This window comes from Zalophus californianus, chromosome 1, assembly GCF_009762305.2.
Source record: "Zalophus californianus isolate mZalCal1 chromosome 1, mZalCal1.pri.v2, whole genome shotgun sequence".
NCBI classification, from domain to species: domain Eukaryota; kingdom Metazoa; phylum Chordata; class Mammalia; order Carnivora; family Otariidae; genus Zalophus; species Zalophus californianus.
In genome coordinates, this window is record NC_045595.1 from 53143020 (window position 1) to 53264127 (window position 121108).

The 121108-nt window shown below is 42.0% G+C and overlaps 1 protein-coding gene across 2 annotated transcripts; it reads right to left on the minus strand.

The window, feature by feature from the left end:
• Positions 1-738: 738 nt before the first annotated feature.
• TAMM41 (TAM41 mitochondrial translocator assembly and maintenance homolog) lies at positions 739-60139 on the minus strand. Of its 2 annotated transcripts, XR_003518077.1 has the most exons (10): positions 59747-60139; positions 54616-54708; positions 46689-46839; positions 32947-33092; positions 20956-21121; positions 19621-19683; positions 9461-9642; positions 2288-2382; positions 1648-2165; positions 739-1074 (listed from the first exon to the last, which is right to left on the minus strand). XR_003518077.1 is itself a non-coding variant. In XM_027584180.1 (8 exons), exons 1-8 carry the CDS (start codon positions 59879-59881, stop codon positions 9566-9568), a joined length of 1014 nt encoding a protein of 337 aa, XP_027439981.1. In that variant the 5' UTR covers positions 59882-60139; the 3' UTR covers positions 9509-9565. The 2 variants fall into 2 exon arrangements, 1 of the variants encoding a protein (XP_027439981.1); XM_027584180.1 differs by lacking the exons at positions 739-1074; positions 1648-2165; positions 2288-2382 and adding an exon at positions 57070-57252 and having other exon boundaries at positions 9509-9642.
• Between the last annotated feature and the right edge of the window lie 60969 nt (positions 60140-121108).

Genomic DNA, 121108 nt, shown 5'->3' on the forward strand with positions numbered 1-121108 from the left:
CACTATGCCAGTGGAGATAACTTAATTCGGATCCAGATGTCATGATTATTTACTGAGCTCCTTCTACGAGCTAGGTGTTACTATGCACATTGTCCCATTCAATCCTAAAGGTAACCATTGGAACTTTTACTTTTTTTTTTTTAAGATTTTATTTATTTATTTGATACAGAGAGAGCACAAGTAGGCAGAGAGGCAGGCGGTGGGAGAGGGAGAAGCAGGTTTCCTGCTGAGCAGGGAGCCCGATGTGGGGCTCAATCCCAGGACCCTGGGATCATGACCTGAGCCAAAGGCAGACACTTAACGCTTAACGACTGCGCCACCCAGGCGCCCCTAGCGTTTTTACTTTTTTATTCAGAGCTAAACTAACTCTAAAAAGGGGTTGAGGTGCTACTGTGTGATGTCAGGATTAATACTGCTGCCGTTTTACAGATAAGAAAACTGAGCATTAGAATAAATGTCGTCCCCAAGCCCACTGAGGACTTGGCATACTGGAAATGTGAGCTTAAATCTGAGAGGAACAGTGAGAAGAGCAGAGTGCAGATGGGACTATTACCACCTACCTGGCGGGGTTATTATAGAGAACTTGATGCACTAAGGTGAAGTGCAGGACGCCAGGAGATACTTAGGCAGTGTTACCTTCTTTCTCCTGTGGTCCTTCAGAATTGGAGCCATTATACCATACTTCCTCTTAATCACTGGGATTCGTCAGGGAAGAAGCATGTAAGCTTTATGATGGATAAAATGCTACCATAGTTAGTTAATCTGAGCCTCACGCTGTTGCAACTGTTGCAAGATAGTGATTATCCCTATTTGCCAGAAGAGGAAACCCAACTTCTTGGAAGATAAATGAGGGCTGAAGATAAAACCCATAAACAGTAGGGTTTGGATTTGAACCCAGGTCTGATTACGCCCAGAGGCCACATCTTTCCCTTTAAGCAACACGGTCACTTTCTGAGTTAATAATTAAGCTTCTCAGAGCCATAAGCATAGAAAGAATATGTATTTCCTTTCAATAAGTTGATACTATGTGGAAATATTTGGGAAATGGAAAGTGGGGATGCTTTTTCTTCTGTCCTGTGAATAAAAAGGAAGGAGAAATTGAGAAGAGTGTTAGCTACATAATCATATGTACATATGTAATCATGTGTAGAATAATCACATAGTTTAAGGTTCACATGACAACCTGATGCAAACAGCTTGCTTAGTACATATTTTTAAAACAAAATGTATTTTACATTTATAAATGAGTTAAACATTTCTAAAATTCTCATTCTTTTATTGGAAAATAATCTGCTTTTTTGGTCTTAAATAAAAATATCTGGAAAACACATGTTTGTTGTTCTAGTTAAATAAAACCATCGACATCACTACATTTATGCCAGCCTTGACTGTATGGCTAATTAAAAAATAGTGAAAAGATGACCTCAAATCCGCCCCCACCAGACCTGCAGAATTGGAAATGGGTCACCTCCCAGTGAATTCACAGTTATCTGCTTCGATTAGCTTCATATTCTGGAATAGCTCCAGAATTTGGAAAAAACAAATTATTTGTAGCATCTGGTCCTCCCAAAAAGGAAACCTTAAAATTAACTCTGAGTTAGGAAAGATGCATAATAAGGTTATGTTAAACAACTTGAGTGTACTTACAGAAGAAAACCTTAAATGGAATCTTCCATGCCAGGGATCAAATCAGGTCGAAGTAAGTATTTAAATCACCGTGTAAACACATCTGATTAAAAAGTTCCATCCTGGTCCTTGAATTAAGATCTAGATCGGAACCCAACTCATTTCGTTCCAATCAGTTTTTCAATATAAAAGACATGCAACTGGCCAAGGGACAAGGTCAACACCTCCAATCCCCCAGGGCCAGGCAGCGTTTGGAGGGATGGGTTTCTCCCTCCTGTAAGATGAGAGAAATGAACATCTTGCTGTACTTTGTGAGGACTGAATTAGATAATTCCCTGGAACACGCGCTCAGAGAGCTCTTGTGGCTATGAAGACTGCTCGAATAGTAACCATTTTGAGTGTGGGATCTCTGCCCACTTGCTTTCTTTGCAGGACATCACGACCTCCTCCTTTCACACACCCTTGACACAGCCACGTCTTTCTTCTTTCCCATCTGCGAGGAAGCTAAGAATCCGACAAACAAAATTACGTAGCAGCATCTGAAAGAGGGAAGTAAAACCCAACGGGATGTTCCTGCTTCGTCATTTTCCTGAACAAACTTTTGTGAGAGTTTACTCCAGGCAAGGTACGGGTGACCGGAAGAAATGAATAGAGTTCTTACCAGCCATCAAATGAGAGAAACTTCTTCCCACTGCAGAGAGAAACCAGCATCCAGACTGTTAGGAAACGTGCGTGACAGCGCTGCCCAGTGGACCTCTAATGGGAGCCACACATGTTAATTTTCAATTGTTTAGCAGCACATTAAAAAAAAAAAAAAGGAACAGGTGAAATTAGCATTAATATTAGCACTAATAATGTTGGGCCATAATTAATAATTGGGCCAATGTATTCCAAATAATTATTTCAACATGCAATCAATATTAAAAGATTATTAATGAGACACTCTACATCTTTTTTGCCATACGGAGTCTTTGAAAAGTGTATTCTATCCTTACATCACACCTCAATTTGGACCAGTCGTATTTCAAGGACTCTGTGACTACATGTGTCTGGTGGCCACCATATTGGGCAGGACGTCTGTGAGACCTTCGGAGAAAAGCGCTCAAGAAAAGTTTTAACATATAAACGTCTCATGTTTGGATGTTTCTTCTATATATATCATGGGGGGTCTGAGGTTTTACCAGCTGAAAAAGGCCCGGAAGGCCCTTTTGACTTCAGCACCATTCAGATTTCCCTCCAGAAACACATCAAACGTTCCTGCAGCTTCTGGGACTGTTGATGGCTGATGGCTCACAGCTGAGTCTTTCTGTGGGCTCTGTCACCGGCCAAAGGGAGTTGCCTTGCCAAGGGTAGGCCCCACATCCAATAACCAGTTGGTGCCTCAGTAAGAAGGACTGACTGCCTTGTCTCGATTTGGGACCACCCTGCAAGGCCACCCAGCTCCAGAGCTACCCTGGAGGAACGGCTGAGGCCCCTGTTGCAGCAGCTTCCCAGCTCAGCTTGTCCCTCTGCCTGACCCCGCAGCTGCCCTCACGTTCTTATAGGTATTGCTCTTGAGAGCATGCTTCCATACACCTCCTCCAGGCACACCCCTCTCAGAGCCTGTTTCCCAGGGCATCCACCTAAGACCTCTATCCCCAGTGTTACGTTGTCCTTCACAAGGACAGCAGCTGTATTAACAGACTGAGGCTTTTGTGTGTCATACTTGCACAAGGACACCAAAGTCTGTGGGCCTCTTGTCAGATGATTGGCTATGGAACTGCACCAAAGGAGGAAATATGTAATCACTGCAAATTCCCTCTTACAAGTTGCTCCAGCTTTCTTTCTTTTTCTTTGGTTTTGTTTTGATTTTAATTTGATAGAGAGAGAGAGAGAGAGAGAACACAAGTGGGGAGGAGGAGCAGAGGGAGAGGGAGAAGCAGACTCTCTGCTGAGCAGGGAACCTGACATGGGAGTTGATTCCAGGATCCTGGGATCATGACTTCAGCCAAAGGTAGACACTTAACCACTTAACCGACTGAGCCACCCAGGCCCCCCAAGTTGCTCCAGTTTTAGGAATTATACTTGTGTCTCCAATTTCCGTGAAAGAATAGAGAGAAACCTGCCACTTGATATATACGTGAGTTAAGACTGGATGTCACCATGGCCCATCACTTTAGCCTTGCTTCCTCACATGGTGAGGCTTGTAGATTCTTAACGCAAAGTTTCCAGCAACCTCTCTGGGAGCAGCACGGGCCCTGGGACAGGCTGAGGAATCCTGTCTTCCCGTAGAGGGCTGCAAGCAATGTAGCTAATATCCAGGCATAGTATTAGAGAGTAAACAAAGACAGTATGACACTCTTTGATTTGTCTCCTTGTCCTCAAGTCTAGCTTGGCTTAGAGATGACAGGAAGTTCTGGTGTGAGAACCTCAAAAAAAACCCTAAATTCTCGGGGCGCCTGGGGGGCTCAGTCGCTAAGCGTCTGCCTTCGGCTCAGGTTGAGATCCCAGGGTCCTGGGATCAAGCCCCTGCATCGGGCTCCCTGCTCCGCGGGAAGCCTGCTTCTCCCTCTCCCACTCCCCCTGCTTGTGTTCCCTCTCCCGCTATCAAATAAATAAATAAAGTCTTAAAAAAAAAACACACAAAACAAAAGCCTAAATTCTCAAGCAAAGAAAAAAAAAAGTCCTACTCCCCACTCCCTGTCTCCTCAATTTTCCAGCCTTTGTGCTAGTTCTTACTTGCTTTCTCCACTTAACTCCTTACATTCCTTTGAGACCATCTCAAGCGCCCTCTCCTCCATGAAACGTTTCTTCCATTTTATTTTTAAATTTAAAAAAATTTTTTTTTAAGATTTTATTTATTTATTTGTCAGAGGAGAGTGCGAATAAGCATGACCAGGGGGAGCAGCAGGTGGAGGGAGACGCAGGCTTCCCGCGGAGCAGGGAGCCCGATGCAGGACTCAATCCCAGGACCCTGGGATCATGACCTGAGCCGAAGGCAGACGCTTGACAACTGAGCCATTCAGGCGCCCCCATTTCTTCCATTTTAAAGCATTGATATATCATTCACATACCATACAACTCACCATTTAATGTACTTTAACCATTGAATTTAAGCACAGTTCAGTGGTTCACAGTATATTCCCTGAGTCGTGCAACCATCCGTTACCAAAATCACTTTTAGAACATTTTCAAAGACCCAAGAAGACACCCTGTATCCCTTAGCTGTCACTCCCAAGTCCCACATTACCCACCTCCAGCCATGGGTAGACCACTAAACTACTTTCTGTCCCTATATATATTTGTTTCTTCTGGGCACTTAATATAAGTGAAATCCTACAAGATGTCGTGGGGGCTTATTTCACTTAAGCATAATGTTTTCAAGGTTCATCCATGTTGTAACATGTTGTCAGTACTTCGTTCTTTTTTAATGCTGAATCATATTCCATTGTGTGGGATATACCATATTTTATCTATCCATCATGAGTGATGGATATTGGGTTATTTGCACTTCTTGGCTATTGTGGATCGTGGTGCTATGAATATTCTTGCACGTTTTTGTGCAGGTATGTTTTCATTTCTCTTGGCTATATAGCACTGAGTGGAATTAAGTCTGTGTTTAACCATTTGAGGAGTTGCCAATCTGTTTTCCACAGCAACTGTGCTATTTTGTTCCTGAAAGCAGCATATGAGGGTTCCCATTTCTCCACATCTTTGTCAATACCTGGCATTTTCTGTCTTCTGATGATAGCCACCCTGGTGGGTATAAAGTGGTATCTTGTTGTGGTTCAATTTGCATTTTCCTGATGGCTAATGTTGAGCATCTTCTTGTGTGCTTATTGGCTGTTTGTGTATCTTTTTGGAGGAATGTGTATCTAGATTTTTTGCCCATTTAAAAATATGGTCAATTATGTTTTTATTGCATTGTAAATGTCTTTATATATTCTAGGTACAAGCGCCTTATCAAATATATGATTTGAGATTATTTTCTCCCATTTTTCTGTGGGTTGTCTTTTAACCTTCTTGATGGTGTCCTTTGAAGCACCCAAGTTTTAAATTTTGATGAAGTCCCATTTATCTAGTTTTTTCTTTTGTTGCTGTGCTTTTGGTGTCTTGTCTAAGAAGCCATTGACTAATCCAAGGTTATGAACATTTAATTATGTTCTCTTCTAAGGGTTTTATAGTTTTAGTTGTTATATTTACACTTTGATCCATTTGAGTGAATTTTTGTATATGGTGTGAGGTAAGGGTTCGATTTCCTTCTTTTGATGTGGCTATCCAATTGTCCCAGCACCATTTGTTGGAAAAAATCATTTTCCCTCATTTATGCCTTGGTGCCCTTGTCAAAACTCAAGAAATCAACTGACTGCACAAAACCTTTTTTGGCCCTCCCAACTGAAAGAGGACCTGTGCCGAAAGAGAGCAGCCTCCAGGTGGAGCACTCCCAGTCCTGTGGCAGAAGGAGAATGAGACATGATAAACTCTGGGCTGGCTCTTAAAAGTTTTGGCTCGGAAGTGACACGTCACTCCCATTCTTACTTCACTGGCCAAGAAAAGTCGTAAGGCCACCCTGAGGTCCTTGGAGGGAGGAAAATTAGTCCTCCCGTAGGGTGGGGAACTGCAGGGAGGGAAAAGAGATTCTTCTGGGGAACAGTAATACAATTTATGCTTCCTCATCATCTCCTGCATGACCGGACACCTTGCTCTCCTGGTTTTCTTCTGACCTCTTCTTGCCCCTCAGCTTTCTCTGCCTGCTTCTCTCATGTTGGCGTTTCCCAGTGTTGTCAGTTTGGCTCTCTGGTCTTCATACTCTACAGACTTCCTGGGGAAATCTCATCCACTCCCACCATCTACTACCTGCCAACTCTTAGTACACTTCCAGCTTCTGACCTGTGTAGCTGATGTCTACTGAACATCTTCCACAGACATCCCAAATTCAGCATGTCCACACCCAAATTTATCACTGTCTTCATGCCACCCGAAATCTGTCCCTCCTCCTGAATCCCCAACTTGGGAAATAGCACACCATTCTCCCAGTTGCCCCATCCAGAACCTTGGCACCTTTTTTTTTCTTAAGATTTTATTTATTTATTTAGAGTGTGAGCAGGGGGAGGGGCAGAGAGAGAGGGAGAAGACAATCTCTAACAGACTCCCCACTGAGCATGGAGCCTGACGCTAGGCTCAATCCCACAACCCTGAGATCATGACCTGAGCCAAAATCAAGAGTCATATGCTTAATTGACTTAGCCACCCAGGCACCCCATAGTCTTGCCTCTTTTAATCCATTCTTCATGTTGCGACCATAATGATTTTTATAAAATGCAAATCCAGTTTTGCTACTCTCCAGCCCCCAAATCCCTCATTGGCTCTCCACTGTTCTGGGGATAATGATTAATACACTGACAGACTTTAGTAAGACCTTTTATGATCTGGCCTCTGTCATTTCTCCAGCCTCTATAGTATCTGCCTGGCATTTTATTCGTCTTGAGCTAGATTTAGTTTACTAAACATACTGTGATCTCTTCACTCAGAGCTTTTGAACAAGCACTTCCCTGGCCTGGGATACTCTTCCTTCTCCTTGGGGTAACTCCTACTTGTTCTTAAAGTAGTGGGTGGTAAATAAATAAAATCTTAAAAAAAAAAAAAGTAGTGGGCTGGACATCGCTTGCTCCTCTTCAAATCAGGCAAACACAAAGCGATTGAAAGATAGTTTAGCTAAGAGGTTAAGAGGGAGGGCTCTGCAAACTGATGGCCCAGTTTTGAATCCTGGCTGTCATCTACCAGCTTTGAAATGATATGCAAGGCCTTACTCCTCTGTGCCTGTGTTTCCCCAGGCATAAATTAGGGAATAATAAGAGTCCCTATTACATAAGGTTGTGGTGAGGATTAAATGAATAAATCTAAAGAAAGTGCTTAGAATAGTGCCTGACACTGTAAGGGTTCAACCAGTATTTGCCATTACTTTTAGGTATGTCCACAGCACCCTACAGTTACCCCTATAATTAAGCATTTATCAGATAAATATAATTCCCAATTTACTTACCTGACTACTTTACTGCATTGTAAGATCCTTAGACTTGGGACAATGTCTTATTCATTAGGCTTCAGTTCCTGACACGAAGTATTTATTAAATATTTGTTAAATGATTAATGAATGAATGAACTTGTCTTCATGCAACGATCGCTTCTCATCTTCTATTATGAGGATAAATTCTGTCCTCCCCACTTGATGTACTGCAAGCTTACTGAGGGCAGGATCACAAGTATGGTCATCTTGGCCAATCCCATCTCCCTCCAACCCAATATTGCTTGGCAATATTGAATTAATCAGTTGAATTAAATTCTCCTCCCTGGGGCACCTGGGTGGCTCAGTCGTTAAGCGTCTGCCTTCGGCTCAGATCATGATCCCAGGGTCCTGGGATAGAGCCCTGCATTGGGTTCCTTGCTCAGCAGAGAGCCTACTTCTCCCTCTCCCACTCCCCTTGCTTGTGCTCTCTCTCTCGCTGTGTCTCTGTCAAATAAATAAATAAAATCTTAAAAATAAATAAATAAATTCTCCTCCCTGAGAGCCTTTAGTCTTTTCCTGGCTTTTCCACTTGCCATAACCTCTGATCTATTTCTACATAACCCATTGTAACCTGAAATTCCAGGGAAAGACTTTCCTGTATCTGCTGCCCAATTGTTAGAGTAGGTTAGTTATCCAAGAAGGGATTGAGGACCGTAAAACTCAAGTTAGAGTTAGGAGTTACATTTAGGTGAGGTGTCCTGTGATTTTTGAAAATAATACTGAACCGAAGGATTTTGTTCTTCCTGATCTTGTAAAAGCTACTGAAATCCAAGGCCCTATTATAATTTACCTACAGGCTGGGTGGGTAGAACAGCAGGCTGAAGCGAAAAGGGGATTAAGTAGGATGTAGAGATGCAAGTTTTAGTCTAGGCTGTCAACAATTATATGTGACCTTGGAAGTCACCACCTCTCTGGGCCTTACTTATCCCACCTGTAAAGTGAAGGAGTATAAATGGTCTCTAAGTCTGCCATAAATTCTGATGTATCATGCATCATACCCCCAGAAGTAGCTCATTCTAGGAAGGAATTTTCTACTGCCCCACTTGATCTGAGAAGACACAGAATAGAAATGGTGTAGAAGAGGGCGCCTGGGTGGCTCAGTTGGTTAAGCGACTGCCTTTGGCTCAGGTCATGATCCTGGAATCTGGGGATCGAGTCCCGCATCAGGCTCCCTGCTCAGCAGGGAGTCTGCTTCTCCCTCTGACCCTCCCCCTCTCATGCTCTCTATCTCATTCTCTCTCAAATAAATAAACAAGATCTTAAAAAAAAAAAAAAAAAAGAAATGGTGTAGAAGAAACCATACCAGGTGTCTTTAGCTCCATGGCCAGTGATAACTGAAAATAATCACAGAAATCATCTGGATAAATCAGGAAAGAATTATTCACATCTTGCAGGCGGGGCCTGAAGTGGGATGTGATACTGGTCTTTTGAGTGGGACAGACTTGAATTCAAGTCCCAGCTTAGCCATGTACTAGTTTTGGGGCTGTGGGCCAGTGGCCTGTTAGTTAACTTCTTTACCCTCAGTTTCCTTAGTTGTAAAAAAGTGGGGCTCATATCTATGTATGGTAAGGATTAAAAGAAGCAGTTCATGTATCACACTTGGTGTGTAGGCCTTGAATGAACATTAGGTCATTTTCCCTGTTCTATTCAATCCTTCACTAGCTAAAAGTACTTTCATAGATTCCCATCTGTGCTGGTGAAACTACTCATTTGCTCATCCTCAAAGGTATTTGGGTCCCCCAGATAAATGTCTAACACATACATTTCAAAATCAAATATTATACGAACCTAGGTATCTTCAAATTCAAGCAGTGGGTCAAGGTAACAAATACTGTTCTGTCAAAAAGGATCACTTTATTAATCTACACACAACACGTATAAAAGCAAGCCAAATCAAGATGTTTTCCTTAGCCATCCTTTCCACATTTTGTGTAGCTTTAGTGAACTATAAACCACTGATTTCTTCACACCTAAAAGACAAAAAGAAGAGATGGTGAGAAAATTGGTGCTTGTTGACTACATACTCAGCTAGAGCTTCCAGGATATCCTGATCAGAGATCTATCTTTGGAGTGGGGCAGTAATGGGCTGACTGGGGTGGGGTCCCAGGAGACCCTGGGAGCCAAAGATGATTAAAGGTCACCATGATTAACATACGGGGAAGAGATTCTGATTTAGACATCTACTCCAACAGTGCCATAGATGCCAAAGGTACCTGAGTTAACGGAATAAGTGAATCTTTTGAGTTACGAGTCTATCATCAACCTCTGACTTGAGTAGCTCTTTTAGAGAGGAGAAAGGAAAACAAAGACAAAACTCTGTATGTAACTGGGTATCCTCTGCTCCTTTTCTATGCTGGCATCCCAACCACCCCCAGCTCCCTGCTGCTGTGTCACTGAGTATGCCACGGCCTGCCCAGAACGAATGTCGGTTCCATCACTTTCTGCAGGTACCCTCTTCATCCCCTTTCAGATCCCTTCTATAGAGGGGCCTTCCTGAACACCCCAGGCCAGCTCAGATGCAGCTCCTCCTGGTTCCACAGCACCTGCGCTGACTTCTCTTACAGCACTTACCACACTGTGTGGTGCTTGTCAGCTTACTGACCTGTCCCTCTGCCTAGACTGAGAGCTCCTCAAGGACAGGGAGCTCGTCCCCTTCATCGCTGTATCCCCATCACCTAGTACAGTACCTAGCACATAGCAGGTACTCAGTAGATGCTTTTGAAATGACGGAACAGATGCACCTCATTGAGATATTTGACCTTATAGCACCCTCCACCTACTTAATCACAAGTACCTGATGAAACTGGAGAAGAGGCTCTCTGGGGGCTAATGGGACAGAAGTAAGATGGGGTAGAACAATGGGATGCTATTTGTCTGTCAGGTCTAATAGGATCCTATTTGCAGATGGTCTTATGGGCTCAACTTCCTTTGTGCTGAGGATGAGATCATTTAGTCCGTGTTTCAGGATGTGGCCCAAAGATTCGAACAGTCTTTTTCCCCATGAGATAGGAACTGTGGTCTGTGCTGCACGTCTGAAATGCACACCTCTGGCAGTGCGCTTTAAGCACTGGTAGGCACTGTGGATGAGGTAACAGCATTAAATCTGGAGACTCCTAGTAGTGGGGCTTGAGTGGTCTCTTGAAAATACCCCGGCCTGTTACCTGTAAGCTGCCCAGTCCACTTAGAATCTTTGAAGAAACTACTGCAGGGAGTGGCAGGTAAAAAGTCTGCATACCAGGAAAATTGTTAGCAAATACTTCTAGAAACTTTGGCCCAGCTTGCCTACTGTTTGCAAATGGACTTAGCCTGGTCAAGAAACTCAGGGCTCCTTTCCCTGCCTCCACCTCTTTTAATTTTCTCCCTGGAGCAACCACTTCGGTGAACCTCACCCACTTGAGCATTGAGACTGGAAACTTCTTACGTAAGGTGCTTTTTAATATTCCAGCCAGAACCAATCGAGACACTAAGCAGAACACAGGTAGGTGCATACAGTAAGATTCAACACAGCAACCCCAGGGCACTGAGTCACAGCCAGAGGAAGATGCATCGGCCATGCTAAGTCCCAGCTCAACTTCACAAACCTTACATATAGATATGCTGGACCTTAACATTTAAGGTAAATATCTAAAGTACATGAATGTCGCCATGTAGACAAATTTTGCTGCTACTGCAAGGAAACCTCCCTTCACAGGGGTGCCTGGGTGGCTCAGTTGGTTAAGTGTCTGCCTTCGGCTCTGGTCATGATCTCAGGGTTCTAGGATCGAGCCCCACATCGGGCTCCCTACTCACAGGGAGTCTGCTTCTTCCTCTCCCTCTGCCTCTCCCCTGGCTTGTGCTCTCTCTTTCACTCTCTCTCTCAAATTAAAAATCTTAAAAAAAAAAAAAAAGGAAACCTCCCTTCATTAAAAACAGTCTCTCCCTTCGATGGCTCTGCCAGAGATTCTCAGAAAGACTGCAGCAGGGAATTGTGTTAGAGAGAGCACTGGAGGGGTGCCTGGGTGGCTCAGTCAGTTAAGCGGCTGCCTTCAGCTCAGGTCATGATCCCAGGGTCCTGGGATCGAGCCCTGCATTGGGCTTCCCGCTCAGCAGAGAGCCTGCTTCTCCCTCTCCCTCTGACTGCTGCTCTGCCTACTTATGCTCTCTATCTCTCTGTCAAATAAGTAAAAATCTTGAAAGAAAGGAAGGAAGGAAGGAAGGAAGGAAGGAAGGAAGGAAGGAAGGAAGGAAGGAAAGAGAAAGAAAAGAAGAAAGAAAGAAAGAGAGAGAGAGAGAGAGAGAGAGAGAAAGAAAGAAAGAAAGAAAGAAAGAAAGAAAGAAAGAAAGAAAGAAAGAAAGACTCGAAGAGAAGTCAAGAGACCTGAATTCTAGTCCCAACTGGACCACAAACTTACAGTATGACGCACCCTCTCTGGGCCTCGACTTCCTCATCTGTAAAAAGACTGGCTGGACTAGTTTGGGGTTCCCTGACAAGGGGCCGTGGGCAGGTTTCAACATCGGACTGCAGGAAAGTTAGGAGGAAACCAGAAAGTATGCTGTGTGCGTGGATGTGCTCACTTCTGTGCCGACGGTAGTTTTCGTCGGGTTTTCACAGGGAGCTAGGATTTGCAGAAGGTTAAGAACCAACAGACTGGAATGAAGGATCCTTTCTGCCTTAATATTCTAATTGCAACACCAGTGGAAAACTGAAACTCCATGAAGTTGTGGTGGGCAACCTTTCCAATACAGGGCACAGAAGCTGCTTACCCATAAAGACAAAATTCACAAACTAGATTCAGTAAAATTAAGAATGTCTTTTCATCAAAAGACACCATCCAGTGAGGGAAATGACAGCCCCCCATGCAGAAGACTTTTGCATTACATATTATCAGACAAAGGACCTGTATTCAGACTATATGAGGAATTCAGTAAGAAAAGCAGACAATTCAATAGAAAAATGAGCAAAACACTAGAATAGGCACTTCACAAAAGAGGATATCCAAATAAGTGTGAACAAATGCCCAGCTTCATGAGTCATCAGGAAAATGTAAATTAAAACTCCAATATGATACCACCACTCACCTACCGGAGTACCTAAAGTGAGAAAGACACGGACCGTCAAGTGAGAAGGAGCCACACCAAGAGCTCAGCTAGTGGGGGTGTAATGTGGACAACTGTTTGGTAGTATTACCAAAGTGGAACATTCACATAACGCTATGACGCTGTAATTCTACCCCTAAGTATGCACCTAGGAGAAACGCCTATGTTCGTTTACCAAAAGACAGGTACAAAAACATTCACAGCAGCACTACCTGTAAGGGCCCCAAACTGGAACCAACCCAAGAAACCGTCAACAGGAGAGTAGATAAACTGTGGTGTAATCATACAATGGACTTGGTGCAATGAGGATAAATGAACTATTACTGCTCCCAACACCATGTTGAATCTCACTGACATAAAGAGGAGGGAAAGCCCTGGGAGACTACATATTTATCTAAAGTTCAAAAATGGGCACAACAGAAGCATGGCATTAGAAGTCAGAGAGTAATTACCCCTGGAGAACTAGTGACTATGACTGGCACACCATCTGAGGGACAGTCTTGTTCTATTTCTTCATCTGGGTCCTAGGTTCACGAGTGTGTTCACTTGGTGAAAATTCACCAAATTTACGATTTGTGCACTTTTCTGTATCTATGGAGATTTTTTCCTACTACCAGAAAACCTAGAATCTTTCATTTACTCAGTCACTGAAATATATTGAACCAATATTTATTGAGCATCTATATAAGACATTGAACTAGATGTTGAGGTTATGGTCTCTGCTCTCAGAGTTTACAATCCATAGAATTCTACTTGGCTTACATTAAGCCTCCTTTTGGTTTCTGCTCTCTTTCTATAGAAAAGGATGGTGATTTGGGAAGTTTGCATTTAGAATGTGTCTTCAGGGAAGACAGCCTGCTAAGAGAGAAACTTTAAGAATCATCATCATCGTCTTTGCTCCTTCCCCAATGGATAAAGATGTAATATCTCTTTAGATAACAGCATCTTTAGACACATCTTTATCTACCTGAAGTGGTCATTATGAATTCTGACTAGTATCTAAAGTCAGGTCTTTTTTTGGAAGCATATAGAAATCTACTTCAATATCTGGCTCCTCAAGTTTTACTTCTGTTGAGTTCCAGCCTGTTTCACATGACCTGCAGCAAAGTTACTACACATGTAAGACCATGAATCCCTGTGTGACCTTAAATAAGATGGATCCAGTAACAGACATGGTTCTGCAGGAAACAATGTGAGGCAGAGATATGAGTAGGCTGTGAGAGGTCTCTCCCTTCCCATAATTCTACATTTCAGGTATTTAGGAGGGAAAATCAGTAAGCCCCCAAACATTCTTCCAATTATTTTCCAACCACAGTTAGATATTATCTACAAAGAAAATCTCTTGAAGCAGAAGCACAAACTTATTTTAAGGACTCTCAGGTTAAATAATAAGCAAATCGCTAGGAAAAAAAACCCTTAACTATTATTATGTGCTCTTCTTATTTAATGTGTAGACACTAAAAAATGGAAGAAGTATTTTAGTTATAAGAAACTGGAAGCAGAAGATAATCGACAATCCATTCTCTTGTGTTCCAGGAAAGGGCTGGTAAGGAACCCCTCAGGCATGCCAGAAACTTTTTAGGAACAAGACTAAACCCGTCTTGTTAATTCAGGTGAATCCTTTGAAGCTAGAGAGGTAAACAGGTATCTGTCCCCAGAGTCAGTTCTGACTGACCAGAAAGTCAGGTGGGGAAAAAAAAAAGCAAGATTTCAGAAATTAAGCTCATCATCCTCCCCAACCTCCCCACCTCTGGGAATGGCACCACCATCCAGCGCCTCCCAGGCCAGACATGGAGTTTTCTCTGACTCCCCCCTCTCCTTCACTCCCCGTATCCCTCCAACCATCTGGAACAGGTAACTTGCCCTCTAAATTTTGCATGCGTCTCCTCTCTCTCTGCCTGTACTACAATGACCCGAGTTCAGGCTGCCTAACTCCTCCCCTGACTGGCTGAACCATGGCTAATCAGTTTCCTGAGCAAGAGTGTTATCGCCCCTCCATCTGCTCTCTACTCTCTAGCCACCAAGTTCTTTCTACAATCCTTCCTTGGCTTCCCTCTGCCCTCAAAATAAACTCTGAATTCCTCTGCCTGGCTTTTCAGGCTCCCTTTGCCGGCTCCTGCTTAATTCTCAGTCTTATCACTAAATCCTCCATCTCTCTCCTATTCCCGTACCAGAAGACTCAGAAAGGTTAGTAACGTGAAGGCTGCTGCTGATCAGAATACAACACTTTGCTTAGCTGGTCTTCTGTGACCCATGTGAGATGCGAAGCCATTTGCTGCTACCATGAAAAGAAGAGAAGGCAAGTGTCAGGAGACTAAATGGCCTTTCACTTCTCCCGAGCTGCTGGTTGAGTTAGGCTAAAAGGGGAAAATAGTGTTTGGCTTTGGAGGCATTTCTGTACTCACCTTTGAACATGGGTGTATCTGATGATGAAGGGATTTCAAGGGAACTAATAAAGACAGAGTCAGATCACATGAGAACAGGCAACTGTGTTATCCAACACAGTTTATGAGAAAAGGCAATCCTCTGGGCTGGTTATAGATACCTGGCCTCTGTCTTGTCTAGGAATAGAGTGATATTTAGATCTAGAGTCATCCAAGTTTATAAAGCACCTACTAGGTACATACTGGACACTCTCAGAACACATAGCGGCCTGGGTATTAGGATCCCCTCCATTTCAGGGAAGAAGGGCTAATTAACATGCCAAGGTTACAGAGCGAAGAAATGAGTAGCTGCGACTCAAGTCCAGGACTTCTGACCCCAAGCTTAGCTCCTCGGTCAGCGATCTCTCTGAATTGAATTTGAATATTAAAGGTATTCACTAGCTAAGGGGGAAGACTGAACCTGCCTTTTCACCCCCACTGAGTGGGACGTTGCAAAGGGGAGGGGTGAGAATGGCTGCTAAGGAATATAAATACACAGGTTTTCCCACCCTGCACATGACGCATCAGCTAGCTAGCTGAGAAACTGAACACGGGTAGAACGTGGGGGGTTTTGCCTGAGCAAAGCAGGCAGAATGCCAGCCACCACCACAAAGAGAGGACTTCTAAGGAACAACACGCAGAGGCTTAGAGGTTCTGAAGTTTGCTGTGAAGTCAAAGGGAAGAGGAACAGTCAACCAGCCACTCGGGGCCTTTCTTGCTAGTTTGCTCCAACTGGAGACCTGATTCATGGGTGGGTGAATGCCATCTGAATATGACAGTGCAAAGACGCCTAAAGAGGGGTCAGGTTAAGGATACCAAGAAGATAAAGTCCTGGCACTGTGCTAGATGGGTTTATTTATCATAAGATGTAATTTTCACAACCTGGTAAGGCAGGTATAATTATCCCTACGAGATTAAAACTCCAAAAAATTAGGTAACTTGCCCAAGTCACAGTAGTTAAGTTGGAATATGAGCCCCAGGCTCTGGGCCTTTGGCCTGAGCCGCCTTCATCACAGCCCACAAGCACCATAAAACCAGAGAAACCAGAGCATAAGGTAAACCCACACTTGGTCACTTTCCACAGTTTCTGCACGCGCAGAGCAGGCTGCACACATTCTGGTACTCTGGCCTTCCACGGTCCAATAAGGCATCTTCGGAAAGGAAAGGGAAGCAGGCAGTGAGCACACCAGCCCTGGGCACCAGGGCGGCCACAGGAAAACTGGGCTGTGGCTTTGTGTCACCCACTGCCCTCTGCTGGCCACTGGAAAGAGCAGGCGGAAAGAGGACCAAAGATTCATTTCAGGTTGAAGGGTCAAGAGGTGATGATGACAGATTTTTCAAAACGTTTTATTAGAGAAAAACTCAAACTTATAAAAGAAGAGCAGATCATGTCTCATGTTTCTTCACTCAGCTTCAACAATATATCAATTCAGGGCAAATTTTGTGTCCTCTACCCCTAACCCCCTTCCCTCCACCATGTTTTATTTTCAAGCAAATCTCAAACATCCTGTCATTTCATTTGTAAAAATGTTAATATGTATTTCTAAAAGAAAAGAAAAATTTAAAAACCCTGTAACACATGATCATAGCTAAAAAATAAAAAAAATCCATAAATCTAATAATTCCTTATGGGTCAAGAAGCCCAAAACAGAAAAAAAAAAAAAAAAAGAAAGAAAGAAAACCCAAAGCATTCAGCCTCACCCAAGAAGCTGCAATCATGCAAATCACAGATTAATAGTCTGAACCACCCAAGCAAACAAAAACACCTCATCTTCAGCCTTGCCAGGATAAACCAGCAGGAACATAGATTAAATAAATATCTTAATTGGAAATGCAAAGCTATGCACTCCTGTGTAGTAGGAAGATCTTCAGCTGAGTAGATTTGGCACATGAGCTACTAAATCTTTGTTGAATTTTTGGCTGAATCTTTCCAAAGACTCAGGAGGGGCAGCACTGTGTCCTTGGGGCCAAACACAGCTGGGTATCCAGGAAGCTGGGGTGAGAGGTTAAGAGGTGTGACCACACCAGCTTCCTGGCAATTTCAGCCCAGAGATCAGAATCAGGCTGAAAGATTACTCCCTACTTGGCGTTACCTATCTATCACCAGTACCATCTATCACCCAGTACTGCAAATTTCTATTTACACATCTGTCTCCCCTTCTAGATTATGAACTCCCTGAAGGTAGGACGGTGTGTTCACTTTTGCATCCTGCATGGCTGGCACATTAGAGAGGCTCAGTAGATGGTCACATAAAGAAAGACCGAACTAGGAAAGTCCATCATTTGACAATACCAAGTGTTGGAGAGAATGGGGAGAAAAGAGAACTCTCATTTCCTGCTAGTAGGACTATAAATTGATATAACCCCTCTGGAGGGCAATATGGCAATATCCAAAGATATGTTCAAATACTTAAGCGCATAAAACAAGAACAGGATGTTTTAAAATTTTTTTGAAGAATATATATTCAGGGGCGCCTGGGTGGCTTAGTACTGGGTAAGTGTCCGACTCCCGATTTCAGCTCAGGTCATGATCTCAGGGTCGTGAGATCGAGCCCTATGTAGGGCTCTGCGCTCAGCATGGAATCTGCTTGAGATTCTCTGCCTCTCCCTCTGCCCCTCCCCCTGCTCGAGTGCACACATGTGTACGCGCTCTATTAAGTAAATCTTTAAAAAAAATAAACAAAAATGTACATTCAGAGAATAAAAAAAGAACACAGAAAGAGCTCCTGGAAATTAAAAATACAATAGCAGGAATAAAATACTCAAGAAGGGTTGGAAGCTAAAGTTGAGAAAATCTCCCAGAAAACAGAGCAAAAAGAGAGAAAAAATAGGAGACAAAAGAAAGAAAACCAAAGGGCTCTTTGAGGAGGTCCAATATCTGAATAAAAGGAGTTCCAGAAAGAGAAGAGAGAAAACAGATGGGAAGAAGGTAAAAAAAAACAATAAAAGAAAAATTTCTCGTATTCTTATTTTCTGAGGTTCCAAAATGAAAGAGCAATGAGTACCCAGTAAAGTAGATAAAAACAGATTCATTATCAAAGCCTATCACTGAGAAATGTCAGAGCCCTGGGGGCAAGTGAAGACCTAACTGGCTTCCAGAAAGAATATACACAAAAGAACAAAGGACTGAGAATCAGAATGGCTTTGGACCTCGACAGCAATCCTCAAGTGAGAAGATAATCGGAATAATGATGTCGAAATTCTTAAAAAAAATGATTTCTAATCCATCTCCAGCCTAAGTGTCAATTATATGTGAGGGTAAGCTAAAGATATTTCTAGTTATACACGGTCTCCCAGTTTGCCTCCCTGCATCCTTTCTCAGGAAGTTACTGGAGGCGTGCCTCACCAAAATGAGAGCGTACACCACAAAAGTAAAAGACACAAGAGACAGGAGACAGGGGAAGACAATCTCCGTGGGAAAAGAAAGTCGTGCAGGGAAGGAAAAGTGTATGATACGGCTCACCTATGAATCACAGTAACAGAGTCATACGCTGTAAACTCTGACGACTGGCTTCACCAACGCTACACAGCAACTACCCGAGGACCCAGGGAAGGGAGGGGCGAGCATGTGCGGCGGGGTGGGTACAAGAGCTGAATTCGAATCTGCCAGAGTGAGAAGTCCACAGATGATGCCGACCACGGAAAAGGAGAGAAGCAGCAGTATACACCTACTATTTAGCAAACTGACAGTGGACATAAAACCAAGCCACTAGGAGAGTTAGCAGCAGTTGTCTCTGGAGAGGGGAAATGGCGGCGGGGGGTGGGGGGCGGGGAGAAGGGCAAGGTACTATTGCTTTGGCAACAATATGCACATGTGACTTTCACAGATCCTAAAATGAGGGGACAACCTGCACACAAGGAGTTATTCAGAAAACCGAGAGGGGCAGTAAGCCTTCCAACAGCACCTCACATGGTCTGATGGTTTTAGATCAGATGACAGTGCTGTTTTGCCTGTCTGTACACTAGTGCTACGTCCTAGTTCACGACCACCACACTTCAGCACTTCAGAAGTACTTGCAGGACACAGATGCAGCTTTACGTTTTAATCAGGAATGCTGAGGCCACTCAATCCAGCAGGTACATTAAGCCTGGATCTTCGAAAAGGAAATGATTTTACTTTGCAAATAACAATTAGATGTCTCTAAGAGGACATTTTGAGGTGTTGGTTCAGAGGCTCTCCCCTTGCCCCCTCCGTAGACTGAGAGCTCGCTTAACCCAGAGCTCCAGGACTCGGCCCAGCTAACAAACACAGGAAACGAGGGTGGCAAACGGTGATATAGGAGCTTTGTATAGAAACACGTACATTTGCGTAATAGGCCTTTACACGCTTTATATGTAGCTTTTTACCTGTAACCTTCATTACATTGTGAATCAAACGTTAACTCTTGTCAAAAACAAAAACAAAACAACAACAACAAACAACAACCATGGATTTTCGGAAGTTCTTACCAGCAGTGAAAATGCCTTTGGTGCTCTGTTTCATACTAGAAGGTCTCACAATTGCTGAAAGCCCTGTTGAGAGAAAACCAGCAAGGATGCCAAAAAAGCCAGATGTTAGTCATCTTAACACTTTTAAAACCTAAAACGTAATATTCTTTCCAGTTATCCAAGAAAACCAGCAAATCCAGCTCTGCCCTGGTGTCACAGAATGACAGTGGAAGGGGTATCAGGATTGAGGGCCAGGAGACCGGAGCTGCCAGCCGTGTCACCGACCAGTCGTGTGAGCTCAGGCAAATGCCTGCTCCCCTCTGAGCCTGGACCTCCTCACCTTAATTAAAACAGGGTTGGGGGGGGTAGGGGGGCCAAGTCACCCTCAAAGGTCATTTTATGACTTTAAATCTGCTTAAGGAGGCTGGATCTCAAACCCAAGATGTGAAATGATTAAAAAGAACCCAAAATTTCTGCCTAGGAGAAAAACTTCCATTCTGAAAACATACACAGGACTCCTCAGTCCTTCATCCTCTCACAAAGGCAGCAGAGATCATATTGTGACCAGAATCATGTTAAAATGAAAACAAACAACGTGGCTCCTCACTTATCTTCAGAATTGGTACCTGGGAACCTAAACGCATGCTCTGACAGCCTGGGGCAGGTTCCTGGGAGAGTGCGTCACTGGAGGGGCATCTGGGGCAGTAGCTTTCATCTTTGAGGAGCTCAGGAAATGTTTACTCAATAAAACAGGAGAACGTGCTCATCTGGGGAAGGGAGTCCTTTTCAATCATGATTATTTCTTTACTGACAGCCCTCGTGAATTATCTTTAACGCCTCAAAGGGAAGTGGGTCTCTGAAGATAAGCTTTTTGGGTAAACATTGGGAAGGCCCTGGGGATAATATGTGGAACATGGGCCATGTCAGAGGGAACTGACGGAACACATGATGAGACACACTGAACGGGAGTCGGCTGATGAAAGCTGTGTTCCTCATGTTAGAAAAGCGCTAAAAATGGCACTAGTCTTCTTTCTCAGACCACCATGAAGGACACAGAGGAGTCTTTGGAATAACTTCTAGAAGTTATGCTCCTGGAACCAAAACAAACATTGTTCCCCCCTTTGACAGTGATTTAGGACCCAGGAATCTGAAAACAGAAGTACTTTCACCACCCTACTTCAAACAAATGACAATTTAGATTTGGAAAAACCCCAGATTGTTAGTGCTTTCTTCTTCCCTGAGACAATCTGTCTCTTGATCTCTCTAGGCAAGAAAGAATAAAGAACACACCTCAGTCACAAAGTTTGCTTTTTACCCATGGCCAGCACTTCCTTGACGTCAAATCCATAAACATACCTAGTCGTACCACTTCTCCACAGTCAGGATCATGAGCAACTTGCAATAAAGTTTCTTCCACATCTCTGTTTTTTCCAGGAGGGTCCATAATATGATTTATTTGTTGCTGTAAGGTTTTGGGCAATGTCATTAGCTGAGTGAATTGTCCTTCTGGGCTTTTATCTATCTAAGGGGGAAAAAAAAAGATAATGTCTATGGAAAGTTCTTTGAATTCTGTAACGACTCAAAGAAACATGGCTTCTCTTTCAAGTCATATAAACGTACATGAACCCATTCCCTAGACTGGGCAGCATGCTAAGGAGACTTGCTCCTTTCTGAAACTGAATGCACAAGAGTTCAAATGCTAAGTTCCTTCAAAAAGGCCAACTCTTTTCCTACAGTAGTCCACTTTCACATGAGAAAAGAATAGAAGCCTCTTTAAAGGATCAATTTCTGACTCTCAGTTTTAAAATTTCTATTTGTTTTACATCCAGCAGTTGAAGGAAGTGAGGCTGCTGCTAACATTCGCTGAGGCTCAGCAAATCCAGGCACTCAGACTCCCTCTCCCACTTTCAACACAGGGGCACTGAGCGACACAGCCAGGGTCATGCTGCCAATCGGAGAGAGCAGCGTCTAACCTCATGTCTCCTGCCTTCTGGGCCTTTCTATTCATTGTGCTGTATTTCATTAACTGTGGGAATAAACTGAGGACAAGGACTAAACTTATTTGCTTTTAATCCCCTGGCACACAGTAGGTAGTCAAAAAACATTGGTTGAGTAAGGGAATGAATAACTGAATCAGTAAAACTTAGTTGTCATTATTTCTTAAGTATGATTAAATTACACCAGTGGGTTCTGTGCCCCACATATTCTAAATACATCAAGCTGAAAGATAAATACTGAAATAAAACATACAAACTATGCATCAGACTTGACTTTGAATCCAAAGTTAGCCACAGAGCCGAGGCCACACCTAGCTTCCCTAACTCCTAGTCTAATATAGTTTACTTCACAGAACTAAGTTTTTACAAAATCATGTAAACATTGCCTGCCTGCCAAGGTGAGAACCAGTAACGCTGCCCTCAGTGGCTCATCCCATTATTTTTCAGGTAAGAATCTGTCTTGTATTTTTTTTTTTTTTAAGATTTTATTTATTTATTTGACAGAGAGAGACACAGTGAGAGAGGGAACGCAAGCAGGGGGAGTGGGAGAGTTCTGGAGAAGCAGGCTTCCCACGGAGCAGGGAGCCCGATGAGGGGCTCGATCCCAGGACCCTGGGATCATGACCTGAGCTGAAGGCAGACGCTTAACTGACTGAGCCACCCAGGTGCCCTGTCTTGTATTCTTTCAACAGATGTTTAGGTTTTAACTTTGACTAAGAGAACAGTAAGAAAAAAACTAGGCAAATGAATGTATTAAATTTTAGATTCAGATTTTCCAGATATGACTAACTTTCTTATTAACACTTAGAATTCACTCATTCTACCACTTTTTTTCATTTAATAAGTATTTATTGAGTAGTAATGTCTAGATTTTCTAGTTTTCTATAAAATTTATGCAACGAAGAACAAAGTACTATTATCTAGTGGCTCCAGTAAAAATTAAGGTCTTTTTTTTTTAACCTGAGTATTTCACATTTATCATTAAAAGGATTCTAAATTCACAGGATTTGAACTCTATATAGCTTTGCTTCAATAAGTGACAAAAACTGTGGATATTACTGTATAATATATTAGAAATAACATTTATGGACTCGTATTTTGGGGCTAAGAATTGAGATTAGTCAAAAGGATCTTCTATTACTGTAAGGCTTTATCTACGAAGCTTTCAGGAATTTCAGAGATACCAAAATGGCTTGAGTAATATGAGGAGTTAAAAAAAGAGTATTTGCCAGTGCTTTCTCTTGAGGAAAAGAATGCACTGGAATTTTTGCTTGAAAGACAAAATACTAGGTGACATTTTCAAATAAATTGTTAAATTCTGTGTAATTATCCTTTTTGATTCTCATTAAAACATGGAAGTGAAAGCATTCAGTTAAATCGTGAGAGTCAGTAAATAAAAGGAGAAGAAATTTTTTAAAAAATCGTGGAAGTCAAACTGCATTTTAAAAGCAGATAAGACCACATACTGCATGGTTCCATTTATATGAAGTGTCCAGAATAGACAAATCCATACAGGCAGAAAACAGATTATTGGTAGCCTCTTGGGAGGGGAAGCTAGGGACTACCAATGGATGTGGGGTTTCTTTTTCGAGTGATGGAAATGCTGTAAAATTAGACTGTAGTGACAGTTGCACAACTCTGTGAATACACTAAAAACCACTGAATTTTATGGTATGTGAATTATATCTCAATAAAGCTGATGTTTTAAAAAAGCAGATGTGGTCACCTGGTACTGGGTGCTGTACTGTACCACCCAGGTGCTGGCTTAGGGGCCAAGGTACTCGTTCCACTAGCTGCTGGCGAAGTGGGCTGAATCCCTCTCTCAGAGTCCCTCCTAGACTTGTCCTCAGCCAAAGGGAGCTGCCTGGATCCAATGACTGGACGATGCAGGAGTACAAAGGCCTGGCCTCTCTGTCCCAAGCTGGGACAACCCGGAAAGGCCACCTAGTTCCGCAGTGCCACCGTAGGATCAGATGAGGGCTTGTTTCAGATCCGCTCAATCCCGACTGTACATGGCAGGTACGAGGAGCAATCCTAAAGAGCATACTCTATGATGGCATTTTAGAGCTGACATACCATGGAAGGCCAAGCAGAAGCCTCTGAAGCTGCCATTTTACCTCTTACACAAAACAGTAATTAAAAAAACAACAACAAACATCACATCTCAGGAGGAAAAGCAGAAATTAGTGCTATCTGTAAACCTAAAGGATGCAGGGGTGTGATGTTTAATTTTGTGTCACTTGGCTAGGCTATAGTGCTCAGTTGCTTGGTCAAACATTAGTCCAGATGTTATTATAAAAGTATTTTTTAAAGATATAATTAACATTTAAGTCAGCAGACTCTGAGTAAAGCGGATTACCCTCTATAATGCAGGTGGGCCTCATCTAAGCAGTCAAAGGCCTTAAGAAAAAAAGACTAAAGTCTCTGAGGAAGAAGGAATTCTGCCTCCAGATTGCCCTCAGACTCAAAAAACTACAACATACTCTTCCCTGGGTCTCCAGCCTGCTGGCATGCTCTGCAAATTTCAAACTCGTCAGCCTCCATGATTTATTTCCTTAAAATAAATCTCTCTCTCTGTATATATATCCTACTGACTCTGTTTCATTGGAGAACACTGACTAATACAAAGGCTAATGGTCCCCATCATATTTCCATTAAGTCTGGTCCTCACAAAATCCAAATGGGTTCTGGAAGATTATCCAGACTACCACAACTCAACCAAGTAGAAGTCCCAGTTACATCTGCTGTGCTGAACATGGTAAATCTGTTAGAGCAAGTCAACAGAACTGGACGTATCTGGAAGGGGCCAAGACATGGGGAATGCATTCTCTTCCATCTTTATTAGGAAGGAGGATCAGAAGCAGCTCGCGTTCATGAGATAGACAATAGTATATCTTATGGTTTGCCTCAGGGCTGTGTTAACTCTCCCATCCTCTGTCATAAGATAACCCAAGGAAACCAGACTATGTGGACATTCTGTATAATCTCAGGCTGATCCACTACATCAACGGTATGTTGCTACTGTTACCTGGTAAACAATAGGGGCAAGTACATTGGAGTGCCTGGTAGATAAATGTACTCCAGAGGGTAGAAGATAAATCCTATGATGTTTCAGGAGCCTGCCACATCAGTGAAGTGTTTAGGGGTCAAGTGGTCTGATGCATGGTGGGACATCCTCTTCAAAGTAAAGATCAACTTCTTGCATCTCGCACTTCTCACTGCTAAGAATGAAGCATGAGACTTGGTAAGCGTCTTCAGGTTTTGGAGGCAGCAGATTCCACACTTGGCTGTAATGTTCAGACCCATTAACCAAGTGGTAAAAAAGGATGCCTGGTGTGTGAGGCTGAGAGCAGAAAAGAGCTCTGCAACAGATCCAGGCAGCAGAGCAAGCAGCCCCCCCACTTGGGCCAAACAACTCTGTAAATTCTAGAGCGCTAAATGTGTCTTCGCTAAAAGAAGCCACAGGAAGCTTGTGGTAGGCTCCCAGCAGGAGAATCACAATGTAGACTGCTAGGGTTCTAGAGCAAGACCATGCCATCTGCAGTGAAGAACAAGACCTCATTTGAAATCAGCTCCTAGATATGAGACCCTGGTAGAGATGGAGCTTCTAACAATGGAGCAACAAAAGACCATGCATCAAGAACTGCCCATCACGAGCTGAGATCTCTCATATTCACCAAATCTTAAGGTCAGGCAGGCTCTACAGTAATCCACTGTAAGATAGAAGAGGTACACTAGCATTCGACATGAGTAAGGCCAGAGGGCACAAGTAAGATGCACACACAGGAAACCCAGGCCTCATAATATCCACTCTGCACTGTTGTACCAGTGCATACCATCCTATTTCTTCACTGGGTCATGCATATGGCTACATGGAGGATCCCCTATGACTGGCTTTCAGAGGATAAAGGATGAACTTGCTGCATGGAGGATTTGGCTTGGTATGTACAAGCTGAAAATGATGCATTACAGCCTCACTCAGGGATAGCCCTGAAAGACATTAATGAGGCGAAATGGGTATGCTCCAGGTAGTGCACCCGGTCATCCACTTTACATGGAGAAAGTGGCCTCAGGAAAGAAGATACAAAGACCCATGAGGAGTGAAGCATGGTTTGCTGATTGGTTGGGCCCAAAAGGAAAAAGACTGGAAGACTAAAGACAAAAAACTAGGGAGAAAAGGCATGTGGATGGATCTATGGGAGGTGTGCACAAAGTGTGAAGATCTTTGTATTTTGCTAACGTCCACGAGAAAGCATCCTTCACAGAAGAATCAACAATAACCAAAAGGACAATTCAGCCAGTTAATTCACTAGTCTCTGTCATCCCACTGCTGGCACAATGGTTTTTAAAAGGAGTAGCCATAGTGGCAGGGAATGAGGCTCTGCCTAGGTCCAAGGCTGACTTAGCTACTGCTGTTGTTAAAGTCTATCCTGACAGCAACAGAAGCCAACGCTGAGATCCCGATAATAGGATCATCTCCTTAAATTAACCAGCCACTTGGTGGAAGTTCACTACATCAGACCCTTTCCACCTGGGAAGGGGCAGTAATTCATCTTAATTGGAAGTAACACATATTCTGAGCATGGGTTTGCCCTTCTTGCCGACAGGACCTAGCCAGCACCATTACAGGGCTTACAGAATGCTTGCTTTACCAACATGGCTGTACCATGTAACATCACTTATGGGACCCATTTTAGAGCAAAAGAGGTACAGAGGTACAGCAATGGGCACAGGACCATAACTCTACTCTTCCTACCATATACTGCACCAAAGCTACCAAACTGATAGAACAGTTCTCAAAAAGGGGAAATCTGGGATCCACACAATAAAGAATTATCCAGCCTAAAACGCCAATAGTGCCATCATTAAAAAATCCTATGACAGAGCAATGAGGAACAGCTGAGCCAGCAGCTTGGAGATGATACCCTGTGCGAATGGGGTACAGTACGCATCCTAAATTAATGCCCGTTATATAGTACCTCATTCCCAACTGGTGGAATGCATAGGTCTGGGAACCAAGGGATGGAAGAAGTAACCTTGCTTCCCATTGTTCCCAGTGACGCACTCAGGAAATGTGTGCTTCCCATCCCTACAACTTTAGGACTTTAAACTTAAAAGCTAGGACTGCCACCTACTCTCTTCAGATTCCACGCCCAAAGTCCAGCAGACACAGAAAGGAGTAGCGCCACAGTGGCAGAAGTAACTGATCCTGATCATCAGAGGTAGGGCTGCTGGTACACATCTCTTAGTACCCTGTGCCCAATTTTGACGGGAAAGAGAAAGGGCAGCAATCATAGCCTGAAATGGGCAAGGTGACCGGGTCTCAGATGCCTCAGGGATGAGGGTTAGGGCCACCTCGTCTAGCCCAGCACAAGTGCTAGAAGGGAGTTTTGAATGGGTAGCATGGGAAGGAGCAGGTGGGTGTCAGTTACAGCCTCAGCAGTGCTGGGAACTGTAATTCGGCCCACGAATCTTACTCTTGTGAGCTTCCCCAGGATAAGAGATCAATTAGAACTTAGATCATGCAGGCTTTCCCAGGCCATAGCAAGGAATTTGGAATGGTTTATCTTCAGGGTTAAAGAAAATTCCCAGCCCTTTCCCCTTGCTCAGTTTTCTGAAAGTTGGCAGCTAAGCACATTATCCTTCCTGATCCCAAATCAGGGAATAGATGATGTCCCTTTGGAGAAATTCTACAGATACTGACACTAAGAGAAACAGAGACAATGTAGAGAGCAAGATAAAATTTCAAAAATTATAATAAAGACCACTAGAGGGGTGATAAAAGATAATGCATTTGGAAAACAAGAACAGGATGCTATAAGAAAAAAAGAACATTCAAAGGAAATTAAAAATTTAATAGCAGTGCTAGAAGATCAATTTGAAAAATTCTTCTGGAAAGCAGAACAAAAACCCCAAAGAAACAGGAAGGAGGCAAGAGAAATTAAAAAGATCAAACCAGGAGGTCCGACAACCAGCTAACAGGAATTCCAGAAAGAACAAAGAAAATGGATACGAAGAAATTATTATAGAAATAACAAAATTTCTTAGAATTGGAGCTCACGAGTTTCCAGACTGAAAAGGCTCATGAAGTGCCAGAATAATAGTGAAAAACACATATACAAAGAAAACCATCATGAAATTTAAGACTGGAAAAAGGGAAAAGATCCTAAACACTGTCCTAGAGCTAAAAGGTCACATCCAAAGGACAGCAATCTTTTCTCTTTTAATTTTATTTATTTATTTTTAAAGATTTTATTTATTTGACAGAGAGAGACACAGTGAGAGAGGGAACACAAGCAGGGGGAGTGAGAGAGGGAGAAGCAGACTTCCCGCTAAGCAGGGAGCCCGATGAGGGGCTCGATCCCAGGACCCTGGGATCATGACCTGAGCCGAAGGCAGACGCCCAACGACTGAGCCATCCAGATGCCCCCAAAGGACAGCAATCTGAATGTCACTGGACTTTTATTATTATTATTTTTTAATTTATTTGAGAGAGACTGAGAGTGAGAGAGATCACAGAGGGAGAGGGAAAGCAGACACCACTGAGCAGAAAGCCCAACACGCGGCTTGATCCCAGGACACTGAGATCATGACCTGAGCCAAAGACAGACGCTTACCTGACTGAGCCACCCAGGACTTTTAAACACAACACTTAGAAACTAGAAGAAATGATACTATGACTTAAAAAGTCTGAGGGAAAATTATTTCCAACCTAGAATGTGATATGCAGCCCAAACTATCTATCAGTGCAAGGGTAGAATGTTCAGATGTATATGGTCTCAAAAAATGTACCTCACTGGACTTTGAAACACAACACTTAGAAACTAGGAGAAATGATGCTATGTCTTAAAAAGTCTGAGGGAAAATTATTTCCAATCTAGAATGTGTTATGTAGCCCAAACTATCAATCAGTGCAAGGATAGAATGTTCAGATGTACACGGTCTCAAAAAATGTACCTTCCTCGCAACCTATGTTAGAGAGGTACTAAAAGGTATATTTCACCATAAATTAAAGTGTAGCCATGCAAAAGGAAGATAAAAGATGCAGAAAATCAAAACCTAGCAAAGGAGAGAGGCAGAAAGAACCCTCAGGGTAATAATGAAAAGATGCTCCAGGAGAACAGCCGTGCCACAAGCCTAGAAAACAACCAGTCCAGAAAGAACAGGGCACATGGGGCTCCAGGAAGAAACGTCCCCAAGAAAAATAAGAAACAGAAAATACCTGAGGTGTTGGTGTATGATGAGAGAAGCTATACAGATTTTTAAGAGGGTATGAATTAGTGACAGGAACAAAGGAAATCAAGCAAATGAAGAAAATGAGACAATTATTAACTCCAAGAAAAACAAATTTGTACAGGAAAGGAAATTTCAAAGTAATATATCTCAGCAATGAAGAAAAAGTAAGTTTCATAATAATGTAAATAGTGAATATTAACCTAACCAAAAATTATGAAATCACTGTATGTGGAGCAAGAGGGAATGAGGCAGGAAGGGCAGTGTGTGTGTGTGCAAGTGTGCAAACGTGCGTGCATGTTGGTGGGAGTGACAAGAGAGAGAAAAAATCCTCATCTTCCATAGATGGAGGACAAAAATAAAGTATGAAACAGAAAAAAAAATCAAGAAATCACAGTCAGATTATATTGTTTAGAAACAGGGAGGTAAACACAGGACCCGCTAACGAGATGAAAGCAGTGGCCTCTGGAAAGTAGCACTGAGAAGCAAGAAGGTGCCAAGCACAGAATTGCTACTTTTTGTTATAAACCTTGAGGTCCCATTTGGTTTTTAAACCACGTGCATGCATGTAAAAAAGTAAAAACACTTGCAAAATTCGTTCAACTGACTGGTGGGTATTCGGGCATTTCATGTTACTCTTTTTTTTTGTTTAAAATAATTCTTTTTTTTCTTTCAAAGTTCCCTTTTAGTTGTAGAAATTCCCTTAATTCTATATTCAAAATAATATTAATTGCCCCTATTATTTGGAAGAGGAAGAGCATTTAAAAAGTAAAATACATAAAAAAACAACTCTGTGGTTTCTAGAGTTTTAAAAAATCTTTTTTTTTTTTAAAGATTTTATTTATTTATTTGACAGAGAGAGAGAGAGAGACAGCATAAGCAGGGGGAGCGGGAGAGGGAGAAGCAGGCTTCCCGCCAAGCATGGAGCCCGATGCGGGGCTCGATCCCAAGACCCCGGGATCAGGACCTAAACCAAAGGCAGACACCCAACAACTGAGGCGCCCAGGTGCCCCGAGTTTTAAAAAAATCTTAAATTCAAATTACTTTCTCAAAGGAAAAGTCCTTTAACATTTATTTAATATTTATTTTCAAATAATAATATCATTTTTAAAGACACCTGGAAAGAAATTTCCATTTAATATAACAAAAGGAAAGCCAAGACATAATAAACATAATAAACAAGTGAGGAAAAAAATAAGCGTCAGAATACTATGTGTAAGAGTCTATTCATATAGAACAAAACCAAACAAAAAAAGACCAAACTTCGATGATATGATACTGTATGTGGAAAACCCAAAAGACTCCACCCCAAAACTGCTAGAACTCATACAGGAATTCAGTAAAGTAGCAGGATATAAAATCAATGCACAGACATCAGTGGCATTCCTATACACCAACAAGACAGAAGAGAGAGAAATTAAGGAGTCGATCCCATTTACAATTGCACCCAAAACCATAAGATACCTAGGAATAAATTTAACCAAAGAGGCAAAGGATCTGTACTCAGAAAACTATAAAATACTCATGAAAGAAACTGAAGAAGACACAAAGAAATAGAAAAACGTTCCATGCTCATGGATTGGAAGAACAAACATTGTGAAGATGTCAATGCTACCTACAGCAATCTACACATTCAATGCAATCCCCATCAAAATACCATCCACTTTTTTCAAAGAAATGGAACAAATAATCTAAAATTTGTATGGAACCAGAAGAGATCCCGAATAGCCAGAGGAATATTGAAAAAGAAAAGCAAAGCTGGCGGCATCACAATTCCAGACTTCCAGCTCTATTACAAAGCTGTCATCATCAAGACAGTATGGTCCTGGCACAAAAACAGACACATAGATCAATGGAACAGAATCGAGAGCCCAGAAATGGACCCTCAACTCTATGGTCAACTTATCTTTGACAAAGCAGGAAAGAATGTCCAATGGAAAAAAGACAGTCTCTTCAACAAATGGTGTTGGGAAAATTGGACAGCCACATGCAGAAGAATGAAACTGGACCATTTCCTTACACCACACACAAAAATAGACTCCAAATGGTTGAAAGACCTAAACGTGAGACAGGAGTCCATCCAAATCCTAAAGGAGAACACAGGTAGCAACCTCTTCGACCTCAGCCACAGCAACTTCTTCCTAGAAACATCGCCAAAGGCAAGGGAAGCAAGGGCAAAAATGAACTATTGGGATTTCATCAAGATAAAAAGCTTTTGCACAGCAAAAGAAACAGTCCACAAAACCAAAAGACAACCGACAGAATGGGAGAAAATATTTGCAAATGACATATCAGATAAAGCGCTAGTATCCAAAATCTATAAAGAACTTATCAAACTCAACACCCAAAGAACAAATAATCCAATCAAGAAATGGGCAGAAGACATGAACAGACATTTTTCCAAAGAAGACATCCAAATGGCCAACAGACACATGAAAAAGTGCTCGACATCGCTCGGCATCAGGGAAATCCAAATCAAAACCTCCATGAGATACCACCTCACACCCGTCAGAATGGCTAAAATTAACAAGTCAGGAAACGACAGATGTTGGCGGGGATGCGGAGAAAGGGGAACCCTCCTACACTGTTGGTGGGAATGCAAGCTGGTGCAGCCACTCTGGAAAACAGTATGGAGGTTCCTCAAACAGTTGAAAATAGAGCTACCATATGATCCAGCAATTGCACTACTGGGTATTTAACCACAAAGATACAAATGTAGGGATCTGAAGGGGTACGTGCACCCCAATGTTTATAGCAGCAATGTCCACAATAGCCAAACTGTGGAAAGAGCCAAGATGTCCATCAACAGATGAATGGATAAAGAAGAGGTGGTATATATACACAATGGAATATTATGCAGCCATCAAAAGGAATGAGATCTTGCCATTTGCAACGACGTGGATGGAACTGGAGGGTGTTATGCTGAGTGAAATAAGTCAATCAGAGAAAGACATGTATCATATGACCTCACTGATATGAGGAATTCTTAATTTCAGGAAACAAACTGAGTGTTGCCGAGTGGTGGGGGGTGGGAGGGATGGGGTGGCTGGGTGATAGACATTGGGGAGGGTATGTGCTATGGTGAGTGCTGCGAATTGTGCAAGACTGTTGAATCACAGATCTGTACTTCTGAAACAAATAATGCAAGATATGTTAAGAAAAAAAAAAGAAAAAGAAGAAGATAGCAGGAGGGGAAGAATGAAGAGGAGTAAGTCGGAGGGGGAGACGAACCATGAGAGACGATGGACTCCGAAAAACAAACTGAGGGTTCTAGAGGGGAGGGGGGTGGGGGGGATGGGTTAGCCTGGTGATGGGTATTAAGGAGGGCACGTTCTGCGTGGAGCACTGGGTGTTATGCACAAACAATGAATCATGGAACACTACATCAAGAACTAATGATGTAATGTACGGTGATTAACATAACAATAAAAAATAAAATAAAAGACCAAACTTCTTCATACATGTGTATATGTACAAATAAACACAAAAATGCACACAAAAAGAGATCTGGGATCTAAGATGCTAAACTGTCAGTAAGGTTACATCTGGGGAAGCAAGTGGGATTGGGGACGAAGATGCCAAATTTGAGAATTTATTTTCACTTGGTTTTTTTTTTTTTTTAAAGATTTTATTTATTTATTTGAGAGAGAATGAGAGATAGAGTGCACGAGAGGGAAGAGGGTCAGAGGGAGAAGCAGACTCCCCGCTGAGCAGGGAGCCCGATGTGGGACCTGATCCTGGGACTCCAGGATCATGACCTGAGCTGAAGGCAGTCGCTTAACCAACTGAGCCACCCAGGCGCCCTTCACTTGGTTTTGATTGGTAACTAGAACACAAAATAATTTCAAAAGGCAAAAAAGATACACATGGTAAAGACAGGTCCCTCTCCCACATCAGCCTCAGGTTCCCTTTCCCAAAGGTGCCCTCTTACTACTAGTCTCTTATGTTACCTTTTAGCTTTATTCCAAATACGTAGACCAGTATGTTTACGTTTGAAACCTACTCTTTGAACTGTAAATGTTATCACACTAGTCATATTGCTCTAACCCTTACTTCTTCCTCTTAAAATAGCTCGTGCCTTAGAAACACCATAAATTATTTCCCACATACAGTTTACCTCCAGTCTGCCTTGCTGGATCTTATACACCACTTGGGGATTCTCCTGCAGTATGTTGCCATAGAGCTCACGAAAGTGGGCTATGTTGGGCTTCACAATATTCAGCACTTTTGTCTTATCCTCTCCAACCACCATCCGAAAGTCGCCTGGTTAAAACAAATGGAAAAACAAATTTTCCATTGAGAGTCCACATCCTGACCTATAAACTACAGCCCCACATTCATCCTACGCTAGTTCAAGACGGCATCATCCCACATTCAAAACATTGGTTTTTCTTCTTTAAAACTGTGAATATATTACCCAAGGAATGTAGGCACTAGTTTAGGGGAAAACAGAGCCTCTCAAATCCTAAAGCCCTTGATGCCAGTTAAAATGCAGTTACCTAAGTGCAAAAGGTAATCATCATTGAGAAGCTGATTTGTTTTTGTTTTTCCAATGCAGAAGCACCTATTCTTACAATCTTTCATCCTGTGAGCAAAACTCTGTGACCAATCATGGACCTGGGCGCTGTATGTCACCTTAGACATGCCCTTGCTACTGCTTACTCAGCTTGGACCTCTTTGCTGTGTTTGTGCAAGGGCTTTTGCGGTACTTTATGAATATAAAGAACTTTATCACATTTGATAAGTGCAAGAGCGGCGAGTGTTAAGCGGCTCAGGTCATGATCCCAGAGTCCTGGGATCGAGCCCCGCATCGGGCTCCCTGCTCGGTGGGGAGCCTGCTTCTCCCTCTCCCACTGCCCCTGCTTGTGTTCCCTCTCTCGCTGTCTCTGTCAAATAAATAAAATCTTTAAAAAAAAAAAAAAGAGTCCTAGTAAGATGAGGTTTACATTTAAGAGGAACTTCTTGAAAGCAGATACCATTTGTTACATTGCAAGCCGCAAGAAATGAGGAACGTTACATTTGCCTAAGAGATGGACTGAGCTGCAGAATAAACAGTTCTGAAGGACAAAGAGCCATGCTGATACAAATTTGAGGTGCCCTGCCTGCTTATGCCATTGACAATGATCAGCAAGACGCAGAGGGAAAAAGATGATGAAATGTGCAAACTTGAGGGAATGCCTACTGGGCTAATGTGTGTTCAAAAAAGGCCGGGCGCGTGTGAGGGCCTCCCAGGTGAAGGCTGGCGAAAGCACTGTGACTGAAACCTTTCTTGGACAGTTAGAAAGTCATCCAGGAAAGCAGTGAGGTAGCAAGTGTAGGCAGGTACCCCAGATACTGACAAATTCCTGGGCATCAGGTGACAGTGTAATTCATCATTTGAACTAGAGGTTGCTTTTGAGGGTGAGGTGGGCATGATGAATAATTATACCAGGATGAGTAAAAACTGGGCAAACCCAAACATATGGTTACCCTTGCCAATTAATTTTCTTGGAGGGGGTGGCATAGGCAGGAGAGGGAACCATTGAAATTATTATGCGCCACAACAGGTATTACTAGACCAAACTGTTGTTCTGTTTTGGAAAAAATACAGATTACCCAACAGTATCTTTACTATGCTTCAGTAAGGAATAAAATATGCTGGGTTTTGAAGATTCAGAGGACCAACTTATACTAGTTTTGTGGAAAGCAGCTGGGGACTGCAAGCTTCAGGAAAACAAACTTACAAAGAGCCTCTGGAACCCAATGTTTGTGACATGAGGTTTGTTCAGGGAAGTGAGGAGAAGTGAGTTCCAGTCATAACAAGCTGCCCCAATATGGATGAACTTATTTTTTCACTATTATTTTATTTTTTATTTTTTTAAAGATTTTATTATTTATTTGCCAGAGAGAGAGAGTGCGAGCACAAGCTGGGGGAGTGGCAGGCAGAGGGAGAAGCAGGCTCCTTGCTCAGCAAGGAGCCTGATGAGCTCGATCCCAGGACCCTGGGATCCAGGACCCATGACCTGAGCCAAAGGCAGCCACTTAACTGACTGAGCCACCCAGGTGTCCCTATTTTATTTTTTTAAAGATTTTATTTATTTGACAGAGAGAAAGAGCCAGAGAGCACAAGTGGGGGGAACAGCAGAGGGAGAAGCAGACTCCCTGCTGAGCAGAGAGCCCAATGCAGGGCTTGATTCCAGGACCCCGAGACCATGACTTGAGCTGAAGGCAGCTGCTTAGCCAACTGAGCCACCCAGGCGCCCCTTTTCACTATTATTTTAAATGGAAAGAGAGTTATATAGTTAAATTCTGGGATGACTGCTAGAGAGGGTTTAGAGAAATTGGTTCTTTCACATAATACTGGTAAAATCCTTTGGAAAGCAGTAAATGAAACAACCCCATTTCCAGCTTAAAGAAACAGACCCAAACAGAGGTCCCGAGGTAATGTTCGCTGAGCATCTGGTAAGTGCCAGGCACTGCTTCAAGTGCTTTGCTGTATTAATTGAATCCACACATCTCTGTCCTCTCAGAGAGATACTATTCTATCCCCATTTAGCATCAGGGCAACAAAGACGGAGATGAAGCCACCTACCTGAGATTCCCCAGTAAGTAGGTGAATATACTGCATACATACAACTGTTCACTGAGGCACTATTTATAATACTGAAACACTGGAAGCAGCCCAAACGTCCAACAGCAGAGGAATGGGTAAGTTACAGTAGTACTCCCATATCCCACCATGGAAGAGTGTGCAACCATTAAAAATTCCAATAATCATACACAGCAAGATGGAAAATGATCATATAATAGTAAGAAACTAAGACACAAAAGTACAATGAGAAAACTTGGTATAAAAAGAGGAAAAATGAGACAAAAAGATTACATAAAAATGTTTTTGCTCTAATAAGTACACATTTATTGTGGGCTTTTTGGGGAGTGTGTGCGCTTTACGCTGTTATCTTGTTTAGTCCTAGCAAAGCCTCCTAAAGAAGGTATTAAGTATTCCCAATTTTATAGATGAGGAGATTGAGGTGCACAGGTCCAGCCACCGCTGGTATCAAGGTAGTGACATTTTCAGTGACTAGTATTACTCTACTTTGCAGTTTTCCTTCATTTCCTTCACTTCCATAATGTTGGCATATTACTTCTAGCCTTTTTAAATAGATGCATGGAGTGCACAGACGTGCCAACTTGGCAAATATGCATGGAGAGGAAGCCAGGTTAATTTTCAATCGTGTAAATCCTTAGGCTTTTATTTAGGGCCTATAAATGGATTCTATCAATCTTGGAAGGGATAAAATGTCATCCAACTCTGAACCTAACATGGCTGGCTCTGACGTGAAAGATCAGTTTGTATCACTGTTGAGTTCTAAATGTGTGTCATTTTTCTTCTTCTTGTACATTCAACAAGGAGTTCTTACATTTTAGACAGTAACTTTCTAAGAGTGGTTGTATTTTACCAAAATGTAAAAGCAAACTAATCCAAAGCCTCCCCCAAAGAGCATCTGCATGTCCTGATTAAAGGGCCTGGAAAATACTCTGGACTCTCTGAGAACAAGGACTGGGGCTTATTCATCCCTGTATCTCCAGCTCCTCGTGCAGTGCCTGGCACATGGAAGGCACATCAATAAATGTCTGCTGAATTGGATTTCTCCAACTGCTGTGCAGCCGAACTAGCTCAGCCACAGGGAACAGCAAGCAAATGGGCTTATTACCCATTTCTTCAGAACAAAATGAATAAAATTGTGGGCACAGCATGACCCAGCATTTTGATCATAGGAATCAATTTTTCTTACCTCCAGAGATGTTTGCAACAAAACACAGGGATTGAGAAAAACCGACCGCTGACTTTTATTTTATACCTCTACTGGTAAGTTTAACTCTTGACTGCTCAAGCCAGAAAACTGCCAGTCTAATAACAATGGGTGACCAAAAGGATAATTTATCTTCGACTTTGAAATGAAACAAACCCAGAGGCTTGTAAAGCATCTATAGTTGGCTCACTCTGTGATTCCAGCATGCTGCCAATGGCCAAGGGCCTTATTATGAACGTAGGGATGTAAGGGGCTATACTGTCCAGTGGAAAGGCCCTGGCTTTCAAGTCTAGCAGTGTCCTAGGGTGACTAGAGATTAACCCTTCTGAGTCAGTTTTCTTACCTGTAAAATGGCTGTAACCATCACACTGACTTCACGAGGTTATTTTTGGATTTAAAAGAGTAAAGGCAGTAGTGAATGCTTTGTAAATAGTAAAGCAGATAGTACTGTTGCTATGATATGCATATGGGATGGGGAAAGGATGGGGGTAGAGGAACCCCTAAGTCTTTGAAAATAATAACTGGCTAACTTTTCCCCTCTTAAACTCATTGCAATACTGCTGTTATTTCAGTTCAATAAATATTTGGGTGGCTAGTAAGTACCAGGAGCTGTGCCAGATATTGGAGATATAAAGATCTTTGCCCTACCTGAGGCAGGGAGTGCTATGAAAACAGATCATTTCAGCGTGGGTTACAGAAGTGGGTATTTCTTATGCGGTAGTGTTTAAGAACAGTAGCCCAAACTGGATGTTGATATAGCAGAATAATATTCATTTTTTAAAAAAATTTATGTACTTATTTGAGAGAGAGAGAGAGAGAAAGTGCACACCCCAGGGAGGAAGGGCAGAGGGACAGAAACTCAAGCCGACTCCATGCTGAGCCTGATGCAGGGCTTGATCTCATGACCCTGAGATCATGACCTGAGCCAAAATCAAGAGTCAGATGCTCAACCAACTGAGCCATCAGGGTGCCCCAAATAATATTCATTTTTTTAAAGATTTTATTTATCTATTTAAGAGAGAGAGAGAGCAAGCACGAGCAGGGGGAGGGACAGAAGGAGAGGGAGAAGCAAACTCCCTGCTGAGCAGGGAGCCTGATGTGGGGGCTCGATCCCAGGCCCCTGAGATATGACCTGAGCCAAAGGCAGATGCTTAACCAACTGAGCCACCCAGGTGGCCCTAATATTCATTTTTTAACAGCTTTTTAAAAAAAGATATAATTCACATACCATATAATTCACCCATGTAAAATATACAATTCATATTTTTTAGTATTTTTAGTATATGTTAAAGGGTTATGCAACCATCTAATTTTAGAACATTTTGGCCTCCCAAAAAGAAACCCTGTACCCATTAGCAGGCACTCTGTCTCCCTCCATCCTTCCATCCCCAGCCCTAGACAAAGACTAATCTACTTTCTGTATAGATTTTAGATTTTCCTATTCTGGATATTTCATATAAATGGAATTGTACAATAAATGGTCTTTTATGACTTAGTTCATCATATTGCAGCATGTATCAATACTCATACCTGTTTATGGCTAAATAATATTCTACTGGATGGATGTACCACATTTTTTTAATCCATTCTTCATCTGCTAGACATTTGGGTTGTTTCTACTTTTTGGCTATTTATTATAATAAAGCTGTGATGAACATTTGTGTACAAGTTTTTGTGTAGATATGTGTTCTCATTTCTCTTGAGTAGATGCTTGAGAATAGAATTGCTGGGCTATATGGTAACTCTACGTTTAATATCTTCAGGAATGGCCGAACTCTTTTTCTGAAACAGCTGCACATTTTACAATCAATCCTATCAACAATGCATGAGAGTTTCAATTTCTCTGCATCCTTGTCAACACTTGTTCTTGTCTTTTTGATTATAGCCACTGTAGTGGGTATGAAGCACCATTACTGGGGTTTTAACTGGCATTTCCCTAATGACTAATGACGTTGAGCATCTTTTTATGTGCTTACTTGCTATTTGTATACTTTCTTTGAAAACATGTCTATCAAATCTTTTGCCCATTTTAGTATTGGGTTATTTGTCTTTTTATTGAATTCCAAGAATTCTTTATATATTCTGGTGTTATTCCTTATCAGATATACAACTTGTAAATCTCTTCTCCCAAGCTATTGGTTGCCTTTTCACCTTCTTGAGGGTATCGTTTGCAGCACAAAAGTTTAATTTTCAAAAAGTTTTCCCACTTATCTATTTTTTCTTTGTTGCTTGTGCTTTTGGTGTATATCTAAGAAACCACTGCCTAACCCAAAGTCACTCTGCTAAGAGCTCTATAGTTTTAGCTCTTATATTTAACTCTTATATCCATAATCCATTTTGAGTTAGTTTTGTGCATAGTATGAGAAAAGGGCCCAAAGTCATTCTTCTGTACGTATAGAAAACAATACTTATTTTAACATAGATGACTACGACAGTATTTCTAGGAGGCAGTCTACCACACCATTCAAAATTCATTCCCCAAAGTATCTCCAAGGCTGTAGAAAAGACACCATATCACACCACTTGCATGTGGAAGACAATGAGAGACGAATAAATACCTTTGGGGCGCCTGGGTGGCTCAGTTGGTTAAGCATATGACTTCAGCTTAGGTCATGATCTCGGGAACCTGGGATAGAGCTGGGCATCAGGCTCCCGGCTCAGCAGGGCCTCTGCTTCTCCCTCTCCCTCTGCCCCTCCCCCCACATCTCTCTTTCTCTCTCTCTCTGATAACCCAAATGTCTCTCTTTCTCAGATAAATAAAATCTTAAAAAAAAAAGAATAGCTGATGCATGTGGTGATATAAATTTGAATCACCTTTTTCACACTTTAGTGAACACAAAATGGATGAGTGTAGAAAGGGATAAGGAGGAATCAGGTTGACGATATTGGTTCAGGAAGGAACCAATATTATTAGTCATTCATCCATTCATTCATTCCATATTTACTGAGCACCTAGAATGTGTCAGGTCCCACTCTAAGGACTGTGGTAGGAGTGAGCAAAACAAGACAAACATTTCTGCCCTTTACATTCTAGTAGTGGAACAAAGACCAACCAACGAACAAATAAAATAACGTATTTCAGACAGTGCTATGGAGAGAACAAAGCAGAGAAAGATGACAGTGCAGGAGTGGGGGGCAGCTAGGGATGGAGGTGAGCCACCCAGGGACCTGGGCCCAGGAGAAGCCTGTCCCAGGTATGGACCAGGAATGACACCCACCACCACAGACCCTTAGTAGAAGAGCAAAGGGTTCTAGAACCAGACCATCTGTGTTTGTTTGTTTATTTTTCAGACCACCTATGTTTAAGTCCTAGCTTGGTACTCATAAGCTACCTGACCCAAGGCAAGCTACTAAGCTTCTCTGGGCTTCAGTATCCTCAAATGTAAAATGGAAGCAGTAACAGTAGGTAGTTTATAAGATTCAGGCATTAAATGAGTTAATACATATAAAACACCTAGAACAGTATCTGACACACAGAAAGTAATCCATAAACATTAGGTATTATTGACAATTAATATCCCTTCTGGAGTATTGCATTCTCAGAAATTAACCAGTGACTGAGCACAGAGTTCCAACTGAGGCTTTAGCAAAAGCTCAAGCTTGCCAAGCATAGAGAAATATGCTTCCAAACTACTGAAATAGTCAATCTCTAATACTCAAGTTATCCAATGACACTGCTTGCAAGGTTTCAGATGGTGCGACTCTCGTGGAATAAATCTTACAAACTCTCCAGAGAAAAAGTTTCTTTACTGGCTTTTGCTTTTACTAGGATCCAGAAATGAGGATGTTTACTCACACTTCAGAGGGCTGGCACCCATTTCTAATTTTTTTTTCTCCAAGAATCACTCAACTGGCAACTTCCTCGCTTTGTCTGATTCCTAGAAGTAGCTGAGCTTGTGTTCAGACAATCTGGCGTTGAAAGAAACCCATTCTCTCTCTTACACAAGAGTGCTTGAAGGTGTTTTTCACTCCGCAAGGACAGGAAAGGGCCAAATGAATCCATCTGATCTAAGTGGATTCGAATGCCTGCTAATTTTTGTCAACATGTAACAAGTTTTGTAATTCTTTTTTTTTTTTTTTGATTTATTTATTTATTTGAGAGAGAGAATGAGAGATAGATAGGACGAGAGGAAAGAGGGTCAGAGGGAGAAGCAGACTCCCTGCTGAGCAGGGAGCCCGATGTGGGACTCGATCCTGGGACTCCAGGATCATGACCTGAGCCGAAGGCAGTCGCTTAACCAACTGAGCCACCCAGGTGCCCCAAGTTTTGTAATTCTTATAACTGACAACAAAATTCCATTTTGGAGAACATGTCCGAGGAAGTTAGTGGCCCCCTCGACCCTCTTCCCCTACCAAACTAATTTCTCCAAAGTGATTCACAGCAGAGGCATTAATAAAACAATGATAAATGCAGCCAACCTGAGTGTCTGTCTATCACTGAGTGGTGTCTCAACCTAAGAAAAACCTGTGTGGCCAGGAATAATATGTTAACGGTAATAAATAATAATACCAATCATTTTCTAAGCACCAACTATCAATGAGGTATGATGTTAGGGACTTTTAGCTATATTATCTCATTGAAAACCTTATTACAAGACAGTTATTCTTTTTACAGGTAAGAAAATGGGCTCCAAAAGGTTTAAGCACGTCTAGAAAGCCAGTATTCAAACTCAGGTCTGACTGTGGTTTTTCCCTTTCTTTTGTTTATTACATCAAGTGGCTGTGTGAGTACAAACACGTATCTAAAATAACAATGAATAGCACTTATTGAGCATTTACTATGTGCCAGCCACTGTGTTAAGAACTTTGCATGTATGATTTAATTTAATCCATATAAAACCCTTCTTTAGAGATGAAGAAACTGAATCACAAAGAGCTAAGAAACTTGCCTGAAGGCAAAAAATTAAGAGTGCAGCCAGGTTTTGAACCCAGACCTCTGACTCTAGAGCCCCAGCTTTTAAACACTTCCCTAATTCTGCCTTCCATGAAATAATATAATGTTTAAAAAATAAAAAAGCAGGAAGGTACAAAATAAGATACTTAATTTAAGAAGTTAAGGGTTGAATGTCAATTCTGCTCATAAGAATTTATGCACTTCGCTGAGGTGCTACTCTGGTTCATGTTCTGTCTATCCAGCCAACAAAGATGGGCAGTGTGCCTACTTTGTGCCACAGAACTGTTCCAGAGGCCAAGGGTTCGAGGCGGACCAGACACGGGTACAGCCTAACTAGACTCCTCCCTGCCTAGACAGCTCTCATGTGGGCTCTCCTCGTGGGTCCTTACCATTGGTGCTCAGTTCAAATGTCACCTCCCACCGAAGCCTTCCCTGGTTACATTAACATAAACCACGTTGGTCTTCCTCCCGTTTGAACGCTGCCACAAGTTTGCTGTCTGACTTTTCAACTGGAATGAAAGCCCCACAACGGCAGGGATGACGCCTGCCTGATATACCTCCTTCATCCAGAGGTTCAACAGTGCTTGGCATAGGAGACGCTCGTCCTTATTTGCTCAGTGAGTAAGACTTCTCCATTTTTAGTCTCCCTCCCTCCTGCACAGTGCTGGCAAAATGATCTTTCTACAGCAACAAATCTCATGCCATCTCGCAATGCTTGAAACCTCCTGTGGCTCCTAGTTGTGTACGGGATGTCAAATTCCAGTCTCATTTAACTTTGTATTCAATGCCTAGTCTGGCCTGGCCAGGGCCTAACCTCTTGTCCAAAATACCTGAGAGGTAGTGAAATTAAATGGTGAAGAGCATGAGCTACAGTTCCAGCTCCACCACCCACGAACCCATCAGACAGATTTGGGCCTCCGTTTTCCCATCTTAAAATGGAGCAATAAAGCAGCATGCAAATCAAAGGAGGACTGTGAGGAGTAAACTAGCTATTAGATCAAAAGTATGGAGAGTTGTTCCTGGCAAATAACAATAAGTGCTATTTTCTCCTGCCATGAGCCATGGACTTCAGTCACATCAATCTACTCCTGATTCCCTAAACAAGCCATGTTCTTTCACACTCCCTGCCTTTTCCATACGTGTTGTTTTTTAAGTCTTTCACTGACTCACTATGACTGCATGTTTATTAATGTGAAGTTCTTTAGAGCAGAAATTATAGCTTTAATTCTTCATGAGGTATGGGACGCTGATTCATTTGATAAATGTTAAACCAGGATCATTATGTAAAATTAGTCATTTTAATGGTTTGTACTTACATGAGAAAGGTCAAGGTGACCCTTTAAAGCTCATTTGGTTTTCCTTTTGTTTACTTAAATGCTGACTTCTAAGAATAACTGAAGGATTAGAAAGCTTTCTCCTCCCCAATTTTGCCGGCTCTCATCTCCCACCTACTCCTTTCTCACCATCATTTACAATAATGTCATCAATACTGACCCCCAAGGCAGTCAAAATGATCCTTAAATACTACATAAAACGTAAGGGGTTATTATTACTACTACTAATACAGACAGATCTTGCCTCTGCTAGTAACTACTGGCAGGAACTTGTCTAATAACATGGAGAGATGCTGTTTCCTGTCTCCCCAGCCCTACTCCCTTCCAGGGAGAAAAGCTAACCTATGCAGGTTAGAAGCAACGTATTCTCTCTCAAGTGGAAAATAAATGTCAAAGTTGTAAATAAAAATGAGATTGGTGGGTAATTTGTAGTTTAGAATATTCTGGGGGCTTGGGAGGTTTGGCGACAGGATAGAATCCAATCAGTTCAAGGATAATGGGTTCTCAGAAGTCTAGGAAAAGAGAGGAGGAAAGGCTTGCCTTTCAACACATGGCCTGGGGTGGGTCTCATACCTATGAAAGGCATCTACCTGCAGGGCCTAGATCCTTCCCTATCCTCACTATTCTACTCTAATTTCATTCTATTACGGAGTAGGTAACCATTAATTATGCAGTGTTCTGGCTTAGGAGCATCATATAATGTTGTCTTAGTGGAAAAACATGTTCCCAGTTCTAAACAACTGGCATACAGAATGCTTTTTGGAAAATGTCTCATTCATAAACTAGCGACTGCACAGAGTTGGAATCAGTTCCCTATGGAGAGGATGTGCCAAGTATTGTGTCCTAAGTTTTTCAGTAAAAAGAAGCCAACCTCAATGAAATGAGTAATGTAGGATCCTTGGCCAAATTCTCAGATCCAAATCTGGGTTAAGGAATAAATAATATAATGGCAAGGGAGGAAGAGGAGACAAGATGAGAAATGGGAGAAACTGGAAGCTGAGAAAGCCGAAATCAGGTGCAGCAAGGTTAGGACCTGCCTCTTAGGAAGCAACTCTCCCAATCTGCTCTTCTCCCAGAAGCTCGGGGTACACTCCTTGCCACTATTAGATCTGAACTCAAACATCACCACTTTAGAGGGCCCTCCCTGCCTATCCAAGGTAGAGGTGGCCCTCCTCAGTATTTCTTTTCTTTTCCTCATCGCACTTACTGCTCTCTGAAATGACCTTTCTGCTTCTTGACTGTCGGCCTCTGCCTAAGGGAACATGAACTCCACAAGGAGTCTTACTCATGTCAGGCTCACCAGTGTATACCCAGGGCCTAGCGCAGTGTGGGGCACATGGAAGGCACAAAGGAAATATTTGTTGAACAAACAGTTGTTGTGTGAGGATTCAACGACGGAATCAATGATCGATTTATCTATATATCTATCCTCTCCCCCCACCCACCTACTGCGTCTGGTACAGCACTGCTACATAGCAGCCCTTCATAAAAATTATAAAAGAAGCAAAACAGACAATGATACTGCTATGAGTCAGCAAGCACTTACTGAACACTTTGTACATGTCTCACAGTACTGGAGAAACCAGGAGTATAAAACACAGTCCTCCCAGGAGACAAAGCAAAAGTCAGCTAAAGATTGATAGCAGCTTGCATGCTAACTTGAAGTCTGCTAAAAGGTAAAGGCAGTTATGCCATTCGAGAAACTTCCTTAGTCAATGTTCAGAATTCATAGGAACTCCTAGAATCCACCTGACACTACGCTGATATGGATCACAGGGGAGGAAATGGAGGAGTGGCAGTGGTGTGGGCCAAGTAGAAATTGGCTCTGCATCATTCTCCCACAAAGTTAACCCTTCATAAAAGGTTTTGGATCCATCTTTTTTCACAGGGGACCAAGGGGAGGGAATCACCCTAACAGGGTGACCCCCTTTCCCCACACATTGCACACAGGCCCATTCATTCTAGTACCTAGCCACAGCAGCCTCTGCCGCCACCCCCAACCCCCGCCACTTCCTGTTGAAAGGCAGGGATGCTGCCATGTGGAGCTGGAAGCCACCAAGACCGAGGTTACGTCACTTCCTTTCTCTCCAGTGTTGCGACCGCAGCTGTAGTCCTGCTAGCTGCATTTTGGGAAAAAGCCTGGAGAACAAGGCCTTTACGGTCTCTTTCAGCATTATATTTCCATGAAATCTTATCTGTACATGGATTCAGAAAATGAGTAAACTCTTTTGCAATGTTTTCAGCATAGAGTTCTTTGACTCACACTTAAAAGTTGGGAAAGAAGACATTTATTTAAGACCGTGGTTTCAAACTGTTTTTTAAGTAGCAGGCTACTTTTTTTCTAAGTAAAATTTTACATGGATCCTTAATACACTAAACAGGAAGGATGAGGGGCTAAGGGCTCTATCTTCTCAGCTTTCCCCTCTCCCTTTGAAGGGGCCCCTGACATCTCTGAGGAACACACTGGTTTAAGGAGACAGGGAAAGGAAGTTAAGATTTAGATAAATAAACTAATGAATGGGGAAGAAGGGAAAGCTTTTCCTTAATGGGCAAGAAGAGGTGAACTTGGAAAGTCGCCACTTTGTAACCATCGTAGTAAAGACTGGTTGGAGCAAGAATCATCAATTAATGCTCGATCTAAAAGGGAAAGTTTGATAAGAAGCAGGGGATTTGCTTCATTTTCAAATGTCTCCCCACTGGTTGCTTAGAAGAGGCAAAACTCTGCTTATCAGGCACACAAATCACCGGTCTGAGACTACAAAATGTGAATGTCATGTAAGACCTAGAAAGGCTAAGGAAGTGTTCCAGATTAAAAGAGAGAAGAGACAGGGCATCTTAATAAATATGATCCTTGACTAGACTGTGTACTTCAGGGAGAAAGAACATCACAGGACTACTGACGACATATGGACTACGGATCATCAATCTGATAAAAGTTCCGTATCAGGACGCCTGGGTGGCTCAGTCGGTTAGGCGGCCGACTTCGGCCCAGGTCATGATCCCAGAGTCCTGGGATTGAGTTCCACATGGGGCTCCTTGCTCAGCTGGGAACCTGCTTCTCCTTCTCTCTCCTTCTGCTTGTGTTCAGTCAAATAAATAAAATCTTAAAGAAAAAAAAAAAAGTACTGTATCAGTGTGAAATTTCCTGAATTTGGTAACTGTGCTGTGGTTATGGAAGAGAATGTCCTTGTTCTTGGGGAACATATATTGGAAATATGTGGCCTGAAGGGCCAGGATATGTGTGAGCTACTCTCAAATAGTTCAGAAAAATAAAATACATAATACAGTATTTACAGGTACAGAGAGGGCAGTGGTTTCCTAAGTGGGATCCCTGGAGGAGCACTGGCATCATGCACTTGCTAGAAACACAAATTCTTAGGCTCCACCCCAGACCTGCCAGAGCAGCTGTGTGGGGGTGCGCCCAGTACTTCCAGGGGATTCTGGTGCCCACTCAAGTTGGAAAATCACCGGAACACAAAGAGGATGATAACACAAATGTGGTGAAACATTAAAACTGGCAAAGTCAGGGAAGGGCATATGAGAATTTTTTGTATTATTGAAACTTTTCTGTCAGTTTGAAATTGTTTCAAAATGAAAATGAATAGTAACAACAATACTACCCTGGGGAGATCTACATACAGATGTGGACAGAAAGAGCCCTTGGAGGCAAGGAGGCAGATCATGGGGTTCTTGCAGTCACCTGCACAGGAAGTGGTGGGATCCAGAAGCAGGGGGGGCTGCAGCTCCAGTGCAGAGTGAGGAGTAGGATGTCTGTTTGCATGTTCTTCAAATAACGTTATCTCCTTCCTGCAGAAAACGTGAGCCCAAATCTACTAACCTGAATAAGACAGTCCGGCGATCTCTATAAAGAGGTCTTCTTCAGAAAAGCTTTCGGGGAGCATGAGGAAAGCTGTGGTCACAGCACTCTTCAGATTTTTATCGAGGGCTGACCTAAGAGCAACATTCTCATTCATTGCTATGATTTTCACCTGCAAAAAAGCAGAACATTTAGAAGAAAAATGTCAAAGTGGACTACTGGTCAAGCTATGGGTTTACACATGCACTGGAACTATCCCAAACCCTTAGCCCTGAAGATCTTAGAATATTAGGCCAGTAGACACAAAATAATTATTATTCTAATAAGCAATCCCAAGGGTTTGTGTTTTATGCCAGAATTAAAGATATGATACAGGAAAGAAAACAAAATAAGTATTTCTCTTAAATGAGGAAATTCTCCATGGGTTTTAAAAAAGAAGTCAGTATAAATGAAATAAACATCCTTTGGGAAATTTTGTATTTTTCAATTTTATAATCTCATTGTTATTTACTTAATTTTATGGTAGACAAAGGCATTTTACTTCTTTATTTAGAACTCACCTCTGTTCTTATCCACATATAACCTAAGCACTTTGTGCTTTATTTTGAACTGATTTTGAACCTGACTAAGGAAAAAAGGAAAGAAAATTAGCTACAGTGGAAACAGCATGGGTTTGGGGGTAGGTATGGTCTCAGGTCTAGGTATTTACTAGCTGTGTGAAATTGGGCAAATTACTTAACTTCTCTGAACTTAAGTCCTCATCTATAAAATGGCGATAAATGTGCATCAAAGAATTGTTACAAAGATTGAATGAAATAATAAATGTAAAGCACCTAATGTACTAGTGAATGCCTTGATCAATAAAAAAGGATTTTTCTCCTGAATACACAGAAGGTACTCTCTTTAACTTTCCTCAAATCCATTAAAATACAAATTTCTCCAGTCTGTTCTGAGACTGTTTTGAAGACTGTACTGTAGTTAAGAAAATGTGTTCAAGACCCAGCTCCATCTCTTACTAGCTCTGTGACTATGGCCATAATTCCTTATCAGAAAATGGGGTTAATAACAGAATCAAATTGATAAGGTTGTTGGTTAGATTAAATGAGATATTGCATATGAACCCTTAGATGAAGTGAGCTTCCTTCTGTGTCTTTGGGTGCAATACAAGAGCGTCCCTGGGCCAGAGATTCCCACCTTTAGCAAGCACCACAATCACTTGGGAGAGCTTATTAAAGTGCGTATTAAGCCCATCTCCCAGTATTTCTGATTAGGATACCTGAGTCAGGCCTGAAAATGTACATTTCTAACAAGTTCCCAGGTGGTCCAGGAACCACATTTTGAGAACCATGGCTCTCAGGTACATATTTAGAAGAAGAAATGCCAAATGACTCTTCAGAGTGGTTGGGCCAATTTACACTCCCGGTATAATCTTTTTATTTTTTATTTTATTTTATTTTTTTTGGTATAATCTTTTTAAACCATCAGGCTTAATCAGGCTTTATATCAGTCAGGCTGCTTCTGACTGACTGTCTATAAACAAGGAAAGAGTCTACAAATCCCTAAAAAGGACCCTCACCTATCTGAAATGTATCCATCTTCTGTAAACCATTTAGTGCTGTCACCAAATCTTCCCCAATTCTAGAAAACAGGGCTTAAGTTGCCTTTTATCTGTCAAATAAAGACGATTTCTGAGAAAAATTAAGATGGCACTAAAAGACATACACTATCAAAAAAATAAATAAAAGGCATACACTATCAGAAACTAAATTAGAATTTTATTAGACAGTAAGGAGAAAGGCTGATGTATGTCTCGAAGTAGTTTCTTCTTTTTTTAGTTGTCCAAAATGACAGTATAAAACATAACTATTTTATTAAGAGTCTAACTTCTATCTTCTACCTTTTGTCCCTACTTTTTTTCTAAGGGAATATTTATAATACCCAAACCTCTTATATGGTAGGTAAGCCACTTTATTCAATACTACCAACTCCTCCCTTGTAATTACAGCACTTAATAGCCCTTAATTAAGCCTTTCAGCACTTGGGTGAGTTTAGCATTATTGCAATCATCTGCAGAAAGGAAAACGACGGTGCAGTCCAGTAGCATGACTTGCCCAATGTTGCATAATGAGTTGATGGCAAAAATCAGGGTAACACCCTTATACTTGGCAGATTCAGCTCTAAATTTTTTGAATTATTCTCATGCATTCAGTTGGGGGTCTGTTCTGGTTAACTTTTTTGTTATTGTTGTTCTGGTTAACTTATCTTGAAAGATGATTAAAAGAAATGTGAAGTTCCTGTATGACTTCTATGTTCATTCCTTGAATAACTTTCCCAAACTTTGTATTCCATATAGAATCACAGATCTAGGAGGGCAACCTTCTCATCTAATGGGGAAACTAAGGCCCAGAGGGTTAGAGGGTTAAAAGATCTTCCCTTGAGAAGTAGTGGCACACCAGTAGTCAGTCCCTGATTTATCCAGAGCTCTTTCTACCACCCTAAGAAGCCTGTTTACTTCCAAATTCCTGTTCTTCATCCTCAACCAGGTCCTGCTCAATAATTCTTCGTCCTCTCTCTTTTTGGTGGCTTTTACAGAAGCGCAATGAAAACAGAAGTTATTCTGAGATGCTAACAAATGAGAGTAAGTTTGGAGAAATTTTCTTATTTAAAGCAATACACTTATTCTCCCAGAAAGTCATTCTATTTAGGTTGTAAAAAAGCAGTCTGTTTGCTATTTAAGGTTAAGAGAGTAAAAATAAAAGCATCCTTACTTAAAGGAAAAATGTGAATTCAGAAGACTGAAACTGTGCTGATCTGGCTCTTCAGTGTAAGGTGACCTAGGCACTTGTCTCAGCAGCACTGTTATTTGTGGTTCAGAGTGAAAAGCCAGTGAACTCTTGGGACACTGCCAGAGAGGCCTGGGAAAAAAAGAAAGTCCTCAGATTTGTGAATAGCTGTTTGTATCTGACTGGGAATGCCCCGACCTGAACCGCATAGATAGCATTAACACTACTGCCAAGGGGAAGACCGTTACTGGAGAGAGGAAGGGGTAAAGCTTGAAGGGACTTTCAACTTGAGAGATTTGTGAGTACCTTTCAAGATAGAAAAAAAAGAGTCACATATGGTCTCCTCTATAATACAGTCACATGGAGACAGTCCTTGAATTGCAAACAGTGAAGTTATAGTCACAAAGAACAAGGCCCTACCTAGCCTTCAAACACTCAACCAGTAACCAAATGGCACTTCCCATAGAAGTTTTCCATTCCAAATGGCCAGAAAAGTTAATTTTTCTAAATGGTCACTGCTTGAGGACCAAGAAACACTGAACATTTGAGTTGGATGAAACCTTATCATCTACCTGTTGGACTGTGGGTTCTTCCAGGGCCAACAATGTGTGTTATTTTTTATTCCTTTAGCATCCACAGAGAAGAAACTTGTCTCTTGAATAAGTAAATTAATGGCTCAAATTTTGCATTTCAAAGGTTAGGGGCACAAACATTTGCTCACAGCCGGGCAGAGCCAAGACCAGTAAGTCAGGTCTTCCAGCTCTCTTTCAGGGATCTATAATACCACTGGGATTTTTCTAGCCACAAAAAGTAAATCAATGAAGTTATTATAGGATAATAATTGCAAAACTGTGAATATACTAAAAACCACTGTACACTTTAAATGGTTGAATTGTATGATATGTGAATCCTTCTCAATAACATGTTATAAAAAAGCTATATTACTAGAAAATAAAAGAAAAAATATTGGAATGAACACATTAAAATAAATTAAAATCCTCTTAACAAGGTAGCAAAATACTATTGTATGTCAATGAGAATGCCTTAAAAATTCAAGCCAAATTATCTATACACTAAAAACAACATGAAATACAAAAATCCAGACTTATGTTAAATAAATTAGGGAAATGACTATTAATATTACTTTAGGGTTCTTTTGACTTAAAAAAGAACTGGCCACAAGATTCTATTAACTACTTTAAATTTCATGGCTCTTTTCTTGAAAAATAACTTTGTAAGTGACTCAGAAACTTAAAGCTGCACTAGAAATAAAAATGACTTATCTAACCTCAATTACAGGGTAAGTTAATGGTAAAGTATGATAGAAATTTAATTTACACTCAATTTTTTTTCCAGAAAGTCCATCTTTTTAAGCAAGGTACTCCTTTATATTTTGAAAATATTATTAATAAACTTTATTTTTTTAGAGCAGTTTTAGAGTCATAGCAAAACTGACTGGAAAATACATACACCCTCTGTATATGCCTTTTAAAGACTTGAGAAATTCTGTTCTATTTGCAATATGGAAGATAATGTTAGAGCTTTAGACAATATAATTTAAAATACCTCCTTCTTTTAAAATATATAAAAACAAAGAATTTGTACTCAGATTGTCACAATTCGAAGGCCTTCACCCTTTTTTTTTTTTTGTCCACAAGGCTACCAACCCTGTCTTTTCATCAGGTTTGTTCACGTTTGATTACTATTTGCTGCCACCTGGCGGTAAAAATCACTGGTTTTAAAAAGATCATTACCACTGACAATTCTTTGATTAGCAGTGATTTCCATGTGACAGGGAAAATGCTAATGGTGAGTTAATTCACCCATTTATAATTTTTTACCATGTGTTACACTCAACACTTTCAAATAAGTCTTAAGATAGCCTAATTTTCTTGAGTTATTAGTTTAATAAGCTTGAAGAACAGTCATTGTTCTCAATAACATTTTCTTTTCCAAGTTAGCTGAGAAATGCAGTTTTTATCAAGATGACTGTAGCAGCTACTACTGGTCTCGAATTGCTGTTTTTATTTTATCAGGATATGTGACATTTAGATGAAATCTGAGGTCATTTCCGTGCTAACTTCTGAGATTTCAGGGCGTTTCATTTTCTAAAGCTTATTTAAAAGAAAAAAATTGAAATATTCCAAGCACAAAGTGTAGTACAGAGAATAATACATTTTCACATTAAAAATCTCATTTTATCTCAAAATAACTCTGAGATAGGCAAGGACAAACAGAAAGGAATGATCATTTCCTGAGTATCTACTAAGTGCCAGGCATTTTAGATCTAGGCATTTCCCAAATGCCTTTTAAGGTTGATGTCATCAGCCTAATCCACAGAGAAGGATGTCCCAAGGCTCAGGGAAATTAAGTCACTGGTGCAGGGTCACATAGCTGGGGAGTGTCATAGCTGGGACCCAAACCCTACATCTGATTCTAAAACACCCCTGTTCTTTCCGGCTTTATCATTCTGCTTCCACTTGTCAACACCTTTGTGAGGGCAAGTACTGTATTGTTACTCCATCCTACAGATAAATTAAATGAGGTTCAAAAAGATAAAACAAGTTTCCTAAATTCACATAAACAGCTAACAAGTGGCAGGAATGAATAAGACCTAAGGCTTCTAATTCCGCTTTCATTACTATTTCCATTAAGCTACATATTTTGTAAACTTATTTTATTTTTAAATCTTTTTTATGTTTTTAAATCATTTCTAATTACATCATGGGGCTTGAACTCACAACCCCGAGATCGAGAGTTGCATGCTCCACTGACTGAGCCAGCCAGGTGCCCCCATATTTTATAAACTAAAAAAAAAAGAAAGAAAGAAAAAAACTTGGAAGGAAAATTAATATTTACAAATTTTCAATTATTTCTATTCATTCAATTATTTTACTAATTATCCAGCTTTACTGGATTACCTTTATCCAGCTTAGAAATGAGAAATTCATCTACATAAATATGAAATTATTTCAGTAAGCCTATTGTTTCTGGACTTAATAAAAAATGTTTTACTGGGGTGCCTGAGTGGCTCAGTCAGCTGAGTGGCCAACTCTTGATTCTGGCTCAGGTCATGATCTAAGGGTCCTGTGATAGAGCCTCAAGTCAGGCTCCATACTCAGTGGGAAGTCTGCTCCAGAATTCTCTCTCCACCTCTCCCTCTGCCCCCCTTCCCGCTTGCGCACACATGTGCACACACATTCTCTCTCTCTCTCAAATAAATCTTTTAAAAAAATGTTTTACTGAAGTAAAAATTACATAGTGAAATGCACAAATCTAAAGGGTAAAGCTTGACAAATTTTTATATATGGACATACCCATATACCTATTGCTCTGATCAAGTGTTTCTGGATGTTTTAAGGAGCTACACCATTAAATTCGAAGTCCAGAAGCAGGGCAAGAGAATTGTGACCACCCAGTATATCAACAGAGATTTGGGTAGAGGGAGGGACAGAGGAGAAGGAGAGAGAATCTTAAGCAGGCTCCACACCTAGCACAGAGCCTGAGGCAGGGCTCCATCTCACGACCCTGAGATCATGACCTGAGCTGAAATTAAGAGTTGGATGCTTAACCGACTGAGCCACCCACGTGCTACTCAATAGAGATTTTTATGACACAACCAAGTGAGGTAAGCTTGTATACATCTCTTAACTTTTTGCCATAACTGACAAAAAGGGGAGCAGCAGAATCACTCTTATGGGAGACATTTGAGAACAATCCATGTACCCTGTTTTGGGGCCTGAGACCCTCTAACAGCACAAAGAAAATTGTTCCCCTGCTGTGAGATTAGCAACTGTTACTATTTCGCATAGTTTCTTAAACTATGAAGACTCCTTCATAGAAAATAGGCTATATATATCTGCAAAAAAGAAGAAACATTATATGCAAATACAATGTCAAAAGTTCAAGTCCTGGGGCACCTGGGTGGCTCAGTCGTTAAGTGTCTGCCTTCGGCTCAGGTCATGATCCCAGAGTCCTGGGATCGAGCCCCATGTCGGGCTCCCTGCTTGGCAGGAAGCCTGCTTCTCCCTCTCCCACTCCCCCTGCTTGTGTTCCCTCTCTCGCTGTGTCTCTCTGTCAAATAAATAAATAAAATCTTTAGAAAAAAAAAAAGTTCAAGTCCTTTGGGGCGCCTGGGTGGCTCAGTCGGTTGGTCATCCCCTTGATTTCGGCTTGGGTCATGATCTCAGGGTTGTTTCATGGAGTCCCGAGTTAGACTCTGTGCTCAGCAGGGAGTCTGCTTGAGATTCTCTCTCTCCCTCTCCGCTCCTCCCCCTGTGCATTCTCTCTCTCTCTCTCTCTCTCTCTCTCTCTCACTAAAATAATAAATAAATAAATCTTTTAAAAAAAAGTTCAAGTTCTTTCCACTTTTTTCCTGTTTTGTTTCTATTAAAACTCACGGGGGGGGCACCTGGGTGGCTTAGTTGGTTAAGCGACTGCCTTCGGCTCAGGTCATGATCCTGGAGTCCCAGGATCGAGTCCCGCATCGGGCTCCCTGGTCGGCGGGGAGTCTGCTTCTCCCTCTGACCCTCTTCCCTCTCGTGCTCTCTCTCTCTCATTCTCTCTCAAATAAACAAATAAAATCTTTAAAAAAAAAAAAAACAACTCAGGGGGAAGCCTATCCCCCACAGCCTCCTCTAGCAGCATCCTAAATGAAGGAAAGACTTTATAAAAGGATCTCACCACTGGCCTGAGGATGGTTAAGAAAGGGAATCAGAATCTACTCCCTTCTGAATGACTACCTGATTCATTTACTTATTCAACAAATGTTTTCTGAGTGCTTACTATATCCCAGGCACTGTCCCAGGCACTGCTGACAAAGAGTGCACCATGGCACTTACATTCTGGAACGGTGATCTGGCTCATGCTGATAGAGGTTCCACTGAGGCACTGGGCACCTCTTCTGCCATCCTCCCAAGGCCAAATGCAGTGACTCTGAGCCTTCTCCATTCCACAATTCGAGTATCTTTAGAGAGAAGGCAGGAGTAGCGTGGGTAATATCTGGATATTGTTTGGCACTAAATTCTATAGGGAGTAAAAGGAGTCTGAAATTCATTTCTATTTCTTGGAGTTCCATCTCATTGCAATCACACGGATCAAAGTAGGGTGAGGTTCAGAGAGGAGAGACATCCCTAACTGTGGCAGCCAATAAGACACTTGCTCACCGGTTTCTGGAGTCGTCCAGCAACATATAAGTTATTCCAGTTGAGGAGATCTTCAATCAAAATGTTAGTGCTAATGACCCCATATTTGATAAGCTAGAAAAGAAAAGATATGGGCATGAAAGAGAGCAAAATACCACACTGTTGCTTTTGCAAATGCAAAACATAAGGAAAAAAATTTCTGACCAGAATAGCTTGATCTCCAAAGCCACTTAAAATCTCTGCCTTGTGAAAACACACATCTCCACCAAAATCTTTCACAAAGGATTAGTTTCCCAAGACTGATCTGTCCCCTCAGGGATGCGAGTTCAAGTGATCACTATCTTCACTCAGGCTCTTGTGATGTTAAAGGCACAATGGCTCTTAGAGGCTATCTAGCACATACTGGTCCTCACTGAGTTGGAAATAAAAACTGGGTCTGCACCACAGATAGTTTGTGAAGTGAAGATACAGTTCATGCTTCTCATTTGAGAAATAAGCCTAATAAATGGCGTGCCCAAGGTGGTACCATTAATAACTGAGTAAAAACCGGGTCCCTGAATGTTGGTCTGGGCTTCCAATGTTCATTTCATCAGAGAGTACAAGACATTTTCTTTAAGTAGAACATCTTTTATGGTGAATTTCTCTTTAAGTATTTCCAACACTTTTATAATTACAAAGCCACATCCAAGAATTAAACATCTTTATCAGAGCTAAACACATGGAATTATGGCCAAGCTCATTTCAAAAGCAATTTGTACAAACCTTGAATGTAGTTGTTCCAGGTTACAGAATCTCATTTGCTTCAACAAATAACTTCAGACTCACTTTGCTAAACTTCAGTATCCAAACAGCCTTCTCAGGCTACAAATATCTAAAAAGTAGCTAAAGAATTTCAATTAAAAAGTACAGTCCCTTTGGCATATAATTATGCCCCAACATTTGGTTACTGGAGCTTGTAATATTGTTTGAAACCACTAATTAGAGATACGCTCAGCATAATACTAATTATGGAGAAAGAACAAAGCTACGTGTTTGGCATGACTAAAGTAGATGTGGAAAACTGCACTGAGCCACATCTTCCCTCCAATCTGGACACAGTAGAGCAGAAAGCCCTTCTTAAGGCAGGCACATAACAGCTGGGAAGTAATGGAAACACCTGTGGCCCCCTGGAGGGGCCTCTCATTTTATAACTGGTTACATGACCGTCTGGAAGTCATGTCCATTCTCTTGAATCCTCATTTCCTCAAATGCAAAATGCAGGTTGGAGGAGGACTAGACCTCAACCAGAAAAGTAAAAATTTGGCCCAGAGGCTATACAGACATCACCAATCAATCATAGTACTCATTCCTGCCAAGTTCAGACAGGTCTTCAAAATCCTTCCTAAGTCAGTACTCCAATCTCCTGCCCTTCCAAGCCTGGTTCATTGACCGGTAGTATCAGCATCACCTGGGAGCTCATCAAAAAAATGCAAAATCTCAAGCTCCATTCCAGACCAATTGAATCATCATCTGTATTTCAATGAGATCCTCAGGTGACTCATCAGCATATCAAAGTAACACTTCTCAAAGCCATCAGCAGCACGGAGCAGAACTGGCACAGCTGCTGGAACCCGTCTGTCAATGGCAGCCCAGCTCATCTCTAGAGGGTATACGACTTAGTCCCCCATTGGTCCTCTTAGGCTGCAGTCCTGCCCAGTTCTTGGCAGCTCTCTTAGAGATTGGGCCCCTTCATGTGAAAGTTCGGCAGGGTTCCTGCCGTCAGCCAGCCCTCGGCTGGGATCTGCGCTTCTTATCTGCTCTCCAACAGGGAGATGGGGTGCATCCTCAAATTCTACCCACTTGCTGGCACCAAGAGGTTCCTATCGCGTGGCATCACATGCTCTTGACTACCTGTGATACCCTCATCCTTAGTGGGCCTGAGTATTCGTCCCACTGACCAAACCAGCGGTTCTCAAAGCGTGTTTTCCAGACCAGCAGCATCAGCATGATTTGGAAGCTGTTAGAAATGCAAATCCTTGTTACTAAGGGAGTAAATCTTAAAAAGTTCTCATCACAAGGAAAAAAAACCTGTAACTGTGTGATGATGAATGTTAACTAAACTTACTGTGGTGGTAATCATCTTGCAATACATACATACATCAAATCATTACACTGTACACCTAAAACTAACACAATGTTACATATCTCAATTAAAAAAAAAAAACAACAAATCCTCAAACCTCACCCCAGACCTATGGAATCAGAAACTCTGGGGTGGGGCCTAGCAATCTGTGTGTCCAAGAGGCCCTCTAGGAGGTCTGATGCTCACTCAAATTTGAGAAGCACGGGCCAAAGGCAAAAATTAAAGATAGTCTTTCTCAATCACCTTTATCCAGCAGGAATGTGAACGTTTCCTGACTGCAAGAACATATAGTCAACTGGTATCCTAATATTTAATAACCGCCCAAGTTAAGACAAACATCCAAAGTCACTTACCCTACCATCACACATGACCAATGGATTATAGTAGACTCCAGCACCATAGTTATTCTGGATAGTGGTGATAATCTTGGGCCCCAAAACTTTTAGGAAAGAGTAATGGTTCCAATTTTTTTTCAGGTTCTTTGAATGCCATGCAACAGGGTCATCTACTGTGAAAACAAAGTCCAGCATGGCATTCTGGGAATGAAGAAAAGAGAATGATTTTAGTTTTAATTCCTCGAAAGGCATCTAGATAGAGTGGAAAGCTCTAAAATTCTATGCCATTATGATTAAGAAATAGAGGACCTGAGCTGTCATCAGAAATTTAAGCAAGTCTCTGGAACCAGTCTGAGTTTGTTTTCATCAACACGCACAGCAATAACAATGCTTCCTCCACATGTATTGTCCTGCTGGCACTCTTCCAAATATTTTATATGTATCGTGGTTCATTCTATCCTCAGAACAATCCTACAAGGTAGGTACTGTTACTATCCCAATTTTATAGGAAAGGAAACCAAGGCACAGAGTAAGAACCATGCCCATGGACACAAAGCTAGTCAGTGGCAGACAGAGTCTGGTTCCAAATTCTGAGTGCTGAACCTTATGCTACATGGCTTTCATCTAAAGTAGCTAAATGTGTTCCACTTTTCTTCCAGCTCAAATAACACAGGATGGATAAGCTCTGGAAAGCATTATGTCACAGGAAATAAGTTATTTTAGCTCTTACCCATTCTCCAACCACTCACTGAGCACCTACAAGGAGCTCTGATAGAGCCCGGGATAGGGGTAAAGAAAGTCTACTGGGGAGAATAGACAAATTATCACTAAATGAACTTGATAGAGAGGAATGCAAAATGTACTAATTTCACTCAGAATGGGGTCAGAACAGAAATGATAAATTTTGCTAGGAAATTACATTCTTTTATCTGATAAATCTGAGTCTTGAAGAATGTGCAAGAGTTAAGCAGGCTTGGTGGAAGTATAGGGGGAAGGGAAGGGAGTCTTGCTAAAGGAAAGCATTCTTGTGGACATAAGAGCCAGGCATGTTCTGGATGCTGCATTTAGTTTGTTATGCTGGAACAGAACACAAGCAACGGAGTCCAGAAAGGGAGGCTGGGTTGCCATGCTAAAAAATTTTCCTGCAGAAGCGCTCACTGGAGGGAAGGATGATTAAAGGTGGGGAACCACACAGGAGGCTAACACCAAAACTTCAGGCGAGAAATGAAAAGACATCAAGTGAAGCACTGAGGGTAGGGACTGATCTGAGACTTCCTGCTGGAATCTGTAAGACTCGTTATCTTGTAGGGAATGAGGGCGAGGGAAAGGGAAGGGTTCCTGGCAGGCCTACTCAAAGGAAATCTCCATGGAGAAATGAAGAGGGGGCTATTGAATCAGGAGGCTAAGGCTTGCTTTAAGTTTCTCAAAAACCACAAACCACTGGTGAAACTTAAGATTTGGGGTGGACATGTTTTTAAAAAATGTGTAATTATGTTAACGTACGTTAGAAAAAATAACTAGCCTATAAAAATCTGTAATTATATACCTACCATCTATAATTTCTCATATGTTGTCAACTTAAAGCAAAGTATTACTTAAACACAATATAGTTGGGAAACAGAAATCCAAGCAACAGTACAGATGGCCTTACCAGGAAGGGAACAGGCAAACTTTAACCTAAAAACAGATTACAGTCAGGTGTCCAAATCCAGGAGGCCCTATCGCAATCATTTCCTTAGTTTAATAAACTAAGATGACAATGAACTGGTAGGTCGTGCATGAACTACAGCAAGTAAAAATACGGTTCACCAGAAAACATCTCTATTTAGACTCTTGTTTTTTTGTTAATTTAGCAAAAGCTCTAAAGCCTTAGTGGAGAAAGTCTGTAACAGCATCATTTAAATGAAAATATCTGCCTGTCACTCCACTGCCCTAGGTCTTGAATCTTGTTTCCACCTTGGAAGCAAACCTTTTTCCTTTACAGGAAAAAAAGTCTGTAATCATAAGGCAAACTGTACCCTCACTGCTCTTGCAGTCAGGCAACTTTGAAGAGTAACAACTTCTGGTCCTAAATAGACTCTTGTTAAATGTCCTGAGCATGGGTAAATATACTGGTCAGCCATTAACTTTTGTAGGTAACTTCACTGCATCTGCCCTGGCCCTACAACTATCCGTCAGCTTCCTGAAGTCAAGAGCATCATTTTGTACTTTCTCCCACAGCTGTAGATGAGACTCAAATTTGGCTGCGCATTAGAATCACCAGGGAAGTTTTTAAAATTCCCGAAGCCCAAGTCTCATCCCAGACCTAGTAAATCAGAATCTCTGCAAGTGGAACCCAGGCATTAGCATTTTAAAAGTTTCTCACAAAACGCCAATGTTCAGCCAAGGCTGAGCACACTGAACCAGCACCAGGCAAATATTTCCTGTCTTCCATCTTGCCTCTGCCATCAGCTTTGCCCTCCGCATAATTGCATCTCCTGTTCTAGACCGAAGTGGGCTCCTACTTATCCTTCAAATCAGCTCACGATGTTATTATACGAGGAACACCTTCCTACGGTTTGTATTTTGCTAGTTGATAAGTGCAGTGCGCAGAGTAGAGGAGCTGCTCTAGGGCTCTGGAGGGATCTAAGGCAAAAGGGACGTGGTGAGAACAGGCCGATTCCCGGCGTGGGGCCTGCCTCGGGGCCAGGCTCACCTTCTGGTCTGAACTGGGCCCCACCTGGCGGTACACCCCGGAGCCGTAGGCGAAAGCCAGGCTCAGCTCCTCGGGGAAATGAGACAGGATCTTGCGGAAGGCCACCCCCGAGCTCTGCAGCGCCTGCAGCGCCATGGGGCTGAGGCTCAGAGACAGGGACCCTTGGCGGAGCAGGGCAGGGCAGAGAACAGCGGGCCGGGTAACCGATACTGGGGCAGCCGGTTAAGGGTGGAGAGATGGAAGTCGGGGACCGGCCCGGACAGCAGAAGACTGCAGCCGGAGGTGAGAACTGGAGGGACGGGTGATGACTCGGACCACGGGCCAGGGCCCACCGAAGCCTGAGAAGCGTAGGGTCAAGGCCCAGGTGGCCGGCAGCCGCGCGAGCCGAGCGGGCAGTCCCGACCACGCCTCTCGCGTGTATACGCGCTTCAAAGGCGCAAGAGAAGACGCTCCTCCGCGGGTGGGGACGCGAGGGCTCCGTGAAGACCCCTGGCGGTCGGAGGAGCGCGCTGCAGGCTGGCCGCCCGGACTAGTTAACTTGGAGACATGGGTGCGGGGAGTGTCAGCTAACTGAACTGGTTTTGAGCCTTAAGAATCCGTTTTTGTTCTCGACTCAAACACTTTTCAGTAAATGGCTATAAAATCATGCATGTGTATTGCAGAACATTTTGTAATGAGGTGAAATCCACAAAGCTAACATAAAATCGTACACTTTTATGTGTAATTCAGGGGCATTTAGTGAATTCACAATGTCGTACAACCATCATCTCCATCCAGCCCCAAAATCGAAGATTTTGAAGCTTTAGGAAAACACACACAAAATTAAAATCATGCCCAATTCCACCATCCAGAAATTACCACTGTTAAGATTTGGCTGTGATTCCACCCCCCCCCCCCCGAAAGCCCTTTTCAAATCCAATGATGGACATGAAAGTGTTCCATGAATGGTAAAAGACTGCACCAATGTTCTCTGAGATTTGTATTTAATTCTAAGGGTGGAGAAGAATCTTTGCCACTTTGCCTCTGGGACTGGTCTCACAGAAGGGCACATCAAATACAATTTCTGGAGGAAACAGGACCCCGTGAAAGAGCTCACCTGTTGATGTATAGCTAGAGAAACTTGTTCAAAATCACAGGATGTACTTTAACTTCCGGGACAGAGACTTTTCAGGTACTCTTTTTCTTCTTCCCTGATGGACACTGCCTTTCAAAAAGCAGAAATAGCGGGGTGCCTGGGTGGCTCAGGCAGTTAAGTAGCCGACTCTTGATTTCGGCTCAGATCACGACCTCCGGGTCTTGAGATCCAGCCCCCTATTGGCCCCGCACTGGGCACGGAGCCTGCTTCAGATTCTCTCTCTCTCCCTCTGCCCCTCCCCCTTCCCTCTCCAAAGTAAACAAGTAGGTAAAAAGCAGAAGTAGCAATAGCTAAATTTGGGTTATGTGGATGCCCTTCACATGTAGTTTTCCTTGAGTCCCCTCCACTACCGGGTGGGAGGAGGCTTTGTCTCCATTTTACAGATAAGGAAGCTAACTGTTAGAGAGAAAGCAGTGTGCTTAGATCACATTAGCCTGTGGCAAAAGTGGAGCTAAAACCCAGGGCGGAACATCAGCCTGGATTGGGAGGGAGAGCAGTTAGGATGCTGTTACCATAGTTTCACCAGGAACTAAAGATGCCTGGCCTTGGGTGATAGAGGCAGGGAGGGGATTAATTCAATTTGAAAAAAGATTATGTGAATTCAAACTCTGAGCCCCGAACAAGAGGTAAGTGCTGAGGATTTAGATGGCTAGACCAGGGCTGATGCCTTGTAGGAGGTCAGGGTCTGTAAAGGAGACAGACAAGCAAACCCAGAACATCACATGCAGTAATGAAGCTGGGGTGCCCAGCACTCCGCAGGAGCTCTGATAAGGGAGTGTTAATTAGTTCTGGGTGTGCGGGGAGAGACCAAAGGAGGTTTTGCAGGGATAGCATCTGAGCCAGGGCTTGAGAAATGGGTAGGAGTTTATCAGGCAGAAGATAGATGGAAGAAATTCTACCAAGAGAGAATTGATAGGGCAAGATGACAATAATAATAGGTGATATTTGTTTATACATTTATTATTCCCAGCGCTTTCTTTTTTTTAAATTTTAATTCCAGTGTAGTTAACACAGTGTTATATTAGTTTCAGGTGCACATCATAGTGATTCAACAGTTCCATATATTACTCAGTGCTCAACAAGATAAATTTCCAAACACTTTCAATACTTAGCTGTTTTCATCATTCCAAAGACCCTACTAGGCCGGTTCTCTAAGATCCTCATTTTTCACATGAGGAAACAGAGGACCCGACACGAGAAGCAAATTTCTCCAAGTCACAGAGTTAGGAGAGTGGCGAAATTGGGATTTGAACCCAAGGCTCTGGAACTCCAAAGGCCAAGCTCTTTACCACCATGTTTTAGCACCGTCTAAAATGGCCGGCCTGGGAGGCAAGAGAAGAAAAAAGAAAATCAGCTGCTTCTAATTTGTCAGCCAAGGCTGAGGAGAAGCAGCAATAGCCAAAGGGACAACCTAGAGACCAGAATAAGGACTGTGTCGCGTTCACCCAATGTGAGCACAGTCATCTGGGTTCATTTGGACCGAAGAACACCCTTGCCCAGATTGCCAGAATCTGAAATTACAGAATTGCAGAATTACACTAAAACCTTTTGCCTAAATATAGTGAATAGAGCTCTACTAGCCATGTTTCTTTCGTTCTTCCCTTGAGGAAATAACTCAACTTTGTTTTGTTTTGTTTTTTTCTCCTCTCTTTATAAAAGTAATCTATGCTCAAAAAGTGTAAACATTACAAAAATATCTCTGGCCATCCCCCAGAGATAGCCACTGATAATCTTTGGTACCTATTCCTCCAGATATTTTCTACATATATATTAACATTAAAAAACATTAAAAACATTTTAAAATGGAATCATGTGCTAGATACTATTTTGCAGTGTGCCCTTTTCACTTGACATATCAGGGACATCTTTCTGTGTCAAATATATGGATCTATCTCATTCCATCTATTAGCAGCAAATTTTTCTAAAATATGAATATGCCATCATTTGTTTAAACATTTTCATATTGGTCATAGAGATTATTTCCTTTTTTCATACATGCAAACAATGCTACAGTGAACATCCTCATAGACCTTTGTGTACATGTGCAAATATTGCTATAAAGTAGATTCCTAGAAGTGGAATTGCTGGGTCACAGGGTCTGCACATTGCTAAAATCCCCTCCAAAAGATTATACCAATTCACATTGCCACCCACGAGGTTCAGCCCTTGATATAAATAAAGATTCTGCAACGTTTCTCCATTTTCTCTCCCTTACAGGCATTCACAACTAATTATCAGTAATTTTCATTTTCACAAACACTTTCCTTCCTGATGATGCAAAACCACCAGCTGGAAAGTTCCATCACATGCCTGTGTGCATTTTGCCTCTCCCCAGAAAGACGCAGAAGCAATAGCAGAGAATGCATTTGTATTCTTCAGCAGAAATCTCCTTGCTTCTAGCAATTCATCCATTCCTTTTTAAATTACCGTGGCTTGCTAAGTTAGAAGCTATTAAAAAGCCTTGGTTTTCTATGTAATCACTTTAGGGTTCTGTTGGAACTCTCATACCAATGAAATACAAACATTAGAGAGACATTTAAAACTACAGATAAATGCCACTTGATTTCAGTGAAAGTTGAGCCTCATTTTTCTGATTTATCCAGCTGTTGGCTTTGTATCTTTAACAATGACCTTATTAAGTTGGGTTTCACTAGGACAAGGCTCACGTATTCCATCTTTAAAAAAAACCCTGTGAAATCTCTATAATTTTTATGTCTTAGTTTCGTTTAATCAGTAAAGGACAAAAAATATTCCGGAAAAGAAAATCCAAGCTCTGTGGTTCTTATGATTAACCACATGTTCAATTTATGGAGGTAAGGAAGAGGGTTCTTGATCTCTGTGTGTCAGAGGAGGGTCACCCTGTCACATCTGTCCATTCTCAACTGATTTTTCACGTATAACAACTGGACCAGACTGAGGACATCTTTCATTACCTTTAGGCTCTGACCAGGGGCTCTCAGGTACCACCTGAGTTTGAATTTGGCCCCAAGATTTAACAGCTGTGTGACCGTGGGCAAGACAACTGAGAAGCATTCAGTGCCTTCTTTTCCACATCCGTAGAATGGCCACAGTAATAATACCTACCTTACAGGATTGTTGCGACAGTAAGTGAAATGGTATCCAGAAAGTACGTAGAATAATGCCTGCCACAGAGTAAACTCTTAAATGTTCATCTCATTGAACTCTTAAGAGACAATATACAAGAGGAATTAAGAAGCATCATTAAACCTAACATCCTTACGGTTTTTACACAAAGCATCCTTAGCATTTTACACAAAGCGCTTTTCCGGACATAATTTTATTTTATTCTTAAAACAAATCCTGGGAAATGAGTGGTTATTATTCCAATTTTACAGATGGATAAACTGAAGTGTAGAAAATGAAGTGATTTGCCTGAAGGCACAGGGCTAATGGTGGCCGCTGTCAGTACAGTCTCCAAGTCTAATCTTTGTTCTCTTGCCCAGTAAGAATAACACAAATCATTCATTTTCCCAAGGGATGCATTCATTCATTCATTTATTCTCTCATTGAAATTTTCCTCATCTTTTAATCCTAGCTCAAATGTCACCTCCTTCTAACTGGGAGTAATTGTTCTTCCCTCTGTGCTCACATAACCTTTGTTTATAGCTCTCCAGCCCTTGTCCTAAATATCAGATGTGTCCATTAAGAACAAGTATTTAAGGCTTAGGGACTCTCTGAGGCCAGGGGCCATTTCTTGTTTATCTTTCTACTCTTTGGTGCCTAGCACAATGTCTGAAACAGAGTTTCTGCAATTGAGAATGTCATAGGCTGGTGACAAAAAATAAACATGTATACAAAGCAATTAAAGTAAAATGCAGACAAGGTCTGGGCCACAGATGTGGTGAGATAGCCCTTCAGGGTTTCTGGGAAAGCTTCTTGTGGGGGAAAGTGACATTTGGGCTGGGTCTTGAAAATGGCCAGCAGTTCACCAGATAGGGAAGAGTATTTAGAACATTCTAGGGAGAAAGAACAGCCTCTACACCGGGTTGGGGAATTCTCCCTTTGGGAGGACACTCTGTTTTCCAATGGAGTTCTGAAAGATCACAGATTCTTATGGTACCAAAGAAATGAATGAATAGGGATAGAATTTCAGGAAACAGAGTAGGTATCTCATCTGAGAGGCAGTATAATTATAGTGGTCAAGAATGAGGACTCTGGATCCAGACTGCCAGCTTTGAATCCTGACTCAGCCACTTATTATCTGTGTGACCTTGAGTGAATGGCTCTGTGCCTCAATTTCCACATGTATGAAATGCAGATAATAATAGCGCTTACCTCACAAGGTTGTCACCACAACTCAACTGGTTAACATACATAATGTACTTAGAAAAATACCTGATATGTAGTGGGTATTATGTATGTGTTTACTATTTTTATTATTAATTATTATTATTACATATTGTCCCTGAAATTTAAGCAAGTCAGCAATGGTCTACTCCATCTCTTTGTAAAACTGGCCCTGAATTTTGGGAGAGAAACTGAGTTGGCAAAGACCCCAGTTAGAGAAGAGTGAATTACTGTATACCAAGTCTATCCTTAGCTATCAAAGTCTATAATCTGGGTTTGGTGTAGAGCAGAGCAGCATGTCCCAAAGTGAGTTTTCATTGAATTATCACGATTTGGAGTTATTTGAAAAAAAATTTCATGGTCAGCTGGGTTTAGGAAACTGGATTGAATAGAGGCAAATAGATTTCTTTGCTGTGGGATTTCCCAGAGCATTAATAGATTAATATGCATTGTGAAACTCTAAGAGAAAAACAGAACATGTAACACTTTCCAGTTTCCCAGACCATGTTTTCCTCTCCCCTCCCTCCCTCTCCTCCTCCCCCCTCCTCTTTCAACATCTTTTGGGATTAATATTTCGTGGCGTCAGTTTGGGAAATATTGGTGCCAAGCACTCATTTGCTGTCACAGAATCATCTCAAGGTCCCAAACCAATCAAGACTTATTTATACAGACCACTTTTGCCTGAAGGCACAAAGGATTCCATAACCTAAGAGAGAAAGTAAGGAGAAATATGAATTACCGTTATAATTTGTGCCTGTAAAAACCCAAGAATATCTACGCCTTTGATTCTGAGGCTGTCTTTGTTCAGACTCCAAGCTGGCAAAATTCTAGGGACAATCTTCTTGTTTAGAACGACACTTTCCAAATCTCCAGGGTCTGAGCATGTGACCTTTTGCCTGGCATCTTACTACTTTGGGCATCATCTGGGCCTCCTCATGGATAGAAATGATTGAAGAGGAAGTAATACAGCTGGTGCCCATACCTCTTTATTAATACTTCCATGGATGAAACACCAAAGCTCTATGGGGAAAGCACTCTTATTATGATGTTATTTTTTTCTTTTAATTTTATTTAAAAATTATCATGACTTAACACTACATCAAAAACTAATGATGTAATGTATGGTGATTAACATAACATAATAAAATAAAATTAAAAAAATTATCATGCCTTTTTGACTTTTTATTGATGTATAGTTCTCTGAATTTTTTAAAAAGATTTTATTTACTTACTTATTTTAGAGACAGAGAGAGAGCAAGAGCAGGGGGAGGGGCAGAGGGAGAAGGAGAGAATCTCACTCAGACTCCATGCTGAGCATGGAGCCTGACCCGGGTTCGGTCTCACGACTCTGAGATCATGACCTGAGCCAAAATCAACAGTCAGACATTTAACTGACTGAACCACCCGGGCACCCCTTGTTCTGTGAATTTTAACACATGTATAGATTTGTGTAAACAAATCAGGGTATAGAACAGTGCTTATTCATCACTGTCTGTATATCCATTTCGGTGAGGCATTTGTTCAAATCTTTTGTTTATGTTATTGTTGTTGAATTGTTTGTTTTCTTGCTGTTGAGTTTTACAAGTTCTTTATATATTCTGGATACAAGTTCTTTGTCAGATAAGTAATTTGCAAAAACTTTTTCCTACTTCGTGACTAATCTTTTTCTTATCTTGACAATGTCTGTCACAGAGCAAAAGTCTTACTTTTTGTTGAGTTCAATTTATCAATAGGGGTTATATTTTTCTTTTATTTTTTTTAAAATTTTTTTTTAAAGATTTTTTTTTTTAAAGATTCCATTTATTTATTTGAGAGAGAGAGAGAATGAGAGATAGAGAGCACAAGAGGGAAGAGGGTCAGAGGGAGAAGCAGACTCCCTGCTGAGCAGGGAGCCCGATGTGGGACTCGATCCCGGGACTCCAGGATCCTGACCTGAGCCGAAGGCAGTTGCTTAACCAACTGAGCCACCCAGGCGCCCAAGGGGTTATATTTTTCTTTTAAAGATCATGCTTTTGGTGTCACACTTAAGAATTCTGTGTAACCCAATGGAATATTATGCAGCCATCGAAAGGAATGAGATCTTGCCATTTGCAACGACGTGGATCGAACTGGAGGGTGTTATGCTGAGTGAAATAAGTCAATCAGAGAAAGACATGTATCATATGACCTCACTGATATGAGGAATTCTTTATCTCAGGAACAAACTGAGGGTTGCTGGAGTGGTGGGGGTGGGAGGGATGGGGTGGCTGGGTGATAGACATTGGGGAGGGTATGTGCTACGGTGAGAGCTGTGAATTGTGTAAGACTGTTGAATCACAGATCTGTACTTCTGAAACAAATAACGCAACATATTTTAAGAAAAAAGAAAAAGAAGAAGATAGCAGGAGAGGAAGAATGAAGGGGAGTAAGTCAGAGGGGGAGATGAACCAGGAGAGATGATGGACTCTGAAAAACAAACTGAGGTTTCTAGAGGGGAGGAGGGTAGGGGGATGGGTTAGCCTGGTGATGGGTATTAAAGAGGGTACATTCTGCATGGAGCACTGGGTGTTATGAACAAACAATGAATCATGGAACACTACACCAAAACAAAATATGTTAATATATGGTGATTAACATAACAATAAAAAAATTTATAAAAAAAAAAAGAATTCTGTGTAACCCTAGACCACAAAGCTTTTTCTCTTATATGTCCTTCTCAAAGTTTTATAATTTTAGGTTTTACAATTAGATCTATGATGCATTTTGAATTAATTTCTCTATAAGTTAGGCAGTTCAGGTCAAGGTTTATTTTCTTATACAGGGATATATAATTTTTCCAGCACCAATTGTTAGAAAGATTGTTCTTTCTCCCTTGAATTGCCTTTGCACTTTTGTGAAAAAATCAATTGGTTATGTTTTATGTGGTGTATTTCTGGACTCTCTATTCTGTTCCATTAATCTATATGTCTCTTCCTCCTCTACTACCAGATTTTCTTAACAGAGATTTATAATGTCTTAAAATTGGGTAGTGTAATTCCTTCAATTTTATTCTTTTTTTTTTAAATTGTTTTATATTCTAGTTCCTTTGCTTTTTCTGGTATTTTAGAATCAGCTTGTCCATGTTTGCAAAAATTCCACTGGGATTTGTACTGGAATTATGTTAAATCTATAGATAAATATGGGAAGACTTGACTTCTTTACTATGTTGTGTGTTCCAAACCATGAACAGGATATGTCAGTTTCTCCATTTATTCAGGTTTCTTTCATAGTTTCTTTCTTTCTTAGATCATTTTAATTATTTTCTGACCCTTGGCCAGAAATCTGGGAATTTATTTATTCTGCTCTGCTGCTCACTTCCAAAGAGTACACCCACATCTGGGGTCAAGAAAGAGAAAAATAAGCAGGTTTGCCCCACCTCTTTAGGACCACATCTCTTCTGATTAGAAAGAAAGTTCTTCACATCTCTCAGAGTTTCAGGTTCCTGTGAGTCCCTGTTGCTACGGCTGTCACTGCCACTGCCACACGATTGCCTGGGGACTAGCTGAGCTGAGAAGAGAAAAAGAAAAAATCATCAGGCGACACCCTCATCCTGCTCCTGGAGCAATAACTGGAGGACTTCTCTCTGTCCATGTGAATGTTCTCTTCCAGGGTGGGGCTGTGTTGAGTCCAGGCTGGGAGACATTGGAGTGAAAAAACAAAGTGTCAAACTGTCTTTCAGTTTAACTGGAATTCTAGTCTTTCCTAATTTGGAGTATTTATTTTCCAGAGACCTCTAATACTGCTTCAAGCATCGTGTTCAGGTTTTATAGCTGCTTTCAGTGGGTGAGAGAGAGTAGAGTTATGCTTACCCAATCTTACCCAAAACAAAAGCTCCTCTGATATTATTTAGATGATAAAACTTAGGCCTTAGGAGATTAAGGAAACATCTTCAAGGTTACACAGAAAGTGATGAAGCCAGGATTTGAAACTAAATTGGTATGAATACCATCTATACAAAGAGTCTACATGTTACATTTTTTAAAACCCAGGTTTATTGAGGTCCAATTCAATTACAGTAAAACTCACCTTTTAAAAAGTGTACTGTTCAGTGAGTTTTGACAAATACATAGTTATGTAACCACCACTACAACCAGTGTATCCAACGCTTCTCGGCCTTTTGGCTAAGATCAAGTGCAACCAGTGTACCCAATATTTTCATTACTCCAAAATGCTCCACCATGCTTCTTTCTAGTTGTTTTCTAATCTGTATCTCCAGCTTGTGACAACTACTGATATGATTTCTGTCTTTATAGTTTTGCCTTTTTGAGAATGTTTTATAATGTTATATAGTGGAATCACATAGAATATAGGCTTTTGTCTCTGGCTTTTTTCATTTAGCATTAATGCTTTTGAGATTCATGCATGTTGTGCATGTGTGTGTGTGTATGGGGGGGATTTTATTCTTTTTTTATTGCCAAGTAGTATTTTGTTGTATGGTTAGACCACAGTTTGTTTATCCATTCACCTGCTGTGGAATTTGGACTGGATTGTTCTAGTTTTAGAAAATTCTGAATAAAGTCTATATTCTTAATCACTATAAAATGTGTCCTAGAATAACATAGTTAGATTTGAAAGGAACCTTCAAGATGGAATGGCTTAGTCAACTTCAGTAATCTTAATGATGATTTCCATTTATTTAGTAGATGCCAGACCCTGTGCTAGACATTTTATACACACTCTTATTTAACCCAAACCATTCATTGTTTCCGTGTTTACAATGCTTAGATAACTTCCCAAACTTCTCACCACCCAGGGGTCACCCAGGACCCATTTTTTATGAGTTCCTGGTGATGTATTCATTCAACATAGATTTCATGAGTGTGTGTGTGTGTGTGTGTGTGTGTGCACATGCGTGTGTGCCAAGCACTGGCTGGATCCTGGGTCTATAACAGGCAAAGAAGAGACATGGTCTCTGTCTCCTTAAAATTTACAATCTGCTGAAGCTATGCCCTATGGACTCTACCTTTTGAAATAATTGCTATCACACAAACTGCATCATTTATTAAGTGTACCCATTTCTTCATCTGTAGAACCCTTGCGGTAAGAGTTAGGTCACAGAATTAGCAAACAAAACATTTCTGTTCCCATTCTTGTGCTTTGAGAGGTGTATCCATTTGGCTACTTTCCGCTACATGTAACAGGTCTGGTTTCAAAGTAGCTCAAAAATAAATTCAGCAGTAAAGTAGGCTTCAGGTATAGAACAGGGCCCTGGCTCCATTTTTCTCTTTTTCTTTAGGTTCTATTTCCTAGCTTGGTTTCATGGTTTCAAGACGGTTGCTGGTGTCAACTGAAACAGCATGCTTCCTCGCTCCAAGTCTGGTAGTATAGATCAAAATTCTCTCTACCCTCCTTATTCCTTTCAGCCTGATTTGGTCACATGCTTACTCCTGGACCAATAACATTTGACAAGAGACTGACATGCACTGATTGGCTTGAGCCTGGGTACCTGAATTAATCATGAGCAAGGTGGATTGTCTTCATCTAATAGATGATCTCCTTCAGCTGAGGGTGGTATCAGCTTTCCCCCACTCCTGGAGGAGGAGTAAATCTGTTGCATAGAAACAAAGTTTGTTAGTATGGATCCAGCAATTCCACTTCTGGGTATATATCCAAAGGACATGAAAACAGAGTATTAAAGAGATAGATGCACTCCTGTGTTTATTGCAGTATTCACAACAGCCAAAGTATGGAAACAATTTATGTGCCTGTTAAGGGGTGAATGGATAAAGAAGATGTGGTGAATATATATAATGAAACATTCAGTCACAAGAAAGGAGATCCTGCCATGTGTGACAGCATGGATGGATCTTGAGGACATTGTGCTAAGTGAGAAAAGTCAGAGAAAGACAAATACTATATTATACCACTTGTATGTGGAGTATAAAAAAATCAAACTCATAAAAACAGAATAAAATGGCGGTTGCCAGGAACTGGGGGGTGGGGGATTAAGAGAGATGTTGTTTAAGTGTATGAATTGCAACTAGTAAATAAGTCCTTTTAGGGCTTACAATGTATAAATGTATCAAACCAACACGTTGTACACCTTACATTTATTTATTTTTATTTATTTATTTATTTATTTATTTATTTATTTATTTATTTATTTATTTATTTATTTATAAGATTTTATTTATATATTTGACAGAGAGAGAGAGACACAGCGAGAGAGGGAACACAAGCAGGGGGAGTGGGAGAGGGAGAAGCAGGCTTCCCGCGGAGCAGGGAGCCCGATGTGGGGCTTGATCCCAGGACCCTGGAATCATGACCTGAGCCGAAGGCAGACGCTTAACGACTGAGCCACCCAGGCGCCCCCACCTTACATTTAAACAATGCTTTATGTTAAATATATTCCAATTAAAAAATAATCTGCTACTGAGAAGGAGGGGAAGGACAATGGGAACGGACAGTGGGTTTATGTGGTGGAAATAAGGTTGTGTGTTTGCCACACTTTTTCCTTCCTTCTTGGCACCTAGGGAGACTACATTTCTCAGTTAGATTGGAGTCCTGTGATTGAGATCTGGCCAATTACAGAAGTAGGCAGCAGTGATGTGAACCACTTCCAGGCATCGCCCTTTAAAAACTTCTCATGCACCTTCCCATACTCTCTTTCTTCCCTATAGTTAAGTTGGCACACGTGCGGTGAGGAAGAAGGCTATCCAAACTTCACTGGATTGAGATGTGAGCAAGAACTAAACTTTTATGGTGTTAAACTTCTGAGATTTGGGGGGTTATTTAGTACTATAGAATAGCATAGCTAATCCTGATCAATACAGTAAGGCAGTAGGTTTAAAAGTGTAGTCCTCAGGGGCGCCTGGGTGGCTCAGTCAGTTAAGTATCTGACTGGCTCAGGTCATGATCCCAGGGTCCTGGGATGGAGCCCCACATCGGGCTCCCTGCTTGACGGAAAGCCTGCTTTTCCCTCTCCCTCTGCCTCTCCCTCTGCCGGCCACTCCCCCTGCTTGCGCTCTCTCCCCGTCTCTCTCTCAAATAAATAAATAAATAAAATCTTAAAAAAAATAAAGTGTTGTCCTCAAACCGGCAGCTTGGGCATTACCTAAGCCTTGGTTAGATGTTAATTCTTTGCTCCCCACCCAGGGGCCTATTGAAACAAAACATCTAGGGGACAGGACCTAGCACCCTGTGGTTTAACAAGCCCTCCAGGTGATTCTGTGGCATGCCCTTATTTGAGAACCCCTAATTTAGGGAATCAATAGTGTCAGGAATGGCTCTCTGGTCTTCTCAGCCACCTTGTAGCAGGTGCCATGTTCCTCCTCTCCTCCCCCAGCCGCTGAGCCTGACTCCAGTTGTCATAGAACCCGAAGGCACTACTGCTTCGACTGTGATGATGTGTTTGTCTGCCATACGTACCACCTGTGCCCATTCAGGTGCGATGTCTTTCTCTTCTTTTCCAGCCGTAGTGGGGTATGGCCCAGCTCAAACTGCTAAACCCTTTGCTGGCTCTGAAGTGCTTCTCCAGTTAGCTTCCATGGTGACAGTCCCCTCCCCTGCACCAGTACTGTTATATAAGCAACTTAAACACGTCCCTCCCTCCTCTATAAAAATTATAACTAATAACCTGTGAAGCCTGATGTTTTTTATTGCTCTGGGCAGGCTTTTGGAAGGTAAAAGAATAATTTTATTAAATTCTATTTGGCAATATTGAAAGTAACCAGAGGATCTTTTAAATTGCATTCGAAGTCCACAGGGGTCCTGAGACTCTGAGCTAAGAGTAGGACTGATCTAAGCCTGTCCACCTCATTTTAAGAGGAAGCCACGAGGTTCAGGGAGGTGCACGGGCCTCCCCAGTGCCTCTAAATTTAGTACCAGTGTCTCTAATGGTGTTTTGACCTTTAATGATCAACATGCTCTCTTTTTAAAAAACATGATGGTGGGACCCCTGGGTGGCTCAGTTGGTTAAGTGTCTGCCTTCGGCTTAGGTCAGGATCTCAGGGTCCTGGGATCGAGTCCTGCATCGGGCTCCCTGCTCAGTGGGGAGCCTGCTTCTCCCCCTCCCTCTCCCTCTGCCACTTGGGCTCTCTCACTTGCTCACTCGCTGTCTTGCTCAAATGAATAAATAAAATCTTAAAAAAAATAAAAATGAAAAAAATAAAAACTCAAGGGCAAGTTTAGGCAACTCTAAACATTCTTTTTTTCACTATAGTGATAAAATATACATAACATAAAACCTATCATTTTAACCATTTTTAAGTGTCCACATCAGTAGTATTAAGTATATTCACATTGCTGTGCAACCATCTCCACCACCCATCTCCAGAATGTTTCCGTCATTCCAAACTGAAACTCTGTCCTGGTGAAATGCTAACCCTCCATTCCTTCCTCCCCTAGCCCCTGAAAACCACCATCTTCTTTTCCCCCTCTATGAACTGGAGGACTCTAGGTACCTCGCATAAGTGGAATAATACAGTGTTTGCCCTTTTGTGACTGAGCATAACATCCAAGGTTCATCCATGTGGTAGCATGTGTCAGAATTTCCTTCCTTCTCAAGGATAAATATATTACATTGTATGTATAGACCACACTTTGTTTACCTGTTCGTCTGTCCATGATGCTGGTGTTGCTTCCTTTCATTGTTTGGCTGTTGGAAATCATGCTGCTGTGAACACAGGTGTGCAAATACCTGTTTGAGTCCCTGCTTTCAATGCTCTTGGGTGCATACCCAGAAGTAGACTTGCTGAGTCATGTAGTAATTCTATTTAATTTTTTGAGGAATCGCCATTCTTAGTATCTGCCTTTTTGAGTACAGCCATCCTAGTGGGTGGGAAGTGGTATATCATTGTGGTTTTGATTTGTATTTCCATGATGAGAAAGGCTTTTTATCAAATTTTATCCAAGGTTTTTCTGCTAACAGTTTTACAATTTAAGCTCCTATATTTATGTATGTTACCCATTTTGCGTTAATTTTTGTATATGATAAGGTAGGGATCCAACTTCATTCTTTTGCACGTGGATATCCAGTTTTTCCAGCACTATTTGTTGAAAAGACTGTTCGTTCTTCATTGAATTATCCTAACACCCTCGTCAAGAATCAACTGGTCACGGATGTAAGGGTTTACTTCTGGATAGTCTCTTCTATTCCATTGATCTCTATGTTTATCCTTAGGCTAGTACCCCACTCTCTTCATTACTGTAGCTTTGCCTATTCTGGATCCCTTGAATTTCTATATAAATTTTAGGATCAACTTTTCCATTTCTGCCAAGAAGCCTGCTTAGATTTTTTTTTTTTTTGTGGGGGGTGGGGGAGGGAGAGAGAGAGAGGGGAGAGGCAGAGGGAAAGGGAGAGAGAGAGTCTTAAGCAGGCTCCACACTCAGTGCGGAGCCCAACGTGGGGCTCAAACTCAGGACTCTGAGATCATGACCTGAGCCAAAATCAAGAGTTGGACACTTAACTGACTGAGCCACCCAGGCGCCCTGAAGCCAGCTTAGATTTTTGATAAGAATTGCACTGAATCTGTAAATCCATTTGGGGGGGTCCTAATTATTGCACAGAATCTAGTTTATGTTGTGGTTGAGGCAAGCACAGAGAGAATAAGGAAGTCAGCTTCCCTGAGTCTCGGAGGTGATCCTCTAAGGCATTTGAAGCACACATAGCAGTCAGCAAGAAGAAAGGCAGGGGGAGAGGGGGGCGTTTGAGACTGGTGAGTAAGCATGGTGTGTGTCCCTGTGTGTGTGTGTATGTGAGAGAGAGAGACCAACAGAGACAGAGAGAAACTGAGAGATGAGGGACATAGAGATAAAGAACAAAGAAATAGGGCACCCGGGTGGCTCAGTCGTTAGCGTCTGCCTTCGGCTCAGGTCATGATCCCAGGGTCCTGGCATCGAGCCCCCCATCTGGTTCCCTACTCAGCGGGAAGCCTGCTTCTCCCTCTCCCACTTCCCCTGCTTGTGTTCCCTCTCTCGCTGTGTCTCTCTCTGTCAAATAAATAAAATCTTAAAAACAAAACAAAAAAAAGAACAAAGAAATAGACAAGGACAGAAGGAAAGATTTAAGGGGGCTATGGGAGAGAGAGAAGAGCAATGAGGCACAGACAGAGATGGAAAGAGATACTGAGACTAAGAGAAAGAGGGCAGGAGATGAGGCACTAAGGAAGAGCAGGTAGCTTAGTTCTGCGGAGTCAGAGTAAGTGCTGAGTGCTAAGTCTGGAGAGAGAGCAGAAACTGGATCGTGAAGGACTTCTAAAAGCAGACTAAATCATTTTCCTGGTTTCTGGAGTCAGGACTCTATTGATTGCCTTGTCCCCATGTGCTCCCATTCTAACAGGTCTAGAGTTAACAGTGTTAGCTCAGGCCCTGGGTTCAACAATCCTTGTGTATTCACCTTTCCCCAGAGAATAGTTACCGGAGTAAATGGCTGCAGATCCCTTTAGGAAAGGACTAGGGAATCATTTCTGTGTATACAGGCTGCAGTGTTGCAAGGGTCCTTCCTCCAGGGGACCCGTCTCCTATTCAGTCAGTGAATTCTAGGCCCAAAAACCGGCTCAGGTCTGGAACTGGGCAAGGGATCGGGCTTTTTCTTAAGACAACTGTCCTAAGCCTCCAGATCATTCCTCCTTGATTTCCTCCGATCGTACAAGCTGCCCATCTACTTTGCCAAGGATGTTGTGCACTATTAACCAGCTCTGTGGGTCAGGCCCCTTGGCTGCCGCTCCAACCGTGCTGTTCACTGTGATAATTGCATCCACCTGGCTTCTGGTGATGAAATGACACCACCTGGCCTCTATTTTGGGGTCCTATCACCTCCACTGCTATCAATGAGCCTAGTTCTTACCATTCCTTCCTACTATCAGTCCTGGCTTGTGGAGGAGAGCCATACATCACTGAAATTTTGGTGATGCCAGTGTCCCCCTCACCAACCCATTCTTTTTTTTTTTTTTTAAAGATTTTATTTATTTGAGAGAGAGAATGAGAGAGAGAGAGCGTGAGAGGGGGGAGGGTCAGAGGGAGAAGCAGACTCCCCGCTGAGCAGGGAGTCCGACGTGGGACTCGATCCCGAGACTCCAGGATCATGACCTGAGCCGAAGGCAGTCGCTTAACCAACTGAGCCACCCAGGTGCCCCCAACCCATTCTTAAAATCTTGGTAAATGGTGTAGCCTCTGGGCTTTTCTATGGAACACAATCTTCTGGTGAGTCTTTTGGTGTGTCATAGTACATCCACTTCTCTGAACATTTTAATAGTCTCTTCCATGGTCAGCCACGGCAATTGCAACTGCACTTAACATGGCCCATCACTTTTTTCATGTTTTCTGAAACCATCTTAAGGGAACATTTGAACCATTTCCTGGAGTCCTCTGCCAGGGTGTTAATTCCCGTATCTGGGAAGAGTGTTTGGCAATCAATAAATACTCTGGAATCTTGTGTTCTTGATCATAAGGCCCCTTGATCAAACATTCTTGGAATCCAATCCTACATGTGTTTCCCTAGCTCCTGCAAACACATGTTTGCTAGGTCTTGGAGCTCTTTGGGGATGTAGCCCCTTTCCTTCCCTACCAGGCCCACCATGTCACCTAGCTGTAGGCTTGGTGGCCAGGACAGGAGGTGGGGATAGATCCTAAGTGTAGGTATTTGTTGTAGAGTAGCCTTTCCATGGTTTCTGAGTAAGAGGAGGGGGCGGGGGGAGTGCTAGCTCTTAATAAGAAGGGTGGACCACTTATGCTGGCTCAGGGCTTCTAGAGGAGGTCTAGATCAGATGCTGTCTTCCTGGGTGTCAGGGGCCCAGGTTTTCCCAACCAGGGCCCTGACCTTGGCTTGACAGATCTGCCTTGATTGAAGTAGTTAATCTTCCCTGGAGCTTGGGCACTCTATTAGGTCTGGGCCTGGTCCTTGGCTCCCCACCCTCCTGCTGTCATAAACTATCAGGAGGTTCCTTGGCTTTCACATGTGGCTTTCCATTGCCCATTGATCCAGTGGTTTTCATGATCTCTATCAAAGGCATCAATGGTGTTATGCAAAAACCATCTGTAGTAGGTTGAATTGTGGCTCCCAAAAGATATGTGTACCCCAAACCTCAGAATGTGGCCTTACTTGGATAAAGGATCTTTATAAGACTAATTAAGTTAAGGATCTTGAGATGAGATCCTCCTGGATTAAAGGTAGTGCCCTACATCTAATAGCTGATGTCCTCGAAGAGAAGGGAGAGGGATGTTTGAGAACCAGAGACACAGAGAGCAGAAGGCAGTGTGAAGATGGAGGTAGAGGTTGAAGTCAAGAAGCCCCCATGAGCAACCATGAGGAGAGAGGCATGGAGCAGATTCTCCCTCAAGAACCTCCAGAAAGAACCAACCCTGCTGACCCTTCAATTTGGGGCATCTGGCCTCTGGAACTGTGAGAGAATATATTTCTGTTGTTTCAAACTGCCACGTTTGTGGTAATTTGTTACGACGGCGCCAGGACACTACTGCTCCCTCCAATCCCATTGTCCTCATAGCTACTACGTGCCCATACTTCTAAACACCTGCTAGGTCACACCAGCTCGTGCTTGCTGTAGGTACGTGCCATCCTGATTCATCACAGGTGCATGTTTTAACAACTGGACCATCATCACCTTGTGCCAGGGACTGTCTGTGCTCCTCCTACCATTAGTGATGGGGTCTTCATTGGTGAATGATTTAGGCCTAAACCTGCATCTATTGCCTGTTTTCTGAGACTCCTCCTGATACGAACGGTCACAGATTAGATTCTCCGTAAGCAGTTTCTGAGATAAGGTTTGGCATGCAGGATATTTAATGGGGATCACTAGCTGTAGCAGGGAAAAGGAGGAGATGGATTGGGCAGAGGGAGAAATCGAACTGTAATGCAGACCTGAGAAAGCCTTGGCCAGCCCCACTGGGGCTGCACTGCAGAGGAGGAAGATGGGTGCACCATTCCATCGATCCCCACTGCAATCAGTCTTTGGATGAGGACATGCCCTGAAGCCAACCCTGCAGGAGCTGACAGCTGGGCAACAAGTCTTTCTTTTAAGGGGCATGTGGGCAGCTCATGTCTTTGTTCAACTGCTTCAGCATAAAGGTGAAAGAAGTTTTCTCCTCACTAACAGATGAGAAAACTGAGTCTGAAAAAGGCTAAGTAACTACCAGCCCACCATTAGCAATTGGCCAAATCAATCATGAATCTTCCAGCAAGAAGGAAACTAAGATTGGGAAGGTTACTATGTGCCAGGCACTTTAGGAAATTTCACATATATTTCCTCTTGGTTCCTCTTAACCTTTAAAGGCATTCTTTACCTTCTCTAATTTTAGAAGGGAACTAAAGCCTAGAGGAGTTAAGTATTTTGCCCCAGGCTTATGGGGTTGGTAAAGAAATGGAAATAGCAAGAATTTGAACCTAGGTCTGTGTGATTCATAATCCTTTAAGAAGCCAGGAGGGAACATTGCCTCTCATGTACTTATAGTCAAAAATCCAGAGAGGAGCATTCCATAATTAGCTAGAGCTCAACTATTATCTAGTGAAAGGCAAAGTGTGTTTCTAGTCTTTATTTAGAACAACAGGATTGCAGGCAAAATCTGAATCAGAGATATCATCTGGCAGCTTTGCAGGAGGCTCCTTGTTGGAAGGTTTGATTCCTTCTTGGATGATGTGGAATGAGATAAGTGGTTAGTCATACATGTGACAGAAAAACAAGACTGGCTTACTGGAAAAAGCTAGAAAAAAGGCTTTTTAAAATAAGCACTGACAGTTTGCTATGAGAGAATTCTGGCGTTAGAGTCAGAAAGCCTCCGGTTTTTAGAATAATTCTTTTTCTGATTACAAAAGTAATTTATGTTTATTATACAAGAATACTGAGCAGCAAATAGAGGAAAATTACAATCATTTAGATCTCTACCACAGAGATAATCATTGCTAACATTTTGATGCTGAGCCTTCTAGTTTTTCCTCTTGTGAATAAATAACTACTGATATATCCAATATATTTGTGTAAAATATGTGTGCATTTACATATAATTATATGTTTTATAGGTTTTATTTTACCAATATGGTACCTATAATGTACAGATTACTTTTTAATTACTTTTTTATTTTTTTAGATCAATTTTTTAAAAAGATTTTTTTAATTTATTTGACAGGAAGGGCAAGAGAGAGAGAGAGTGTGCACTAGCAGGGGGGAGGGGCAGATGGAGAGGGGAATGCAGATTCCCCACGGAGCAGGGAGCCAGATGCAGGACGCAGGTTCCAGGACCCCAAGGTCATGACCGGAGCTGAAGGCAGACGCTTAACCAACTGAGCCACCCAAGCACCCCTCAGATTACTTTTTTATTTTTATAAAGGATTTATTTATTTGAGAGAGAGAGAGAAAGAGCATGAGCTGGGGAAGAGGCAGAGGGAGAAGGAGAGGCAGACTCCCCACTGAGCAGGGAGCCCGATGCAGGACTCGATCCCAGGACCCTGGGATCATGACCTGAGCCAAAGGCAGATGCTTAACCGACTGAGCCACCCAGGCGCCCCTCAGATTACTTTTTTAAATAGCAACTTTTTGTCTGATTACAAGGTATGTTCATGGAGAGAAGGAGAAATTACAGAAAAATTGAAAGAAGAAAATAGAAGTCATCTGTAATGCTACTTTCCACACCGTTGCCTGATATTTTTTAAAGTTAGTGCTAAAATGGAACTCTTGAATCATATTTACAAGTTCCCAATTTTTTTTTTACTGAGATATAATTGATATACAACATTGTAGCAGTTTTAGGTGTACAACATAAATGATTTGTTGTATGTATATATTGTGAAACGGTTACCAGAATAATGTTCAGTTAACGTCCACATAGTTACAGATTTTTTTTGTTGTGATAAGAACTTTTTAAGATCTACTCTTTTGGCAACTTTCAAATATAATATACAGTATTAGTAACCATAGTCACCACACTGTACATGACATCCCCAGAACTGATTTATCTTAGAAATGGAAGTTTGTACCTTTTGACCCCCTTCACCCATTTTTACCCACCCTCACCAACAAGACCCCAGTGTTGCCCCCACTACTTCCTGTGTAACCAAAGGCAAATCCCTAATCTTCTCTCGGAGCCTCAGTTCCCTCAGCTGGCAAATAGAAAGTATGATAGTGCCTACGTCACAACGTTATTGTGAGCAATGCAGGTAAAGCTCTCAGTGTTGTGCATGGTGCATCGTAAGTAGCCAAATACATTCGTCATTACAAATACAATTATTGGTTGTTATTATAAGAGGAGAACATATTTAATATGATAGTAGCTGCTTTGGGTGCCCTTAGTATTTTCAATTCCTCCTTGACCCTTTCCGACCCCACCTCACCTCACCATGCGGACATCAGCTAAGGACTGTTAACAAGTTGTATCTTGTGTCAGAATGGCCTGGAGCGCTAGTTAAAAGATTGCTGAGCCCTACTCCCAGTTTCCCACTCAGTAAGTCTGAGGTAGGAGCCAACAATTCGCATTGTAGCACATTTCCTGCTGATGTGGTTGCTGCTAACCACCAAGCCAAATTATTTTGGGACAAATTATCCCAGGAAAGGGATGCGTTGGCAGAGGAAAGAGTGCTACTTCTGGCTTTTGAGTTCCCAAAGCCTAAGCTTTCAAGAGAGTGAAAAGAACTCAGGCCATATTCGACACATTTGAGAGAAGAATTTGAGGCCTCTTGGCCTCAAAACAACAGAATGGTTTTCTGTGCCAGGTGAGAAGGAGAGGGACAGAGAGCGCATGGGGAGGTAGAGGGTTTGTGGGTTTGGACCTGAAAGGACCACGTGGACAGAAGTGGAGCCAACCTCTGCTCACCATCCAGCTTCCACTTGTGGGAATGCTGTCCCTTACCTGCAATCAGGAGAATTTGGGAAATGAGTCAATGTCTATGGGCTACCCCACCTCTGTTTTAAGGGCCCTGCTCTCTCTTGCTGGTGAGCAGTGAAGACCTCTTTCAACAGCACCCAGTACGTGCCCACCTGCACCCCAAGACTTGGCTCAGTCCCTGTCCAGCTGCACTGTGCAGGGCAATGGGGTAACTATGGCAACAACTCCCCTTGGCACATTCATAGGCACTCATAATCCTTCTGAGATGGAGAGTAGGGGCTGGCCTTGATCTGAAGGCCCAACATCCATAGAGAACCCCATAAATTAGCCTCCTTAGATTTGTTCTCCCAAGTGTCTGACCTGAACATGGGCAGATGCTAAAATGATTCCATTCCCTTCTAGTCATCTTAACAGGTGCTGCTGGTTTGAGTTCCCCAGTGCATGTAAATAAGCCATATATATTGTGACCGCCTGCTCATGGGTGGATTGAGCTTTGGAAGGGCAGGGACCACAAAAAGGAAGGGAGAGAAAAGTTACATTTTATTGAACATCTACTATGGACCATCCTCATGCCAGGCACTTTCACATGAGTATCTCATTAAATTCCCACCACAGCTCCAACAGGCATGTGCAATAAACCTCGTTTAACAGAAGGGAACGGCGATTCAGAAAGTAGAAGTAACAGGTTTAAGGTCATACTCTGAAAAATGGAAAAGCCCACACACTATGAAGATTCTTTACTTGCCAGGATGCTTTCAAACCCCAAGCCTCTTCCACCTCTCAGGGCAGTGGCAGTATCTCCGACGTGCCTGGATCACGCACAGCAGCACATACAGCCTGAGGCTTCACTTGGCAAAGGAGGGTGCCTGGCATGCTTGGCAACTTACCCTGAACCAGTTAGCAGTGACAAGAGCTAGACTGGAGGTGTAGAATAAAGTCACTTACTAGCTTCGTGTGTTCTTGGGCAAGGGACAATCTCTCAGCTTCCACAATTATAAACTGGTGATAAGACTATATGTATCTCATATGGCTGTTGTGAGGGCCAAAGTCGGTAACATTTGAAAAATGGAATTTTTGACACCTGGAGAAGGAGTGGGGACTCAGAAAAATTTGCATCCTGCTGACTCCTTTTTTTTGGCTGTGCAACCTGATATTTCTGAATCTGAATTTCTTCATGGGATTGGGAGAACTGAGTGAGGAATTTTATGAAAGTATTCTTCACAGTACCAGTAGATCCTTAACAAAGTGAATTTACTGATTCTTCCCTTCTCATCTCAAAGTGATCTGCAGAGGATGGACGGATGGATGGATGAATGGATAGATGGACGGATGGATGAGGTGGATGGGTGGCTGGGTGGATGGGTGGCTGAATGGATAGATGGATGGATGAGGTGGATGGGTGGATGAATGAATGGCTAGACAGACGGATGGATGCATGGATGGATGAGGTGCCTGGGTGGATGGATGGATGGATAAGGTGGATGAGTGGATGGATGAATGAATAGACAGACAGATGGATGCATGGATGGATGAGATGCGTGGGTGGCTGGCTGGATGGATGGATGGATAAGGTGGATGGGTGGATAGATGGGCGGCTAGGTGGATGGGTGGATGGATGGATGAATGGATGGGTGGAAGATGGGTGTATTGGTGGATGAATGGATGAATGGATACAATGGCATTCTACCTACACTACAGGTTTTCCCAGGACACAGTACCTAGCTTTACTTATGTTAGCCTTTTTTTTTTTTTTAGAACACACAGAAACTTTCTGAGAGATGGATATGATTATCCCCTGTCTACAGATAAGGAAACCCAGAAACTGAGGCTTGGTGAAGTTGAGCAATTTGTCCACGATTTGTCTGCTGGGAAGTAACAATGCAAATACCAAAACTGAGTTTGTTTTAGTTTGAGAAAAGGAAGGGGTAAGAGAGGACCATCAAAAAGATGAGAAAAAATGACATTCTTGGTGGATTTCCAAAGGTAGAAAATGAATAGAGACTAACAGAACTGAATTTACCGTACATTACCTTCTTCATTCTTCACATGAACATAGTTGTTAATGATTTCTAGATGGTACAACTTTCTTCAGTTAAAAAAGCATAATTTATATATAGCAAAATTCACCCTTTCTAGTGTTCAGTTCTACAAGTGTTGACAAACATATACAGTTGTGTAACCACCACTACAGTCAAGATATAAGAAAGCTCTATTCCCCACCCAAATTTCCCAACCTCTCAACCCCTGGCAGCTACTAATCTGCTTTCTGACCTTATAATTTTGCTTTTGCAAGAATGTCATATAAATGGAATTATATGATATTTGGCCTTTAGAGTCTGGCTTAATTCACTTGGCATATCTGCATAGTACATCTCCAAATGTTTCCTAGGTACAGTCTCTTGATTATAATTCTCATAAACTCTTTGTTTTTTCTTCACTAGGATACAGGAAAAAAAAAAACTCTGTAATTTTCCAAAGACAATTTCCCTTTAAACAGTGAAAAAAAGGGAAGAGGTGGGGAAGGAAGGAAGATTTGGGTTGTTTTCTCTTTAAATCTTCTATGCCCTAGGAAGCACAGCACAGAGTCTTGTTAACTTTTCATAGTGTCAAACACAAAAACCCACTTAATCCTAGGTGATCAGTCATTCCTGATTAAACCTTCAGGAGACTCTTAGGATTTGGGGCAACAATAAAGAGAAATGAGTCTTGATTTTAAGCAATGTAAGGACTAACCCCCATAAATAAGGTACTTGCTCGGAAGCCACAGGAGACAGTGAATTGGTTAGAAGCGAGCAGAGCAGATAGGTGATGACAAGGATAATGGAGGATGTGGACTTCCATTGGCCAGGAGACATGAGAACCAAGGGGCAAGTTCTGTATCCATCTGTCCTTCCGTGAACCCATTAATCATCCATCTATCAATCCATTAGTTCAACAATCATTTTCTGAGCACATGTATTATACAAGCGAGAACAAAATGTCATTCTCTTGCTCCTCTGGGGTCACATGTAGGGTTTCCAGATACAGACATACACTGCATAAGTTCAGGGGCCACTCTTTACGTCATGTCTCTTGTGAGTTGTGCAATGCATAACCCATGGTGCTCTGCCACAGTCTAGACAGAAAGAAAAGCAAGTAAATAGGCAGCTGTGGTACAGTATCTAAGAGAAGTAAGAAGGGAGACCGCAAACAAAGAGGAGGGGTACTTAATTAAGTCACTGGACATGGGGGTGGATTTCACTTAAGGCTTCTTGGAGAAAGTAATATCTAAACTGAGCCCTGTGGAAAAATGGAAGTTAGCCAGGTGAAGATGTGGGAATAAAAACTTCCAAGCAGAGGAAACAGTATTTGAAAACACCTAGAGGCTTTCTCTTGCTTGGTACATTCAGGGATCTATGAACAGTTTATATGGTTGGAATGAAGAGGGAGGGATAGTCAAGGAACATGACAGATCAGTTTAGAGAGACTGGCAGGGGCCACATCAGAGGAGGTCTTATAGGGGAGGCTACAAGCATGGACTTCATCCTGAGGCCAGTGAGGACCAGCTGGAGGAGGATGTGACATGACCAGGGTTGCTCTTTAGAATGATCACTGTGGCTACTGTGTGGAAGATGGGTTGGAAGTGGACCAGACAGGAAGCATGGAGTTTGGTGAGGAGGCTGGTGCAGTTATCCAGGTGCGAGACAAGAGGGCCTGGAGTAAGGTTGTGGTAGTGGGTTTGGAAAGAGGGGGTCAGAGATGAACTACGTGAGGAGGTAGAATTGTTAGGATTTGGTGATTGATCAGATAACAGAGGCGACTGAGAGGCTAGGAATAAAGGGTGGCTCCAGGTTGCTGGCTTGACCTTTGGGTAGATAGCGGAGCCAATTACTGAGCTGAAGGACGGAGGTGAGGTTTGTGGGTAAGATGATTAGCTCCATTAGCTCCATTAGCTCCATATCCATTTGGGATATGTTGAGTCTGAGATGCCTGTGGGACCCACAGGTGTTGATGAAGGTAGCATAACAGATATTTGATGCTCGGGAGGGTGATATGGGAGTCCTCATCCCCCACAGTCATTGGAGGTGATCCTCCAGGGACCTTGTGAGGAGTGAGAGGAAAAGAAGACCCAGACTAGAACTCCAGGAAGCACTGAGTGTAAGGGACACACTTAAGTCAAGAAGGAGAGAGGAAGCCAAGGAGAGCAACCCCATTCTCTTCTTCCTGCTGCTTCCTGGGTTGTCAAGTTTGACTTTGGTCAAAGTAGAGTGGGGTCAGGGTGATTTCTGAGCTCCTAAAATATTCCTCACAGCACCCCCAATACCTGTCACAGAGCCTGGCAAGTAAAGGCACTTATCTGATGGTAGTTGAAAAAAATGATTGAATGAATAAATTAAAAAGTGTGACGATAAAGCATGGAGACTTTAAAAACAATATTCCAGTGTTTATACATCCAAAAACATGTTTCCTACAAAGCAGTTGCCTTAATGAATATTTATCTCATGTAGGAACAGCTTCTTAAAGTATGCAAGCAAAGACAGATACCATTTAGAAAATGATCTACATATGTGATTGATTACATGAAGTAAAAAAATGTAATTGAGAAAATCACTAAAAATTGAAAGGCAAGTGACAAATTAGAGAAGACAAAGTATAGGACATACAAAAGGAGGGTTATCTTACTATATAAGCATGCCTAACAAAAAGAAAAAGATCAATACTTCAATATAAAAATAACCAAAAGTTATGAATAGGCAACACACAAAAGAACAAATACAAATAAGAAACAAACCCATAAAAAAGTTCCATCTTATTAATAGAACATTCACCTTAAAATAAGATAACATCGTTCACTTAGCAACCTGGCAATGAATTTTGAAAGTTTTAAAAATACACATACTCCTTCATCTAGAAATTCCGCCACTAGAAATTTGTACTAAGGAAATAATCAGGGATGTGCAAAAAAATACATGAATACGAAAATATTTATTGCATCATAGTTTTAATAGCAACAAAATTGGAAACAAGAAAAACAACGACAGGAAATCATAGATGACTTTCTTTTCTATTTTCTACTTTCTACAGTAAAGATAAATGGACTTTGCAATTTAGAAAACAAATAAATGCTGCTTTTTTCAAAAAGGGGGGAAAAAACCTGTCACCTTGACTACAAATATTCTTTTGGAGGGCTGCTACTGTTCAGAATCTTCCAGGGCCCCCTGTGCAGCAGTCTTAAGAGCTAATTTCTGAGACACATAAGAAATTGGTCCTATTATTCCCTATGCATCCCTTCATTTTGGATCAAATACAGCATGATTCAGTTCCCTCACCCACCTAATCATCTGTTTCTATACCAAATGACTTTAGGGTCTTCTGAAAAATCATTCTCCTAAAGTATGAAAATTTCCCCTTCACTAAAGAAATGCAAAGGAATGTTGTTCGGATTTTAGGAATATATATATATATATATATTTAGTAATATATATATGCTTATCACCGTGCTCAGCATATGGAGCTCAATAAATAGTGGCAGTTGTTATTCTCATTTTCTTATTTGGTTTTATTTATTTCCTCAGTTGTCTAGGAGGCCAGATTGTTGAGGCCAGATGGGTGGATTCTCCAGCCAATACTTTTGATAAAATACTGACTCATTCCACCACTTTTTTGGGTGGACACTCGGTAGCCTCCCACTTTAAAATGTCAAGACTCCAGGAGCCACAGAAGCAAATGAATAATGCCTAATCAACTGCCTTAGCAACACCCACCTACTTGGAGTCGACAATGTAGTTCCTCGGTAGACATCTATGTATGATCTTCGAGGTAAAAGGTGGAGTTTGGAGCCGAGCCTTAGTCTGCCCTCCACTGCCATCTAGGGGTGTGGAGGGAAAGTGCTGACTGTCCTGGTACCACTTAGGGAAAACCGTGGGTTGCATAGTGTCAGCTCTAGAGGGAGCTCAAGCTTCTCTTCCCCAACTCCAAAGCTGGGTCTGGTTGGAGGTGAGAAGACAAAAGAAATCTAAAAACAGACCTTGGAATGTGATAGATCTTTGATCTAAGCTCTATCACTTACAGATGCATGACTTTGTCACTCTCCCTGAGTGTATGCTGTGTTAAAATGGGCATATAATAATGGCTGTTTCATAGGGATGTTTTATGATGGATCAAGGTAACAAGAATAATCACCTAAAATAACGTCTGATACATTGCTCCACAGATGGTGTGTCTAGTAAAAGATTCAAAGCCCATGATTAATAAACGCTGCTGGGTGGGGGTGTAAAGAGATCATAAATAAAACTGGCTGGGGGGTGGGGGAGAAATTCTCTTGACTTTTTTCTTTCCTTGAAATCTCATGATAGCATTTCTCTCGCTTCCCCCCGATGAATCCAGTGCTGGGGCTGCGTCCCACACAGGCAGGCTCCAGCCCTTTGGGAGACCTATCCATGTTGGAGAGAGTGGAAAAGAGGGGTAGAGTGGATGGCTCAGCACAGCTGCTCTGCACGGAGTCAGAAGGGCCGGATCAGAGCCTGGGGCTGGGAAAAGAGAACAGGGAGAGCCAACAGTTCTCACTTTGCATACCCAATCTGATCTGGGGAGTAGATGAATGTGCTGAGAAGAATCTGGGGCTGCATCCGAGAATGAGTGTTGTGATCAATTAGCAATGTCTGCGGCAGTTGTCAGATAGGGAATTGGTGGCACAAAGGCCACATAGCTGCCCCTCTGCAACCTGACAAAGTGTGGTTCAGTTACAGCTGATCTGTAAGCTGTTAGAAACTGGTCTGTGACAAGGTAAGAGCAGAAATTGAGAGTATGTGTTTAAAAATTTTTATAACAATTTGACAGAGTAATTTTATTGAATCTATTGAATCTAATTGAATCTATTGAATGTATTGAATCTATTGAATCTAATAATAAAACATTCAGGCTTTTATTTTGAATGTCTTTTTTTCTTATTTTTTCTAGTAATTCACTTTTATTACATTTTGTAAAATTATCAGTCCATGACAAATTGAGGGGGGAAAAAATCATTCTTCACCAAAGCACCGGCGGAGAGCTTCAGCTGAAAGGGGTAAAAGCAGTCTTTTCTGCTCCAGTATGGGCTACCAAGGAGACAACATAAGGAGTCAGTATTGCTTAGATTTCTGCAAATCTCCCTTAGGAAACTGCAGCGGTTAAGTAACTGGGGCAGAGTTCAAGTTTGAGATCCTGGCCGCCTTTGCTTCGGAGAATGGTCGATAATCTGAATACTCCCATTTGCCTTTTTTTTTTTTTTTTTTTTTTTGCTTTTTGTCCTCCCAAAGGTTGATTGCTTTTGGGAAAACTGAGGCAGCTCAACCAATACAACATAAGTTCTCACAAAAAGTTTCCAAGGTGGAGTTGTTGGTATGTGTATATAGCCTCCCGTAGAGACTAAGGGAAAAGAATGTACACACGTGGGTGTGTTTACAGGCCTCCTGTGTGGCAGGCCCCAAGATGCATCACTGAGTGAATGACACAGGCAGCAAGTGTGGTGGACTGCCTGCTCCCTTTTCTGGGTCCTTGGAACTAAGGGTATGCTTACTTCCTCTATTCAACTTAGCTGTGGATTTGGGCAATCTGATTTCTATACAGGCTGAGCAGGCTAGGGAATGACAATTCTCAGGAAGTCATTTATATTTAAATCATAAAATAAGATGTTCATGGTAGGGGAAAGCAGATGAAAGCTGAAAGCTTAGCAGAAAATTGTAATCATGTAGGCACACAATGCCAAGGAAGGATGGGTAGGTGGATGACAGCCCTCCCCCTCACCTGGGAGCTGTTTCAACTCATCCAGAAGCAAGAATATCTTTCCTGCAGCCAAGGTTTTGCACAGAGGCTCTCAAGGCTCCATGCTCAGGGAGTGTGGGACCAGTATTGGTAGAGGTCACATGATGTGGTGGTCTAGAGGCTGGGATGGAGTCAGACTGATCTGCGTTCAAATGCCAATCTGATGTTTACTAGCTATGCCATCATAGGCAAGTTGCCTTGCTGTGGTGACTCACAGTTTGCCTCACCTTTAATATGGGGATAATAATTGGACCGCCTCCTAGGGTACTCAGGATACAAGCTGACAAATACTGAGGGCCCACTGGGGCATTCCCTTAGCACATTCCGGGGGGAGTGGGCTCTAAAAAGTGTTGAGCTGAGTTGAACATGGGAGTCCATCTGGTACAACTCCTTTATGTTTTCAGATGGGTAAACTGAAGCCCAGAGAGGGGAATGAAATTGCATAAGATTAAATTTGCCAAGTAGTGCTGGGATTGGGTTTAGACTGCAGGTTTCTTGATTTGCCAGTTAGCTGAAAAAATTTGAAACTGCTTTGTCATCCAAGTTGAAAAATGGTCAAAGCCAAAATGGTTTCCTAGTTTTTTAGCTTCCTTGTGTGGGTAGCCAGGGTCTCAGCTCAAGCCTGGGTGGGGGTTCAGATGAGAATCCTGGCTCGCTAGCATCCCAGTACCTCCTAGGAAGGAACTCATCCTAAGGAGAGAGGGCACCTAGCATAACAAGCTTGACTCACTAGTACATTATGGTTTTCAGGTAGGGCCATGTGCACAGAGTTGTGGTTCTCACTTGGTTCTGGGTTCAGATCCAGGCACTTGTGTCAAGGTCCTTGCAAAGGAGAGGAGTGTAAGTGTTCTGTTTTACTAAAAGTTCTATGATGTTTTGAGCATGAGCAGCGTTACTCTGTGACAGTTCTAACAGAGGGTAGCATGAAATGAGGTGGGAAAAATTGACTCCACTTGCCCACCACATCACAGGGAAGCTGGCCACAACTGACCAGGCTTCAGTTGTGGCAGAAGATGGTGTTGTCCAGAGGGGACACAGGGATACTCAGTGGGTGCAAGAGAGAGCAGGCAGAAGCCTGTCGTGGTGGAGGTAAGTCTATCTGAGCTATAGTAGACATGGCTAGTTGTCTACCCAATACCAGTCCCTCTTCTTTGATAACTGAATTACTATCTTGTCCAAAGAGGCAATGTGTCTGGCCCAGATTATGGATCTGGTCTAAGTCAATTATCACAGTAGCATACCCCCTCTTTCCGTCCCATGGTCCATGACCATGTGACCTAATTCTGGTCCCTGTGCCTTCAGGGGCAATCTGCTCTGGGGACTTCGGGGAAAGTGTTCAGGGTATAAACATGACCCCCTTTCTTTTTCTTCCTGCTTGAATGTGGATTTGATGGCTGGAGCTGCAGCAGTCATTTATTTAGACTCTTCATTAAGTGACTCAAGCAAAACAAAATAAGACAAAACAAAACAAAACACCCTCCAATTTGTTTATGCCACAAAGATCAGGTTTTCTGTTCTTTGGAGCAGAAAGCATTCCTAATTTGATAAATAAACACACATAAAGAATACGAGCTGTGGGATCCAAGGAATGTTGGACTTGGGAGGGAAGTCGGTTCTACAGAGAGTTCTGGCAATTGGGATTATACCATTGTACTTATGAATGAGCTCTGAAGCAAAAAAGATTGATAAGAGGCATAGTTATTTTGGAAAGGAAGCAACACATACATCATCATTTCTAGATATTATGGTTGTGTGTGTAAAAAATCCAAAAGAATCTACACAAAAATGATTACATTAATATGTGAATTTAGCAAGGTCACTAGACACAAGATCAGTGTACAAAAATAATTTTACTTCTAAATACCAGCAACAAATAAATTGAAAATGAAATTAAAAAAAATCTATTTATAGGGGCGCCCGGGTGGCTCAGTCGGTTAAGCGTCTGCCTTCGGCTCAGGTCATGATCTCAGGGTCTGGGATCGAGCACCGCATCGGGCTCCCTGCTCAGTGGGGAGTCTGCTTCTCCCTCTCACTCTCCCTCTGTTCTCTCTCTCTCTCAAGTAAATAAATAAAATCTTTAAAAAAATCTATTTATAATGGCATAAAAGTCATCAAATATCTAGGAATAAATTGAACGAAAGATGTATAAGACCTAAGAAAAAAACAAACCCTACAAAACATCATTGAGAGAAGTTAAAGAAAATCTAAAAAAAACAGAGGGATATTTCATTTGAAAGACTCACTATTGTAAACATGACAATTCTCACTACACTTAGTCATAATTTTAGTGCAATCTCTATTTTTTTTAAGAAAAACCCAGTTTTTTTTTTAAAGATTTTATTTATTTATTTGACAGAGAGAAACACACAGCGAGAGAGGGAACACAAGCAGGGGGAGTGGGAGAGGGAGAAGCAGGCCTTCCACGGAGCAGGGAGCCCGACATGGGGCTCGATCCCAGGACGCTGGGATCATGACCTGAGCCGAAGGCAGCTGCTTAGCTGACTGAGCCACTCAGGCGCCCCAGTGCAATCTCAATTTAAAAAAATCCCAACAGGTATTTTGGTGAAGATTGGCAAGCTTGGCAAAGAGTTAGGAATAGCCAAAGGAATCCTAAAGAACAAAGTTGTCTTAATTACTAGAGCTTTATGTTACTACCAGATGTGAAGATGTAACATAAAGCTTATTGTCATGAAGACAGTGTGGCCCAAGGATAAGCCAACAGAATGGAATAGAGAGGCAACTGCATTTTATTTTTTTTTATTTTTATTTTTTTTTTAAAGATTTTATTTATTTACTTGAGAGGGTGAGAATGAGAGATAGAGAGCACGAGAGGGCAGAGGGGCAGAGGGAGAAGCAGACTCCCTGCCGAGCAGGGAGCCCGATGCGGGACTCGATCCCGGGACTCCAGGATCATGACCTGAGCCGAAGGCAGTCGCTTAACCAACTGAGCCACCCAGGCGCCCGCAACTGCATTTTAAATACATTAACTCCGTTCCGCAAAGATGAGGAATGAAAGAAGCTAGATGCAAAAGGGTACATGCTATATGATTAGATTTATATAAAGTTCCATAAAGGGCAAAGATAGTAGGATGTTAGATAGTAGGAAATCGGGATAGAAGTTACCCTGGGGTGGGGGTTAGGGACAACTGAGCAGGAGGACACTTGTGGGCTATGTTTCTTGATCTGAGTATTGGTAATGGGCAATATTCACCCAGTGAAAGTTCTTGAAGCTGTACACTTATGACTCATGCACTGTCCTAATTTCTGTTATCCTTCTATAAAATGTTTACAATTAAAACTTTTAAAAGAGCGTGGGCTCTGGAATCAGACGGGTTGGGTTCAAGTCCTGACTTGGCTTCTTAGTGTCTGTGTCCTTGGAGAAGTTACCAATGCCTGTGTCTCAGTTTCTTCACAAGTACATTGGAATGAAAATCGTACCTACTAATAAAACCCTTAAAACCATCTCTGGCAAATTGTAAGCACTGTATGAAGACCGGCTATTATGATTCCTATTATGTGACCCATTTGCAACCTAAGCTGGTGAGAAGCAAAGATTACACTTGATATCTGGGGAAGGAACTGGGAAGAGATTAGCACCTAGGTTTTGTAGCCAGAATGATAAAAAACCAAGATGGTCTCCCAAACTATTTGCTTGTATGCTTGCTAGCTGAAGAGTTTTCCAAACTGAGATGCATCCGAGCCAACAGAAGAGCTTGAAATCCGCTGTGGATTCCAGTTATTCTCTGGTTTGTTCGTTGGCTCTGAATTTGAGGAAAGAGGTTTCCTCATTTGTTTGCAAGTTAAAAAAAAAAAAGGCAATTCAAATTCTTTGCTCACTACTTCCTTAGCAAGCTAAAAGCCTAACACTGAAGACTGGTCCCAGCATTTTCCTTAGTTTCTTCTGCTAACACATTCCTAGTTGTGAGTAGGGAGGGAGAGACTTAGGGGAGATTTAGGGTTCATGATGATTCTAGGTCTTTGTGGGCTGTTTGGTGTTGGAAAGACCTCACCTTGTCTTTCTCCCGGCTATCTGCCTGAAGGCCTTATCTCTAATTATGGAAGGAAAGCTTTTGTCCTCCTGTGAAAAGGTTTTCAGGCTTCAGAGAGCAGATGGGAGGTAGATAATGTTGTATCCTGGGAATCACCTTGATAGAGGACATAGAACCATAGCGTGCCCTGTGGTAGAGGACATAAAATAAGAACAAGTAACAGTCCTGCTCTTTAGAACCCAGACCTGCCCACTGGTTCAAAATGTCACCTCCTCTTTTTTTTTTTCTTTTTCTAAGATAGGAAATTAAATGACCACACCTGTAGTTGTTTCTGCTTAAAGCCTTTCGAACAGAGAGCTTGTCTTTCCAGATCCCCAGAGCAAATTAAAACAGCAGAAAGCTCTGATGAAAAGCCAAAGAGAAGGGCGCCTGGGTGGCTCAGTTGGTTAAGCGACTGCCTTCGGCTCAGGTCATGATCCTGGAGTCCCGGGATCGAGACCCACATCGGGCTCCCTGCCCGGTGGGGAGTCTGCTTCTCCCTCTGACCCTCCCCCCTCTCATGCTCTCTATCTCATTCTCTCCCTCAAATAAATAAATAAAATCTTTAAAAAAAAAAAAAGAAAAGCCAAAGAGAAGCAGCTCAGAACGACCTCGCTTTCTCTGGTGCTGGCGCCCTTCAAAGCTGAGCACTATATTCATTTGTTCCTCTCTTTGGGGACTTTCAGCCGTCTCAAAGTCAGTCCCTTTCCTCACTGGAGAGCAGGCACTTGGAGAGATGGTTGTGGGTACAGAGAACAGCTGGGCTCTGTGTCTCCTTAGCTCAGCGGGGATAATTATTACACTGCTTAGTTGGAGGAAGAATAGTTCTTTCTTTGTTTAAAGGCCAAAGTAGGCAGTGATCTATGAGGCTCAGCTCCACAGAGCGAGAAGGAAAATATAAAGTGGTTAAGAGCTGGGGTGAGGTTCAAACCCCAGCTCTACCACTTGTGAGCTGTGTGACCTTGGGGCTTGTGAACTTGAATCCCTTCACCTGTTCAGAAGGGCCAAGAGCACTGGACTTCATCGGGTGGTGAAGGTTAAATGAGATAACGTGTGGAGGATACTTAGCATGGGGTCTGGCACATGGCAGGCCCTCAGAAAATGACAGCTTTTAGTTTTATTATTCATGTCAAGTGATACCTCTCAGGGCTTCTGAGATTACAGCCAGTTTTCTTTGACATCCCTTCTCTGCTTTGAGTCTTCCAAATGAATTTTGTGGTTAGAATGTTTGTCTGTCTCCGGTGGTCTGGGATCCTAGCTAATCAGACCATGGACGTCTGTTCCTTGGAGACATTTTGCCAGGATAATTGGTAAGAAATTGAGTTAGGGGCTGCTACAATTTTCTCAAGGTTGTCCAATCATGCCTCTCTCGTCTCACAGCTGGGGCAGTCTGGCTTTTGTCTCCAACTTCAAAAGGCTGTAAGGGTGGGTGTGAGGTGAGTTCAGGCCTCAGTAGCTGCTCGCACCATTGGGAGCATTGCCAGAGGGAGAGAGAAGTGGCATACATCCACGTCTGTCTGCTTTTGTCTACCCACAGCTGGTAAAGCAAGAGCAGGTGTCTTTCTCCCAGACTATACCCTGCTTGTCCTGGTGGCCTGGCTCACTTTGTGGTTGCAAGTGTAAGATTTGGGCCCCAGCCTATGCTACCTCTCTGTGCCTTATTTCTGGGATCCCCCCTCACATAATGATAATATTAGTAATGATATCCATTACCATTTTGTATACTCTTCTCATAAGATCCTTGGCTGTGGGGTCACATCTTGACCTGGCCATTTATTAGCTCTGCGAATTTGAACTATAGGGCTTCAACCTAAATCAGTGGTTCTCAAACTTTGCTGTTTAGTAGAATCATCTAGGTAGGTTTTGAAAATTCCAATGCCCAGGCCCTACTAATTGCATCAGAATCTGCGGGGTGTGGGGGCAGAATCCAGGCATGAGCATTTTTAGCTAACCCTAATGAGCAGTTCTCTGGGGGCTGGTAAGTTGATTCCCCAGCCTAGCCCCTTCCACTTGGTGTGGTCCTCAGACTGGCTGTGTCAACATCACCAGCAAAGATGCTAAAACTTGGGGACATCAGGCCTCACCCCAGACCTACTGAATCAGAATCCCCAGGTGATTCTCCTGTACATTGAAGTACCTGGGAGAAGCGCAGATGGAAGACTCGCTCTCCTTATCAGTAAAGTAGGGGTTATAATAACACCCATGGTGTTTCTCAAACTTACCTGCTCAGAAGAGTCACCTGCAGTGCATGATGAAAATATAGATTCATTAGGCCTCACCCCAGTCCCACTGAATCAGAATGTCCAGGGCGAGACTGTGAATCTATATGAATATCCAGGGTTCCCTCCAGGTGATTCTTATAACCAGGCAAGCTTGGGAAACCCGGAGGCCTAATTCTCAAAGGAGTATTGTCAGGATTGAGAAAACAAAGCTCAGATTTGTGTGACACAGTGTAGCTACTTTTTGACTGTTCTGATTGAGTGAGATAAATATTGTCTCCATTGTACAGAGAAAGAAACAGAGTTTCAGAGAAGGAAAGTGACTTGCTCTAAGTTGCACAGCTGGGGCACAATTAAGTCAGGCTGCCTCCAAAGCCTAAATTCTTCACCACTCACTGCTATCATGGAAGTTTGATTCATGCTTTTCTTCTCCTTCAAGAAGAAGAAGAAATTTCGCCTTCCAGCCAGCTATTAGAATCTCAGATTTATCTACCAATTCCTGTACCCGCCCACCTGGTTTAGTCACCAGGTATTTATTGAGCACCTACTGTGGACCGGGCACTATACAAGGTAGTGAGGATGTAGCTGTGAACGAAGCCAGCACGGCTGATGGGAGCTTAGAGCTCAGGGAGGGCGACAATCTGCAAGTAATCCTACAGATGGTAATTAATTACAACTGAGACAAGTGCTGGAAGGACTGCATACTCTAAAAGCAGAAAATAAGGTACCTGAATCTAGTCTGTGGAGCCAGGGCAGGCTTCCTGGAGGAAGTGGATTTGATGCTGAAGGATTTGTGTTTGAAGGATGAGCCGGAGTTACCGGGTGAAGAGGTGAGAGGGGACAGTGTCCCAGGCAGAGGCAGCAGCACGCGTGAAGGCCCAGCAGCAGAATGTGTCCGTGGGATCGACAGACTCGAGCTGTCAGCTTCTGACCCAGGGTTTCAGTGACACTCCCAGTGTCTGCCCTGGCCGGTGCCAGAGTCATCTCAAATACAAATATTCCCACTCTAGCCCTCTGTTAAACACCCCTCTGATTGGATCCAGTGCCAAAACCTTGGCCAGGAATTTAAGACCCTTTGACGATCTGTATCTCACAATCTATATATTGTTTCCCGAATACTTCTTTCAGTGAGTCCCTGTCTTATCATCAGTGACTCATGCTGTATCTGTCCATCCACCCACCCACCCACCCACCCACCCACCCACCAATCATCTATCTATCTATCCATCATCTATTTTGGGGGAGAAGACGGTTATTTTACTCCTTATTCAATACAGAGCTCGAATGTTGTCAACACTGTGCACGGAGAGTTAGTTGGGCCCTACTCTCTGCTCCCGTGGTGTTTTATTCATCCTTTACTGTAGCCGAAGCTAGTCGACTACACACATGTGGCCTACACACACTTGGGCAGTGTTTTTATCTGAGATGAACCGGATTATGCTTTAGGAGTAACAAATTAGCCATGAATCTCTGTGGTTGAACATGACAACATTTCTTTTTAACAACTATATTGAGATAAGATAAAATTCATATACCATAAAATTCACACATTCAAAGTGCACTATTAATGGCTTTTAGTCTCTTCACAGAGTTGTGCCACTGTCACCATTATCTAATTTTAGAACATTTTATCACCTCAAAAAGAAACTCTGTACCCATTAATAGTCTCTCCCTAATCCATCTCCCAGCCCAAACCCTGGCAACCACTAAGCTATTTTCTGTCTGTGGTTTTGCCTATTCTGGACATTTCATATAAATGGAATCCTATGATATGTGGCCTTCTGTGTCTGGCTTCTTTCACCAAGCATCACGTTTTCCATGTTTGTCCACCTTGTAGCGTGTATCGGTAGTTCTTCTTATGGCTGAACAATATTTGATTGTATGGATATACACATTTAATTTATCCATTTATCAGTCAATGGATATTTGGGTTGTTTTACTCCTGGGTTATTATGAAAAATTTATTTCTTGATTGGTCAAAGTCCACTGAGACCCCATCTGACGACCCCTAGGACTGTGTCCTCTGTGTGCCCACACTCACTGGGTTGGGCTACTTCAGTTTTGTGGCTTCATTATCTCAACACAAGGCCTCTACATTCATCATGGCAGGAGGAAGAGAGGAGCAATGAGACCTTATATCTGCTTGTAGGTGCTTAGGCCTAGAAGTGACATATGTGGTCTCTGCCTGCAGCCTGCTATCCAGAACTATAACCTGTATAGTTGCAAGGGGGGCAAATAGTGTACTCTTCTTGTGTGCTCAGAAAGAGAAAAACAAGGCCAGCTAATGGTGAACACAAGTACGGTCCATCCCATGCAGGCTAATAATTTGGCACCCCCTCAAACCATTATTCTTCAAATATTTGGTAAAGGAATTTAGCAAAGAGGCTGAATGTTGTTGGGTGTTAAGAATGAAAACAAATACTCCTCTTGGCAATATATAGTCTCTCTGTTGTCCAAACAAAATAGCTCTGGGTTCAAACTTACTTCTCCGTTCAGCAAAACAAAATGCCTGCCATGAATCTGAACCCTCTTCCCTAAAAGGCTGATGAGTGGTTAGGATTACTGATTCAGAATCGGGTCTGAGTGTAAATCCTGGCTTCATAATCCTGGACACATAGCAGGTGTTCAATACAATATGACAATAATATTAATAGCAAAGGGTTATGTAACACTTTTTTTTTTTTTTGAGTTACGTGACACTTTCAATGTGTCCGGCACTGTTCTAGGTGCTTTACATATATTAACTCACTGAATCTTCACAACAGCCCTGGAAGGTTAAGTACTGTTATTATCCCAAGCAAATGGTGGCACAGAGACTTTAGGTCACTTGATACATAGCTGATAAATGTCCCAGCCATGATTTCAACCATTTGTGCTCAAAACTATATGCTACTAAGAAATTCCTTTACATAGCAAACGGATTGAGTTAAAGTCTGCTCCTAAATTCATTTGCTTTAAGTCAAAAATGGCACTGTACAGGTGACTGCTCCATTGATAGAGAATAGAGTTGATGACCTGTTCTGGCTCATGCTTACCCCGTTCCTAATAATGCAAGGTCGAGATTTCAAAAGTGGTTGAGCTTCTGTATTATGGCAATAATTACTATTATTGTGATTAATTGAGCATATACTAAACATTGGATGCCACAGAAGAAGCTTTCATTCATGCTATTTCATAAAATTGCAATATTAGCCCTATGAGATGAGTAATACCATTTTCATTTAACAGATGAAGAACTTGGGGCCCAGAGAGTTGAAGTAACTTGCTCAAGGTATCACGTAAGGACTGGAATCAGGAACTGGACTCAGATGTAGCTGAAGGCAAAGCTGGAGCTCTTTCTACTGAGTGACACTTTCCTGGAGGTGGCAGGTGGGAAAGGCTGGGCAGAGAGTGTGAGAGGGAGGGCAGAGGAAAGGGGAGGATGGAAGGAAGTCGAGAGGCACGGACAGAACAGGCTTAATGGGATGTCCACCCAATGTTGCTTGAAACATGGGCAATAGGTCTCTTGTGTTGTGCTTAATTAACCTTCACTTGCCTCTTTGTTAGCGTAACTATGAAATTGCATTTATAAACTCCCTGATCTTTAATAGCAAGTTGGTCTAGTAGAAAAATCAGAGGATTTGGAGTCTGGATAGCTGCATTCTTTGTTCAGGTAATCAATAATTTGCCATATGTCCTTGGAAAAATCAATTTACTTCTGAGCTTCATGTTCTCTTAAAACAAGGGTAAGATTGACAGGACAAGGCATTGGGAGGATCAAATGAGGCAGTGCATTTGATCTGTAAGCATTATTTATTTGTATTTAGTTAAATATAGTACTCATTATAAACACTATTTGTCAATAGTGGAAAAATTGGAAGACATAAAGAAGCAAGAATTAAAAATAGTGTAAATACCCTTTGTGGTAGGCACCATGGGCTGCCTAACCTGACACCAACGTGCCCCCCAGGTTTTTCAGCCTCTTTCAAACCTGAGGTGGTCATGCGACCCAGTTCTGGCCAAAGACACGAAAGTGTCAGGCTGTTGCTTTTCCAGCTCGAAGGAACAGATGGGGTTTGTGCCATCCCTTCTTCCTTGAATGTGGAATGTAACGTTTGAGTTGCAACCATCTTGAGACTACAGGGAAAGGCCAAGAGAACTGCACAGATGCTAGCCCTGACAATGTTGTATTGCTGAACCAACGCCAGCATCCACCCTCCTCCAGACTTCTTATTTTGTGAGAAGAATAAACCCTTGTTATTTTAAGCCACTGTTAGTTGGGTTCTCTGTAACTTCTATCATAACTGTTACATTAATACACTCCCATCATCCAGAGATCATTGATAACACCTCACAGCGTGCATCTTTTTAGATCTTTTCCAATGCATATGGAGCAGAAAACTTTTTAAATTTTTTTTAAAGTAGGCTCCACGCCCATCATGGAGCCTGGCTTGGGGCTTGAACTCATGACCCTGAGATCAGGATCTGAGCTGAGATCAAGAGTCAGACACTTGACCCACTCAGCCACCCAGCTGCCCCCAGAAAACTATTTTTAATTATTAAGAGGTTGTTCCCTCTTAACACATGCTACCTGTACCTTTTATGTTCTATGCTCACCATTCAAGCATTTTCCAGGCATTACCCAGGAGGGAAAATAAATGATCAAGAAAAACAAAAAGCCAAATTCTTGGCTACTCCTAAGGTGACTTGAAAACCTATAGCAGGAACAGAAATTTGGAAGCCAAAGTACTTTTGATATACAAGAGCCAGGATTTTTTGACAGAAAACAAAATGTTTATCTCTAGATTTACAACAGCCTGACTTATATATAAAAGAGCAAACCTGAGAACTTCAGAGGAGTGTTTGGAAGATAAACCCCAGAATGAAGAAAAATGCAGGTCCAAAAAAAAAAAAAAGAGAGATATAAGTTGGAATATCTGGAGGGGAAAAGGAGCATTGGAGGGATGAAAACTGAGCTGATATATTACCTAGATTTGGAGGAGAACTCAGAGCTCTGGCCCACACCTGAGACTGGGAGTGGGTATTAGGAATTCTAAATAGGTTTAGCAAGAATTCAAAAACAGAAGGCACTTGATCCTCTCTTCCTAGGATGTAAGTTCATTAAAGTCACTCCATATCAAACCTGGCACTTTGAGGGGCAAAGTTGCTTGGGTAGGGGTGGCAGGGATGAAGGCATCCTTTTAGATGAGGGAAAGCATCTAAGAATTTCCCAGTGACTCCCTGTGATGGATACCGAACAGGTTGAGAATAAATTGGGAAAAGGTAGACCAGGAGTATATAGACTTCTCAACCAGCCGACAGCCGGGAGAGGACTGTAGACATTAGCAGCAGATGCCAGAGCTTGATAAGGGGGACCAGATAAGATAACTGCAGAGGCCAGGGAAGAGCAGAGGGTAGCACAAGACCAGATGCCACTCCTCTGAATTCCAGAGCAATGCACCTGTCCATGGAAGAAGTGGAGAAACGAGAAGGAACAGGAAATGGGGAGGGTCTTGAACTGCCCTCCTTAAATCAGGAAGTGTCTGAGTTACCTTGAATTGCGAGATTAAGTTTTCTACAATCAGCAGGAATGTGGGATAGGAGTCTAAGTCAAATTCTGTTTAAAGAAATAAATAAAGCAATTTTATTATGTTATATTAGTCATCATACAGTACATCATTAGTTTTTGGTGTAGTATTCCATGATTCATTGTTTTCCTATAACACCCAGTGCTCCATGCAGTACGTACCCTCCTTAATACCCATCACCGGGCTACCCCATCCCCCCAAACCCCTCCCCTCTAAAACCCACAGTCCATGGTCTCTCATGGTTCATCTCTCCCTCCAATTCCCCCCCCTTCATTTTTCCCTTCCTTCTCCTAATGTCCTCCATGCTATTCCTTATGTTCCACAGATAAGTGAAACCATATGATAATTGACTTTCTCTGCTTGACTTATTTCACTTAGCATGATCTCCTCCAGTCCCATCCACGTTGATGTAAAAGTTGGGTATTCATCCTTTCTGATGGCTGAGTAATATTCCATTGTATATATGGACCACATCTTCTTTATCCATTCATCTCTTGAAGGGCATCTTGGCTCTTTCCACAGTTTGGCTATTGCAGACATTGCTGCTATGAACATTGGGGTGCCTATGGCCCTTCTTTTCACTACATGTGTGTCTTTGGGGTAAATACCCAGGAGTGCAATTGCTGGGTCATAGGGTAGCTCTATTTTTAATTTTTTGAGGCACCTCCACACTGTTTTCCAAAGTGGCTGTACCAACTTGCATTCCCACCGACAGTGTAAGAGGGTTCCCCTTTCTCCACAACCTCTTCAACATTTGTTATTTCTTGCCTTATTAATTTTTGCCATTCTAACTGGTGTAAGGTGGTATCTCAGTGTGGTTTTGATTTGAATTTCCCTGATGGCTAATGATGATGAACATTTTTTCATGTGTCTGTTAGCCATTTCTTTGTCTTCTTTGGAGAAGTGTCTGTTCATGTCTTCTGCCCATTTTTTGACCTGATTATTTGTTTTTTGGGTATTGAGTTTGAGAAGTTCTTTATAGATCTTGGATACCAGCCCTTTATCTGTAGTGTCATTTGCAAATATCTCCTCCCATTCTGTGAGTTGCCTCTTTGTTTTGTTGACTGTTTCCTTTGCTGTGCAGAAGCTCTTTATCTCAATGAAGTCTCAAAAGTTCATTTTTGCTTTTGTTTCACCAGCCTTTGGAGATGTATTTTGAAAGAAGTTATTTTTTTGACACATAAGTACGTATTCTATAGCTTTTAGCTCACTACCATAGCTCACATACCTATATTTATAACATAAATGTAATTTCTCCAATTTGGAAGAATATTGCACAGACTATTTTGTAAATGTCTGTTTCTCCAATCTATTGAGGACATCTTTCTATGTCTACAAATATTAATTTGTAATAGTCATTTCTAAAATGTTTTTGGAAAACTTGAGAATCTGATAAAAATTATATACCCAGAAAAATGCACATATGCATCTGCACAAAAATGTCTCTGTAAATTTTAAGGGTACTGTTTAAGAACACAAGATTAAGAATCCTTTGTCTGCAATATAATTTCCAATAACTGAATGTTATACATTATATAGCCACCCCACCATTTATTTCATCAACCTATTGTTGGAAAGACTCTAGGTTTTCTCTATTATAGATTATCTTTATGATAAATTCCTAGAAGCAGAATTTCTAGTCATAGTAGGAATGTTTGCACTGCAGATAAAAGAATACCCAAATAACAGTTGTTTATTTTTCTCACATAACAAAAGATTCAGAGGAAGCAGCTGGGTATAGACTCAATAATGCCATCAAGGACCCATATTTTGTTCTGCTATTCTTAGCTTTTTGTCTTGTCACCTCATGGTTACAATATAGCTGCTGCAGCACCAGATATCATATCTATGTTTAAGGCAAGAGAGAGAGGGAAAAGGCAATTCTTTTTATCAGGAAAGTAGACTTCGGTGTAAGTCTCAATAGCCAGAACTAGATTGCATGGCTGTAGGTTTCTAAAGGAGGCTGAAAAAGTGAATATTTAGTTTTTTCTGACTTTTTTAGTGGAAGCAGTGAAAGGAGAAGAGTGTTAATGGTGGGTTTTGGGTTAATCAGTCTGCCACAAAGGGCCCCAATTTTAAGGGAGTTGCTCTACAAGGCAACATAATTGAAAGGGCTTTATAAACCAAAAACTTCTGTACAAATGTGAGGTATATAATTTATTAGAAGTGATGCTGTGTTTTCTCAGCAGATCAAATATGTAGTATTATTGCTAATCCCTGGGCAACTGCCTTGCTAATTGGCCACCTCTGCTCAGAAATACATTGTTAAAAGCCTCTTTTTATACCCAGTTTTTCCATACCCGGTGACCAAATTACTTGTTTACACCCTGTTTTGATATTTCAATTACCTCCCACCGAGGTGTTAGAGAAACAACATCAGGCATGGGGCCCAAAGACCTGAGTTTATTTCTTAGCTCTGTTACCTGATCACAGGGAAGACACTTCTTCAGGCCTTGGATTCCCTAACAGTGGGATGTGAATAATAATTTCTACTTTACAGCATTGCTAGAGGGACCAGATGAGATTATGGATGAGAAAGTGCTATGAAGTGGAATGTAGATATAGATTGTTGTTGTTAAGCAGTCATTCTCACTGGCCACTTTGGGACCTGTTGAACCAAGGCCAGGGCCTGTGGTTTGCCGGTAAATGGACTCTCCAAGCATTTTGCCCCTTGATTTGTAGTGTTTGGTGATATTCATGGAATAAATACTCTCACCATGGCCAATTTCAAGCTACCAATGGTTTAACAACCAAGCTGCAATTTTGCAGATAATTCGCAGATACTTAACAAATCTTCCTGTTAATGGTTATAAGCCAGCTCTAGTGTACTACTGGCCCAGAGCACAGAATCAGCCACCTTGCAGCCAGTTGTCCTGGCTGGGTCAGAATCAGCGTGTAGATACAGCTGGCAGGAGTAGTTACCAGTCAAATTCTCATTTCATCCCCAATGTCTATCTTCACACACACACACACACACACACACACACACACACACACACACACACACACACCCGGATATGTGGAAGGTATTTGTAAACTCCAAAGGGCTATCCTCATGCAAGTTGTTTGATGAACTGATTTTTAGTAGTGACTAATTCTACACCTCCAAACAAAGGATTAGAGTTACAAGAGGAGAGAAGTCATTGAGAACTAATCCTGTACATGCAATTCCTTTGGCTGGTCAGTGACAGCAACCCAACTCAAACTGATTTAAGTAGAAAGGAAAGCTTCCCACACCTATATGGCCAACCAATCTACAACAAAGGAGATGAGAATATACAATGGAAAAAAGACAGTCTTTCCAGTAGACGGTGCTGCGAAAACTGGGCATCTACATGCAAAAGAATGAAACCGGGCCACTTCCTTATACCATACACAAAAATAAACTCAATATGGACTGAAGACATAAATGTGAGACCTGAAACCATAAAACTCCTAAAAGAAAGCCCAGGCAGTAATCTCTTAGACATCAGCCTTAGCAACGTATTCACGGAAATGTCTCCTCAGGCAAGGGAAACAAAAATAAAAATAATAAGCTTTTGGATAACAAAGGAAACCATCAACAAAACAAAAAGGCAACCTACTGAATAGGGTAAGATATTTGCAAATGAAATATCTGATAAGGGATTAATATCCAAAATATGTAAAGAACTTATAAAACACAACACCAAAAAACCCTCCAAGTAATCCAATAAAAAAATGGGCAAAGAACCCGAATAGACATTTTTCCAAAGAAGACATACACATGGCCAACAGACACATGAAAAGATACTCAGCATCACTCATCATCAGTGAAATGCAAATCAAAAAACCACAATGAGATACCACCTCACACCTGTCAGAATGGTTAGTATCAAAAAGACAAGAAATAACAAGTGTTGGTGAGGCTGGAGAAAAGGATCACTCATGCACTGTTGGGGGAATGTAAATTGGTGGGAATGCAAATTGGTGCAACCACTGTGGAAAACACTATGGAGGTTCCTCAAAAAATAAAAAAAAAAATAGATTTAAAAAATAGTAATTCCACTATGGGATATTTACCCAAAGAAAACGAAATCACTAATGCAAAAAGATATATGCACCCCTATGTTTATTACAGCATTATTTACAATAGCTGAGATATGGAAGCAACTCAAATGTCCATTGATATATGAAAGGATAAAGAAGATATGGTATACATATAAATGGAATATTACTCAGCCATAAAAAGAATGAGATTTTGCCATTTGCAACAACATGAATGGACCTAGCAGGTATTATACTAAGTGAAATATGTCAGACAGAGAAAGACAAATACCATATGATTTCACTTATATGTGGAATATAAAAAACAAGCAAACAAATAGAATCAGACTCCTAAATATGAAGAACAAACTGCTGGTTGCCAGGAAGTGTAGAGGGGGAAATGAGCAGAAAAAAAAGAAATAAGAAAAGCTTATTGGCTCACATAACCAAGATGTTCAGGGCTATTGGCTTCAGATAAGGCTGGATCCAGGTGCTCCAACAATGTAACCAGGATCTCAGGCAGGCTTTCCCCTCATAGTGGCAAAGTAGATACTAGAAGTTCCAGTTTAGCAACCGTGGTGAAAAGAGAGCACTTCTTTCTTTCTTTTAAAAAGATTTTATTTATTTGTCAGAGAGAGAGAGAGAGAAAGAGAGAGCACAAGCAGAGGGAGCAACAGGCAGAGGGAGGAGCAGACTCCCTGCTTCGATACGGGACTCGATCCCAGAACCCTGGGATCATGACCCGAGCCAAAGTCAGATGCTTAACTAACTGAGCCACCCAGGCCTCCATTCTTTCTTGATAGTGTCAGTAAAACTCCCAGGAGTTGCTGATTTTTCCAGCTGGGATCATATGCTAATCTCTGAGTCAACCCTAGTTAACCAGAGAATATAATACTCTCATTGGCCAGGCTTGAGCCATGTGCTCACTCCTAGGAGCTGCAAATGTGGTCTGCCCATCTAAACTACATGGGCTGAAAATGGATGAGGGTGGGTCCCCAAAGGAAAAGTGGAATTCTGTTACCAGAAGAAGGGGGAATCGGTGACTGGCAGATCAAAACAGCAAATGCAAGTATAAATCTGATGTGCATCCTGTTGTACTGGGGAGATATATGTGGCACGAAAGACAGATGTTCCAAATATAGCTCAAACATCCTTGGGCTTCATCAGCCTGTGGTTCCCACGAAGGTCATATTAACATTAATACTCTCTCTCTCTCTCTCTCTCTCTCTCTTTTAGACTGCTTTTAAAGGTTGCCCCTCAAATATTTCTCAAAGTCAAAGTCCCTCTGGGGTATGGTCATGTGGACTCACAAATCAGTCTGGGCTATTGCTTCAGCGAAACTTTCCAGCCAGTGCCCTGCTGTTCATTGCTACACTCCAGAACCATAAGATGAAAAAGCTGTGGGTCCTGCTCCCTGAGCCCCCAGTCCAGGTGGGAAATAAGATGAACAATAAACATTACATGCTGAACATTTACTAGAGACTAGGAATTTAACATACCTTTCTCTTTCAATCCTTTCAACAACCCTTTGAGGTATGTATTAGGACCTACACATGGCAAAACTGGTGGCTAAAGATCTTCTCCAGGCTTACTCAGCCAGTGAGAAGTAGTCGGGATCTAGCATTCTTTCTCGTCTCCCTATTTGCCAGAAGCAAATCTAACTCAATTTGATATTACCCCCAGCCCTGAAACAGTGTTTTACTCACAAGAGATGCTCAATTAAAATTGAACGGATATAAGAACGTGTCCATGATCCTCAGAGGGCCACTGGTCTGAAGGAGTGAGCTCACTGGCATAGGATGGTGTTATGGGCTGAATTACTTCCTCCAAATTTCATTTATTGCAGTCCTAACTCCCGGGACAGCAGAATGTGACTGTTTTTGGAGATAGGATCTTTAAAGAGGTAATTAAGCTAAAATCAAGCCATTAGGGTGGGCTGTCATCCCAAATGACTGGTGTCCTTCTAAGAAGAGGAGATTTGGATACAGAGACACACAGAGGGAAGACCATGGGAGCACGCAGGGAGAAGACATCCATTTGCAAGCCAAGTGGAGAGGCTTCAGAAGAAACCAGTCCTGCAGACACACCTTGATCTTGGCTTCTGCCCTCCAGAAGGGTCAGAAAATAAATTTCTGTTATTTAAGGCACCCAGTCTAGGGTACTTTGCTGTGGCAGCCTAGCAAACTAAGACAGCCAGGAATATCTTGGAAAAAGAAGAGTCAGGATGAAATGGTATTGAGATAGAGGAACAATGTCTTTTGTTGATTTTTTTGAAAATTACCTAGGTAATAATACATGCACATTCAAAAGGCATGAAGCCTCCCTCCTACCTCTGCCCCGCCTCCACCCCCATCTGCTTTCCCTCCTGAGAGGCAAATGGTTACCAGTCTCTCAGGTCTCCTCATATTCATTTTTTTCTCTCTCCACAAAAGTATATTTAAATTATTTTTCTCACCCGATACACACTGTTTTGCACCTTGCTTTTTTGTTTAATAAAACATCCCCGAGCTCCTGCAATAATGACTTTAACAAAGCATGTTTGGGAAGTAAGAAAAACACCCTAGTGAATCAGCAACACTATTAAAAACTAAGAGCAGTGCGTTAAAACAGCACCGCCGCCCTGTCAGATATTTTAAGCCTGCTGCGTTCTGTGGAGCAGAGGGGAGAGGCGTCCGAAACAGGTGAAATGGCCACTGGCTGGAGAGGAGCCTGACTCTCTCAGGAGGGCAAACCTTTGGTGATTCACACCACCCTTCGCCCTCCTCTCTGCCCTTCCCTCCCTCACACACAAAGTAGGTCAGCTTGAGAGACGCTGCCTTGAGGGAGCAGGAGGGAGAATGGTCCATGCTGAGTGGGAGGGTACGATTCTGGGCCCATATTGGGATGCCATCTGTAATTGTAGACTCTCAGAACTGCAAGAGATCTTAAAGATCATCTTGTCTAATTCCTTCATTTTACAGAAGGGGAAGCTGAGCCCATAGAGGGGAAAAAATGGGACCTCCCTAAGGTCATACAGGTAGGTGGGGACAGAGCAGGGACTAGAATGTGGATGTCAGGCCACTCAGGCCAGTGCTTTTTTGATGTTGCCACAATGCCCCTGCTGGTTCCGTAATCTTTGTCTAGATGTCCAGATTATACTTTGTCTTCTTCGTCATGACCTGTGTATCTCCCTTCTGCAACTGAAAGTCAGAGAACGGACCCTGAAGTCAGACTGCCTGGGTTTCAATACTGGCTGCCCTTACTAGCTGGGTGATATGGTCCAAGTTAATTAGCCTTTTTCTGCCTCAATTTCCTCTCCTACAAAATGGGAATTATCAGAATATCTACCTCTTAGGGTTGTTGACAGGGTGGCCATGCTGTATAACTCCAAGCAGCACCATTCACAGCACAGTCCGTGATGTAGACAATGCAGGAGTAGTACTCTCTGGAGTTGTGCAGTGCACAGTCTACAAGGCTGTCCATGGCGGTCCTGGCTGTGATGGGTTAATGAAATTACGTTTGCTAATTCTTTAGTATACAAAAAACTCATTAAGTGTTGGCTATTATTATCACCATCATCAATTTATTGTGATCATGAAGGACCACTCGCCTTGTCTTTGGAAGCAGCAAGAAATGGGAGAACTGAAGAGCAAAGTCATCTTTTCATGTATTTCATTTCTATTGTAAAGGTAATAAGCATTCAGAACAGAAAACCTGGAAAACACATATAAGAAAAAAGCCAAACAACAAAAATGATATAGTCTCACCAACCAGAAATAATCTTTTTTGATGAATGTTGTGTGTTTTTCCAGATCTTTTTTTTTTCCTGCCTGCTTTTTTACTAATACATTGGGAATGCTTTTCCATGTCAATATATTCTAATCTACAACAGTAGCTTCAATGAGAAGACTATAGCATAGTGGTTAAGGGCATGGACTCTGGATCTGGATGGCCTGGGTTCAAATGTCAGCCCTGCCACTTATTAGCTGTGTGACTTTGGGCAAGATAATTAACTTCTCTGTGCTTCAGTTTCCTCACTTGTAAAATCAGACTAATAATTATAACATCTACCTTGTAGAATTGTCGTGAGGATTAAACAAGTTAACCTATCTAAAGTCCTTAGAAAAGCACTTGGTACGGAATGTCACATTGTTTTTAGATCAGTTCATTTTTAAAAATATACCACAATTTGCTAAGCTGGTCCCCTATTGTTGGCTCTTTAGATGGTTTCCAATTTTTTCCTATCCTAAATAATGTGGCCACAAATATCCCTAACCATGTATCTTTGAGCACATCTACAGTTATTTTACTAAATTCCTAAAAATGGAATCGCTGATTTATAAGAGGGTGTACTAGCCAAATTATCCCAAGTTTGTACCGATTTATATCCTGGCAGCATTTGAAAGGACAGGACAGAGCATGACTCCTTGAGGTCCTGGGAAACAGAACAGGGGACTGTGAGGACACAAATTGGGACTAGTGGGGATATGTGTTAGTTGTCAGTAAATCCACGTAGTTTCCTAGAGATGACATGTCTAGCCTTTGCAGCCTAATACCGTGTTTTCCAAACTTCAGTCATTTCAGTACCACCTTCATGATTTTTTCCATATCTAAGAACCATCTATACTATATTTAATATTTAAAAATAGACTTACTTTAAAAAATACATTTAAAGTTTATTTATTTCTTTTAAAGATTTTATTTATTTGAAAGAGAGAGAGAGCACACACACAAGCAGGGGGAGCAGCAGGCTCCCTGCTGAACAGGGAGCCCGAGGCGGGACTCGATTCCACAACCCTGGGATCATGACCCAAGCCAAAGGCAGATGCTTACATTTAAAGTTTGAAAACTTTAAATCACTACTATAAATGTAAAACCAGAATCACTCCCATAAAAAGAAAGTAACTATAAAAAAATAAATATGACAAAATATAACAAAAGCAAGTGTTATTAAATTGTAGCTAAACACTGTTGCCTGGGAAGGTTCTGAGTTCCAGGTCCTGAACTTTGCACTGTTAGAGAGGGGATTAGAAAATTAGCAAGTGCTAGAGAGTTTAGAGACTTACTAGCACCAAGCTGACACTTTCCCCTTGGTATAGTCAGAAAGATCAAAAGTGCATTGAAAAGTGATTTTTTTTGAAGGGTGGGGGACATGTGATTTTAAGTTGAAGGAGCTGTGAATTTCCTTCCTAAAATTATCTCTATAACTATCATTTTCCTCACTTGGGAAACATTAGACAAGATTGCCGCACTGAGGACTAGCTTCCTAGGTGTGAAAGAACTCCCACTGCCCACGTTCATATAATCTTCTCAGTAACCCTAGTAAAAGGGCTATAACTATCACCTCCATTTTACAGATGACGAAACTGAGGCATGGAAAGGTTAACTAAAATGTCCAAGCTTGCTACAGCTAATCAATAGGAGAACTGGGATGTAGAACTCAGGTATTTTGGCTCCAGAGTATAATTTCCTAAAATATATATATTGATATATTAATGTATTTATAATATTAAATATTACATATATAATAAATATACATGATGGGAATAGATGATCCTATTAAAAGTTATAATCTGCATCTCTGGTCTCTCATAGCTGTAAAGGTATATTTAGACAATGGGACTCGCCTTGGACCCCCTTAACCCTGTCTGATAACTGGCTTCTCCCCTTACTAGCTTGATCCTGAATTGACCTTGCTCTGACCTTGACCTTCCCTTGTTAACTGGTGACTTTGAGACTCTGAAACCCTCTGCTAGCACTGATAGCTGAAGACCTTGCACCCGGGATGCTTGGGTTTAGAGGTGAGTATTACGTTAGCATGAGCTTTGTGGGGGCTACAACAGAGAGGGGAATGACCTCGCCAAGGGTGCAGAGTGAATTACTGGCAAAGTCTGATCTAAAACCCAGATTTGCTGAGTCCCACTTGGATCAGCCACATCCTGCAGCTTTCTTAAGTTACATGGACAATTTCCCTTCATATCAATTGTCTTTTTTTTTTAAGATTTTATTTATTATTTGACAGAGAGAGAGACAGCGAGAGAGGGAACACAAGCAGGGGGAATGGGAGAGGGAGAAGCAGGCTTCCCACGGAGCAGGGAGCCCGATGCAGGGCTCGATCCCAGGACCCCGGGATCATGACCTGAGCCGAAGGCAGACGCTTAAGACTGAGCCACCCAGGTGCCCCCATATCAATTGTCTTATTTGCTTCTCCCAGCAATCTTGGGAGATAGGTAGATATTATTGTGAGTGCTTTATAAATGAAGTAACTGAGGCCGTGCTTAAGGTCATGTAGCTAGTAAGTGGCAAAGCCTATTGCACATGCCAGAAGAAATTCTGTCAGAAAGGAGCATGCTTAGGACTAGAACCCAATGATATTGGCTTATAGTCCAGATTTCTTCTACAAAATGCCCCATATCTATTTTAGCTTCCTCAGTTTCCTAGGTCCTAATGCTATTCCCCTATTTCCTAATTTTCAATCTTACCTCTTTTCCAGTAGGGATGGGGTAATGGTGCCAAGTATGAGTGATTCATACTGATGTGTGGATGACTATACCTAGCTTCATCTGGGTGTGTTTGCACTTAGAGAGGTTGTTCTTTAGTACAACTGAGGAATTCAGTCCTATATTTGTTTTTTTTAAATATTTTATTTATTTATTCATGAGAGACAGAGAGAGAGAGAGAGAGAGAGAGGCAGAGGGAGAAGCAGGCTCCCAAGGAGCAGGGAGCCCGATGCGGGACTCGATCCCAGGACCCTGGGATCATGACCTGAGCCGAAGGCAGACGCTTAACCATCTGAGCCACCCAGGCGCCCCAGTCCTATATTTGTAATCTATTGCTACATAACAACCCTAAAACTTAATGGCTTGATACAGTAAATAATCATTTGTTGTCTCTCACAATTTCTGTGAGTCTGGAACTCAGGGCAGAGGAGAAGTCTTGCCCTTGCTCCATGATGTGTTGGTCCTCAGCTGTAAGACTCAAAAACTAGGGGCAAAAATCATCTGAAGACTCATTCACTCATACATCTGGTGGGTGTTGTTAACTATCAACTGGAACATGCTGGTGGGCTATCCATGTGGCCTGAACTTCCTTTCAACATGTAACTGGGTTCCCAGGGCAAGTATCCCAAGAGAGACCAGATAGAACTCATATTGCCTTTTATGACCTAGTCTTGGAGTTTTTGCAGTATTATTTCTGCCTCATTTCACTGACTGAGGCAGTATCAAAGTCTACCCAGTTTCAAGGAGGGGTAACATGGACCCCACTTCTCAAGAGAGGAATGTAAATGTCACATTGTAAGAACTTGTGGGGTAGATATGTATTGGTACAACTGACTTTGGAAAACAATTTGGCACAACTCTAATGGTGGGATTTCATGCATGTGTTTGGTCTGTGGGAACAGATTTTTGGGCAGTGGGGGGTCCTTTTAGTGTGGCTCCAATCAGATCTCATTGCTCCTGGGATCACTTTGCTCCAGCTTCCTACATGCATAATTCTGCTTTTCTCTGCTCTGCATTTATCCTGCAGGGGTTTGTGATCCATTTCTCAAAGGGCTCAGACAGCCCTCACCACTGATAGGCAGGGGCATGATCCTGCCTGCCAAGAGGACCTGACATTGACAATGAACAGAAATAAAAAGTGCTGATTTGCTTCTGGGCCATCGGATGGAGTCCAGCCAGCAGTGACTAAAAAGTTTCCTGCTTTGAAGTAGGCCTTCCCTGGGCCTTAGGAGAAGCTTATGGACTGAAGGTGGGCTCTGGGTAAGGGAGTGTGTGTATTGGGGAAGGGAGGTATCAAGATCTATCTAGGAAAGTGGTGGCAGTTCCAGAATTTCTATATGGGGGGCTTTGTGGGCAGCAATCTGGTTGGAAGAAAAGATGGGAAGTTCCATTTGCATAGCACTTTACATATGTTTGAGAAAGCATTAGTTGTCTATTTCAAAGATGTGGGAAAGGGGGTTTTCTTTGGATTTGACCAGAAGTAGACCCTGAGATAAAGAGTGAAGAGTAGGGAAGTGAGACAGCAAGGGAAGGCAGGCAGTAAAAGGCATGTTAGCAAACCAGCTATCATCATGAGTGAATGGAGCTTCTCTTGCTGGGGAAACAACTGGAGCCCATGTAAAACTCTCACCTTTAGATTATCCCACCCAAGAGGTGACAGAGCTGGGGTATTGGTGTTCCAGTTGTTATCAGAGCTGCTCCTGTAGAGCAGGATTTAATTCCGTCCATCCTGCTGTTCTGTTCAGAGCAAGCTTGCAAGACTTTGGAGGAAGTCTTTAGACAGAGACGCAGGGGTTGGCAGTGGGAAGGTGGCTGGTAAACATCCAAGTGCTGAGGAATATGGGCAAGGCACTGATGGTGTTTCCTATAAGGAAAGGGAATAACCAATCCCAGTTTGCCCAGAACTAAGGGGGTTCTGGGATGTGGAACTTTCAGTTTTAAAACGAGGAAGGTCCCAGACAAACCAAGATGAGGAGGTCACCCTACCTATAGGGGCAAAACAAAATGAGGTATTAAAGCCCATCCATCACTCAAAACTCCTGCCTGCAAAGAAAGGATCAGAAAGGATTTACAGATGATAAAAATGTTCCAGAATTACTGGTACACCTCATTTTATTGCACTTCACTTTATTGTACTTATTGGGTTTTTTACAAATTGAAGGTTTGTGGCAAACCTGTGTGTGGAGCAAGACACCATGGCAAGACAGTGCCATTTTTTTTTCAATAGCATCTGCTCACTTCATGTCTTTGTGTCATGTTTTGGTAATTCTCACAATAGTTCAAACTTTTTCATTATTATTATATTTGAATTCTGCAATCTCATGATAAAACTATAATGGATGAGGAGTTTCTTCTTATAGATGAGCAAAGAAAGTGGTTTTGTGAAATGGAACCTGCTCCTGGTGGAGATACTGTGAAGATTGTTGAAATGACAACAAAGGACTTAGAATATGACATCAACTTAGTTGATAAAGCAGTGGAGGGGTTTTGGGATTGACTCCAATTTTGAAAGAAGTTCTACTGTGAGTAAAATGCTGTCAAATAGCATTGCATTCTACAAAGAAGTCATCTATGAAAGGAAAAGTCATTTGATGCAACAAATTTCACTGTTGTCTTATTTTAAGAAATTGCTACAGCCATCTTAGCCTTCAACATCTACCACCCTGATCTGTCAGCAACCACCAACATCAAAGTAAGAACCTCCACTAGCAAAAAGATTACAACTTGCTGAAAGTTCAGATGATAGTTAGCATTTCTTAAGCAGTAAAATATTTTTTAAAGATTTTATTTATTTATTTGACAGAGAGAGACACAGCAAGAGAAGGAACACAAGCAGGGGGAGTGGGAGAGGGAGAAGCAGGCTTCCCACTGAGCAGAGAGCCTGACGTGGGGCTCCATCCCAGGACCCTGGGATCATGACCTGAGCTGAAGGCAGATGCTTAACAACTGAGCCACCCAGGTGCCCCAAGCAATAAAATATTTTTAATTAAGATATGTGCATTGTTTTTTTAGACATAATGCTATTGCACACTGAGTAGACTATAGTGTAAACAATACTTTTACATGCACTGGGAAACCAAAAAATTCATTTGCCTCATTTTATTGTGGTATTTGCTTTATTGTGTTGGTGTGGAACCAAACCCACAAATATCTCCAAGATATGCCCATAGATAGTGAAGATGATTGCACAATTTTATGAATACGTCAAAGACCACTGGATTGTATACTTTGAAAGGTGAATTCTATGGCAAGTAAGTTATATCTCAATAAAAAATGATTTATGCAGGATAGACATATAAATCAATGGAATAGAATTGGGAATCTCAAAGTAAACCCTTATTTTTTTTTAAATATTTATTTATTTATTTTAAAGAGAGCTAAAGCATGTGTGTGAGTGGGGGGAAGGGTAAGGGGAGGGGAGAGAGAGAATCTCAAGCAGACTCCCTGCTGAGCACAGAGTCCAACATGGGGGCTTGATCTCATGCCTCTGAGATCATGACCTGAGCCAGAGTTCAACACTCAACCAACTGAGTCACCCAGGTGCCCCATAAACTCTTATTTTTATAGTCAATTGATTTTTGACATTTGTCATTGGATTTAGGGCTCACCAGGTAATCCAGGATGATCTGCCCCCCACCCCTCCAAGATCCTTAACTTAATTATGTCTATGAAGACTTTTTTTTTTCCCAAGTAAGATTATGTTCACAGGTTCCGGGGATTAGGATATGTACATACATATCTTTTTGGGGGTCACCATCCAACTCACCACAAACCCCATTTTACAGATGATGAAACTGAGTAACTTACTAAAGCAACGCAGCTGGAAATAGCAGAGCAGAGATGTGGATCCAGGCAGTTGGGCTCCAAAGCCCATGTTTTTAATCACAGAGAAACGAAGGGATAAACCAGATAAGATTTTTCCAGCCCCATGGTGAAGGATGGATGGGAGAGAAGAGATAGGTGGCACATAGACAAATTAGGAGATGATTATAAGAATCCTGGGCAGACTTTGAGGAAGGATTGGATTAAGACAGTGACAAAATGAATGGAGAGAAGAGGAAGAGGCCCTGTATCCCATCCTAGTAACTGGTTCTTCCCTAGACTTTCGTGGGGTAGACTGGATTGTCCATGTGGGCTTCGGGCCATAAAACTTGTTTCCTTGGGGGCTGGATTACGCCTTTCCTGCCCACTGTGATGGAGATGAGATAGAGGATGTCCCTAGAGAGGCAGCTGTGAAATCTCTTATCTCTGTGTCCCTCCCTGTACACACATTTAATTAAAACTGGGGAAAAGGAACTTCCAAAGGTAGTCTGAACTTGGGTGTGTGTCATAGCTCAGGTGTGTGTCTTGGGTACTTCTCTGAACTTGGGTATGTGTCTTAGCTTTAGCCATAACAAAATACCACAGATTGGGTGACTTATATAACATAAATTTATTTCTCACAGTTCTGGATCCTGGAAATCCAAGATCTGCAATTGGCAAGCTGGAAATCAGGAGAGGTGATGGTGTAGATTCCAGTCCATGTCCAAATATGAAGGCAGGAGAAGACCATTGTCCCAGTTCAGAGACAGTCAGGCAGAGAGAGAGAATTCTTTTTTACTCAACTTTTAATCTATCCAGGCCTTCCATGGATTGGATGAGGCCTACCCATACTGAGGAGGACAATCTGCTTTTTTAATTCTACTCATTCAAATGTTAATCTCAGAAATACCTAGACAGACACACAGAAATGCCTAGATGACATACAGACACACCTATAAATAATGTTCAGCCAAATATCTGTTTATCCTATGGCCCAGTAAATTTGACACTTAAAATTAACTATTACAAGTCAAAATATGTCTTAGTCATTTCAGGCTGCCATAACAAAATATCATAGACTGGGTAGCTTAAACAAGAGAAATTTATTTTTTCACAGTTCTGGAGGCTGGAAGTTTGAGATCAGGGTGCCAGCAGCATTGTTTGGGTTCTGGGAAGAGCTCTCTTCCCAGATGCAAATGCTGCTGGTCCAGGATCACATGGGTTGCAGATGGCAAGCTCTTCATTATGTCCTTGCATGGTGGAGAGAAAGCAAGGGCTCTGGAGTCCCTTTTTATAAGGGAACTAATCCCATCATGACGGTCTGACCTTCATGACTTCATCTAAACCTAATTATCTCCCAAAGGCCCCATCTCCAAATACCATCACATTGGAAGTTAGAGCTTCAACATACGAATCTGGGGGGAGGACACAATCTAGTCAATAGAAGTATGAGAGCTCAGAGGGCTATCTTTTAGCATAACTTCCCTTCAAGCACCAATAGCTCCTCAGACCACAGCCTAAAGCCCAACTCCTAAAAATCTAGCCCTTCCCTACTTTCCAGAACTTAGCTCCTATGCCCAATTTCCCTACAATTACCCTCTGTTCTATCAGGTGACTTGTGGCTTGTACCAGTTGTTGGAGAAGTCAGACTGATGGCTAAAGTCACAGAAGTAATGGATTTTGTTTAGCCAGTGAGACTGATGGGTCAATCTTGACACTGAAGAATCAGGCATGACCCGGTAGAAAGAATAGGGGATGAGGAAACCCGGTGAAGGGCTGAGTTGACTGAGAATTTCTCTGAAGGCAGCAAGATCAGTTTGAGGGAGAAGAGCTTATTTCAGTGAGCCTCCCTTTGCTGGAGGGAGAAGTGTTTGGGCTGAATTTCAAATATTCCCTCACTCTCTTGGCCCTCTCTGAGGCTGCCTCCTGGGTGGAACCTTGTACCACTCCGATCACCCATCTGGCTTTCTGCCTTAAATCACCTCTTATCCATAGCTGAGAGCCCCCCACTCCCTACAGCCTTAACAACACCCTGACTTTAGGCAGAATCTAAGGACACCAAGGACAGAGGAGGAGCATCATAATTACTGATGAAGCACTATTTTCATGGCTTCCATTTATTCTGTATTTACTACATACTGGGTACTATGCTTAGAACTTTACATGTGTGATCTAATTTTGTCCCCCAATAAATTTCAGGTAGGTTCTGCTATTACCCTCATTTTACTGATGAAGAAATTGAGGTCCAAGAGAGTTAGGTAAATTGCCAAAGCCCCCTGAGCCTCAGCTCAGGATTGGACATCTGATCCAGGTTGAATCACTCAGATTTTCTCTCCCAGAAATTGAGAATTGGATTTGAGATGCTTGATACTCTCTACTGGTCACTCAAAATGAAGACATGTAAACTTGGGAGCTATGGGGTGGTCATTAACGGTTAGGTTCACGCAAAGGCAAAAATTCTGTAAAGAGAAAGAATGAGGCAAACACAAAGAAAGAGGTGAATGAGGCTATGGAGGAGAAGATGAGAGAGACCCCCTGGATTCCCCAGTGAGACTTCTTGCCTGTGTTAGTCATGACTCTAGGATGTAAATGATAGAAATCTGACTCCTACTGGCTTAAATGAGAAAGAATCAATCCATTAGATCTAAGAATAACACTGGCTTCAGGCATACCTTGATTCAAGATGCTCAATGTTGTTAGGAACCTATCTCCGTTCTTTGGATCTGCTTTCTTTTGTGTTGGTGTCAGCTTCAAGCAGGGGAGGGTGGGCTAACTTGTAACAAGTTCTTAAGTGATGCAAATGCTTCTGGTCCAGGATCACGTTTGGAATAGCAAGGACCTAAGTCAGAGAGGATGAGGGCTTAATCTTAGGTTAGTGGCAGTGGGATGGAGAGGTTCCAGATTCTAGAGCTATGAAGGAGATGGAATTGACATGATTAGACAATGGTTTTGATATGTGTTAAAATCAAGGATGAATTTCTAAGTTTCTGGTTTGGGTAACTAGATGGCAGAGTTGGGGGGATTTTCTTTTCTCGGATCTACATTTCTTTTTTTCTTTTTTTAAGATTTTATTTATTTATTTGTCAGAGAGAGAGAGAGAGAGCAAAGCAGGGAGAATGGCAGGCAGAGGGAGAAGGACGCTCCCCGCTGAGCAAGGAGCCTGCTGTAGGACTCCATCCCAGGACCCTGGGATCATGATCCGAGCTGAAGGCAGCCACTTAGCCAACTGAGCCACCCAGGCGTCCCATGGATCTACATTTCTTATAAAGAACTTGCATTTAATTGTGCATTGAAGAGGGGATAGAAAAGAAATTGATGATACTGTAAGGAGACCAGGTAAGTAAGGAGGTATTTTAAAATATGATAAGCAACTTTAACTTTTGATGAATAAAATATACACTTTTCAGTTGAATAGTTACTTGGGTGTGATCCATGCTGAATTGTTACAAACTCTTCAGCTGCTGGAATCCAACAGCATTCCCACAAAGACTTAATAAAATATGGCATTTTTTGCTCCTTGTTAATTTAAGAACTAATCATGGTATAATGCTGACCAGGTGTGACATACTGATTTCTGTTTAAAAATAGTTTCCAGGGAGCTGATTTTGAAAACATAAGGCGGATAATGTGCTTCTTTCAAAACTGAACCCAATTAATTTCAGTGACTCATAAGTGCTAGGGTGAGAAATTAGAATATTAAAGCTACATTTGTTTAAGAAAGAAATCATTTTCTTCTTCTCAATAGACTTCTAATTGTTTTGGACATAATTTTCTCTCTAAAGTCAGTAAAACTAAAGGAAGTTTCATCCCCAGGCTTTATTGAAAGAATATCCAACTACCTGGTGACAGGCCACTGGCTGAGGAAGAACTGATCACCCTTTAACAGGAAGCAATGATGGTAATAGTTAATACTTACTGAGCTCTTTTGTGTACCACACAGCCTGTTGAATTTCTCACCACACTTTTATTTTTATTGAAGTATAAGTGACATTTAACATTGTATTAGTTTCAGGTGGACAACATAATAATTTGACATTTGTCTACTCTGAGAAATGATCACCACAATAAGTCTAGTTACCATTTTTTGCCATACAAAGTTAGGAAATTTTTTCCTGTGACAAGAGCTTTGTAAGATTTCCTTTCTTAGCAACTTTCAAATTTGCACTACAATGTTATTGACCATAGTCATCATGCTGTACTTTATATCCCTATGATTTATTTATTTTTATTTTATTTTTTAAACATATTTTTTTAAGATTTTATTTATTTATTCATGAGAGACAGAGGGAGAGAGGGAGAGAGAGAGAGAGAGAAGCAGAGGGAGAAGCAGGCTCCCAAGGAGCAGGGAGCCCGATGCGGGACCCGATCCCAGCACCCCGGGATCATGACCTGAGCTGAAGGCAGATGCTTAACCATCTGAACCACCCAGGCGCCCCTGATTTATTTATTTTTATATCTGGAAGTTTGTACCTCTTGATCCCCTTCACCCATTTGCCCACTCCTCCAAGCCCCCTCCCCTCTGGCAACCTCTAGCTGTTCCCTATAACTACCAGTTTTGTTTTGTTTGTTTCATTTTTTAAAAATTCCCCCTATAAGTTAAATCATACAGTTTTTGATTTTCTCTGACTGACTTATTTCACTTAGTGTAATACTGAGGTAGGTAATTTTTTTTAAGATTTTATTTATTTATTTGAGAGAGAGAGAATGAGAGAGAGAGCACACATGAGAGGGGGGAGGGTCAGAGGGAGAAGCAGACTCCCTGCCGAGCAGGGAGCCCGTTGCGGGACTCAATCCTGGGACTCCAGGATCATGACCTGAGCCGAAGACAGTCGCTTAACCAACTGAGCCACTCAGGCAACCCCTGAGGTAGGTAATTTTAATTCCCATTATACAGATGGCTAAAACAAGGTTTAGCGAGGTTCAGTGATTCGTCAAGTTGTTTCAGATGATAAGTGACAGAAATGACACATTCATCCAGGTCTGACTGCTTGCAGAACTATGATCCTGGAAAAATCTAACTCTGAATTCTAGAATGTCAAACAAGGGAATATAAGGTACATCTTCCGAAGCTTACGTAGGAGGAAAGCAAAGTTCAGGTGATTCCTGGTCTAGTGTGGTTTCTGATGATGCACCACACTGCCTTTTACTGCAACTGGCCAAATCTATAAAGTTAGTGAAATGGATCTGATTTATAATGCATATAAGTGGTTCCCTATTGGTATGACTTTGAAAGCCCTGGGATGACTGTTTTCCCCAAGATATGCTTCCCACCATTAGATGGTCTCTGAGGTTCTACCATTAAATATTAATTCCTCTAAGTTAGGCCATTCTTATATCTTTGTTAAAATTCAGTTGCTCAAGCATTCCGAAGTGGATGTGTGCACACCCTTTCCTTGAGAGAGGTTTTAACTGGGGAGAGGGAACCAAGGGGTGGGGGGGAACAGGAGCAGACTGAGATGAGTCTTAGGGCAAGAGAAAAGGAATAAGGAAAAAGATGAAAAATAGGGGGTCTGAGAACCTGAATGACAAATCTCTCAAACTACTTTTTTTTTTAAAGATTTATTTATTTATTTGAGAGAGAGAGAGAGAAACTTAAGCAGATTCTGGGCTGAGCGTGGACCCCAACATGGGGCGTGATCTCACGACCTTGAGATCACCTCCTGAGCCAAAACCAAGAATCGGATTCTTAATCAACTGTGTTACCCAGGCTTCCCTCAAATTACTCTGTTGAAGAACTGATTTAGACTAAAGGGGGACTCTTAGAGATAATGATAAATTTTTGTTTTGAATAAAGATAAAGACAACATTAAGCAGACCTGATTTCTCTCACTAAGATCGCCTACAAATACAATGTAGATATATACAGCAGAGTTACAAAGAGCTTGGAGAAAAAACCCTGAATCTGACACTTCCTTATTTTCTGACCCTGAGCAAGTCTCTCCACCCCCACTACCCAGTTTTAGCTTTTAACATGAGTTGCTGTCAGGTGGGGCAAGAGAGGAAGGGCCAGAACTGAGAATTGATTTGGCTGCTGGGTAGATGATATTTTTGAAACACTCTGAGTCTGTTCTAGCATTAAATCCTCCTAGAGCTTATCCATGCTGGACATGCTTCAAATAAAGTTGACATTAAGCATTCTTACAGAGACTTCTCAATTCCCAGCAGCTTCTCCGGTTCACATTCCTCTCCTGTTAGGGATCATTAGTGGAACAGCCTCAGTTGTCCTTCTTAGCATTCTTGTTCGGCCAG

Excerpts from the sequence above, each read along its gene's own strand:
- TAMM41 (XM_027584180.1), bottom strand. The coding sequence starts at position 59,881 with ATGGCGCTGCAGGCGCTGCAGAGCTCGGGGGTGGCCTTCCGCAAGATC. Across the intron at positions 57,253-59,746 it reads GGCCCAGTTCAGACCAGAAG|AATGCCATGCTGGACTTTGT; the intron begins GTGAGCCTGGCC and ends CTTCATTCCCAG. Across the intron at positions 33,093-46,688 it reads CGCCGGACTGTCTTATTCAG|GCGACTTTCGGATGGTGGTT; the intron begins GTTAGTAGATTT and ends TGTTTTAACCAG.